Below are 110224 nucleotides of genomic sequence, written 5' to 3'. Positions count from 1 at the left end.
GCAATCAATCAGATTCCAAACTCTCCACCATGGCCAAGACCAAAGAGCTCTCCAAGGATGTCAGGGACAAAATTGTAGACCTACACAAGGCTGGAATGGGCTACAAGACCATTGCCAAGCAGCATGGTGAGAAGGTGACAACAGTTGGTGCGATTATTCGCAAAAATAAGAAACACAAAAGAACTGTCAATCTCCCTCAGCCTGGGGCTCCATGCAAGATCTCACCTTCGTGGAGTCGCAATGATCATGAGAACGGTGAGGAATCAGCCCAGAACTACACGGAAGGATCTTGTCAATAATCTCAAGGCAGCTGAGACCATAGTCACCAAGAAAACAATTGGCAACACACTACGCCATGAAGGACTGAAATCCTGCAGCGCCCGCAATGTCCCACTACTCAAGAAAGCACATATACATGCCCGTCTGAAGTTTGCCAATGAACATCTGAATGATTCAGAGGACAACTGGGTGAAAGTGTTGTGGTCAGATGAGACCAAAATGGAGCTCTTTGGCATCAACTCAACTCGCTGTGTTTGGAGGAGGAATGCTGCCTATGAACCCAAGAACACCATCCCCACCTTCAAACATGGAGGTGGAAACATTATGCTTTGGGGGTGTTTTTCTGCTAAGGGGACAGGACAACTTCACCGCATCGAAGGGACGATGGACGGGGCCATGTACCGTCAAATCTTGGGGTGACAACCTCCTTCCCTCAGCCAGGGCATTGAAACTGGGTCGTGGATGGGTATTCCAGCATGACAATGACCCAAAACACACGGCCAAGGCAACAAAGGAGTGGCTCAAGAAGAAGCACATTAAGGTCCTGGAGTGGCCTAGCCAGTCTCCAGACCTTAATCCAATAGAAAATCTGTGGAGGGAGCTGAAGGTTCGAGTTGCCAAACGTCAGCCTCGAAACCTTAATGACTTGGAGAAGATTTGCAAAGAGGAGTGGGACAAAATCCCTCCTGAGATGTGTGCAGGCTGGTGGCCAACTACAAGAAACGTCTGACCTCTGTGATTGCCAACAAGGGTTTTGCCACCAAGTACTAAGTCATGTTTTGCAGAGGGGTCAAATACTTATTTCCCTCATTCAAATGCAAATCAATTAATAACATTTTTGACATGCGTTTTTCTGGATTTTGTTGTTGTTATTCTATCTCTCACTGTTCAAATAAACCTACCATTAAAATTATAGACTGATCATTTCTTTGTCAGTGGGCAAATGTACAAAATCAGCAGGGGATCAAATACTTTTTTCTCTCACTGTATGCCTCTATATAAGGAACGAAACAGACTTCTCCACAAATCTGGCTATCGCCTGATGAAGCTAGTTGTAATTACTGGCGAAACGTCGTACTCAGATTGTAAATAATAATACACATTTTATTTGTGAGCGCTTTACTGAATACTCAAAGACACTTTACATACAATCATAAAAGCAGCAAAAACAACATCAAATGGTAAAAACACTAAAAACACATCAAACTTAGCTAAACATTAAAATCAATTTTAAAAAGGTGAGTTTTTGTCAATGATTTGAACGCTGGAAGATCGGTGCAGTCACGGATTTGTTTTGGGAGAGAGTTCCAAAGTGAGGGGGAAGCTATAGAGAAAGCTCTGTCGCCCCAGGTAAATGTTGTGGCTTGGCTCTCTAACACGCCGGTGTGCTGTACCAGTGACGAATTGGCATGTTCTGTTTACATGACAGCCCTTACTAGTTGGCTGTCGGGTAGTGGCGGGTTTTAACCACACATTTAAATATTTATGCGATCTAACCCAAAAAAACCTCTATTATGGATGATATTGGTCGCGATAGCCTACGTGTTAAATTGAGCTGCTTTGATTGCATTATACGCTGTACGTACAAATAACTTTGTGATTTCCTTTTCAGGAAAATAACAAATAAACAAAGTAAAAAATGGGGAAGTGTGTAGTCTGTGATAATCAATTGTGAAATGAACAGCACACCGCAACTTTAAGTTTGTAACGTCAGTGAAGCAAGATGATACAATATACAACACCCGGTCAACAACAACAACACCCGCCATTCGCCACAAAGTGGCGGTGACATCACCGCTGCGCCTGTGCCAGGGCCAGCTGCACTTTTACCCGGTCAACAAAATCAAAGATCCCCCAGCATAGCCTTAGACAGGCTGTTGGGGCAAGTGCTTTTGGCGAGTAGCAGCACCTACGAAGGCCGGCACGGCACACGAGGTGGTTGGTGACCAGCACCACGCCCGGCCGCCTTTGTCTCCCGAGTTGGCAATGTTTTTAGACATCCCACTTTTGGTACTCAATTGCGGCCGGGTCGACCTGGGGGAGTCCCAGGACCGGTTCACCAGGTACGTACACGCACACACACACAATGCCTCTGCTTCAATCTCAGTGCCCCCTACTCCCATCTACCCCCAACCTCACGCACCCATTCCCTTGCCCCCCCCCCCCCCCCCAAGTGTGCCACCGCCGTCCAGTGGGAGCGGCGTTCGTTCCCTCGTCTTGCCCACGAGCGACGCGATGCCCACGCACGAATGACGACCAGGGGATCGGCAAGCTTTTCAAAGAAGAAGAGTTCTTTGTTTTTATTACACGCTTTGTTTTAACTCACTCTGTTGTTGTTGTCGTTGTTGTATCCTCAAATCTTGCAACTCAATTTTAACCCACTTCCCAATGTGGTATCGACTGCAAACTTGGTATACGTATGTCATACTGATGACAATACTATATTCTATCATTAAAAATTTATGTATTTTTAAACATAATTTTTTTTACATGTTATGTTTCGGCTTGGCTCTAATTGTCCACGGTCAACTGACGTTGGCTGTAATGACCACGGCCTATGACGTTATGGCAAGCTTCGGGGCCACTTCCTGGAGTCGTGGAGTTCTTCCATTACTAGTACGGTACATTTCATTAAAGCGTGGTTTAAAAAAAAGTATTTTATATTACTTATTGTTGGTTTGTTTTGACCAAAAGAGTTCCGCATCACACGCAGAGCGACTTTTAGACAAACAGCAGGTAGGTATACAGCGGATGACAAACACATTCTGACTTAATAAATACGATGTGAAAGAATAACTTCCGTCTATTTAGTCCTCCCCTTGAGTTGTTCTTTAACAATACAGTTTGCACACCTGTCAACCCCTTATCAGTGCCTACCTTAGACCAATTCAGACCTTATTGGTCACCTCGTGCCCTTATAAATCCCAACGTTCATCCTACAAAGTCCCATCACAAGGGAGAAACACAAACAAATAAGACGAAACATTTTTTTGCCTGTATTTAAACGGCTGTAAGCCGTATGGACCTGAAAACGCAACTTCCTTGTACAAGATTAGGGGTAAATATTATGGGTGGACAGGTGTGCATTTATAAATCACTAAACGTTACTCCCTGGGACACATGCCACGTTATCCGCAGGGGTCCGCGTACCCCCAATTGAGAGCCACTGCGGTAGCGGGATTAAGACGACGAGACGGAGGGAGAGGGACACGCGCCTCCTACACGTGGCATGGTGCGGACTCGTGGCCAGGTTCTCGGAGGAAGAACCTAAAAAAAGAGGACGAGGAGGATTTCGATGGACGGCGTCAATGTTGAGGGTCTAAATCAGCCTGGGGATGCGGTGGGGTGACGACAGATCCGCCTACAGTGTGCAGAAGGGAGGCATTGATGAGTCAAGTGCGGAGAAAACGTGCGAATTAACATTTCTTCCTCTTCCTTTTATACCGGTGTTCTTCATTGCAAAACCCGCGGGCCACCCGAAGTCCCTGGTGACCTTTCGTGCGACCCCAATGCACAAGATGTGAAAACAGCTTCGTTCGTCGTGCTGCTGTCAAACCCACATGGTGTCAAGCGCGTGGCGATCCTCACCACTAACGTTTCTTCGGCAAAAGTGCACACCCGGTAAATTAGTGAACAACACCGTTTTATACGATCCACTCTCCACGCCCATATCACAGCCACCCCACCCACCGTGGTGGCGTTAATTCGATAATTGGAGATTAAGAGATGAGGTGATTGGTGTGGGATGGGCAGAGAAAGGCAACGTGGATCATTTAGCGCGTGGTGCGCAAATGCCGACGCTGTGAGTCTATCGCTGCTGCAGATGAGTGCGGTGATGGTGGAATGCAGAATCGCATCGAGCGATATTGGCTCATGCAGCGATATTGGCTCATGCATTTTGATGATGGCGTATGAAGATAATAGTTCATGTATCAATACGAGATAATGCGATGGTTAATGTCAAATAAAATATGACTAAGAACGTATTATAATGAATAATGTAACAATAGAATCAATAGAATCAATGATTGTTGATCATTTATAATGGTTAAGGGGCCGTCCATAAATGACGTCACACACCTGGGGAGGGGGGGTCAGACATTTGTGACGATGGGGGGGGGGGTTTGATAAATGTGACATCACATCAAAATGCACAACACGTTCTACTTAATTAAATAGACTTTTTTATATAAATGTTTTCTCCTACAACATCAGAGTGCAGCGCCACATTAAATACGCACTGCAATGACAATAGTTTAAAGCGATTTGAAGCATGTTTTATTTTGGTGGGGGGGGGGGGGGCAGAGCTTAGTGACGTCATATTTGAGGGGGGTCTGACTTTTTGTGACGCCGTGTGACGACGGGGGGGAGGGGGGTCAAAAATCGTCCAAAATTGCGTGACGTCATTTATGGACTGCCCCTAATGTAAAATAATAATATACAGTATAGTTATTTAGAACGTATTATAATGGATAATATAAGTCAGTCCACTGTGATCGAAAGTTGAATGTGTATAGACCATTTTAACACTTAGGCTTTCGCGACCAATATTAGTCACGATAAAGTTTTATTGTGGGGGAGGTCGCGTAAATATCAATGTGTCGTTTACCCACCACCACCCGACATAGACCAATGGGTAAGGCTTGTCACGTGAACAAAACGTGCCAATGTGTTACTACATGTCGGTCCAGATGTCTTGCGACCCACATTTAATTCCCTAAATGTTTTTTTTAAGTTATGTTTATTAAAACAGAAATGAATATGCAAATAAAAAAAATGTTAGGGGTCAATTAATTGGAGAGGTCACAAGAGGTCGGGAACCACCCTGTACCAGAGCACACCCGTGTGGTAAAGCGCCCAATTGAGTACGACGTTTCGCTGGCTGTATCATCATGATCCACGGTCGATCCACTGCTGGATACCCAACAGTTGACTGCAACATCATCATCATGATCCACGGTCTATCCACTGCTGGATACTCGATAGTTGACTGCAACATCATCATGATCCATGGTCGATCCACTGCTGGATACTCGATAGTTGACTGCAACATCATCATCATGATCCATGGTCTATCCACTGCTGAATACTCAACAGTTGACTGCAACATCATCATCATGATCCACGGTCTATCCACTGCTGGATACTCGACAGTTGACTGCAACATCATCATCATGATCCACGGTCGATCCACTGCTGGATACTCGACAGTTGACTGCAACATCATCATCATGATCCACGGTCTATCCACTGCTGGATACTCGACAGTTGACTGCAACATCATCATCATCCATGGTCGATCCACTGCTGGATACTCAACAGTTGACTGCAACATCATCATCATGATCCATGGTCTATCCACTGACTGCTGGATACTCAACAGTTGACTGCAACATCATCATCATGATCCACGGTCTATCCACTGACTGCTGGATACTCAACAGTTGACTGCAACATCATCATCATGATCCATGGTCTATCCACTGACTGCTGGATACTCAACAGTTGACTGCAACATCATCATCATGATCCATGGTCTATCCACTGACTGCTGGATACTCAACAGTTGACTGCAACATCATCATCATGATCCACGGTCTATCCACTGCTGGATACTCAACAGTTGACTGCAACATCATCATCATGATCCACGGTCTATCCACTGCTGGATACTCGACAGTTGACTGCAACATCATCATGATCCATGGTCTATCCACTGCTGGATACTCAACAGTTGACTGCAACATCATCATCATGATCCACGGTCTATCCACTGACTGCTGGATACTCAACAGTTGACTGCAACATCATCATGATCCACGGTCTATCCACTGCTGGATACTCGACAGTTGACTGCAACATCATCATCATGATCCACGGTCTATCCACTGCTGGATACTCAACAGTTGACTGCAACATCATCATGATCCACGGTCTATCCACTGCTGGATACTCGACAGTTGACTGCAACATCATCATCATGATCCACGGTCTATCCACTGCTGGATACTCAACAGTTGACTGCAACATCATCATCATCATGATCCACGGTCGATCCACTGCTGGATACTCGACAGTTGACTGCAACATCATCATCATGACCCACGGTCTATCCACTGACTGCTGGATACTCGACAGTTGACTGCAACATCATCATCATGATCCATGGTCTATCCACTGCTGGATACTCAACAGTTGACTGCAACATCATCATCATGATCCACGGTCTATCCACTGCTGAATACTCAACAGTTGACTGCAACATCATCATCATGATCCACGGTGGATCCACTGCTGGATACTCGACAGTTGACTGCAACATCATCATCTGCGTCTATCGGTATTTAGGGATAATAAACTAAGCACGCGTGGCCCGGCACGTCACGGACACGTCACACGGGACTCGCCGTCTCGCTGTGGTGGAGGAGGGCGAGGAGAGACGCTCGCCGGCTGGGTGAGTGATGCTGCTCCTGTTCCTGCTGCTCCAAGTCCTTCCCCCGTGTCTCTTGTCCACCGCCCCCCCTTCTTGTCTCTCTCGACTCTTCCCCCTCTCCGGCGCTCCCGGCCTCATCAAAACGTCTTCCACGCCGCGAGTTACAGAGTCAAGTGCTGTGGGGGGTGGTGGTGGTGGAAGACAAAGGCCGCGCCGCGGTGCGTGATGCTCGCCACCGGCCTTCGTAGCTGCTCGCCGACGGCACTTGCCCCCGACAGTCTGCGGAGGTTATACGGGGAATCTTTGCCTTCATACGGGGGAGTGGAGGGGGAGCGGTGGCGCAGTGGTCAGCGCGCGCGAGGCTGACACGCGAGTTCCATTCGCCGGGCGTCTCGCGGCGAGTGACTACCGAGAGCCGGTCCGCTGTGAACGTCTTCTCTACGTTCGACTCGGCCCGTGGAGTGTTGTTGACGGGTTGCCCATTTGGCGCCGACGTGTTGTTGTCCAACGTTGGCCACCGGCGGAGACAAAGGCGGCCGATTGCGCCGTGATGGTCAGATCAACGCCGCCTGCGTCGTGCGCTGTGCCGGCGGCGTGCACGCGGGCGGATCTGTCGACCCCCCCATCCCCAACGCGGTTTCACCCCGCGTCTTCTTGTACAGGCGAATTGAATTTTCAGGTCCATACGGACCTACAAGTCAATCATTCATTATTGTTGTCTATTTGTTTGTGTTTGTACCTTGCGACGGGACTTTGTAGGGTGAACGTAGAGATTTGTAAGGGGCACGGGGGTGACCAATATGGTCTGAATTGGTCTGTAATGTGGTAGGGTACTGATAAGGGGTTGATAGGTTGGTTAAGAGGTGCTCGCTAACGGCACCGTAGTCTGTAGCGTATCTGATGTGTGTAGCAGTTGTGTGTGTGTTGTGCATTCTCTATTGTGTGTGTGTGCTGTGAGTGGGTCGTGTGTTCAGTATGCTGTATTGTGTGTGCTGTATTGAGTGTGTGTTGAGTGTGTTACTGTATGCCTCTGTCGTGTCCTCTGTTGGTGTTGTTGTCTCAGTGTTGTTTGGATTGTGTGTCCATCGCGTGCCCTCTGTTGTGTACAGAAATGGGTGGGCGACATCAGCTCGACTGTGGTCGGATATCCCAACTCGGATAACAAAAAACAAAATGTGAACGGTTGAGCCAGACGTCAAACTTTGCCAAACTTAAAAGAGTTATGTAAGGAAGCTATTATCAAAACAACAGCTTGAGTGGGAAGGGCTTGTGAATAATTTGGTCATACGTTGTTTTCAGTATTTGTTTTCCTGCTGACAAGCTATAAAAATGTGTTTGTAATGCCTAAACAGTTGCCTGTGCCTGGTGAACAGGTGGAGTCTCAGCTCTTCATGATGGCTCATGGTGGCTTTTAAAAAAAACATGTTGATCAACACGCATGAGCTAATGTGTAATCTGTAAGATCTGCGGGTACATCGCCGAGGTTGTGAAAGTTCAGCAGAGATTGCGTCGCCCAAGTTTAAAAGCCAGCCCGAGTGTTTGTGAAACATAAAGCTTGTTTGTTGGCTATCCAAGTCGGGTTTTAGTCTTAGAATAATCTTTAGTGATTAAGCCATTTAAGTTAATCTTGTAATACAATGTTTGGTCTCTTAGGCTACTAACACCCTGATTAATAACCACATTGTACTGAAAGTGGAAATTCTGGTTCAACTCTTGTATGATTTATTGAACTCCGATGACCAAGCTGGTAGCCGTGTTTTATTTTATGTACAAGTTTTCTTCTCGCTCACCATCGTCAGTCTCTGCTTCCATCGTTAACAACTTTTGACAGTCATGAATAAGTAATCAGATGTTTGCCAGCCACCCGCCTCTAACCATCGTCTCCAACTCGTCTTTCTTTTCTTGTCCTTCACCGTGCAGTTCCCATCACTCACGTTAAGAACTCTGCCCCAGGGCATTAAAGCCATTGGTGCCCTTCCTCTCATTGCAGGGCATTATGGGCGGGGAGGTCTGGCCACAACTAGCTGCTGGAACATCGGAAGTGGATTGGTGTGAGCACAACTACGCCATCGTTCCCACCATCGCGGAATTCTACAATACGGTACCCGCCCGTGCACACCTACAGCTCGGTCATGTTCGAGGTCAAGAGGTCATCGTGATGCAACCACACCTCATCGCCAAAGCTTTGTCGCCTTCTCCGCCAGATCCCACAGCTGCTGCAGAGCAGTCACGCGACCTTCCAAGATCTAAGGCCAAATGCTGGGAAACTGTTCGGTCAGATCTTGGAGGCCAGGGCTATAAGTGATACAAGCAGTTAATGGGGATAGTTATGTTATGGTCTTCAGATGAACTTGTTTAGAGTTCACCTTTAGAATTAGGACTGGCGGATGATGACAAGTTTGATTAAGTGAAATGCTAACGGTGAGAAAATACTTGCGGTGCTAGCAGCGAATGAAAATTACGAGCATTTGTGTTTTCAACTAGCTCCCATATCTTAAAGAGAAGGTCCTTGCCTATAACATTTAGAAGTTCACCAGCATTGGTTCAAGAAATGTTGACTGAGCTGGTGAGACACTTTATTTTTAAACCAGTGCAGAGTTTGCTTGTATTGAACCAATGCTGCTAACATCATGCACTCCCAGAGGACCTTGTAGTTGATGGCAAGTGTAAAAATACTTGAAGCTTATGTATGTGGATGCACATATTTGAACGATATATATTGTCTGCTTGTTGTTTATTTTGAGTGTTTGCAGTTTGGCTGGTGTGTACATATCACTTTACTGTGTGTACTTAAGTTGCACGCAATCACATGTGTGTATTTTAAAGCAGCTGTGAGTTTGTATTGATATTCATTGTTTGCCGAAGATGTGCAGTTATATATTGTTTCTATATGTGTTCACTGTCGATGACCAAATCAGCCAGAATGCACCCAATCTTGTTATATCTCAGAAGCCAAGTCGGTTTGAGACTGGGGTTGTTAAAGTGGTGTTTGTGTGTGTTCCCTTTAATCAAATGGAAAAGAGTGGTTTCCTGCACGCATATCGTATATTTCTCTTTTTAAACGTCCATGGTGTAATGGTTAGCACACTGGTTAGCACACAGAGGTCACGGGTGCGATTCCAGCTCCTGGTACGGCAGTTGAATTAATGGGGCAATTTTCTTTAATTCGTGTCCTTAATCTGCATGCATTTGTGTTCACAGTTAAGCAATGCGCTGTTCTTCGTGCTCCCGCCTTTGTGCTTCCACTTATCGCGGCCATACGCACGACACTTCAATCGTGGCATCAACCTCATCTGGGCCCTTCTGCTGGTTGTTGGTAGGGCCCTGCTCTGGATTCACATCTCATTTGAGAGAAACCTCGCTGTCATTCGTGCTGTGCCTTCAAAGCCACTCCACATGTGGGGAACATTGTGTTGGCTTGTTGAGTCGAGAAACACCCATTGCAAATTAAGTACTTTGGCGATGCTAATGTTGATATTTTTGGGATTACAGATGAGCTAATTTTAATTAAATTTTGTTCATCAGAAAGTCAGCTGATGAGCTAATTTTGTCATCTCGGAAGCATTGTACGATGACATTGTTAAGAGCAAGAACGTATGTTTATAATATCAAGTTATTTCGCTATGCGAAACTAAACTATTTTTTATTTTTATAGGTAAGGCCAACTGAGCTATATAGCTCTTTTTCAGAAGCGACCTGGCCACAAATGATAGCTCAACGAAGTGGCTTATGTGGAAATATATAGCAGCCAGGTATTCTAAATGCATGTTTCTAAATGTGGAGGGAAAAACCGGAGGACCTGGAGAAAAATCTACGCGACCACGGGGAGAACATGCAAACTCCAAATATACAGACGTCAAGGTTGCGATTGAACCCATCCGTGGTGCACCAGGCAACATGCTCTTATGCTATTAAGCTGACTGGACATAAATTAAGAGAATGGTTTCTGTGAGGCTCAATAACTCTCATTTATACAACTCTATTTGAACTTGGCTCAGTGGAGCGAGACATTGGAAACATAGGGGGCGAGTGGGCACGGTTGTGCACTGTGTGTACTGAAAAGGCTGCGACTTGGCATGTGCTGTAGGTGCCGGCTCCGCTTACTTCCACGCCACGCTCAGCTTCCTGGGGCAGATGCTGGACGAGCTGGCCATCCTTTGGGTCATAATGTCTGCGCTAGCCATGTGGTTCCCGCGCCGTCTGCTGCCTCAAGCCTTCCGCAAAAACCGGTACGGAGCCGTGCATGACACCTTGGGGATGTGGCGTTTGAGAGGTGCCCAACTAACTGGCTTCAGGGATAAGAGATCGTTGAGCCAGCCAGCACCGCTGAGATTCTGGGTTTGAATCTTGAGTTTAAGTCGACCATGATTAAGCCGGGTTGATGCTCTTGGCCTGGTCACCAATGATTGCTCAAAAAACCCATCGTATTAAAGTTACATTTTCATTTCCCTTGGCTAAATTCCAGTTCTAAGCATATGTATGTGTGTATATTTAACCTCTTTCACTTAATAAGTAGCCCATCGTGCAAATCAGAGGAGTGGGGAAGAAAAACAAACATATAGAGGATGGGGGCCATTGCCCCACCCGCCACCCTCTCCTGAGACCCCAAAAAAAGTTATATTATTAACATAACAGAAAATATATTGAATATTTCGATTTAAAGCTTTCGTGACTGCAAGGATTCATCTTCTTTGGTTCTTTCGGTAAAGTCACGTAGAATGAGAATGAAATAATTAATTAATAAAATAAAATAACACAATTAAATTCTCACGACGTTTCAGCCACAACAAAAGTGAAGAAGGCCGCTTGTGTTGTGGCCGAAACGTCGTGATAATTTTATTGTGTTATTTTATTTTATCAATTTATTATTTTATTCTCATTCTACGTGACTTTACCGAAAGAACCAAAGAAGATATTGCATATTTATTTAATAGAATTTTTGCCCGTCCAAGGATGGGTGTATATTGCAGTAAATCTGAAATATTCAATAGAAAAATTGTTCAGCTCATGATTATTAATGAGGGGGGGTTGCCCCATGTGGAGTGACGTCACCCCTCATGTTTATTGTGGAAGGGTGCGGCATGTGCAGTGACGTCACCCGCTCATGACTATTAATGAGGGGAGAGGTGCGGCATGAGGAGTGTGCGACCTTCTTGTGCGTTAGTGTAAATTTCCACGCGGGCATGAATATTAATGAAGGGGGGGGAGGCCTCTTTTGCAGTGACGTCACCCACGGATGTAGTACTGTGCTACGTATATTATTTTTTACAGTCACTTTCTGTAAAGAAACGTCATATTTGAAGTGACTTTGCGTAATACATTATTTAATTCAGCTCAGCCTTCCTCTTGTGTTAGTGTAAAAATCCACACACTCATGAATATTAATGAGGGGGGGTGGGCCTCATGTGGAGTGACGTCACACGCGGGACAGACAGACATCTCTGGGCGATTATATATTTATTTATTTAAGTAGAGCCCTGTTTAGAAATATAGAAATTTTGGGACCCCCCCCCCCCCACTCTGGATCCGCCTCTTTTTCCAAGAATCACAAACCACACGTTTCGATTGTCCAATGTGTGCGCACGCAGGGGCAGGTTCAAGGTGGTCATGTGCGCGCTGACCCTGGTGGTGACGGCGCTGGCGTTCGTGAATCCTGCTCTCAACAGCGTGACGCTCATGGCCTTCGGGATCCCGTGCACCGTGCTGCTCATCACCGAGCTCAAGCGGTGAGCGTGGGGCGCACGCTCCGTGCCGCACCTCACCTTGTTCGGTTGCTCGCAGCGGCATTCCTCACTGCAGCACTGGGAGGGAGGGAGGGGGGGAGGGAGGGGTGGTTTTTTGCAACTCCTAAACATTGCTTTTCGATTATTTGCCTGCTATAAATGTCCGCATGATGAGCCGCTTCGTTGAGCTATCATTTGTGGCCAGGTTGCTTCTGATATAGAACTAATAGCTCAGTGGGTTTTACCTGGTATGTATATTAAAAAAAAAACTCTTTAGTTTCATTATTTTTCTTTTAGTGATTTGCTTACCTTTCCTAAACTTTGTACTCCTATCGATGTTTTGTATTGTTGTAACTTACTAACCCGCCTCGACTGGACATATGTGAAAAAGAGCTTCGTCGCTCTTCGCATTTCTACAAGATGAATAAATTATTATTATTCCTCCAATCGACGTGTGGCCTACCAGGTTTGGTGCGTGTTGAACAACTCCTGAAGATGCCTGTAGTCGTGGTAATATTAGTGCGCGGTGGTGAATGCTTTAGAGAAGAAATGCTCAGCGTGGGGCCGACTAACCCAGTAGACCACACGGATGCAGTGAATCGCAAATCCAGTTTTGTGACCCTGCCTGATAGTCTGCTAGTTTGTTATTAATAATCTTGTCTGGGCGTATGAAGGTGAGGCCACTGCATGCCGCACACGCCTTGGTCGATTAATCACAGGGCTGGAGTTGAGAAACACTTCATGATGCGATCTAACCCAAAAATAACCTTTAATATGAATAATATTGGTCGCGAAAGCCTGCGTATTAAACTTTAGAAACACTAGGAGGCTTCGTCTTAGCACCTCCTGCGAATCGTGACTTGTGCAATAGACCTATATACTGATTAACTGATTAACATATGTTTTTCCACACAATACATGTGTTTAATTCGTGATGTAAGATTTGATTGCTTGCAATTAAAATGATTTGTGAACTCTTAAGATAATGTAACCTCTATGATAATGGAATGGACAAAACTATACAAGACGGAAAAACGTTAATAACAATGCAAGCGAGACGTTAACAACGAGATGAATAAAGTAATCCACAATTGCATTCCATCATGACCCCAAATCATGGCCAGTAATATCTCTCAGGGTGAGAATAATTAAGTTAAATATACAGCAGTCAGGCATGCGGGCATCATCATCGCACACCACTGTGCTCGGTCTCCATCTCGCACGGCAGCTGTGACAACAACCGCGTGTACAAGCTGGGCCTGGTGGCCGGGGCCTGGTGGACGCTTGCTTTCCTCTGCTGGATCAGCGATCGCCTCTTCTGTGACCTCTGGGAGGCAGTCAACTTCCCCTACCTGCACTGCTTCTGGTGAGGGCGGTAGAGGCTCTCGCTGAGTGAGCGACCTGCCAGCTAGACGCACGCTTTCCGTGTACGTTGCGGACAGATCGACTGCGCGGACAAGCCATTGTGTTGATTCTCTGCGCGTTTCCTGCTCGACTTGTTGCATTTCATTCCCCAGTGACATTTATACAGTCTAGCTCTGAAGTTATTTTTACAGTGTTTCGTTCCAAGTTGTCCTTTAGATGCCGACAAACTTCATTCTGCAATTTTTTTTCCGGGGACCTGGGCTTATGTGCAGACGTGAGTGTAGAGCTGCGGTGCAGTGTTTTGCTCATTGCGATACTCATCGGGTGACTTGGGTTCCATTCCCAGCCATTGATGCCATTGGTGGCAAGTGGTATCTTGAACCTGTTATGAATGGTGCCACCACGAGGTTGACCCAGCCTTAAGTGACTATCTGGTGCAATGTTTCAACTTCAGCACTGGAACGACAAAGATGGTGAGGTGTGATGCTTGCTGTGAACCTGTTGTGGACAATCCCCACGGTTGACTGGGTCTTAAATGTGTGAAAAACTCTGTACCAGACAGACAGCCAGGAATGGTTCTGGTCCCACCACTGCTTGTGTGCTGTTCCGGCCTTAACATTTGCCTGCGAACAGAACTTCCCCAAACACTTCGTACGGCTATACATGGAATCTCTGCTTTTGCGGTGAACTGTTCAGTAGTGGTTAACACACTACATTATTATCTCCGTGACATGGGTTAAATTTATCACCCAGAGTTTTTTTGATGATGTCAGATCATGTAAATTAAGCAGGGCTGAGCCTGGATATTACTTTAATGTGCAACTACTATGCATACCAGGTTGTCAAACACCCCAGCATCGCTATTTGGTGGGCAACAGTGCAGCGTGGTTCATTGTTTTACTGTACTTCCATGCTCCCGTGGCTATGCTCCCTGCCATAACCAATCCTTACTGAGCAGCGTAGTCAAGAAACCCCCACGACCTGCACGACGTTTGGGAGGCCCTCGTCTGTATCGACAAGGGACTGTGCATATTACCAACAGATATTTGGAATGTAAACCCGGGTTGACTCATCATAAAACGATTACGTGGTGTAATCGTGCCGGTGCGCGATGCTGTCCCCCGCCACCCCCCCCCCTCTCCCCGTTCCAGCACCGTGTGCCGACCTAAATCGGTGCCCACCGACAGCACAGTCGGATAATTGTGAGTCTGATCATGGATGGGTGGGGGGGGGGTGTCTATGCGTTGCGGTGCATTTGTTCAGGCACGTGCTCATCTGCCTGGCGGCGTACCTGGGATGCGTGTGCTTCGCGTACCTGCACGTCCTCTCGGAGGCGCCGGAGCGAGGGCCGGCGGTCCGCTTCTGGCCCAGCGAGCGCTGGGCCTTCATCGGGGTTCCCTACGTGGCGCTGCTGTGCGTGCCAGAGCAGCGCCGACACAAGACGCTATGACGGCACTCGGTTTTGTCTTTTTTAGGCACAGCAATTTAATTTAATGTATGTACGTCTGTATGTATGTATGTACGTCTGTTGCTTTAGCCAACTTTGCTAATCAGATGTGTGGGGGGAAGAACAACAAACTAAACACGAAAAGCAGTTCTGAAGAAATTGTTTTCCAATCTAGATTTAAACACGAGAAGTATACTACGTATGTACGTAAGCACACACACAATGACAGCAGTCGTTCAAATCCCGCACTTACGATTAGCATGGTTGGCTACGTACATTGCAAAAGAAGTTCAACATGCATACACACATATCGCCGTGGCGCTTGTGCCAGGCTAGGTGCACTTTGAAGCCACGTAGAATGGCGAAGGCTTGCTGATAGGTCATGGGCCAGCCGTGGGTGTTAACGGTTGACACACTTGGGGTGGCTGCCACGTGTACGTATGTATCCAAAATGTTATTTTATTTATCCGGGAAAGCCTCAAAAGATCTCCAGACTTTTCATGAGAGTCCTGCATTGGGACGTTTGGCCAATTCCCTTTTAAAGAGAGGAAACCCCCATGCACGAGGGGTAACTCCTTTTGTTGTCCTTCCCCCTGCACCTCCGATAAGCACGGTTGGCTCCGTACGGTGCGAAAGAAGTTCAACATGCATACGTAAGAACACTCAAAAGGTTTGCGTTGGCAAACTCGTAAACTGGTGTTGATATCGGCCAAACTTTTGACTTATATATAATTATTTTGACCGGCTAAATGACAAGTGATATACATTTTCTTGCATTTGCCATGCACAACACTGTACTTGCTATGCCTTGCCGTTGTGATGCTGCTAGGTTGTGGCTGCTTATTTCGCGAGCTTTTGACACTCGCTTGACGAAGGGGCCAATGCAGCTGTGTCCTGGTTTGGTAAAAAAAAAACAAGCCGTGCAGCAACGATATTTGCCCATCCTTCCGTGCATGGCACTTGCAGTTGGTGCAGGGCCGCAACCTATTGTGTCCTCGTCTAGCCCTGTCATTGGCTTAAGAAGAGTTATGAAGTAAGGTCATGCAAGGTCACTGGGAGAGAAGGACATAAGAAGGAAGAGAAACCGAAGAACAACGGTGTTTAACCTACCACTCCAGCACTGTTTATCTGTGGACGCAAACATGTTCCGTCTATTATTTCACCGAGAGACAAAAATGATATAGAATGGCACTCGGATGGTTGTACGTAAACAATATAATTTCTCACGATAACACTGTAAGTAATAATACGAAAGGTTAGTGTTTTGTGATCATTATGAAGTAATACACCAGGTAGCGTAGTGGTTTATTGTCTTGCCACAATCTGAAGGTTTACGAGTTCAAATCCGAGTCGGGATTGATTTAGCACTTCATTCCTCTGGTGCCTATAAAATGAGCACCTCTTTGTGGGAATATTAGCAGTAGTTTGCTTGTGGAAAGACATCCATCATAGGAATGTGCAAATTAGTGCCACTGTATTACCGTTTCGTGAGAGGCCGCTGCCGTTTTGCTTACGTTTGAGTATTGCGAGTCGTAGCAATGAGCGCTGTATAGCTAATGTTGTGTAATGCTGAAGTGTCGGCACATGAAGCCAAGGCGTGTGGCCGCGTATCGTGAGGTCAATATGAAACCGGTAACCTGGAGTGAGGAGAAGGGGACCCTGGCGTAAACAAACCCGAAAATATTTAGCCTTTGCAAAGCTTAACACTTTGGAACAGGCTGTATTGGGGAAGTCGGTAAATCAAGCAGCAGGCGACTGCTGAAATTCCACTTGTGTTGTTGCATTAACGTTGTTATCGATTCGTCTCGCAGGGACGGTCAAAGAGTTTTCCGGTCTGGTTCACATGTCTCCACCCTTGGGGTAGAGTTATAGAAGGGTGTCGTTGTGTAACTCGAGGTCATTGTTACTGATCTTGTTTGTTAAAGAGTACCTGTGTGTCTGAGTTTAAACAACGCTTCTAAACCCTTCTGTACAGTTAATGCAACTTTCCACTTGAATGCACGCAGTCGCTTTAAATCGTTTTTTTGCCTCTACAACAATATTGCAGATTTGAAGCTTTCGTGACTGCAGGGATTCATACTCTTTGGTTTTTTCGGTAAAGTCACATAGGTAAAACAATAAAAATAAAAAACAACGAAATCAAATCACGACGTAATAGCTTGATGCAGCTGTCTTGCTGTGACTGTTCCACCTGAAGACGGAAGCTTGTGTTGCCTCTGAAACGTCGTGATTTCATTTAGTTTTATTTTAATTTTGTTTTACCTACGTGACTTTACCTAAAAAAACAAAGAGTAACAATATTGCAATTGTGCTGTCGGCGTCACGTTGGTAGTGCATCACCGTGTTAGCGAATGGGTCTCAAGGGATGACGTTACAGAGCGGCTTATTAAGTCAATTCAATCGAGTTTCTTAACCACATTTAAGGAGGGAACCTCTTGATAAGCCCTGCAAGTGTCTGTTGCATGGCAATTGGTAAAACATACATTACGTTTTAGAGGTGAAATATGACAAATTGAGTGAAAACAAATGTGCGACATTTTTTGGTATGTGTGCAGTTGACAGAGGCTGAGAACTCGCGACACGTGAGAACTCAATAGAATCGCAGGTAACTGTGAACCTGGATTATAACTCAGGATTTAAGAGGCGCTGGCTCCATCCGTGCTGTGATTAGAACCACCCAGCACCACATCCTACATTAAGTAATTAACACGACGTTGTGCCGTTTGGCCAACGGGGGAGATGATTTAGTATTAATCAACTGGTTACGTTGTTGGCCGCACCGTGGTAGTCTTGTGTTGGATCGACCCCGATCACTGTGTGGCATTTAAACAAATGGGGGTTTTACGAGTCATGGCAATGAGTACTGCGTTTGCAACAATGTTACAAAAAAATGTTGGATGTAAAAATTGAAAAAGTTTTTTTTATGATTCTCGGATGCAGGCAGCCGAATTATTTTTGTACTTTACCGCGATGGAACGCCGACATTACAATGAAGTTTTGGAACTCAGAAATTGGGGCGTATGTTGTTGGCAGGTGAGGTGTTAATTTTTATGCGTTGGATATCTTTCATACGGTGGTAGTAATGTTTATAAAGTCGCCATGTTATGACTTTCACAAAGTTATTCCAAACCCAGGTTATTCTGGACGTTTTGGTCATTGTAGATCTGACAGATTTCCCTAGACACTGCCCTCAGAAAGATTACGTCATTTGGTCATCTGTTTTATATTTTTATATAGGGAAAAAAAACAATATTGTACCGGAGTAGACGCTGCATTTTAATGTGCACCGAATTGACAGACATCTGAGTGCACATTTTTGGATACAGGTGTAGTTACGTAACTTCGCACTGCCTATTTTAAATATTTTGTTTTATCTTGCGCACTACATGTACATTCGGTGGGTTTACATTAAAGGTAAAAAAACATTAGAATGTAGAGGTTTAATTTTGTTGTGGTTATTGTATGTTGTGGTGGTTGCAACATTTTGCAATGCAATGGCAACTGCATGATGATGTGTCTGGATACAATATTCTGTTTTTTAAAAAAGGTCATTTTCATTTATTAAGCACGTTTCATAATAAACCATTAGAACCGTTTTATGAAGTGGTGAGTACATGCACAGCCTTTGTTATGTATGTTGAACTTCGTTCGCTACGTATGTAGCCAACCGTGCTATTTGGAGGTGCGGGGGAAGGACAAGTTGCATGAATTCCCTTCCGGATGAGGGCCTCCCCACGCTGTGGGTCACGAGGGTTGTTTGACCATACTTCACGCTGGTCAGTGCGGGTTGGTATGACGACAAACTTAAAAATCGATAATACATGCTGCATATTAACAAAAACGTAAATATAATAGTTGTGGAGGTTAAGACGTAGTAACCTCTACATAGTTTAGTTGATATTGAACGCCAAATATATTTAATTGGTGACAATCTCCTCTCAGTGACAGTTGGTAGTTATGAATATTAAACATAATATGCAAGGACAGTAAACACGTGACAATGAAGGATGACACTGTCCACACCCACAGAAGGCACAACAGTAAATCATAACTCCATTGTTTTTATTTCTGTACAACCATTTAGCTTAATTTGCACAACATTTGAGTCTATTCCACACTGTGTCATCCCCTAGCCCACGTTTAATGCTTCCAAACACTTCCTCTCATCTCTATTTGCAGTGCTTGAAACAAGGGCAAGTGGGAAGGCAGGGACATCCACAATAACACTTAGACTAAGAAATGTAACACAGAGAAATGTTTGCCAATAAAAATTACTGTGCCTGTCCCACTTGACAATAAATTGCCAAGGATCTTCAAAGCATGTCTCGAGGATAAATGACAATGGTTGGGTCCAGTTCCTTCCGAGGCTGAATTCTGTAGATGTACCCAAGCAGACCTCCATCACGCCAATCCCCTAGCGCATAACGGCCACACCACATTGGTCAGCTTGTTGAGAAGCTCATCAATACCACAGGTATGCATTCGACAAGAGGTTCGTTAACTCTGAACAACGAAGCTACACATGACCTTGGGAGTGAGACTGGGCTATACAAGACTTGAACATCGTAATGAATTAGATTGTTAAAGTGTGTCCATGTCTCAGATCCAGAATTATCCTCGACCTCAGAGGGTTACAGGACAATGAAACTGGGTTGGTCATCCTTATGAAAAGTGCTTTATGCTTTGGAAACTCCTGACATGTTAAGAAATGTAAAGGCTATATACTGGTCTGTTCCAAGAAATGTAAAGGCGACATACTTATGTGTGCCGTGATATATTAGGAGTGTGAGCCGGGAAACTTGTAAAGAGTACAGCAATCCCTAGCCAACTGCGGAAATCATGTACACATGGTTTATTACCTGTATACCCCCATAATCTCATTGTCATAATAATGGACTTCTACCCTCAACATGAAAGTTATGTAAAGTAAATTTAATGTTTATTTATATTTTATTATGTTGATGTGTAATGCACTATTTTATTCATGTTTAGTTAATAAATATTCAAGTTAGTTAAGCTATGACAAGTCTGACCACGGACGTGGTTCCCCTAACCCCCTATTTGCCATAGGCCCTGTATTTTACCAACCGCAGATTTGTCTACCACGGCCTTTTCCAGGAAAACTAACCTCCGCGTTTGGCGAGGGATTGCTGTATGAGCTTCCGATTCTTCCTTAGTAATGTTATCTGGAGCGCATGTACCGATTCCGTTCAAGAGGGCAAGCTTCACCAAATGAATAACGTGGAAGGCTGTCCAAAAACACAGCATCTTCGCGACACAATTACCAGGACGAGTGTGCAAACATCGTAGAATTTAGACAAACGTTAACTCAAATTTGTTTTACCGTTGGCTGAAATGACACACCTTCGAGGTTGAACTCTATCCTACAACAGTAATGTACGTGCTCACTCGGACGCCCGTCATCAACTACGTGACCATCATCTGTGGGGAAGGTGCCGCTGTAGTTGCCCAGGTAGCTCACAGCTTCTCTATGAGCAGGGCCGATGCTCCGCCACCGCCATTGCAGATCGCAGCCATGCCGTACTCCCCTGCCTTCAGAGCATGCACCATGTGGCCAACGATCCGAGCCCCTGACATCCTGCAAGTGTTTAAAAGACATGATGCCGATAACATTATGGGGGTAACGTTGGGGAAAAAAACGGCAAAAAGAGAAACTTGCTTGGCAGTGGCTGGGTGACTTGGATGTCATTGCACTGAACTGACTCCACTGAGATTGTGATTTCGAATCCTGGTTAAAGCCACCTGTGATTGTATTGGGTTGTCAAGTGCAATGAGTTGATGGTTTCAGCTCAGTCACCATGAGCCCCTAAAACTTTCATATATATTAGAGACCCACATGAGATTCTTTAAGTAAGCTTCTTTAAGTACTACACTCAGCATTTTTCATCGTTAAGTTCAGTTTTATAAAAGCAATCCAACCTGCTCTCTCACCTGCCTTATTATTTAATCTACATGCTTATATGGCAGTCCACCGCATCCAAGACACGTGCTATGCAGCGGCTGCCACAGTGGCTTACCCAATGGGGTGGCCCAAAGCGACAGCACCTCCATTGATGTTGACACGCGCTGGGTCAATTTCCAGAATTTTGATGTTTGCCAGGACAACCACACTGAAGGCCTCGTTTATCTCCCACATGGCGATGTTTTCTTTCTTGATACCGCCGTGTTCCAGCGCCTGTGGGAGAGTAAACATCACACGTGAAATGCCAGTGCAGCCCAAACCACACGCTACATACTTCATTTGCATCTGTGACAAAATGATCTGGGATGTGCCTGATTTTGTCACATCTCAGAAGCTAAGCCTGGGTAGTGCTCCCATGAGCAATCCCATGCCTAAGAGGTGATTTAACCTTTGGGGTTATGTATTGGGCAGTAAGACGGCAATGCAGCAAAATCTATCGTTGCATTTCACTTTCATGCTTTCCGCATTCAACAACCCGTGCTGACCGACATGATGAAATATGATCCCCATGGCATGTGATGCACAGTCCATGTTGTACATTGTGGTCGCAGCTATATAACTACCATGGCTTTTGAGTTCTCACCTTGGGCACAGCATAGGCAGGGGCAATCGGAAAGTCAATGGGATCCACCGCAGCATCTCCAAAGCCTAAACAGAATTTACCGGAATTATCTGTGAATGTTTTCAAAAGTTCAAGGAAATACAACATGAAAGAAAACAAATGTCATATTCTTAGCTCTTTCGGTAAAGTCACGTTGAAGGGAAACAATAAAATATATATAAAACATTATTTTTATTGTTTCCCTTCAACGTGACTTTACCGAAAGAGCTAAGAATATGAATTACTGCAGTCACGAAAGCTTTAAATTAAAAAAACAAATGTCCTTTACCACATTCGGTGAGACTACGTCAGGGAGAGTATGGTCAAATAACCTCCACAACCCACATGATTTTGATTTAACGCTTTCGTGACTGCTGGGATTCATATTCTTGGTTCTTTCGGTAAAGTCACATAGAAGGGAAACAATAAAATTATAAAAATATAAAACAATAAAATTCTCACGACGTTTCGACTGCAACACAAGCAATCATCATCAGGTGTGAAAACCACAGCAAGAAAATTAGAAAAAAAGTGGCGGTTTTTAAACTTTTTTTCAAATGTTCTTGCTGTGGTTTTCACACCTGCTGATGATTGCTTGTGTTGCAGTCGAAACGTCGTGAGAATTTCATTGTTTTATATTTTCTATTATTTTATTGTTTCCCTTCTACGTGACTTCACCGAAAGAACCAAGAGAATATGAACCCACATGATGCAAGGACACCACCATCACTTGGCAGCGGACCGCCAAAAGGCCTGTGGGTGTACCGCTTCAAGTAAGGAGCGCGTAAGGGGATGGGATGCAGTGTACACAAGTCGTCGTGCAGTGGGCAGGCGGTACCGGCCACGCGTGCGAGGGGTGTGACGCCCAGCCGTTTTGCCGCCTGTGCCGTCATGAGAACCAGAGCGGCTGCCCCGTCGTTGAGGGTGCTCGCGTTGGCCGCGGTCACTGTGCCTGCAGGGAGCGAAGACCCACGGCGATTCGTCACCCGCGCGAACGCGTGGATGCGCAGGGAATCAATGCCCCAGACGCAAGGGATTTTTTTATGGCAAGCCTGTTGAGGGGGCAAGGTTCTAACAGTTGGGCCTGACGCCCAAGTTTCAGTCCTTGCAGCAACAATCAGGAAGGTCTAGGGAGCGATCTGGAGAGAAAGGACCAGTTGGTCAATCTGGTCATCTTTTGGCCTGGTCTCCTCCTGTTGTCTGGAGCCAATATCTAGATGGTGAATTTCCGAATGAGACTTCTGTTGACTGTTATAAGATCTGCATCCCCACCTTTACGGCCTATACATTTTACAGACTGCTCTCATGGACTTCACGGCTTGATACATAATCCTAATGTCAAGGACTGACAATTTCCTGTCATCCATAGTGTTCAACAACCATGCTGCAGAATGCAATTTTTTTTCCTTCTGTATGCAATATATACGTTGTTTTTTAGACATCTTAGTTCCTTATTTTGAATCCAACCGAGCCATCAGCTGATGCACAGGATAGCATTTCTCATGCATGTTACTGTATTTATAGTCGATGTCAGCACTTCCGCTCTCTACCCAACAGCTGCATTTCAGTTCTGTAGGGTACTACATTGCAATCAATGTGCTCATGTTTAGGGGAACACCACATTTCCCATTACACTGTTACAGCAAATCTTACAAAGAGTCAGGCTTAAAACAATGCGTTTCAATATTTACCATTTTCCTTCTGGAACACAGTCTTCAACTTGGGAACTTTGCTGAAATCCACACGCCGGAACTCTTCATCCTCCGATACCACCACATCCGGTTTGCCTGTGCCAGATAGGTAAACAAAGTTAAACAATTAAAACTTTATATTCTTGGTTCTTTCGGTAAAGTTACGTTGAAAGGAAACAATAAAATAATAAAATATATATTGTTGTCCTTTCAACGTGACTTTACCGAAAGAACCAAGAATATGAATCACTGCAGTCACGAAAGCTTGTGGACTGGGAGTCACTTCAACTGGTCCTCAGAAGAGGTTCTGGAGTTTGTCCTCCAATACAAACAATCCATTCATAACTCTCGCAGAGCAGTGTTCTGTGAGAATTACGAATGGATTGGTTGTCTCGTGACTTAACATTGACAGCACAGTTGGGATAAAATTTGGATAAATAAAACAAACAGATGAAAAATATGCGAAGACCCAGACCTTTCTTGGTGATGGTGACAGGTACCACCTCCTTGAGCAGCTTGCCAGACTCCCAAGCCTTCTGGCTGCGCTGGTACGAGGAGATGGCGTACTGGTCCTGAGCCTCACGTGACAGCCCAAACTTACGTGCGGTGTTCTCCGCACAGTTGCCCTGCAGGTTGAGAGGGTGGTGAACACATGGAGAATGGGCACAGGGACCACAATACACATTTTTTTTTAAACCTGCCACGTGATCCAAGTTGGCCAGTGTCAACCATCAAGATTTATTTATCGCTTTCTCAAAGGACATGTGAGAACCGAGCGCGGTTTTCCAGGTTGGGCTGCGTGTCAAGCATTTGTTCTCTCAAGAGTAGCACGTGGCGAAAGCTTGAAAGCAGAAATGCTCGACATGCAGCCCTTGAATCACATGCGGCTGCGAAAACGTGCACGTGTTAAAAACGGCATGCGAAACTCAGAATCTTGCAACTGTGGAGGCGAGGGGTGGTGGATCACAGGAAATGTTTACTTCACCTGTTCCATCTGTATGCGATAGCGGGTTTCCCCCTCACATGCAACATGTATTCTCCAGGTCCGCCGGTTTCCTCACATTTAAACACTCATTAATTGGCTGATAATAACTTAATATAGAGGACCACCGAGCTTGGGGGGGGGGGGGGGGATTTGGTGCCAGGTCACTGCGTCGCTGCCTTTCCCGCTTGTCTGTGGTTCCTCGCGACCTGAGTCGCTCTCTCTCTTCGAGATCGAGTGAATACCGCGCGCGTTACAAGTTTATATTGTAAGCATTATTCTTGCCAACTCTGGGTGATTTAGTCAGAGGCTGACAAAGCACAATAGTTATTAAGCGAGAAAGTCAAGCTGTGTTTAAGGAATGTGTATGAAAGCCAAGTTGCGAATGCAATTGGTTTAAAAGCTGGTGCCCACCATGTGTATCTTGTTGTAGACGTCCGTTAGTCCATCGTGAACAATTAAATCTTCTAGGGAGACGCGGCCGTACGGCGGATCTTCACGCCGCATGATGAAGGGGACGTTGGACATGCTCTCCATACCGCCCGCAACCATCACATCCTGCAACGCACGCGAACAGACAAAGCTCCCCTCTGTAGCCATATGGACTGTTGGAGGAAGCTCTGTTAGCGATCACCTATTTAGGCTGGAGTGCCGCATAAAGGGGCGATATAGCCAGAAACATGCATGGCCAAATTTGCCACCCAATGTTTACACACTGCACATAGCACTCATTTAAGGCTCAGTCAACATAGGAGAGGTCCAGGACAAGTCCTGATGCCACTTGTCCCCGACGTTGGCTGTGACCAGGAATCAAACTTAGGTGTGCATGTACAAAGACAAAGATCCCACGTATAGCCTTAACAGACTGTTGGGGCAAGTGCGGTTAGCGAGCACCTATGAAGGCCAGCACGGCACATAAGAGGGTGGGTGGGCAACACCACGCCCGGCCGCCTTCGTCTCCCTAGTGACGATGTTTACACACTGCACTAGGTACTCATTTGAGGCTGAGTCGACTTACAGGAGGCCCAGGACCGGTGCAGATAATCATCACTTGTGTTGGCCATGAGCGGGAATTGAACCGAGGTCGCCGGGTTCGTAGCGCAGCGTGCTAGCTGCTACCCTACCGCTCCCCACGTGTGTGCATGTACACAGACCCACGTGCATAATGTGATAAAACAAAGCACACCACAGCGCTTACGCACAACGCACACATTGTGAATACTGAAAACACCATGTAATTCCTCCTCCCTCTGACCTGGTGGCCACACATGAGGCTCTGTGACGCCATCATGATCGCCTTCATGCCTGAAGCGCACACTTTGTTGATGGTTGTTGCAGGAGTTGAGATTGGCAAACCTGAAAATGTGCAAACGGTTTGCATTACTTAATTTATCTTTATAATTCCAGCATAGGCTCATTAAAGCTCACGTGGCTTGTTTACAAGTAGCTCAACAAATTAACATTCTAATCAAACATCACCACTACAAAACTTATTTTAAGAATGTATAAACAATCATTAAGTGGCTGAAAACATCTTAATATATATAGGATTGCAGAACTTGGGCAATTTTTGGCACCAGCTCATCACCTGGCTGCCTTACAACTTGTCTGTGGTTCTTCAGCAACTGTGAGATACAATTGTATAAACTGGTTTAAAAACTATACATTGTCATAATTAAGAAAAGCTACCAGCAGTGGATAACGTTATCAAATTTCTCATTGGCTGACAATTTTTTTTTTATAAAAAAAACAGGTGGCCAGATGACTCAGGATTATGAGCCACTACTGATGAGATGCTGCGTTATAATCCAGGTTTCATTTACCTGCGATTAAATCAGATTCCCAAGTGTAGAGCGAGTTGATGAGCTCAGCCCGGTCATAAATGACAGGGGAAAAAATAATTTAATTTGGTTTTCAATGAATCTATCTGATAGCCAACTTTGCAAATTAAAATTGTTGTTTTTTGCATGTGCAGAACTTTATTTTCACGGCATATGATCTTTGAACGTTAGCTTTGTAGCTACAGTTGAATGTCGCTTGGTCACAGGAAAGTGGGAAGTAGGTGTTGCCACCTTTGAATTTAAGAAAAAATATGGATACTGGTCACGTATGAATAGGTTGTTACTTTACATAGCAACATCGCCCCCTGCTGGAAAACTGATGCTCATTGCAGACTGGTGCTGCACGGGTGCCACCTCGATGTGGTTGCCAGTGGACGTTCACCTTGGATAGACTGCCGTAGCGCAACAAGGCAATTGAGATGAGATGGTGAGGAATTAAAAAGCCCGATAATTGCATATCCTGAAAGTCATATACAGGCAGTCCCCGGGTTACGGAAGGGTTAGGCTCCCAAGAACGATCCGTACCCCAAATTTTCCTTATGTCGGAAACTGAACAATTCTCCCCCAAAATCAAGATAAAACCCCATAGCCGGAAATAGTTGTGCCTCCCCTACCCGATTACTAGGTTCGTTTTCTCTCAGTACCGTGTCGCGCTGTCAACCGTTTTCTATCGCTACCTTTATCGTATTGCTGTACATACGCTCTGCATTTCCTGTGATTCTTTCATTTAATGGAATATCTATCCTAACACTACCCATAATTAAACTAATGGAACATAGACTGTATCCAATTGTTTATGAAGACCACGAAACATTTTATTATGAATTGTGAACAGAAAGCAGTCACTTCCGAATGTTCTTTTACAGTGCATTAAGGCTAGGCCTGGACTTCTCCGATTGCTGTTGGTTGAGACCGTACGCAATCAAAGTGTAATAGTGTTAAATAAAGCACATACAGTAAATAACTCATGAAATAAACCTAAAGTTAAGAAAACTGGGAATAGAAACATGGGAAAAATAGAGTTATAAGCATAGAAAACAATTACGTAACGCTACAAAAAAATTCCATTTACCATATTCCTCGTGAAGCTCGGGCTTGGTGAAGGTGGCGTTTTGGTGGAGCAAGGCGTAAGGTGGGGCTTACGCCTCGCTCCACGGTGTGCATCCGCAACACCACCCCGCTGCACTGTTTGCGCTTACGTAACTAACGCAACAATGTCTGCATATTTAATTTGTTTTAACATGATTTACTGGAGCATTTCCGTAAGGTCGGATTTCCATAAGTTGGGTCTTCCGCAACATGGGGACCTACTACATCCTGACAAATATGTGTTTGGGAGAATACCGAAGCCGCAGCCAAAACTGTGCTGAGGAGACCCATCTGATAAAACGGAGGAGTTGTGGAAGCGTATTATGTGTGGGTGGCAACTCTGCAAGCCTGCGATTGGCTTGCCTGCTGCGATGAGCGCCTGCCTGGCTGGTGCCTGCCCCTCTCCGCCCTGCAGAACGTTCCCCATGTACACCTCCTGCACGTCCTCCGGGCGAATGCCTGCATGCGGGGCGGTCACACAAAGGTAAACGATATTGCATCGGAAGTACTAATTTTTTTTAATCAAATCTATAAACACGTTTATCAACCCTCTCAGCTATGGTTCATCAAAAGACAAAGATCCCCCATATAGCCTTCAACAGACTGTTGGAGCAAGTGCTGCTAGCGAGCTCCTATGAAGGTCGGCATGGTACACAAGGGAGTGAGTGTCCAGCACCACGCCTGACCGCCTTTGTCTCCCCAGTGGCAATGTTTACACATTACACCAGGTACTCATTTAAGGCTGACTCGACCTAGGGTCGCCGGGTTCGTAGCACAGGGCGCTAACCGCCACACCACCGCTCCCCACACACACACACGCACATTGAATCGACCGCCATACTGCAGGATAAAAACATTTGCCTTCATCTCTATGATGTGCTATCGGGTTGTACTGGGTGTTGTTTGGCATGATGTCTGACATCATGATGTGCTGGGAGCTTCTTCAGTTCCTCAATTCTTGAAGAATCTCCCAGCATGTGGAGCGAATCAACACGTTGCATGACCAGAAAATTTCATAAAGCTATGCAGCAGAAGCCACAGTAGTTAACTTTTTTGCCTTTCATCCTTCCTTCCCCACTCTACTATAGTTTGCACCCTGAGCCTGCCTTGCAAAAGAGATTTTTTTTTACATTTCATTTGGCTCTCACTTGATCAGAAACTAAATATAGGAACGAGCAAGGGGTGTTGTAAAATAAACAAATGCATCGCAGCATGGCACAAAATTGTTGCGAGCAACAAAAAACAAATTTAAAGCGAATCAAGGTAAAAAAACTACTTTATTTCACCAGCTGAGTTGCTCATTGAAGATTGTTTAACAATAAACACCCTTGTGTTTACAAACATATATTTTGGTGGAAAAAGTATATATTTTTTGTAATTTAACCAAGGAAAATTATTACATATCGAAGGAACTTGGGATTGACAACCAAAATAAGGCTCTTACAGCATCTCTAACAGCTGCTCGATGAAGACTTTGTAAAAGCTTGTGAATATGGAACCTTATAAGTATCTTTGCATTTATGTAGGTTGTTTTTGCTAGATTTCACGTAAATGTTTTTTCTATAGTTTATCTGCTCAATTAAAGATGTCATTCATTACACGTTCACCAGTCTGTTATCAGTGAGCAGATCTGCACATGTATATTATCAAAATGAATCGCCCTCTAAGCACATTTTATACTTTGACTCCTGTTTAGTCTGGTTTTTGTTTTTGCAGTACAAAAGGGAAATAAACGCACCTAAAATAACATGCTGACATGATACTTTACTTTCTCACACCCACCACAAAGACAAAGATCCCCCGTATAGCTTTAACAGACTGTTGGGGCAAGTGCTGTTCCCGATCAACACCTATGAAGGCTGGCACGGCACACGAGGGGGTGGCTGGTCAGCACCACGCCTGGCCGTCTTTGTCTCCTCAGTGGCAATATTTTTGCGCACCACAGGTACTCATTTGAGACTAAGTCGACCTAGTGGAGGCCCAGGACCGGTTCAGATAATCGTCACTGATGTTGACCGTGAGCAGGAATCAAACTCATATCAGCAGGTTTGTAGCGTAGCGCGCTAAGCAGTACACTTACCGCTCCCCATCACACACACAACCCACACAGCCACCAGTCCCCCATAATCATAATGTTCCTGGAACACTATCGGCCACCAGCCAAAGACTACCCTGCACACACCTCCCAGCCACAGAGCTTCACACACACAAACACAAAACGTACCAGATTTCTGCACGGCAGCTTGGATCGCGATGGAACCCAGTTTGGGGGCAGTGATCGAGGACAGGGAACTCCGGAATGAGCCCACCGGTGTACGTACGGCACTGACAATGACCACCTCCTGCGCAAATATAAAATATGGATATACTGTATATACACATGCACGCCAGTTACTGGGCAGCCACTCAATATCCCTAGAGTTTCGATTTAAAGCTTTCGTGACTGCAATGATTCATCTTCTTTGGTTCTTTCGGTAAAGTCACGTAGAATGAGAACAAAATAATAAATTGATAAAATAAAATAACACAATAATATTCTCACGACGTTTCGGCCACAACACAAGCGGCCTTCATCAGGTGAAGGGAGCGAGACTGTCTGGTAGGACAGACAGTCTGGTAGGACAGACAGTCTCGCTCCCTTCACCTGATGAAGGCCGCTTGTGTTGTGGCCGAAACGTCGTGAGAATATTATTGTGTTATTTTATTTTATCAATTTATTATTTTGTTCTCATTCTACGTGACTTTACCGAAAGAACCAAAGAAGATCCCTAGAGTTGCTGGAACTCACAACATTGGGGGCACCAAACTCAACTAAAAAAATAAACAAGTACGTACTTGGAATTAGATCATGTATGCACGATAAATGACGACAGTAGTCTCAAGGCCTCCCCATACCACACTGGTTATGGGGGTCGTTTGACCATGCTGGTCAGTGTTTGGTGTGTAAAAAGTGGAGTGCCCAACGCAAAGTCCTCAGATACCACTCGACATTGATGCTAGCCGTGCTCGGGAATTGAACTCAGTCCGCGAGGGTTCGCAGCGCAGCGTGCCAATCGCTATGCAAGAACTTCACTCCGAATACGTGTGTGGTGGCTGGAAACGTTAATGTTCATGACAATGAGTTGGGGTGCAAGAGCCTCATATTTTGCAGGTGAAATGTCTCGACAGCCTTACAGCAAGGTATCACAAGTATGAAATTCCCCACCGTTGTGTGTACGTATTGCCCCTGTTTCTAACCCGGAGGAAATGGCCACTCACGTTCAGCGCAGGCCCCGACGTGTAGCTTCTTTGCAGCCATTGATTCTGCGCCAAAAAATATCCAGAACATTTGTTTATGGCACATTTATATATTCACACACTGCAGGATGGGGAGTTTAACATCACGTCACAACACCACTACGAGATCTCCCCTCCCCCTGGTTTGCCTGTTGGAAAGAAACTGTTCCCCAGTGAAGGTGCCTTTGAACAGCATTGAGAGATTTCCTTGTCACGCACTGTTGTGTTTACCCACCAACGGAATTAAACGGTGATTGCGTTAACGCTAAACATTCGTACAGAGCGTGTATTTTAGGTGACATTTTTTGTCCTCTAGCCTACAGTTTTTGGGGGGAAATTTGGTTGCATAAAGCAATGAAAAATGGGCACGGTATTCTTAACGAGTTCATAAAGCAGTATTCATGTTTATTGTTCATCAAACATTAATACCAAATACAGTATACAATATAATGCAAGTCAAAAACTTCACATTAAAAGGTAAATAATCTAGAGAAGCTCCTCGAGAGGGTTCTTGGCCTACTCTTCCACGCTGCCAGTGTGTATTGAAAGAGGCGGGAGTATATCCACACTTTAACCCACCACTCACGACCTTTCGATCAACTAAGGTGGATGCACATTTAGGTAATTTTCAAACAATTCATACGAGTTCAATTGTGATTCATGAACATACTACTGTATGGTTATATGGTCGGTGTTACTAAACCTAGTTAATATTCTCGCAAAAAAGCAGTGTGAGGTGGCTTTACAACATGCATATTCATGAGTTTAGCGGTCATCTTCCAGCCATAAGTGACACGACACTTCTCACGTACAGGGATAGGCGTGGGACTGTCTGACACTCCAGCCATCTCACTCGACCACAGCACTGGCCAATACTCCGACCTCAAATGCCCCTGTATTTCCATTACCCTGCAAGGAAGCACGCCTGGCACTTCATACACTCAACGTGACAGCTCTGCATTGGGAATCATAGGGACAAAATGTAGAGGGTGATCCACTTTTAGATTCTCTACTGATTTCTAATCGCCCTCTTAACAGTCTTCTCAACGGGCGATTGCCTATTGTGTAATTGATGGCTCCGTATCTTACAGAGGAGAAAATGAAAATATTGAATGTGTTGTGATTGGATGACAGACTTGTAGAGGCTTTGAAATACAATGTTTCTCTATAATGTCTCCATATTCTTTAAGTGGGGTATCTATAAATAGTTCACCATTGTAGTTTGTAGTATACACATTGTGATGAAAACTTTAAGCACACTGATCTTGATGTTGGGCCCCTGAAAATTATGGCTTGAAGGTTGAAAGGTTTCACTTACAGTGCAGGGGACAGCCTAAAATTCTAAAGGGCTTCACACTCAAGTCTTGTGCAAAACACTTGGCAACATATGATCCCTCTCATCAGTGAACCAAGTAATTTACCTCCCAAGGAGTGTGCTGTCGGCTAAGCCTGATATAATGTTTGCTGGTAATACACATGATAATGAAATTGTCACAATTTACAAAGTCCCGCAGCTCTCTATCAGTTCTATCGCTAAATGTGCAGTTCCCGTGAAAGTACCAACATACAATTAAAGCAAACACGTCTTGATTTTCCTATATTAATACAGCGTGTTTATGATATCCAGTAGCGACCCCAGGGTTCCAATGACCTGCTTTTAAGTGCACAAAGTGTGCTGTGAAGGTCACTGGGCTGTTAAGACCGGCGCTGGTATCTCGAGTGTGCAACAGCTGTACAAAGTGCACAACGAATAATAAAGAATACGTTGGTCTACGGTCACGATCATCAGCCATGATCAATCCACTGCTTGATGAAGGCCTCCTCAAGCTGTGACCGATCTCTCATGGTCGAGCGATGCATCTACAACTCCATCTAGTTTTTGAACGTGAGCCGATCTCATAGCTCATCTCAGCAGTGGACGCGTCCCCTAAGACGCGTTTCCTCCTTTGGCTGCCATTCCTTCCTTCGTTTCCACTCCCGGTCACGATTTCTCCTCGCAACGTGTCCTGTCCAAACCCACTTAAATTTTGTAACAGTTCCATTCAAATAATTCATAAATAAAAAATGTGATGTAAGATGCCAAAGCAGTTAATTGCCATTAAAATGCAAACACCGTTACCATTATACCAATTAATTGGTGATGCTGCATTAGTAGTGGGGGACAAGCACAATTATAAGATTGTGATATCTATGAATTTGTATTTGTTCCCTGAACCATGCGTTTCTCTTTCTGTCTGCGTTATTCAAAGTCGACGAAACCGCGATTTCCCAGCCGGCTACAGCCATACTGACAGCACAGGACGATGTTCAAACAAGCATTGGGTGAGATTCAATTATCGGGGGGGGGGTGGGGGTTTGTTCATAAACTAGTGGTGAACATTCCACGTTCTTATTATATAGCAGGGACCGGTTGAGTGAAACCTGCAGCCCACCGAGGTGACTCTCATTTCACCGACCTGTGAAGACGATGCCGACGGTGACGTGGGTGTCTGTTTGGGGACGACTCAAGACTTTTATTCGGATGTTAAATCCCACAAATTGCAGGTGTCCATGCTCAAATCAGCCACAGTGCACACAGAACGCCCCTCCTCCTCCTCCCCCAGCAGTGAGTGGATGCCGCACGATTAACCCCGTCAGCTCGGCAGACACGGGGCGCGTCCAAGGCTTGTTGGCTGAACTCGTGCTCACCCCAGGGCACAACGTAATCACTTGCAAACCAACGGGGGGACCCCGACCCACTCGCCCGCAGCCAAAGCCGCACGATTCATCAGCTCCCGTGCACGGAGGATAACCACGGCACTCGTAATTCGTTTACAACAAATGGCAACAGGATCCGCCCGTATATAAAAAAAGAGCCTCGACAGACGTTTCGTAGCGAGTGCTGCTAGCGAGCCACCTATTAAGGCCATGCATGGCACACAAGGTGGGGGAGGGGGGGTGCGATGAGCAGTAACCACTCCCGGCCGCCTTCGTCTCCCCAGTGGCGACGTTCAACAAAGACAGACAAAGACACGCGCAGCAACATTAATTATGAAAGCAAGGACACTACTGTGTGTTAGTGAAGCAGGCAGTGATGAAGGAAGCAGTGATGAAGCAGCCTGGAATGGAGCAGGCAGCAAAAACGCAGCTATTGTAAGCACGGGAACAGAGAGCGGTGAAGCGGGCAGTGTGAATGAAGCGGGCAGTGTGGATGAAGCGGGCAGTGTGGGTGAAGCGGGCAGTGTGGATGAAGCGGGCAGTGTGGGTGAAGCGGGCAGTGTGGGTGAAGCGGGCACTGTGGGTGAAGCGGGCAGTGTGGGTGAAGCGGGCAGTGTGAATGAAGCGGGCAGTGTGGATGAAGCGGGCAGTGTGGGTGAAGCGGGCAGTGTGGGTGAAGCGGGCAGTGTGGATGAAGCGGGCAGTGTGGATGAAGCGGGCAGTGTGGGTGAAGCGGGCAGTGTGGATGAAGCGGGCAGTGTGGGTGAAGCGGGCAGTGTGGATGAAGCGGGCAGTGGGGATGAAGCGGGCAGTGTGGATGAAGCGGCGTGCAAAGCGTTAAGGAAGCTGGCAGCAATATTCGAATGGGCCACCAAGCAACGGAATCCCCACCAAGTCAACCACACTGGTGTCAGGCATTGAGAAGTAGGGAGGGCCACTCCGTGTATCCTTAACAGACTGTAGGATGCAAGTGCTGTTAGCGAGCACCTACGAAGGCCGGCACGGCACACGAGTGGGTGGGTGGCCAGCGCCACCAACACACAGCGCAGGCATACGGGGGGGGAGGGAGTGGGGGGGTGTGTGCATGGTAATTCTTTGTTTCTCACCACCAGCAAGGCGGCCCGGGGCGCCCTGAGGGCTGGAGAGGCGGCGCGGCGCAGCATGGCTCGTTCTCGCGGTCACCTCCTCGCTCGGTGGCTTGCCCGCGTCTGGCTTGACAGCTGATGAGTCAGCTGAAGCCGAAGCAGGCGGGTGGTGATGGTGCTGGTGGGTGTGTCGGTGACGTCACGCCGAGGCGGCCAATAGTAATAGGTGGCGACCACGCCCCCCCCACCCTCACCCTTGTCGTTCGAGGGCGTGACATCATGGGGCCGTTATTGGCCAATAGGATGAAGCGGAGACCGCGGCCCCCCTAACGCCATCGTCGTCCTTTGTATTCGTTGTGTGGGGAGTGACGTCACGGGCGTGTTAACCGGTGGCTGTCGCCGTGCGGGGGAGACGGTCATTGATGTTTGTTGCGATGACATCACTCAACTGTCCCACATTGAGCGAGGCGTTGTGACGTCATTAGTTGGCTTCGCCAGTCGGTTAAAGTGTGAGAGAAGCTAGGTGTGATGCCATTTGCAATGTACTTGAGAAATACGTAAACGAAAAAATATATGAAATAATTTAAACATGCTTCGCTTAAAAAAAACAAAATACATTAAGTACATACCCGGGGATATCCGGACTGCTACTAGCAGCAGTTATAGATAACAACTGTGGGCTGGTCTCATTCGGACTCAAATGCTCATTGTTACAAAGTTTGCCTCTGGGAGTCAGAACCATGCATTGTAGAGTCCCACTTCTCTACGAAGGGGAAAATTAAATTGGCTAATTACAATCAATAAGCTTGGCTAATACCAAATTTGGCATTAGCCAAGTTAACGGGCCCTATAGTGTTGAAGTGCAGATCCCATATAAGGGGCCGTCCATAAATGACGTCACGCGATTTTGGACGATTTTTGACCCGTCCCCCCGCCCCTTCGTCACACGGCGTCACAAAAAGTCAAACACCCCGCCCCTCAAATATGACGTCACAAAGCTCTGCCCCCCCCCCAAAAAAAAATATAAAACATGCTTCAAATCTCTTTAAACTATTGCCATTGTAGTGCGTATTTATTTAATGTGGCGCTGCACTCTGATGTTGTAGGAGAAAACATTCATTTAAAAGTCTATTTAATTAAGTAGAACGTGTTGTCTATACTTATTTAAAGTTGCGTATTTTGATGTGACGTCATATTTCTCAACCCCCTCCCCCCCCCACTAGGTGCGTGACGTCATTAATGGACGGTCCCTAACGTATGTGTTTGCCTGTGGCAGACTTTGTAGCATTAAGCATTGGTGACCACTGTATTGTGTTAACGAGTCTTAATAAGGACGAACCTTATTCGTCTATCTCAATGCTTGCCAGTCGGTCTATAACGGTATGTATTTTGATGATGTACTAAGACAAAAGCTATCGCAATGCACTTCAGGAAATACTGAAGGATTATTTTCGCATCAAGAGCAAGCAACGGTGCAAGAGGTCACAGGGAGAGATGTTAACTACCTCGCCTGGTATACAAGGAGGTTCATGGTTTCGATCCCGACCCTGACCCCTGTACATTTGGAGTTTGCGTGTCTCACTCCCCGTGGCCGCGTGGATTTTTATCCGGGTTCTCTGGTTATTCCCTCCACATAATAATAAAAAACACGCGTTTAGAATATTTGGCTGCTGTAAATTTCCACATTAGTCACTTCGTTGAGCTGTCATTTGTGATCGACAGGTCGCTTCTGGCAAAAAAAAAGCTATACAGGATAGCTCAGTGTGAGCCTGACCTGGTAAAATACAAAAATCTCGAGGTCACTCACTGGTGGCAGCAGGACGCACCGCTAGATGGCGCTTTGAGACTTAACTGCGAGACATCGAATCGTGTGTCAAAAGCGGTCCAGAGTTTTCTTGTCGTGATTCAATACTGCTGCAATGAATGTTCCCACCGAAGGTCATATGTATGATGGGTTTTGTACGAAATACGTGTTATTTGGAGAGACGGATACGTGATGGAGACATTGAATGGTTATTATGTTATGTACGCAGCAGTGGTTGTCACGTTTATCAGCTTGCGACTGAATATATACATATATTTGAAAGCATACACAAGAGAGCGATTTTGCGAACACTAGTTGGAAATCCAGTAGCATTTGTTTAACAAGCCTAACTCTACTTATGAGAGCCGTAATGTCAAAACCGATTCAGCGCTTGCTTGCAAAAACAATGGCTGCTTGATAATATTCGTCTGAAAAACCGACAGGCTGATAGACAAAAACATATAATTACTTTGAAGAAGTTCTGCTTGTGTTATGTTTTAATGTGCTTGTTTGCTGTTAAATATTAACTGATATTAACGACCACCCAACTTCACCTACCGAGGATATTTACGGCTCTCTGTAAAATTAAATATTTTATATTTTGTAAAAGGTCAAATTAATGAGATTTTTTTCTCTGAATGGCAACATAAACACATTTTTTAAAACTTTCCCATGCATCATTTCCACTATGGCGGACTCCTAGGATATATATGACTCCCATAAAATGCATATATATATATTTGTTTACACATTTGGAGGGTTCTTTTGACCCCTAGGATCACATCAAACAAACATTTTTTTTGGTTTTGTTTCAAATAATGCTTGAGAGAGTGAACCTGTTTTTTTACAATTTAAATTCATATTATAAAAAATTGCCACCACAATTCATTCCTTTAATGCATTTACCAAATCTCTATATTGGTGTTAAGTCAGTAATACAACAAGACAGGCTGCATTCGATTTATGTATTTAAACTACACTGGGAATAAAAACATTCCAGTTTAACCCATCTTTTGAATGAAAACCTCCCATCTCTTAAATTACATGTATAGGTTAGTGCTCTACATTGTATTAAATCAGCAAAACAGTTATAGTATAATTTATTATCATGGCTAAGTTTACAGCTTTGGTAAAGGGTATGGGTGACATTTCCCATGGCAAGTATGCACGTATAATGTTTTGCTGGTATATGACGGGGCCGTTGAGAAAAGGGAAGATTAGCAGGGGTACAGTTTTGCTGGCTTGCTGTCTTGACATTTAGCTGAAACTCATTAGTAGACCATTTTTGCAGAGGGCACAGTTTAATGAAACATGTAATCGTAATTGCTTTTAATAGGACACTACCTATTTCAAATTTCCTATTTGAAAGCGGCAGTATGAAAACATGAAATTGCACTATTTACTATGTATCTAAAAACGCAATACATTTGTCAATAAAACTCGCTTAAATATATAATAGGAGACGTTCTAGATTTAAAGCTTTCGTGACTGCTAGGATCCATACTCTTTGGCTCTATTGGGTAAAGTCACGTAGGTGAAAATAAAATAACAAAAAATCACGACGTTTCGGCCACAACACAAGCGGCCTTCATCAGGTGAAGGGACGAGACTGTCTGGAGGGCAGCGCTGTCCTCCAGACAGTCTCGTCCCTTCACCTGATGAAGGCCGCTTGTGTTGTGGCCGAAACGTCGTGATTTTTTGTTATTTTATTTTCACCTACGTGACTTTACCCAATAGAACCAAAGAATAGGAGACGTTTCATGCAAATGGACCATTTTCATAGCACGAATTTTCCCAAAAGATTGCATATAATATGTTTTGTTTTATGGCAGCGTTATTGAGGAATGTGTTCAGTTTTTACTGGTAGAAACCTCCTGGTTACACCAGCTCACAGAAAACTATTGTGTCCGTCCGTCGTGCATCCAAAAATGGGAGGGGTGGGGCTGGGTGGAGAGGGGAGGGTGGGGAGGGGCTAGGTGGGGGGTGGGAGGGGTGGGGTTGGGTGGGCAGGGGCTAGTCACCCCGTGGTGCCCTTATGAAACTCAACGTTTAACCTAACCACGCCACCGTTGACCCTGGCCATTGACCGAGCAACCCAACGTTCCTACCAGCTCCCTCCGTAGGAATGTGTTTACGTGTTCTTGTGCACCACTGCCATCACAGCGTTACCAAATCAAGGCAGTGATTATAATATATTGGGGGGAACACATCCCCCCCAATATTCAAATATGCTCAAAATGTCCCCCCCCCCAATATATTGCTATAAAATAGATTTCTGTTTATATGATTGTGGTTATGGTTGTACTTTATTAATCCCTAATCTCTGCCATTTTTCTGGGGGGGGGGACCCCCAGACCCTCTGTAAGATTTGGTCCTCCCCCAATGTTGACTCCATGGCTACGGCCTTGTACCAAATAATTGGTTAAATAACAAATAACCTCCAGGATTGTGGGCAAGTGATGATTTTGGTTGCTGTAAAAGAGTTTTGGTTGCCCAGAATAATGTTTCTCCAGGGGAATGAGCATTTGTCCACACTCACTGGCAGTTGTTTACCCTATGTATTTGTACCCTAAGGTTAAAGGTCAGGGATTAGCCACGACATTGGTTGGACAAAGTTAGGACCAAACAGATGGTATGAAAACGCAAAGCTATACTGAGCAACTTGTTCACAAATACGTATGGAAAGCGGTTTTAAAATACAGGCACTGTTTTACAAATGAATGGTTGTAACGTCATGTACAAAGATATTTTTTCGTGGAAAAATAAGTGGGTACAGATATGTGTAAGGGAAAACAATTATTTTTAAAAAAATTGGTTCCTCGTAAAAACGAATATTCAGGGGGGAACATTTACTTTATGACACCAGGTAAAAGATAAAAGTGGGATATATATTTTTAAAACCTCTCATTGGTAACAATAGACGATTATTAAGCATGTGTCACTGAGCGGATGACACCTATACATACAATCCCCAGTGGTCGACGAGGCAAGATCACATTCCTGAGCTGGGGAATGTGCACTGATAGGGGATTTAAAAATGAAGCTCCTCACGGACTTGAGTGAATTTGTGAATTCATTCCGATACTCGTGCCAGCTCCGTATTGGCACACACTATACTGTATTTATAGGAACATGAGCAAGTGTAGAGTTGCAGGGGTTGTGTTCGAATGAAAGGGATTAAGTCTGTGCTCGTGCCCATTTTTGTCGAATATTAAAAGAAGGACGAAGAACACTACTCTTGGTACGTTTTCGCACTTGCGCTATATAGCTTTGCCGACGTGTTTTCTGGTTGTTCCGCATGATGTTTGACGTTTCAATCCACATGGCCTGCTCCGGGCTCCTCGTGCTGAGAAAATTTTCAGGAACTTATGAAGCTCCCAGACATTCATGCCATACGACATGCAGCAAACCAAGAAACACATCATACATCTATAGATCCTGCTGCTGGCCTCCGATTAGCACGGTTGGCTATGTACTGGGGCGAAAGAAGTTCAACATATGACCTGCATTCAAATATTTATTTGCAAAATATGGCACTGCCTTAAATTTATGTTTTCACAAATTCCTGTGCAGATACAGTTACAGTATATAACACAGTACTGTAAAGCTAAACTATATTTTGTTGTTATTTATGGAGGAGTAGTGACATGGAATGGGTCACTAAGTAGCATAGCGTGGGTTGCTGGCAGAGAAGTGGATCTGCAGTTGCAGCAGCCCTGTCTGACAGCAGGTCACGTGATAAGTCAGAGAGAGGGATGTAGGGCAAAGGTTACAGAGGGGGCACGTGAGGGAAGCCCGGGAACCTGCGAGTACAGTGGTTCTTAACCTTGTTGGAGGTACCGAACCCCACCAGTTTCATATGCGCATTCACTGAACCCCTCTTTAGTGAAAAATAAAATGTGATTTTTTTCAAATTCAAGACATAGATATGTTTTTTACTGGTACACAAAATGAGCCGTGCATGAACATTACCTTGTTCAAAGAATAAAACCAACACAATGCATAAACTCACAACAAATTACATACCTGGAAATCAATGTGACTTCTGCTGTTGCCTTTGAGAGATCAGTTCAGATATGCGTGGCTTCACCTTGGCAAGTGCCACTCTCATGTCATTTTCACAGCAAAGTCTGTTCCTTTTCTTCGTTTTTATGTCCAGCATCCTCGAAAAGGATTGCTCACAAAGATATGTTGTAACAAATGGTATAAAAAAATCCAGGGCTTTCTTAGCAATAACTGGATACTTGTTCATTTGTCGACACCAAAACGTTGAGAGCGTTGTTGTTCTGAAGAGTTGCTGTTGAACCTGGCTCTGCTGAATTTCAATGATTTCGTCGAGGAATTCATCATTGACATCTGCTGTTTCAACAGCAAACGTGAACGGCTGTCTCACCCATGCTGGATATGACTCTCATGTAGGGAAATATCCGTCGAGAGACTTTGCAAGCTCATCTAAGTGCGTGGCAATTGTTTGCTTCAGTTCCGTGGATACAGAAATATCTCCGATTCCAGACACATCTTCGATCTTACTTGCACAGTCGTCCAGAAGCGGGAAGTTTGTGAAGTTATTGTTCTCTGTTCGTCGTTTCCATAACGGTAGCTTTTTTTGAAAAGCCTTCAGGTGTTCTTCCGCTTCCATGATATTGACTCCACCACCCTGCATCTACTGATTGAGATGATTGAGAGCTGCGAATATATCAGCCATGTACGCTAAAATGAGAATGAACTTAGGATTTTTGAAGCAATCTGCATGGCAGTGTTGGTGCTCTTGCAAAAACAGGGCTAATTCCACACGCATGGCAAAAACACGATTCAGCACCTGTCCCCGGGATAACCACCGAATATTAGAATGGAGCAGAAGTACCTCAAATTCAGAGCCCATTTCTTTACACTGCTCACTGAAGATGCGGTGCCTCAGAGCACTTTTTCGCACATAGTTCACACATTCCACCACAGTTTTTAATACTTCTGCCATTTTTGGAGGTAAGGTTTTTGTTGCCAACGCATGCCTGTGCAGAATACAATGCGTCACAATGATGTGTGGTGCATCGGCCTTTACTAGCGCACCAAAACCAGACTTTCTTCCCAGCATGACTGGAGCTCCGTCCGTACAAACTGCAGAAACCATATCCCATGAAAGATTGTTGTCTCTGAAGAAGTCATCCACAAGCTTCTTCACATCGGCTGCCTTCGTTGTTGTTGTAAGAGGCTTACAAAATAAAAACTCTTCTTTTATCATGTCGTCTTTCACATAGCGTACAAAAACAGCAAGCTGGCTTAGATCAGAAACGTCTGTGGTTTCGTCGAGTTGAAGGCTGAATTTTGCCGGGCTTGAAATCAGATCCGCGACTACTTGAGCCAAGATGTCTTTACTCATGTCTTCTATTCTGTCACTGACGGTGTCATTTGAAAGGGGAATTTTGGATAATTTACCTTCGGCCGCTGTTCCGAGTATCAGATTCGCCATCTTTAATGCAGCTGGTTTCACAAGTGTTTCACCAATGGTGTGTGGCTTGCCCTGCTTTGCGATCAGGTAAGCAACTTCGTACGATGCTGTCAGGATCGGTTTGTTAACAGGTACAAATCCAAGAGCAGGCAGAGTGGCCCTTTCATCGAATCTGGCTCTCTTCACCCTGAATTCAGCAAGTGTTGTGTTCTTGTATTCCCCGTCTCCATGCAGCTTCAAGAAGTGTTCCTTTAGTTTTGCCGGTGCAAGACTAGAGTTGCTCAACTTGGCGTTGCAAATCATGCAGATAGGACGCTCACTCCCATCACGTTCCGTGATACATGAGAATCCATGTTGTACATATTCGTCCGACCACTTTCTTCTTTTGCCCGACATAGTTAGTATGGATAAAATATTAAAGAAATCACACGACGTACGACAACAACAGTCACACGTTGACTACTGAGTACGCACTAAATTCCCCGCAGCGCTGATTGGCCAAGCAGTGTAGCATGATCATCTGCAGCCAGTGATGGCCAAGCGGGCCGTGTGTGTCATCACAAATTTACACAATAATTCAAGTGTGTCCGGACCTCCGTGGCGGGGGCTCTGCCGAACCCCTGAGATCGACTCACGGAACCCCTGGGGTTCGATCGAACCCAGGTTAAGAACCACTGTGCTAGTAGGTTCTAGAAGGGGGGCGTGGCCCAGGGAGGAGCGAGGCCACACTAGGAGGATAAAAGGGGACCCCGAGCGAAGGCTCAGGGCTGTTGCTTGGAGTGGGATCCCGTCGTGCCGCTGGAGTCTTCGTCGCTGTCTTCACCTTCTCGGCATCGTCAGTCAGGCAGTCTGCCAGCTGTCCTGACTGAGAGTTGTAGTTACCTCTTGTGAGCTGTGAAGGCTGAGAATAAATAGAGTGCCTCCTACTTCTCGTGTCTCTGAGTGTGTCACTACAGAGGTATTAAAAACGGAGAATGTTGTTGCACATCAGACTGAAAACACTTTGACAAAAAACGTTTTGTTCGTATTTAATCTCACCCTAGCGCTAACCCTAATGTTGAAGCCAACGCATATCAGAATAATCTCTAAAATCATAAAACACCAGACGTAGGTTTACTTGTGCTTTTTATTGTATACCTTTCGATGCAATTCGTTACAATACAAATTTTGTAAGCAGTAGTAATTGAAATTTGAAGCTTTCGTGACTGCAGGAATTACTCTTTGGTTCTTTCGGTAAAGTCAAGTAGAAAGAAAATAAGTTTAAGAATAGAATACGATGTTTCGATTGCAACACAAGCAATCGTCATCAGGTAGAAAACGAACCTAGTGAACTTAGAAATACAATGCAATCCAACACAGAGAGTCGGCTAACACAACAGTCAGCACCTTACTCTTTGGTTCTTTCGGTAAAGTCACATAGGTATAAAATAAAATAAATTTAATTACGACGTTTCAATTGCAACACAAGCAATCATCATCAGGTGGGAAAAGCACAGCAAGAAAATGTTTTGCTGAATTGGGAGAGAGAGTTGCCGTGGTAAGAGGTTATATAGTTAAGGGGGAGGAGCAAGGAGGGAGAGGGAGGGATGAGGTTGAGGGGAAGGGGAGTGCTGCGTGGAGTAGTAGTACCCGACGGATATGATAGACGACAAACACTACAAAGCAGTTAGGGTTTTACCTGGTTAATAACATCCTTCCAATGATTGCTCAATTTGTATCCATCTTCTCAGCTGAAGTGATGTCTATGTTTATATATCTGGATGGCTTCATGAACAAACCTTTGATAGTAGCAGGAAGGTTTGCAGAGCACCTTGATCTCGGAAAAAACAATATCATGAGAGCCCACAGCGTGATAGCAGTGGTCAGCCACGGCGGAGGAATTGGTTCTGCCGTGTTTCAGATCTGACTTGTGCTCGCGAACACGGTCCGAGATATATCGTTTCGTTTCCCCAATGTAACAGCCACCACAGGTGCAACTTAGTTTGTAGACTCCAGGAAATTGCATGTCAGGAATGACATCCTTCACAGATGGGATCAGATCACCGATTTTGTGTACTGTATTGAATCGGACTTGGATCTTGTGTTTGTTTAAGATTTTGGAAATCTTTTTGGTAACACCTGCTATGTATGGTAACGTGATGGTTTTGATCGGCATCTCAGGGGGTTGTTTCCCCATGGTTGGAGCAACAGCTTTGCGAATAATGCGGTCTGAGTACTAATTTATCTTGAGGGCCTGGTGTACGTGTTCCAGTTCACTGGCTAGGTGGTGTTGGTCAGAAATGCAGTGGGCACTATGGTGTAGTGTTTTGATGAGGGAATTCTTCTGTGCCAGGTGGTGGTGGGAATCAGGTTTCAGATAGGAATCTGTGTCGGTGGCTTTCCTGTAGACAGAGTGTCCCAACGAGCCGTCGGGCCTCTTCTCAAACAAAACATCCAGGAATAATAGCTTACCATCCTTCTCCACTTCCATGGTGAATTTGATGGATGGGTGTATGGAATTAATGTGGTTGAGAAATTGGTTCAATGCTGGCAGACCATGTGGCCAAATGACGAAAGTGTCATCTACATATCTCTTCCACAAGGAAGGACGTAGGGTGGATGTCTGGATGGCATCTGTTTCAAATTTCTCCATGAAAATATTCGCTATCACTGGTGATAAGGGGGAACCCATGAGCATACCTTCATTTTGTTTGTAGAAAGTACCATTCCAGGTGATGTCAGCACCTTACCTGGTTGATTACGTTCTTACAAAGATTGCTAAATTTTAGAGAGAGACAAAACACAGACACGGGGCACACAGACAGACACACAAGCAGAGAGAGAGAGAGAGACAACACAGAGACACACAGAGAGGAGACACACAACATAGATACACAGAGACCCAACGTCTCTGTGCCGAGGCCTTAAATAGAGAGGGAGGGGGCAGAGAGAGAAGTGGGTCTGCTGGAGCAGAGAAATTAGCATGTCAATGAGAGAGTTGAGTGGAAATCTACCCCGCTGCGGCCGGGGGAGAGAAAGACCCAGCAAGTCCAGTACATTTTAGAGAGAGTTGAGTGGAAATCCACCCCGCGGTGGCAGGGGGAGAGAAAGACCCAGCAAGTCCGGTAAATTTTATGTAAGAGTTGAGTGGAAATCCAACCCTCTGCGGCGGGGGAGAGAAAGAGCGAATGGACCTATGAGAGCCTGGTAAATTTTAGAGAGAGAAATAGGCAGTTTGAGAAAACAAACTTAGAATTTTTTTTGGAAATGTAATGCAATGCCACACAGAGAGTCGGCTAACATACAGTTAACGCATCGCCTGATTGATTATGTTCTCCAAAGATTGTTAAATTAGAAGTTAAGTGTGAAATTTGACAAACAAAGACACACAGAGCGAGAGAAAACAAACTTAAATCCTGCCCGTAGAGGTGGTTCAAACATGATTTGAAGCTTTCATGACTGTATGTCTCTGTATTGTCTCTCTCTGCTTGTGTCTGTCTGTGTGTCCCCGTGCCTGTGTTTTGTCTCTCTCTCTCAAATTTAGCAGTCTTTGGAAGAACGTAATCAACTAGGTGGGGTGTTGACTGTTGTGTTAGCCGTCTCTCTGTGTTGGATTGCATTGTATTTCTAAGTTCACGAGGTTTGTTTTCTGCCTGATGACGACTGCTTGTGTTGCAATCGAAACGTCGTATTCTATTATTAAATTTATATTCTTTCTACGTGATTTTACCCAAAGAACCAAACAGTAGTTATTGCTTTGTTTTGTATTGCCTTACTCGCCGGTGATATATTCCCAGCCAGTGACCTGAAAATTCAGTTACTAGAGAATTAAATTGCATTCTTACATTTACCTGCTACTAGTAGACAAACATGTCACGGATAATTGTACCCCCAAATCATCATCCCTGCCAGTCGTTTATTGCCCAGCTCAGTTTTATGTCGACAGAGTTGGCTGACATGTTCAGATAGAGTGATGGCTTTTAAAACTCTTCAGTACCTTGTAAATATAAGCACTTACGCGGGTGAACAGGCCAAATAAATGTCAACGAAACTAAAGTTGGAAACATATCAATATGCAGTATATGTACGTTCAACTTCATTCGCACCGTACATAGCCAACCTCGTTTATCGCAAGTGCTGGGTTTTATTTACGTGATCTAACCCCAAAAAACCTCGATTATGGATGATATTGGTCGCGAAAGCCTACGTGTTAAACGGAAGTGCTGGGTTGCTCTCTTTATAAGAGGTTAAGATGAAGGTCGTGATATACATGTATTGTAAGGTCCAGCTTTTATCAATCCACTGATGGATGACGACCTCTCAGCGCTGTGTGGGTGATGAGGTTAATGATACTTCACACTGATCAGTGAAGAGGGCGGGGGGGGAGGGGTTCCCAGGACAGGTTCAGATATCACTCGCAACTGATGTTAGCCGTAGCCAGGAATCAAATTCAGGTCCCCATGCGGTTCATAGTGCAGTGCGCAAACCACCGCGCCACTGATACCCCCCCTCCCCCCCACACACACTCTCCACCATGGTTGGCCTGGCTTGACGTAGCATCAGAGCCGTCCCAAGGGTACGGCGAATCGGGACGGTGTCAGATGCAATAATTCCGGTTAAGTTTGAAGGTGCCGGGTGGAGGGGGGGGGGGAGACACAAACTGTGATTTGTCCCGAGCCTCACATGCCCCCTAAGGGGCGGCCCTGTGTGGAGTACCCCCCCCCCCCGCCCCCCCCATTTGTCATTAGATACGATTAATGTTGCGCACCGAATCCAAGTTAAAGACACACGGTGCGTTCCCTGCCATCAGAATGTGGGACGCGTTGCACACCAGGACCCCTAGAGAGGGACAGCTGCAATGTGTGGAGAGGGGGTGTTGGAGGTAGAAGGGAAGCATGGGGAAATAAGGAAGGGAACGTGGGTGTGGTAAATGTATGAAGATGCGCACACTTTCATGTTGTTGTTGCCACTGCAAGTGTTACACACGCAGCATACGCGGAGCGTTACAGCATGCGGTGGAGTTTTGTTGTGCATGTGGAGAATTTGTGCGCGTGTGTGTGTTTTTTTTACATGGTTTCGTCCTTTCATGCACTGCAGGATAGGTTGTGGTATTTTTGGTGGTCTTTATTTTGGTCCTGGAATAACGCCTCTTCTTTTGCGGTGACAAGTCAGATGGAAAGTATTCTTGGACGGATCAGCCGCCTGTTATAAAACCAAACACCACACCACTCCAAACATGGCTCTCATAAAGTCACAGCAGAAAAATACTTTCGGTTGCTGGATAGTGTCAATTTGAAATACGGAGGGGAGGGCTTCAGTGGTATTTGATTTTGAAATGTATTCACTTGGGTATTCACGGTGGGTTTTAAGAAACGACGTATTATAGCTGAAAATTATTCACTTTGGACAGCCTTATATTTATTGCAAGTCAGCTGCAGCTCCAGAGTTGTGCGAATCAGAGATGAATACAATGAGAAAAACATCTTGTCAATAATAATGCGTAACATTTTCATACGAAACATGACATAACGCTCACAAGTAATGATCAGCAAACAATAATATAATCAAAACTCTTTTGTACAACAATGTACAATCACAATTCACAATCATAGTTTGATAGTTGCGAGTACGCTTTCTGTTATCAAATCTGATTATTTAATTGCACAGGTAAATTCGTTCGCACGAGCAGCATCGTTCTAATTCCCTACATAAGCTAAAACTCCACGGTAATTATGAACAGTCCTCACAATAAAAACAAATCCATTCGGGAGGCAACGCCAAACAAAACATTAAACGCGGGGGGTGCGTTCGGCTTATTTTAGCATGGGTGATTGTGACCAGTATGCCCTATCTGCACGGATGCGAATGGGCGGTGAGTCAGGCTCTCTTAACAGCCTCACAGCTGCCTGCCCCCACTGGTCCAATCGGAGGGGAGGTTGCGACGGGTCACCGACTGGGTTTTAAAGCGAGGCGGGAGCGCGAAACTCACACCAGCAGGAGCAGCAGCAGCAGCAGCAAGTAAGCAGTCACCCCACCTCGTCGAAGCGCTTCCGAACCAACAGGTAGATCCTTGCGACTCCTATAAACTCTCGTTGACAGAAACCCTCTTACAACATGTATGCAAGCATCTACCGGGGGTTTTAAAAATATATCTGTTTGATAAAGTTTGTTATGTTTTAAAAGTGACGTGACTATATACTCTTCACTTTTTGATGGTAATATATTTTAAAATGTTATGAATTTAAATGGAAGATAATTTGTTGGATAGTGAATATATTATTTTCCAAGATGCTTTGTCACTAATATTGATATCACGGTGCTTAAACACATCTTATATATTTGCAGAGAGGAAAAATATATTTTGACACATGTGCATATAAGATTGTCAGAAAATGTAAAGATAGTGTCCTGAACAATTGTTAGGCAGTGCTTTAAGCATTTGTGGAATGTCTACATACAATATTAGCCATATGATACAGAAATGTACGTGTTGTACTATTTTCATCTTTATTTCTACTGTTATTTTTTCATGTAAAATATACCATGTTTTAAATGTCACCGACATGAAAATACAATACATGCACTGTGCTGTTTTAATATTCGGTATGTTTACTGTTTCATTACATTTTAATCAATGGAAGATTTATTTAATATGGTTTATATTAAATACTGCCCACGATCAAATCACCAAGAATGCTTGGATGGGTGACCACCAGGCACAGACAGGCTCTTCTCCGGCTTACTGGGCTTCGTTGTGGGCAACAGACGGCAATGCAGCAAAATCCACTGTTGTGCTGTACTTCTATGCTCGTCCGTCTATGTTCCTTGCCTTCAACCCATACTGACTAGAGTGGTCAGATATGGTCATATAACCCCCAAGATCCTCATTCAGCAGTGGACTGACAAAACGGCTGCACATGTACATATTGAATACTGTAGAGTGAAAGTATGTATGTGCAATTTATGTACACATATACACAATTTATGTTGTATATGTATAATAGAGGACGGGTTTAACGTTTCTTAGATGTATTATTCATATATTAAATTTACATGTATGAAAAAGCCATTGCCTAGGATTTTGTGGTGGACTAACCAACCAGAGATCAAACCCTCACAAGACGTAACGAAAAACCCGTCATAGATCCCAGAGGTCTCAAGGATGTTTTTCGTAGTTCTTTGGGATTTTATTTCATGGAGATATGGTCACTTTAAATAAGCCTTTATTGTTGAATGAGCAAATACATGAGCATAAAGTTACTGCATCAGGTCCCAGAAGTGGTACACGCTATGTGGAGCGATAGAGGGAACAGTCGGGTTTCTAACCGCACTGCATCGTGGGACTGGTGCCAACAGCTGAGGTTCCAGCAACACAAGACAGATTCACCTTGTCGCAATCAGATAAGATGTCCTCGATCTTGAAAAACATTCTAATCCGGACGAGGTGGTGTTCACATGGAAATATATTCATGGCTTTTTTTTTCTCCAGAAACCACCGATAACACTGCAGTCAACTTTCATGTGGCTATGCACAAGTCACTCGTCAATGAAACGGATTGTCCATTATTTAAAAAAAGGCATTGCACCTCATCGCTGATCTCGAAAGGCCACCGTCGCCACTGCAGATACAGCATTTCCTCGATATTCACGAATTTGCTTTCTGCGATTTTGGCTATCCACGAATCGTATCTGGAAACTCTACACGACTGCATCGAGAGTGAGAGAGATAAATAAAGTAGTGATATTAAGTTGTGAGATACTTTTTTTGGGAGTAAGTGATGAGATAAACGGATGAGATTGAGTGATGAGATAGAAAGTTACGAGATAAAGAGATGAGAGAGATGAGAACGATAGAGATATATAACTTCTTGAAGCTTTAGAAGAATCTGCAGACATTGCGTGTACGATTTTCGTAGGCCAATGCCATTTTCCGTGAAATGTGCTATTCACATATGATGAAAATGAATTGTCACCATAAACTCGCCTAGAGTCATGTGGGCACAAACATTAAGTAGAATTGTATCGAGTCTCAGAGGAGGGGATTCTTATGGCCCCGCGATTCATGTGGAGACAGTTGGAGTTATGAGGTGTCAGGGTGTGGTTGGAAGGTGAGAGGACAGAATCCAGTTTCTGATTCCACTCTTTTAAAAAAAGCAAACAAGATCCATGAGCGTGTGCCAGGGAAAGAGGGCCTCGTGAAGGGCAACGGGAGCATTCAAAACATCCCAACGCTGTGGCAATGGATCAAATGTCACAATCTGTCATGATCGCTTCATTATGGAAAATGAAACAGACCAGCCATACGACAAATTACATCGTTTTTTCTAAGATGCTATTCTCACAGAATCGCACGGATGATGGTACTGGTGGAACGTATGTTTTTATCTTTGTCACAAATAAAATAATTCGGTTAAGTTAGGTACATGAATGTAAACTGAAAATCCATTACTGGTGATTATACCAGAACACTGCACCTCATCTTGTTTGTCTTTCACACATGCAATCCCTATATTTACGTACCAACAAAATAAGTATATACACAAACAAACTCTGAATATATTTCACAGGCATAGATACACTCTGGTAGAGAGAAAAAAAACTCACCGTGCAATAACGTGAATCCTTTTTTCACACAACCATAAACATTTACATTACATTTAAAAGTAAATTCCTTTCTATCGCCATGTGGCGAGGCACATTTGCACACCCCATGAGAGTTGAAATAGGCTTCCATTGAGAGGCGAGCCAAGTGTGTTTGCAAATGATCAGGATGAGGGCAAATTTAGAAACAAGCGTCACGTCACGTCCCCCACTTCCCACATCCCCCCCCCCACTCCCGTTTCCACATTCTCCTCGAGCCACGCTCTTCACAGCCGAACCCAAAGACCAAACGCCTCCAACAAAACAGTCTGCTGCTATGACTCCTCTGGACTGCACTTCCTAAACGACCACAAACATGAGACCTCAATACGTAAATCTGATCACAGCTCATTCCATAACAAGCAAAGCTAACCGTTTAATCCCTAAACGTTCATACAATAAGTGTGCATATTAATTTTGGGCTCGTGGACTTTGTTGCATTTATACTTTTGGCCGACACTATGATCGGCCGTCCACACAAAAAACTTAAGATCGCTCCGAGTCCACGTTGCCTGTAAGTTGTTGGTGGAGAGTGAAGGAATTTGTGTGTTTGTGTGTACAAAAAAAACACATGTGTGTTGCCACGCATGTGTTTTGTATTTTGAACCACCGAGAATATTGTGCATCTGTACGTTTCACTGTTCAGCGTGTTTACCATCATCGGCACTGTTATTGATGCCACGGTTTGAGGCTGTGTAACGAATGCCAGTCAGTCTGGCCGTGACCAAACGCGAGGCAACTTTCAGCCTGACCTTTGCTGGCTGCCGCAGAGTGCGCATAATCTTTGAATGCAGTTCAATTTAAATCCAATGAGATCACGTACCTCAGAAACCCTACTCCAGATCACGCCAAAAATCATCACGTACGCGATATTCATGATAAAGGTTTTTGGGTTAGATCGCGTTATTTATAAATGTGTCGTAACCCTCCACCACCCGACACGGCCAATCAGCAAAAAAAGTGTCACGTTGACAAAAGACAAAATATTTCACTACTTTAGCCCACCGGTGTGTTGAAGAGTGAATCCACAGCATTAACGCTTCAACACACCGGTGGGCTAAAGTTGTGAACTATTTTGTCTTTTGTCAACGTGACACTTTTTTTGCTGATTGGCCGTGTCGGGTGGTGGAGGGTTACGACACATTTATAATAACGCGATCTAACCCAAAAACCTTTATTATGAATAATATTGGTCGCGAAAGCCCTACCACGTGTTCAACTGACGTATGCGATATGTTCAAGGGGGGGTGGCACGGGGGGCTGAATATCAGCGTTGTGCTTCGAGAATTTCAACTGGAGTCGAGACGACACTCCTAAAATGTTCAAGTGGTGAGAGGGGTGAGACTCAATAAAGTAGTGGCTTATAAACTCACTGAAGTCTATAAACGCATTAACTCTTACCTATCACACCTTCAATGGTGCTGTTTGCTGCTGAACCTTTGGCCCTGTGCTCAGCAACTCTTATGAAAAAAACATACGGCCACTGATTTGTTTTCTTGTACTATCCACTGACTGGCCTCAATTCGTTAACACAGCTCAACTTATAAGTCCTTGCGCTTGTAAGTTGTAACTCTTGCCATGCCATGCATGCTCCATTGCCATACACTGCCCCCCCCCCCCACCGGTACGTGTGTCCGCGTGTGCAGGAGGGGCCACGTGGCCAAAGTCTACAAAATCGCCAAATATAAAGCGTCCTGTCCGACCCTCATCACTTTCACGTGAAATTAGGTCGAACTTCACCTCTCTAAACAGCGTTCAATTGCAATGAAGCAACCTTCAGTTGTTTTCTTTATTTCTATTGCAGTGACCCGAATAATTATTAAACCGCCATAGGCTGTCTGCGCCCAGTGAAATTAAGTTTGGAACAGGGTGACTGACTGTGGTGCTTAAAACACAGTCGAATGCTACGCGTGCCAACGTTGGCATACCTTCGTGAAAGTGAATGACAGCCGGATCACGGACGCCAAAATGCATGGTGGCTTTGCATATTTTCGTCTCACGGTGTGCGCGTTGGTTGTGTGTGCGGGCGCGCGTGTCCAGCGCAAATGTCGGAGCGCTGCGAGCACTGCGTGACGCCGCTCGTCGGTAAGGAGTACGTGCTTAGGGAGTGCAAGCCGTACTGCACCGAGTGCTTTACAAAGCTCTTCTCATTCCTGTGCGTGGGCTGTGGCAAAACCATCGGTCCAGGCACCCGGGTAACGCGAGCATACACACGCACACGCGCGCGCGCGCGCGCGCACAAACAACCCCAGAAACGCAAGCACAGCACCAAGACACACACACACACACACGAACATGGACGTACACGCTTCAGGCCAGGCACCAGCGTTAATCCATGCATAGGCATTCGCACCCAGCAAGCAAACCTCCGTATTATAGCCGTAACAGACTGTTGGGGCAAGTGCTGTTAGCGGGTACCAATGAGGGCCGGCACGGCACACGAGCGGGTGGGTGGCCAGAACCACCACGCCTGGCCGCCTTTGACTCCCCAGTGGCGATGTTTACACTGCACACGAGGTACTCATTTGAGGCTGAGTCGACCTAGGGGAGGCCCAGTATCGGTTCACACATTCGTCACTGGTGTTGGCAGTGAGCCGCAATCGAACTCTGGCCGCCAGGTTCGTACCGCAGCACGCTAACCGTTGTACCACCGCTCCCCACCCAAGACCGAGATGCACAAAAGACAAAGGTCTCTCGTATAGCCTTAACAGACTGTTGTGGCAAGTGCTGTTAGCGAGCACCGAGATACACACACATACACACACATTGGTACACGAATGCATCACTATTACCCTGTCCTAAATGCACGTTTCACGTGGTGAACACATGCTGCATGCTGGTCCGTATCCTTTGAAAAACCCAAGGACCTGCATTCAACCCACTCATGCCTTCTAAGCCACCAGAGCCATCACCCCCATGCATGAGTGCACTCCATCATCGCAAGCGTGTTTATAACGTGGGGGGTATAGGTCCTGATCCCTGTGTACACAATGCACACCGTCCCAAACACGCACGGTGTACATTTAATGCCCTTGTATGTATATGAAGCAGGCTATTTATATGTGCTGACGTAGCAACTAGAAATAGGTGATATTTTCATTTCTTTAATTGCTCACAAAGCCGCAGATGTCCCACTCCCTTCCACCTCGTCCCTTCACACACATCACATTATTTATGTTCCAGCTGCCCATGTCCGTAACAGCAGAGCTGCAGCACTCGTGGAGGTCCTGCTGATAAATTCCATCCGTAACTGACTCGGCCACCAGATCCAGCCAGTCTCCACAATCTGCCCACAGACATTGAACTGAATATTGCAAATCGCTGATCGTTTTTATAGCAGCTCTAAGATGAAGTGGCATCAATGCCACAATGAAGGTGCATTTAGATGTATGCAAATTACGGATACGGGGTGAAGACGTTAGTTATTTGTCTAAAAAAACACAAGCAATGTCTTATGTAAGGACCAGAGAGGTGAGAGGACAACTTCTAGCCAAGCATGTGTTTTACATTTGATAGTATTATTATTTACCCTGTAGAGGTGTCCTATATATGTGAGCGCTGTGATGTTTGGTGTACCGTATTCATTCATCCTACACACAATAAATGTGCGACCCTAGACAACAAGAAGCAAAGAGTGGCAGAGGTGCGTACCGTTTGATCGCATTCACATATCTGTGAATTTATGAAAGTTGCGTTCTGTAACACACATTTCATATGTATGTAGTACGTAAAACAAAACATGCAGATGTTTGGTCAAACTTGTCAATGCGGCATCTTTGTGGCCCACTACGTAAAGCACTTTTATATAAAACGAATATCAAACCTAAAAAGAGACTCACAGGGCAGGAGGATGTGAAGCGCCTTGAATTGCTTTCGACCACCGCCGCGAAACCATCTCGCTCGTCTAGCCTCTTGTGGTTCCGAACTCACGACGCTCGATCGGCCGTGCGGTGGTCGATGACGGCGGTGATGTGCAGAAGCTGAGCCTCGACAACCTCCACTGGCACGAAGGCTGCTTCAAGTGCAGTGAGTGCGCGACGCCCATCGGAGCCGCCACCGAGTACCTTCTCGAGGGAAAGGAGATCGTCTGCAAGACTTGCGCGACATCGCCTGCAGGAGACATGGGGGACTCGTGCGTGAGCTGCAAGCGCGGTATCCGCGAAGGTGAACGCCTTACACCCCCTCGCCCCGCCCGCACCTACGATTAGCTCGGTTGGCTACGTACGGCGCGAAAGAAGTTCAACGTGCATACATTACACCGCGGCAGGTTCGTTACATATATATGTATATATATATTTTTTATATAAATTGGGGACGCATCAATTATCAACTTGAATTCCGTTGCTAATAAACATAAAAATCCAATTCACACGAAAGCACAAAAACAAATGAACGTGTCTCACCTTTATCTGTCCTCGTTCTACGTCTCTCACATCACTCGATTTCTGTCTCACCTCCATCCTTTGTTCCCAACTCCTCTCCATCTCGCTGCGTCCACACCCCCCCACCCATCCGCTGGTGGCCGAACACTGTCAAAGGTGTCGCCAAGGTGGCTTACAAAGGCCGCACGTGGCACGAGCGCTGCTTCGCGTGCGCCCGCTGCATGGAAACCATCGGCACCAAGAGCTTTGTGCCGCACGGTGATGAGATCTACTGCGTGTCCTGCAACGAGAAGAAGACCGCCACGCGTTGCTTCACCTGCCACAAGGTGCGCCAAGTCGGGTGGCCGATAGGTTCAAGGAGTGGCCGCTCCACTGCGTAGGGCAAGGTGGTCGCTAACCCATGGCCCGCGAGCCACCGGGGAGTCCACGTGGCCGTGGGAAGTCGCATGCCAAACTGGTGCAGATGCTACGATTGCTGTGATTTCTTCTTCTTCTTCACCACAAAACACCATACACAGTACTTCTTCTGCATGGTGGTCCGCCAATATATTGAGGGATGACAGTGGTCCGTGAGTCTAGGAATATTGGGAAACACTGATGTAAAGACGTAGTAGATTGGATGCAAGGTAGGAACACAAAGGGTTCTCATTGATCGCTAAACACATTCGTCAATAACACGACGCCATGAAATGAAAAACGACATAATGGGCTCCGTTTGGGGGCAATGTTTTTTGTACTTTTAAGACCACACTGTTATTGACGAATGTGTTTCGTTTTAAAAATTCTGCTTGTGCACCACTGCCGAGTCAGCATCACCAAATAAAGTAGTATACTGGATTATAAGACTAGAGTGGAAGATGGTCACTGTTATTCTTGGTTCTTTCGGTAAACATTATGAGACCTCCTTTGCCAGAAACAAGATATAGAAATAGGTTTTACCCTTTTAACTGGCACAAAAAACTGACACCTTTATTCAAGGCATCATGTTTGCAATGACCACAACACAAGCAGTCAAAATGCAAACAAAAAAGACAACTCTGATAATAATATGCACTGTCCTTGAATTTGATTGGTCCACACCCGAGACAGCTTTTCTTAGAGCCTAGTCTCCATTGGTGTTGGACCAGAAGACGCCAAAAGGCGTACAACTCAAAAACAGCGCACTATCAGAGTATTGAGGGCTCGGGGTGAGCATTAACATTATGAGACCTCCTTTGCCAGAAACAAGATATAGAAATAGGTTTTACCCTTTTAACTGGCACAAAAAACTGACACCTTTATTCGAGGCATCATGTTTGCAATGACCACAACACAAGCAGTCAAAATGCAAACAAAAAAGACAACTCTGATAATAATATGCACTGTCCTTGAATTTGATTGGTCCACACCCGAGACATGATGCCTTGAATAAAGGTGTCAGTTTTTTGTGCCAGTTAAAAGGGTAAAACCTATTTCTATATCTTGTTTCTGGCAAAGGAGGTCTCATAATGTTAATGCTCACCCCGAGCCCTCAATACTCTGATAGTGCACTGTTTTTGAGTTGTACGCCTTTTGGCGTCTTCTGGTCCAACACCAATGGAGACTAGGCTCTAAGCAAAGCTGTCTCGGGTGTGGACCAATCAAATTCAAGGACAGTGCATATTATTATCAGAGTTGTCTTTTTTGTTTGCATTTTGACTGCTTGTGTTGTGGTCATTGCAAACATGATGCCTTGAATAAAGGTGTCAGTTTTTTTGTGCCAATAAAAAGGGTAAAACCTATTTCTATATCTTTCGTTAAAGTCACGTAGAAGAACCAAGAATATGAATCCCCGCAGTCACGAAAGCTTTAAATCAAAAATGGTCACTGTTGTTTGTAAGAGAAGCGATTGAAACTTTTGAGAATGAGGCAAACCGCAAGGTAACATTGTCACACTGCTGGGAGACGATTCCGTATTAACAACGCACTGCCATATGATGATGCACAAGGCAAACAATGCTCTTAACTTGATTGGGCGCTTCCGTAACTGCAGGAATTACTCTTTGATTTTTCGGTAAAGTCACGTAGAAATAATAAAAATAAAATAAAATTATAGCATACGACGTTTCGATCGCAACACAAGCAATCATCATCAGGCAAGAGGAAACACATAACCGCAGATATATATACAGACCTTAAGTAGGGAGAATTAACACCGATATACCAGGGGATACAGAGAGACGGAACATCACACTAAATCAAACACGGTTTAGCAAAATTTGGAAACTATATAAAGCAACACAAACGGTCGGTTAAAACACAATTAACGCATGGTTTGGTTGAATACGCTGTTTCAAAGATTGTTAAATTTCACACTTAACTTACAATTTAACAATCTTTGAAACAGCGTATTCAACCAAACCATGCGTTGTGTTTTAACCGACCGTTTGTGTTGCTTTATATAGTTTCCAAATTTTGCTAAACCCTGTTTGATTTAGTGTGATGTTCCGTCTCTCTGTGTCCCCTGGTATATCTGTGTTAATTCCCCCTACTTAAGGTCTGTATATATATCTGCGGTTATGTGTGTTCCTCTGCCTGATGATGATTGCTTGTGTTGCGATCGAAACGTCGTATGCTATTATATAATTTTATTTTATTTTTATTATTTCTACGTAACTTTACCGAAAAAACCAAAGAGTAATGCTCTTAACGTTTGAATAATGGGCCTTGCGTTACACGTCGTCGGTGAGTGTGAGTCAGTTCGCTTATTTCAGATGAGACCCATCGAGGTAAAGAGCCAAAACAGCCGGATTGTGGAAGGGATTGCTGCGTGCCAATCGCAACTCCGATTAGCACGGTTGGCTACGTACGGCGCAAAAGAAGTTCAACATGCATACACACATATCGCCGTGGCGCTTGTGCCAGGCTAGGTGCACTTTGAAGCCACGTAGAATGGGGAAGGCTTGCCGATAGTAGGTCATGTGACAGACACGGGTGTTAACGGTTGACATACTTGGGATGACTGCCACGTGTACGTATGTATTCAAAATGTTATTTTATTTTATCCGGGAAAGTCTCAAAAGATCTCCAGACTTTTCATGAGAGTCCTGCATTGGGACGTTTCAACATACATAGTGGTAGCATGGGGGGGGGGGGGGGGGGGTTAATCACTGTATTCTCTGACGGCAATGGGACACGTATGTATGTTGAACTTCTTTTGCACCGTACGTAGCCAACCGTGCTGAGCGGAGGTGCAAGGGTGCAGGACAACAAACCAAACACACAGAAGCAGTCCCAAAGGAACGAGTTCTCAATCGAGACGATTTAAAAATGCATAGCTCCAGTACCTTCCTAATAGACTCAACGTATCGGTCTCGCGCCAATGTATAGTATTGGTGCCGTGTATGTTACTTCGGGGCCGTCCATAAATGACGTCACGCGATTTTGGACGATTTTTGACCTCCCCCCCCCTCGTCACACGGCGTCACAAAAAGTCAGACCCCCCTCAAATATGACGTCACAAAGCTCTGCCCCCCCCCCCCATTTTTGTTTTAAACCTGCTTCAAATCGCTTTAAACTATTGTCATTGTAGTGCGTATTTAATGTGCCGCTGCACTCTGATGGTGTAGGAGAAAGCATTTCTTTAAAAAGTCTATTTAATTAAGTAGAACATGTTGCCTATATTTATTAAAAGTTGCGCATTGTGATGTGACGTCACATTTCTCAAACAGCCCCCCCCCCTCGTCACAAATGTTTGACCCCCCCCCACCCCCCACATTTATGGACGGCCCCTTTAAGACTCCTCGCTCATTTACATTCATGGCCCTTTCCCCCTGCAGCCGGTGACGGAGAAGGGCGTTGTCTACAAGGAGCATACCTACCACCGCGAATGCCTCGTGTGCATCGGCTGCAACACGCCTCTGGCCGGGATGAACATGTGCACGCGTGGCGAGCTGCTCTACTGCGAGCCCTGCTTCGAGAAGAAGTACTCAAAGAAGTGCACCAGCTGCAGGAAGCCCATCAGTAAGACCCCGCGCGCGCACGCGTGTGGGGGGGGAAAACAAAAAAAACACGTGGCCTTAGAATTTTTCTTCCTTTTGGATTTGAAGCTTTTCGTGACTGCAGGAATCCACACTCTTTTGGCTCTTTCGGTAAAGTCATCGCGTAGGTAGAAAATAAAATAAATCGCGACGTTTCGATCGCAACGCAGGCGGGCTCGTCATCAGGCGAGGCAATCACGGCAGGGAAACCGCTGAAGCTCACCTGATGAAGGTCGTTTGTGTTGCGATCGAAACGTCGTGATCTATTTTTTTTCTCTACCTACATGATGACTTTACCGAAAGAACCAAAGAGTATTTTCTTCCGTTATTTTATTAATATTTAGCGACTCGCGCACCATTTTCTCCACGTTGTACTCCGATCGTTTTTGCTGTTGTATCGTTCGCTATTGTACCTTGCTGACCCACCCCATATTGGACATGTGGGAAAAAGAGCTTCATAGCTCCACGGATTCCTCCATTCTAAATAAAGATTCCCATTCTGATATGTACGCGTGACCATTTGGGGGCACCATTGATCCAGATCGCTCTCAAGTCTCACACATTCAGTGCGAGATTCGCACATTTGGCTGATGTCAGAAATCGATGCATTTTAGAGCGGAGGAAGCGTACAACGTTGGGTCTCTCCTTCACGCTTCACCACTTCATGTGGGTCTCGTGCCGCCACTAATCAATCTCACGGCCACCGTCATGTTCCAACCAGGCAGGCGTGGTACTCACTGCAAAGGGCCCGATGTGGCACACGGGGCCAGATCAATGAGGAAGTTTCTAAGAAGAAAACATCAAAGACGCACAGTCGCACAGCAGCCAGAAGTGGGGTCCCGTCAGTCGTCACGATTTAAACGGATTAAAGGGAGAACAGAACATGCATTAAGCTGCTGCCAGTCCACCACAGCCAGAAATAAAGGTCGAAATTATTGTCTAATTCCGGAGTAAGATGTTCTTGTAACTATATACTTCATATATGGAAAACCTGATAAAAGCGTAAGCCCTACAAGACTGGATATCAGAAAAAAAAAGGCTTGCTAGCCATTGATCGAAAGCCACGTAGATAGAACAATAATAAAAATAAGAACAATCACGTTTACATCGCAACACAAGCAATCGTCATCAGGTGAAAAATATAGCGGGAGCGCTGTTAAGGCAGGGAGTTGCGATTGTGATCCCCAAAACCCAATGCATCTCCTTCCCTTCTGCCTTCCACAGCTGCGGGAGCGAAATTTTTGACGCACGACTCCCTCGAGTGGCACACCGAGTGTTTCAAGTGCAAGCGCTGTGGCCTGAACATGGCCGGAAAGGGCTTCGTGGCGCGCGGAGACGACATCTTCTGCGGCGACTGCGCCAAGTGATATGGAGACGAGCAGCCATTCGCAACAAACACTTGCAAAGCATGCAAAGCATTGTTGCCGTCTCACCGCAGCACATGTGGAATGCGACATGCGCCGTATTTGTGTCGGGGAATGCTATTTGAAATGCTGTTTGTAAGGTTTAATTTTACGTAAAGTATGAACGTGCAGCTGTGCAATCACAATTTCACGTTGAATTCATTTGCATGTTTTCAAGATGTGTACTGATGTTGATATTCTCAGTAAATCTTTTACCAACGACACTACTTTAATTTGATGAAACCAAAGCCATATTTGAAGTTTATATTGTTTAATCAGGTGACAACTCAGAGAGACCAGGATGAGTCATTTGCAAAAGTGGTCTGGGTCGCTAAATTGACAAAAGCAAAATAAATAAAGTTACAGCAATGAAGCAAAAATATAATCTGTTGGTTTCTGAAAAAGAATGATCCCAATAACTCTACTACATTAATGATGCATCAGTCCATTACTTGACATTGTATTGGCTAAAACGAGTGTTTTACAGCCGGTATATTATTTTCATTCTAAGCAGATATGAAGCAGCTAGTTATGGGATTTGCCTAACATGCAATAATATGCATATTGATTTGGAATGACATGAAAGAGATTTCAAAAATGTATATAGTACAAATATACATTTTTACTGCATGTCTGTGTGCCACACTTTCAATAAAGTCTGAAACTGGAAAAAACAAAAAGGCCTTATTTCACAAATACTTATATTATACAGTAATTTATTACCTGTTTTACACATTGTAATTAGTTCACAACATAATCTGACATATGCACTGAAGCTCATGACTAGAATAAAACGTGAACAATGACTTGAGTCCTACGCACATCATTATTCAAAAAGTAAAGAAGCAACGTTTACCATAGAATAACCAAGTACAGCTACAACAAATAATGCATTTAGCTGAAGACCCTCCTTAAATAATTTTCCCAAGCTTTACAATCGTTTTCATTAAATGTCAACTTTTTTAAGCTGATCACTGACATTTTTAACACATCACAGCATGAGCAGTTATATTTGTTATCTTTGCGAAACACTCAGCGCACAAAACTCAGCTGGGCCGTAGCCTCCGCTGAATAAAAAAAAACGCACAATCACAACCAGCAGCATTAAGCAGAAGACATCAGGGGCCACATCCTGAATGGAAAGCATTATTTTCAAAATGCTTGACTGTATTCAATTAATGACCGTAAAAACTTACAGTTTCATACAATTACAATTCCATTTTCTTACGTAGCTATGCCAATTCAACGTAAAACATTTTTCAGCATCAACAGTCCAGAATCTCGCGCCAGATGTAGAATATTCTGTGAAGGACAAAGACCCCCTGTATAGCCATAACAGACTGTTGGGGTATGCGCTGTTAGTGAGCAACTATGAATGCTGGCACAGCAGACAAGCGGGCGGGTGGCCAGCACCACGCCCAGCCGCCTATGTCTTCCCAGTAGCGGTGCTTACACACACCAGGTAGTAATTTCAGGCTGAATCTACCTAGGGGAGGCTCAGGACCGGTTCCGATAATCGTCCCTGCGGGTCGTGACCAGGAATCGATCTCGGGTTACTGAGTGCATAGTTCAGCGTGCGAACCACTACACTACCACTCCCCATATATATGCACACACACACATATATCATTGTTGAAATATTCTTCAGCAGTGCTCAGCAATATACACACGGGATATATAGCACGTGTTGTTTGACATTTCAAGACATGTGGGCTCAGCTGCAGCATAACACAATCTGGCATATCAGCTCCATAGTAAGCACACGCGCGAGTCCATGGAAATGATTTAACGGTGCAAGTAGTAAACTCGATACATGCTCCAATTGCTGATTTAGTCCCAGGATAACATTGCGATAGTGGTATCTCATGCCAGGCCTAAATCCACTCGCAGGGGAAACTAATCTCAAAATTAATTTCTTTGGTAGATACATCATTGGACGATATGGTTAGTGGTTAATACATTAACTTTCACTTTGGAATATTAATGGTAAAGCACGTCCATGCTACCCTCATCGGAGTGATGCTGCACTCATATAACAGCAGTAATTCTGCACGTGATTAGCTCATGATTATGGGTAGCACTGATAACAGTGATCGCTATCACGTGAGCACCTCATGACTGCTTAAAGCTTGCAGGTAACACATGGAACTACTACTGTACTAACTACGGATCAAATGTGTCTGATGAAGGGGTCGTGAAATGGTTATTGCAGGTGGCTACAAAACCCCCTACGAAGCCGGATGGCTGAGAGGATTAATGCCACATGTCACAGCACTGAGCTAGCACTGCTGGGATCCTGGATTTAAATCAACGCAACCACGTGACAAAACTGGGTTGTCATAGGTAGTGTTCGTCTTAATTCCACTCGCAAATGACTACACAAAAACTAGCACGTTACACTTTGTTGCCACCCAATTCGTTATGTGCTAGATTTTGGAACTGAAAAAATTATCAAATAGACTGTTACGTGACGTATATTTGCAGTGTGAGAAAATGTAGTGCCCTTCGTGTGGGCAAGAGGCAACTGAAAGTATCTCATAAGTAGTTGATATAATCTTCAGGCCATTCTCCAAAATGGGATGACGTAAATGTATTTCTTCAAAAGGGTATCCAAACAGAAATGTATTCATCTCATGACATGTCATTAAGCAAAATTTGAACAATTTCGAACAAAAAACCTGACAGCTCCCCTTGTCTTGATTTATAGAAAGGAAAGCTGCCTTTTCTTGAATTCTGTGGAAGTCTTGATCTGTGGAGCTATATAGATATACTATATAATTTGTGCTTATCTTAGTGGTATTCCATGTTCCATTCCAAGCCTCAGAATAAACCATCATAATACATTTTACTGTTTAAATGGCAGTAGTGACCAACATAAAATGTGGCCATCGTCGATAACACTGAGTATAATACCCTTAAGGAATGAAAACCTTACATTTGTAACAGCCATTTACTGTAATAAAAACTAAACATTTGAAAAATAAAAACAAAATGCTCCACGCAGATGAAAAATAAGATACAAGGTCAAAATAATAGTACTCTTAGATCATGCCCGCTAATTTAATCTAAACTTATCAACAAAATATCAACACATTACAAATTAGCAGCATAGTGGTTGAAATTTAAGTGGCATGGAACGTTAAACAGGTTATGTGCTTGTCAAAATTCCGATTCATATTCTTGGTTCTTTCGGTAAAGTCACGTAGAAGGGAAATAAAAAATAAAACAATTAAATTCTCAAGACATTTCGATTGCAACACAAACAATCATCATCAGGTCATCAGATGACGATTGCTTGTGTTGCAATCGAAACGTCGTGAGAATGTTAGTTGTTTTTTTTTTATTTCCCTTCTACATGACTTTACCGAAAGAACCAAGAATATGAATCCCTGCAGTCACGAAAGCTCTAAATCGAAAAATTCCCATTGTACAAATTGCACATAGCTGTGCCTAAGCACAATGTTTAAAAGTGCTTAAACAAATAATTGTCACCTGCTCTCGCAACAAATAGGAATCTTCCTACAATGCCAACTTCCTAAATTGTAATCAGGGCTCTCGTTTGTTCGTTGTTGCGATGTGTAAAACATGAAAACCAAGACAATTCAAGGATATGTGTAAACCCAGATAAAAAAAATATTATGTATGGAGAACTTAAAAATTATTACAAATAACAATAACTTTTGGGGCAAAGTATAAAAACAATGTTGCATTGCTGGCATTTTAATAAAAAATATAGTGAATCCACTTTCCGAGTGAGTAGCCAAAACAATTTACATACTGCTCACTTGCAAATTCCTCTAGACACAAGTACACTATATTTTGCATGTCATCTCTAACAGCCATAAAGGGACATAACAAAGAAGTGGCATGTAAAATGTGGTTTAAATTTGAGAATCCTGGACTGGAGAACATTCCCTGAGCCAAACGCTGCCACCCTGAATACATGTCAATGCTGCCCCTTATATCAAAACCAACGCAGATCACAATGTCACAAAACACTACTTCACAGTAATTCCCATCAGCCGTCGAAAGTTACCCATCCTTTAGGTAATGTCGATGGCTTGGGGTTAGAAGTTACGGTCAACTGGTCCCTAGCAGCTATGCTGGGGGGTGCAACTTCCCGGTTGACATTCCAGATGGCCTCTGTGGAGATGGACGATGACAGTGGCTGCATAGATGATAACGAGGATGAAGGAGGTAACGACGAAATTGACGCCACAAATGGATTTAACAAAGGAGTCGAATGGGCAGTCCGGAAAGCGGGTGTGGGTAGGGACGTCGATGACGATAATGTCGCAGTGACTGAACATGCTTCTTCCGGTACTACAAAGGGGTTGGGAGACATTCTGCAAGTGGCTACAATACGTGGAGGAATAGGTGGGGCCTGTAAACGAGGACATGTCATTTGACTCTCCTTCAAACCATTTAAGTTATTTGCAGCCACACCACTCCTAATTTCTGGGCAACTGTTGAAGACAACTGGTAGCTCTGCAGGAACTGGTGGACGAATTCTGGACGCCAAATTGTTAGCCACAATTGGTTTATTTGCAAAAGGAGGGTTGCTGAGGAAGTCCAGTGGCTGGCAGGGAGATTCTGTACGGGTTGGTGGTACAGGATGGCAATTACTTAGAACTGAACCGTTGTCAACAGTGACTGGCAGGGTGGCAGAAAGTGGGCCTAACATAGAAGGCTTTATGAAAGGATTGGTTGCGGCAACTTGGCGGCTGGCTGGAACAGGAGGGAGGACATTCGAGTTGAACGGCTGCTCAGCAGAGATGGGAGAAGGCCTGGCATGGAGGGTTCGTTGTCGTTGAGGTGGGATTGGAACCTGACGGTTGGGATCACCTGACTCTTCACCAATGTTGAACACCACGAGGGAGGGTGTTAGCACATTGGCACTGCTTGATCGCTGTCAAGACACACAGACAGAAAAAAAAGTCGTTTTGATATCTGTATTGACTGATCTAATTAGCCATAAAAGCGAGACAAAACTGATGCTCTCTGCTTTGGCACCAGGGATGTGTAACTCAGTCTTAAAAATCTGAATAGTTTTAATTGCATATAGAAACACTGAAAGGTACCTGTGTTACTCTGGAGGCTTGTTGAGTGAGAGAAAGGTATAGGCAAAAATATGTTAGGAGAGAGTGCAGATAATTTCACAATAAACTATTTATTATATTTTATATAGGAACTAAACTGACTGATGTTTTTAACCACTTTGCAGGACAATGAGAACTCAATACAAACACAACACAACCTGCATAAATATATTCAGTGTCATTGCCCGGAAAGTCTACATAGGTGATCAAGCAAGCTCTCAAAAACCAACGCAGGATCCGTTCACCTTAAGCCAAACATTAACATCACTATCCTCCACACTTACCTTCAGAGGGACAGGGGGTTCAGCATGTGGAATGGACTGCGTAGACCTGGTTCTCGGTGGAGCCTGAGGGGCGGAGGTAGCCATGGCCTGCAAGAGGCCTTGAGTGGAAGGGGATGGAGGCTGTGTGCCTAAGAACTGAGCCTGTGTGGAAGGAGAGGGCACCATGGGCTCCTGCATAGGAGACGAAGCAGCTGGTGAAGGCAGCATGGCCTCAGGCAATGGGGAAGGGGCAGACTGAGTTGGTAGCATGGGTATGAGCAGCTGCTGTATTTGGTTAGAATGTGCTAATTGCGGCAGCATGGGTTCAGGTAGTGAGGGAGAAGGCTGCGATAGGTTTTGTGGAGAGGTGGCAGCAGCAGAGGGCAGCAGTGGCTCGGGTAGGTTGACAGGAGCTCTCGATTTTGCGATCTCCGGGCTTGAAGAGGCAACAGCTATATAAACAAACAAAAAGAAGAGTAAATTAAACTAGATTTGAAGCTTTCGTGACTGCAGGAATTACTCTTTGATTCTTTCGGTAAAGTCACGTAAAAAGAAAATAAATTAAATAATAGAATACGACGTTTCGATTGCAACACAAGCAACCGTCATCAGGTAGAACTAAATTTGAGAGAGAGACAAAACACAGACACGGAGACACACAGACAAACACACAAGCAGAGAGAGACAACACATAGACACACAGAGGGAGACATACAACATAGACACACAGAGACCCAATGCCTCTGTGTCGAGGCCTTAAATAGAGAGAGGGGGGGGGGGTTGGGGTATAGAGAGAGGTGGGTCTGCTGGAGCAGCTGTTGGAGCAGAGAAATTAGCATGTCACTGAAAGACTCAACAAGATTGGTACATTTTAGAGATGTCTTTTCAGAGAAAATTTACCAAGCTCTCATAGGTCTATTCGCTCTCTCTCTCCCTCGGTCGCTTTGGGGTGGATTTCCACACAACTCTCTCTAAAATGTACCAGTCTGGTTGAGTCTTTCAGTGACATGTTAATTTCTCTGCTCCAGCAGACCCACCTCTCTCCTACCCCAACCCCCCCCCCCCTCTCTCTCTATTTAAGGCCTCGACACAGAGGCATTGGGTCTCTGTGTGTCTATGTTGTATGTCTCTCTCTGTGTCTCTGTGTTGTCTCTCTCTGCTTGTGTGTCTGCCTGTGTGTCTCCGTGTCTGTGTTTTGTCTCTCTCTCAAATTAAGTTCTACCTGATGACCGTTGCTTGTGTTGCAATAACGTCGTATTCTATTATTTAATTTATTTTCTTTCTACGTGACTTTACCGAAAGAACCAAAGAGTATTAGTCAATTATTTTGTACAATATTCACTTATATCCATTATATTAATTTTCTGGATATGTGAAACTAACTATTTTGAGTATTTGAGCAGAGACTGGCATGCACAAACTTTACCTGCACTTCTGTGTTGTGGAGGGGTTGCTGGAAGTGGGGGGGGTGGGCGACTTGGAACACGAGGCAAGTCCTTGTAAACAAGAATTATACAATGTCATTACTGAATATACAGGGTGTTTTAAAAAGATTGACCCAATTTCAAAGCAGTATATTTCACGATGGCAACATGTTACAATTACCCAAAAAATTGCAAACGGTTTAATGAGTTATCAAGTTTTACTAACCATTTTATAAATGCTCTATGCGCCCTCCACCTGCTGTACGGACAACATCGAGACGATAGTTGATTTCGTCCCAAACGCCTCTCTTCTCACGTTTCCCTCTGAGGTGCGTGGTCGCCCTGTGCTCTTCCCCTTACATCAACAGCAGCCCGTTTCCTCAAATTGTCGGTACCAACGACGAATGCTCTTTGACATTGGCGGATCAATGCCAAAACGGCGTTGAAATGCACGCTGCACCGCAATTACGGATTCTGTCTTACTGAACCGCACAACGCAAAACGCCCCTTGTGTTGTAGGGTCACCATCTTGCGAATGACTGAGGCTCGGGGCTGTTTGTGCGCTGGGAGAGGCATCTAGCGGTAATCATTTGAAACTCTATGCCCCGCCCTCTCTATGCCCTGCCCTCGCTATGCCCCGCCCTCTCTATGCCCCCCCCCTTTCAAGTGGTAAGAGTTGCATTCATGGGCGGTTCGTGGTTGCAGAGAGATAGCAATTTCAAATCGGGTCCATCTTTTTGAAACACCCTGTATACCATTGGGGTGTTTGTTTACATTCCTCTTGAACACAGCATGACAGGCAAGTGGGAACAAAATATAACATTTTAAACTCACTTGAGAGCGAGGAGCAGAAGCAGATGTGGGCTGTAGAATGGTTGAGCCAGGACCAGGTTGGCTCTTGACTACACACACCCAACAACCAAACAGGTACAATGGCTCAATTGTTCCCCATACTATGTTGCTCCTTCTTATAAAAATGTCAAGGTCAACTTTTGGTGTATGTAAAAAACATTACACCTTATTAGTATTGAGAATATTATTGTAATTGAGAATCACCGCGTTTGCGTAGTGTGGTGTGTCTCACCACTGGGGGGTGGAGGTCTCTGTGGAGGTGGAGGTTTGGCAGGAGGGCCAGCTGGCTTGCTCAGGGATTCACTTGTCTGTTTCCCAAAGCTCTGCCAATCTCGGCCCTCACCTGGTACAATAACATAGATGCGGCACACGCCTCTAAGTTACTCTCTCTTATCATAGGATAACAAGTAACAGCCAAACACAAGCTTCTGTAGGTGTCTTTGAAAACCATTTCATAATACTTACATCTCTAGCAGATGGAGATTTGAAAGGTGGATTTTAATTTTGGAAAATTATTTTGGCAATTAGAAAGCACGAAGTGGCGGACACTTACCGTGAGTCGGCGACGGGCAAGGGGAGGGTTTTGGAGATGGACGGGGAGAGACACTTGGGTCAATGGCCATGCCTGATGTCAGCTGATCCTGCGTCCCACCTTCCTCTGCGTCTGCCATTTCATCCTGTTCATCTGAACACCACACGTGAATGATGAAAACAAACCTTCATGTTTTTCACCTTGGACTCGCGATTTATCATTGAGCCCTCAGCACTCGCAACAGAATATATAAATAGCATATACGTAACAAGTGGCTTAGTGGTGGCCAGTGGATTCACTGCGCAATGAACCTGTCGCTCTGAGTTCAATTTCCGGTTGTCTAAAATAAGTGGCAACTGATATGTAAACTGGTCATCGTACTACCCTCCCATCCACATTCATCAACACTTGCACTGACCAGCATGCTGAAGTTTGGTTAAACAACCCCCATGACTGACGTGGCATGCTGAGCCTGGATTGTCAAGGGGTTGTATTTGTTTGTTTCCCCCCCTGCCACATTTCAATATATGTATTCAAGAGGGGTATATTCTGCAGATAATTGAACCTAATGGCGGTACCCCGGGGTACCATAGTACCCCGGCTCTTGCATAATGTCCGAGATGCAGTCATTTTTAGTCTGTTGATGGTCGGCGATGCGGCAATCGACTCATCTGCACTATGGTGCATACGAGCGTTCAGGGTTTCAGCGCAATCGCCCTCGCTGCGTTTCAACATCGTGGAGTAGCACTGATTTCGGATTGATTGGTACCCCAGTGGCAGAGTGAAGTACACCCCTGGGAAAAAATAGTGTCCCAGAAATAAAATATTTAATTGCCTCGGCCATTTTGTATTATTTGGTAACCCGGGGTAACGCCATAAGGATCAATGGGTAATACAAGCATTGAGCAAAAACCAGATGAGAGCGTGGATATCTGCTATTTCTGCTGGAAACATTGACTTAGCTTCGCACAAATGCGTAAAGCCAGTGCTGCAATTACGTCCTTTGCACATCCACGCACACACACACCCTCGATTGCATAGTATGCCGGGGGCAAAGAGGCGTCATCCTCCAGCAGGCTGGAGTTGTGCGTGAGCATGGCGCCTGTGGCCTGCATGTCACCGGCGCTCTGCACCAGCTCCTCCTCCAGCATGCTGCTCCACTCTGGGCTCTTCAGCCTCACGTGCAGGATGTGGCGCAGAACCTGGTTCCGCAAAGTAATGCACACCACGTAGCAGGACATGCCCAAAGTCAACTTCCACAAGGCAGCCGTTATTCAAAACGCTATACGAATCCAATTATGAAATCTATTCAGACAAGAACTGCCACAATATTTAGTAGACAAAATACCTCTCGAAGTTGGAATATATATGAAAAAATGAGTTAAAACTCTCACCTGTATGCCATTGATGCAGAGAATTTCTAAAGCGGATCGACTGTCTCGGAAAGTAACCACCATGTCATTACCTGCAAATCTATGCATGCACGCACACACACGTGCATGGGCAGATACAAGTGATCACAGTTATTGATCAGCATTGTGGACAAATTACATAAACATGTACTGAAGACAACTGGGGTATTGTACAAGAATAGTTGTGCAAGGTGAGTGGCACAAACCGGACAAGTGTGACATCCCCATAGCCCGCCAAGATCCTCAGAAGCTGCTCAATGCAAGCGTCATCAAACTCCTCGCCAGAGTCGAGGGACAGCACTGCACTTGCATCCGGTGGTCCATGGGCAGCAATTGCTGCCCTCAACACCCCCTGCATGGAGCCTGGGCTCACCTCCAATAAATCCACGTCAATCAGAGCGATCACGGGCCTAGGAAGGTAACATATCACTCGTCAATCTCCAAGTCAGGAAAATTAACGGCTCAATCATTTCAACTGCAAACAGCCCACTATTGTGTTTCTAATGTAAAACATTTCTCCAATTATATCCTGATTGTGCAATCGGCATCATATCATGCGACACAGTATCCATTTGAGTCAAAGCAGTGCAACCTTTTGTGATAGCGAATGGGCCATGGAAGCAAACATCACAGGGCTATCTCACTGAGATCTCTTCAAGTGACCTCTGGTCCACACAGTAGGGACAGCACTTTCCCACCTGCTCTGCCACTGACAGTCATTTTCGTTGCATGCCAATCAAACCGATAATTTAAATTCAGAGCTGGAATTGATCCAAATTAAGATGCAAACGTAATTATGGTTGTTTAGCACTAATTGCTGACTAGAACGAGATCAACAACTTGCATCCATCACAGGTTTTTGAAGCCTGGATTTGAATCCAACATTTCAGTGGTGGCAGCAAAGCGCTCCTACCTCTGAACTACTCTGCCTACTCTAAGCCCACTACTGTGATTTACAATGTAAAATAACCTTTAGATTACATATGTATGCACAGCACCTGTGATCGGATGTCTTGAGCTCAGCGCGGCTGTAGTGGATTAGTGTTCCGGGGTTCCACAAGTGAGGCAGTCGAGGCTCCACTCCGGCAGGTAGATTTACTAAGTCTAGCTCGTCAGCTGCTCCAAGGGTGTTTACATTGCAAAAGAGAAATGGATTCAGTTTTGGGTTCAATAGCACTCATTACAACTTTGATTTCATCAAACATGACAGAGGCAAATTCGGGTATAAAAAAGGGGATTTTCACAACAGGACACCCCTTCTTGATTCGATCAATGCTCATATTACGTGCGGATCCTTTTAGAAGAATCATACAGGATGGAGAGGCAACTGGGAGAAATGCATTGGGTCTTAGTTGGCATGAGAATCATGAATATTAAAGGGGACAATTCAAACCACTGTAAGATAATTAAAATGCTATCCCCAACAACAAAACATAATGATAAAAAAGGTCATATAAAAGTGTAAAACGTATTATAAAAGGCAGCATAGAAGCAAGCAACACAAGCCGTAAGCGCACCACTCTTCTCGAAGGCCCACTTGTGGCGATACCACAGCACACGGTCCGTCCAGGCCGGGATGCGGCACTTCTCGCTTGTGTCGTAGTCGTCAGAAAAAATGTCGTACTTGTATGTGGGCGGAAAGTTTGTTCGGCCTTCGTGAAACCCACGGAATACCTGGATACAAAATATATTTAGAAAATACAAAAGTCGTAAAGTACGCATGTATAAACGAGTAAATCTTATTTGTTAAAATATATATATTTCCATAACTGTTTGCACCTTTGAATTTTTTTTGGAGGCGAATCATCTGTGCCAAGCAGACACTTAACCATGTATTGATTTGTCAATTAAAATCAATAATTATGTTCATAGCACATCACTCATAATCCATGTAATTGATTCCTAGTGATGAATACAACTTATTTGTAAATTATATGCTAATTTCGCACTTAGGTCAATTGAACAGACAAAACTGCACGCATTATTTACCAGTAACAGTACAAACAAGCAGGTAGAAATGAGACGAAAAAAAATCGATTCTGAAATTGAATTCACAGGATATAGCGCGGCTCACCGCGCCCAAGTTGCGCTGCTGCACCAGCTGGTCAGCCTGCTGCAAGGTCTCCCAGTTCTTCTGTCGCACGAGTTCCTTCACCTCGTCCCCAGACAGGTCGATCCGGTAGTTAAAATCTCCACACCAGAAGACGTAGTCATGGGAAAACAATCCGCGACCCTGCAGCACAAACCAGTATCACCTCATTACACCCCTAAAACAAAATCATCGTTTCCCCGAGACCATACGAATGATAGGCATATGATACAAATTACAGCATGAAAATAATTCAATACAATATTTTCTAACATTTTCAATACATCCATCGAATCATGCGTTTGAGAATCAATACATTTTTCACTTGTATACATTGCATGTAAAGAGATCATGCAAACCCTGCACCCACGAGTGGCGCTACATTTACAACACAAAATAGACCGACTCTTTAATTGATTCATGACCTCCCGAATGGCAACCGATCAAATCACAACAGGGGCAAACAGTTACACGGCGAATGAATAACACATTTAAAGCTTTCATAATGATTGGCAAGACACAAGATTGGGGGACGTCACCATTGGGAAGGAAAGTTTGCGAGCGATCTCCGCATAGTCTTCGTTACGCTCGCGTGTGTGCGACTGTCCGGCGGCGAAATGTGAGCACACGAAGCAAAGGCTGCTGCTGTACATCTGGAGGCGGATGGCTACACCACCCTTGTTCCCAGTTGCACCCCCCATGCCTGTCTTCACCGTGTCCACAGCCACATCCCTGCAAGAAGAAAACACAACAGCTTGTGACAACATGTCTGGACATAAAAGCAGAGGTTTACTGACATAAATGCTACAGTTCAAGCATCCCTGTAAACTGTTGAATAGTTGGTCAAAGAAACACATATTTTTCATGTTATAAAAAAGTTAAATACATAAAGGCAGTTTTCATGTGGAATGCGCTTGATCTCAGATGCTAAGCAGCATTGAGCCTAGACAGTGTGTGTATGGGCAATCACCATGTATTATTAGCTGCAGAGCTACATGATAGGTGGCAGAGGGCAGTTCAACAACATCAAATGTTGTAATGTACTTCTATGCTCGATAACTTCAGCAACCCACATTAACCAGCATGATGAAATATGGTTTAATTACCCCAAAACCCTGCAGGGAGAGGGAAGGTCATCATCCAGCAGTGGCTTGACAAAAGGAGGATTGTGCATGTACAAGCCTGTAATCTGCATAGGGTGCAGCATACCGGACGTGAGGCGCATGGTGAGGGCGCAGGAAGACGAAGAGGCAAACCCCAACCAGCTGCTCGGAGGTCAGCAGGATGTACTTGTGATCACGTGAGATTGTCTTCTGCAGCTCTACTGACCAACGCTTCTGATTTTCTGTACTGCAAGTGACACGTTTTGTTCAAGAAAATTACATTCTACATTCATTTCTGCAGATACTTCTCAATGTATCTTGAGACTTTCCCAGAAGGCACAAAAATTGGGATAACGCAAAAGAACGCTCAAATATTCTTGGTTCTTTCGGTAAAGTTACGTAGAAGGGAAATAATAAAATAATAACAATATAAAACAACAAAATTCTCACGACGTTTCAACTGCAACACAAGCAATTATCATCAGTTGTGAAAACCACAGCAATTTTCTTGCTTTTCACACCTGATGATGATTGCTTGTGTTGCAGTCGAAACTTCGTGAGAATTTTATTGTTTAATATTTTTATTCTTTTATTGTTTCCCTTCTACGTGACTTTACCGAAAGAACCAAGAATATGAATCCCTGCAGTCACGAAAGCTTTAAATAAAAATTTAACGCTCAAATAATTAATAATTAACATGACCTTACAAGGGAAAAATATATGGTGAGCTGATGTTTCTGCCAATGATACAGAGAGATGGCAGGGAGATTGAGTGACATCGTCAGAGATGACATTTAGCACTGTGTAGCGCTGAAACAAACTGTGAAATTAAGGAAGTTTACATATAGACGAGTAGTTTGCTTATAATTATGTTTAAAATGTAAGTAAAATGGTTACATTTGAATATAGATTTGCATCATGAGGAATGGAGCTATCAGTGAATTCCCCGTTCTTATTTGGAATCAGCTGTCTATAGACCAACATCTAATTTTACTGCCTATACATCATCTAAATAGACGTAAATGCGGAAATTAGTCTGCTAGGCATTGCAGAGGCTAACCATTTTGAAAGGGCTTGTCTAATATTCAACACCCAATCTGTGTGTGAATTAGGTAAGGATGAACAGTGTGCCGTTTAATTAAGAAAAAATGAGTTGTTACGTACTATCCATAATACAGGTTTTTTGGGTTAGATCGTGTAAATATGAGTGGGTCGTAAAACCCAAATGCTCTCCAACACCGGCGTGCTGTACTAGTAACGAATTGCCATGCTATGTTTAAGTGACAAACCTTACTAATTTGGTGTGTCGGGTTGTGGCGGGTTTAACGACACATTTATATTTACGCGATCTAACCCCAAAAAAACCTGTATTATGGATATTGGTCGCGAAAGCCTACATGTTAAACTGTTACACACTGTAAATGAATCTCGCAATATTCAACATAACCAATGTTGTACTGCCACCTCCTGGCCAGTAGCAGTATGCTGCAGCAATACGTCTCAGAAATGTATCACGAGAGAAACTAACTCTTGATTGTTTTTTGTACTAAACCCAAGTTGCACACATGCAGTTAGATACCAGAGTAAAGATCAACACAAATTATTCTCATTTCAAAGACTGAGTAGATTCTGTAGTCTCTACTGGCTTCCCATTGCCTTCGGCATCAGCGATACAAGAGCGCCTGGCCTGTCCCAGCGTTGCCTCTGCTTTTGATTGTCCAACGTATTTCTCTTCGCTCTCCTGTCACCATGCACTACAACTCATGGTAGAGATATCGCGCTGTACGACGAGCACCTCCTCTCTTTACCAAGGAGCAGGAGCGCCACCGGCAGGCGTCGTTTCTCTGTGGTACCCCCCCGCAATCTAGAACGCCATCCCGCTGCACCACCGCAGCATTCAATCTACACCAACCTTTAAGAGATTCTTAAAGGCCTCGGATATTTCGCCTGGATTTTGTGTGACACCAAGCTTGGCTCAGCACCTCAAAATTACGGCCATTTATTTACGTGAAAATTGTCCGCGTTACAAATTGCATTCTGATACGATATATATTAAAACAAAAAGTTTTGCTGGCTGACTGGTTTTCTGGCTGCCGCCCAGGCGGGGAAGTGCACAGTGGTGACATCACCGCGCACACCTGCGTAATGACATCCCACAGTGTTGCGCCAGATTTGTAGGTGCTGACGTGACGCCTTCCCTCCATCCACCCTTCACCCCGGCCATATATCCCGCGCATATACGCGGGTAGTGGTAGTTATTATGAATTAAAATGTCACAAAAAAGTGTATGGAAAGGACGCTTCATGGACTGAAGGCATAGGATTATGACCAATGTTTGTATGTGTGTGGATGAGCTGTGCATCAATACCTGGCACTCACGATGTTTCCCGCATTTAGCTCCACCATCTCTTGGAACCCGATTGCAAACACATCTACAGGAGTGTCATCTGCTGCACACAAGCAATTTTACGCAAGTTTCCATTAGTTACTCTGCATCACTATCAACCATTCACAATTTCACTATGCTTCCTCCTTTGACACCGCACATAACTTTTCCCCCTCAGCCCCCTTACGATTTAAAGGAAAAATAAGACAAAACACTATAAGTTAAAAATGTTATACTTCGGCACCAACGACACTTCCAATGCACATATTTTTTTGTATAAAGATGTTTATTGTTGGAAATGCACCCTATTCTAGAAAATGTGAATTAAGAAAATCTCCCCTCCAAAAAATGTAACCCATGGTCTGGGGGAAAAAATAAAAGTGCGTGCAGGTGAGTCAGTACCTTGAAACTGAGAGATGGCAGCTTGCTTGTGGTTGTCCAGCAGCCAGTCTGACAGCGTCTGGTGCTTGAAGGCAATGCTGCGCGTGGTTTTTCCCCCGTTCACGTTCCAAGTGGCGATAGCCACGCGCAGCCGTTTTGGGTGCGTGTACTCTCCATGACGCTCGCACAACGAGCGCAGCAAGCGGGCAGACGCTGCGGTCAAATTCACAACGACGACAATCAAACAGTTATTTTTTCGTTGACGATTAGTTAAAAGTAGTACGATACGCTACCAGACAGAAAATACATAGTGTGTGAAAATAAACATATATGATACCTGTCTGCAGGAAGTTTTCAGCCCCTGCATGGACATGGAAGGCAGAATAGACAGTAGGTTAACAAACATGAGGTGAATTTACATGGATAGACACATGAGTAGTCAATTGTGAAACCTCGTGCTCATGTTCATTATTAATAATTGGTTAATATACAGTGAGGGAAAAAAAGTAATTGATCCCCTGCTGATATTGTACGTTTGCCCACTGACAAAGAAATGATCAGTCTATATTTTAATGGTAGGTTTATTTGAACAGTGAGAGACAGAATAACAACAAAATTCAGAAAAAACGCATGTCAAAAATGTTATAAATTGATTCGCATTTTAATGAGGGAAATAAGCATTTGACCCCCTCTCAATCAGAAAGATTTCTGGCTCCCAGGTGTCTTTTATACAGGTAACGAGGTAAGATTAGGAGCACACTCTTAAAGGGAGTGCTCCTAATCTCAGCTTCAATCCAATATATACATCTCACTGCTGATCTGTCCACTACCAGCTTCAAAAGTGGTATTCAAAGAAAGCCTGGGATGCGATATCGGAAACAATGTCCAGACCACTCACCACATAGAGAACCACTATGAACTCTTAAACTTCAAGAGGCATTAAAGCAATTTCCCGCACATCAAGTGAAGCAATTGCCTGGCTAATTCATATGGACATAGTGACTATGCATCCATCTGCATGCAAGAAGTAGCGTCTATTGACGATTGTGCATTTAGGCGCTAGACAGAATCATGCTGCATCGCACTGCAGCCACTGAGCCGTACCACGCGTGGTGGGCGAGATCAGCGTGCGGGCCTTGTCAGCCGCCTCACTGTTGAGCGCACATCCCAGAAGGAGCAGATCCATGGCCTCCTGCTTGGCGCCATCGAAGAAGTTATTCTGGATGGTGCGCGTCACGGAACGTGCGCCGTCCTTCAGCTGCCAAAATTCCCCGTGGAGGCCTGTGAATGGCACCGGCGCCTGCATTTACCACGCACCTTTCGGCTTCCCACCTTGCATACATTGGAGTCGGCAACAAAGTGCAGTTTGGGGATACGTATTCAACTACTTCAGTGGATGTTGGATTCTCACCATTTAGATGTTCAACGATGGCAGAGGGGACATGAAAAGAAAAAACGCAGCACCGTCAATACACGTCGCCGCAGGAAGGTACACAACACACAAGAAGGTAGTTTATGCAAACACGATTGTATGCACAGTAAATAAAACATCCAAGTCTGTAAAACGATTGGGAAAACATTTAAAAATCAGAGTACACAACATAAAAAACACATTTCTGCGGAGGGAGCTGGTAGGAACGTTGGGTTGCTCGGTCAATGGCCAGGGTCAACGGCGGCACCACGTGGTGTATTCCGCAAATATGCCCGACTGTGAGGGCGGGCACAAGCCGACGTGAGTAGGTTAAACGTTGAGTTTTATAAGGGCACCACGGGGTGACCAGCCCCTCCCCACCCAGCCCCACCCCTCCCACCCCCCACCCAGCCCCACCCTCCCCACCCAGCCCCTCCCCACCAAGCCCCTCCCCACCCTCCCCACCCAGGAGACGGAGACGTTGTCGTAGAGGCAACACGGTTTATTGTTAAATAACAGATAACTCCCTTAACATCTCCTATCTAGGGAGGTACAGTCTCCGGGCTCACGTGACTCACACTAGCCAACTCAACTCTCAGCCCTCCGGCTATCAGTGCCCTAGGGGAGGCTATCTGATCCGACCCAGCCAAGGTACGGGTCTCCACCACTGGTCCAAGCTCGACCCGGCCCTTAGAAGGACGTCGGGTTCGAGGTCCCAGGGTCCTGACTAGGGAGGCTATCCCGACCCCATCCAGCCAAGGTACGGGTCCGACCACTGGTCCAAGCTCGACCCGGCCTTTACAAGGGCAGCGGGCTCGAGGTCCTAGTCTAGCTGGCCTTCAGTCTTCGGTCTTCGTAGCACTGCCTCGAGCTGTGCTTGGGGTGCCCCTTTTATACACCTCCAGGGGATACCTCCGCCCCTGGTACCGCCCCCTTTCTGGAACCTTCCAGAGGATCCTGGAAGGGCCCCCTCCCAGCCCCCCACCTGGGATAGGGGAGGGGAACCCAGCCTCCCTTGGATCCGGCTCCCTCTCTATACCCTTGTTCAGGCTAGCACACCCTTCCGACCTCTGGCTGCAACTGCAGGTAAGTGGATACCAGCGGTGCGTGCATCCGCAATTCCGACGCTACACATGTACCTTGGTTTTTCCCTCGAGTGCGCCAGTGCCGGCATACATTTTGCTGACCAGGTCTCCGACTGCAGACCAGAGGGCACGGAACACCTCGTCAAAACGAGCAACCATCTGGGGTTTCTCAGCCAGGCCCAGGTCCTCGAGCTGCCTCTTCAGCATCTGCAGAACCCACAAATATGGCACTTTACATGAAGTGATTATTAAATAATGCTCATGAATGCATTAAAGACACATGTCAACTAAACAAAAGAGTGGGTGTTCGGGAGTTCTTACATCAACGGCAAAATGGGTCTGCACAGAGTTTGTCCGATCCAGGCAGTCCAAGCAATTTGTTCTCACGGTCCCTTTTTGGACTCTGGAAAAGAAAAGTTAAAATGTGCAACTTTCACATGAAAAGGTTCAACAAAACGGAACTCATCGACTTTTATAGGGCACAGTCCCATATCCTACCTGCTCACAACACCTTCATGGAAGCAGTAGAAGCCGCATTGCTCCAGAAAGGGGCGCACCTTGTTTCCCAACCCAGATTGGAGTCTCTCGGACCGCTGGCTGCTGCCCTTGAGTAGCAGGTGGTAGTCAAAGTTGAGCATGGGGATGTCGCTGGCATGGCGAGATGCCTGCATGTGGCTCTGCACACCGTAAACAAAGCAGCGGCTCTTTAATTAGTTCATGGCAGGTACAGGACAGGTTGAGATACAATTTCCCACTGATGTTAGCAATGACAAGGTATTTGAAAGCAGGCGGCCGAATTTATCGCACAGCACACGGACCACTGCACAACTACTCCCCACCTACACGAGCACACGAACTCATACATACATGTATATCTATGGCGAAATTATGATGGGTACCTGAAAAGCCTTGCTTAGCATGTGCTCTCCCTCTTTGCTCCCTAGAAGGTTAACCACCATCTGCTTGCCATATAGCTCCTTCAGCATTGCAAAATGTCTGTGGCAAATGCCAACACAAAAAATAACAGATTAATAAATCATATGGACAATACTTAAGTCATTGTATGTTATGATTCTCAGTTCTGCCTCCTTCCAACGTCCTATTTGTGGTAAGCTACGGTATTAATATTTGTAGATATAAAGTATATATAACGGTATAATACAAAACAGCTCTCTCAATAGCACTCAAAGTATATATTTGTAAGTATTGTTTACGATAGCATTAACCTTTGTAGTTTGAAAGATATTCACCAATGCACTACTTTGTGTTTTTTACAAAATGTTTAGTATTTGTACGACTTGAAAACTATGTGAAATATTTGAGACCAAAGTGCTGAAAAAGCCAGTAACTGCCCATGACCAAGACCAATGACTGAATGAATAAAGCTGCCAACAATGCTTGTGATAAATAATAACTTCGTAAACGTGACAATCTTGTCGTGGGTGGTGGAGGGTTAATCATAGGAATTTTGGCTACCAAGTGGTCGAATGTAAAAAGCAAATATGGATCAATGCCTGTGATGCTAACATATTAACCAAAAGCCATCATTGAAAATTATACATTTTTGAAGATAATTGCAACACAAAAAAACTAGGGTTCTACTAACCTGTCCAAAGCTGGGGCATTTGCTTCGTAACCCCGTGACATTTTGACACGATGTGATCCCACCTAATGAAGCACACATATTGCATTACAAACTGTGTTAAGGATAGCAAACGATTTGTTAAAAATGTATAGAAAAGTAATATTTAAAAAAACTTTTTTTTTTAAACACGCTTTAATGAAATGTACCGTACGAGTAATGGCAGAATTCCACGACTCCAGGAAGTAGCCCCGAAGCTTGCCATAGCGTAAGGTACCGTGGTCAATTACAGCCAACGTCAGTTGAGCGTGGACAATTAGACCCAAGCCGAAACATAACATATAAAAAAGATTGTTTAAAAATATATATGTTTTTATTTTTAATGATAGAATATAGTATTGTCATCAGTATGACATAAGTATACCAAGTTTTCAGTCGATACCACATTGGGAAGTGGGTTAAAATTGAGTTACAAGATTTGAGGATACAACGACGACAACAGACAGAGTGAGTTAAATAAAAGCGTGTAATAAATAGCAATCAGTTACCTGTAGCCCTGGCTGCTCCCAAAATAGAGGCACCGACCCACGGAGTTGGACAAAGGAAGTCACCTCATCGTCTATAAAAATTATCTGAAAAAGATTGCAAAAAAACTCATCCTTTTACATTCTCAAAATTATATACACTTTCATCGTGAGTTATCTATTATATCGTAACCTTAGTCATCATCATGTTTCACTTACTGCCGTATTGCTTAAGACATTTTTACATACAAAACAAGGGGCCCTGTTCACATATTAAAAAAAACTGTCAGAATTGTCATAAAACTCACCTGCTCAGTTTCGCAGAAGTTGGCAACCTGCCCGGAGTCATCAGCACCCCTTACATTGAAGCGTGTGCCAGCACGGGCACAACTCACCCGCGCCAGCACGCACACCTTGGCCTGCTGGTGCGCAGCGTACAGCGTGCGCACACCCACGCCGCCGCACATGATTCGTAGAAGCCATGCCCCACAGTCCACGCCACACTGCCGCAACGGCACGTGCAGCGCCGCGTTCCTGCCGAGAATATCGGGTCAGCGACACGTGCCGAGGCTACTTTCATTATACGGCCATGATACATGGGCAAGACATACAGGATAATGTCCAAAAAATTTAAATCAGTCAAACTGTGTTGAGGCATTCAGCGGCCTCTGTGTCTGCAGTGTTCAGCGTGGGAAGAGCTCCCCTGTGTAAAGCATGATTTAAGACAATATTAAATGTGTAATATAATTTAGTCAATGTTCATTGTAAAGTATTGTAGGGTGCTTATAAAGATTTAAATTCAACAATGCACTGTGGTGAATCCCTTTCACTCAGGCGTTTTGCTGCTAGAAATGTGTTTGCATGTTTTTTATTGTTTAGGTGAGGTTTAACTGTTATGCTTTGTTGAATTGTTGAAATGTTCTATTGTGCCATTCGTATACCCCCATCCCTTGGGGCTCACCCTTGAAAACCAGCTTGCTAGCTGAAAGGGCCTTCCTCCAGTATACAAAAAAGAAACAATATTTACCCAACAACCAGAAACACAGGTTTGTTTATAAGTAATGGTAACAGTGGATATAGGCCATGGAATCTATTTCAGGCAGAGAGAATACAGCAACACTTTGGCAGCTATATCAATTCTACTGGTGATGTCATAAGACACATTTCCAGTTTTCAGTCACTGCTAGTTTGAATAATTAACTTCTGGTTCATAGTTCATAGTTCATTTATTTGGTATAGCCCTGTGAGCCATTCGGCTCTTGAATCGGGTGCAACCGCAACAAACAAAAACATGAACAAGAAAACATCTTAAAGTGATTATGTGACTGTGCAAACAGAAAATACAGGAAAAAATATCAAAATATTCCTGAAATAGCACCATACACCAACGCTGTGTGCAAAAATCCCAGTGGGATGGAAGACAAATAACAACAACAACCACAAGACAACTAAGATTAAGGCCATCAGTCTAACTCCATACTACAATAAACAAAAACATGGCCAAAACAAAAAAAAACTTTTCGAAATCACCAAAATAAAAGCCATAAATCCAATGTAACAGTGATCATAGGGACTGTGACCGAATTTTTTAACAATAAACTACAAAAATAAATTATAACACCAAAATCTAGAGCCATATTTTAGGCCACTGAACAGCAGTGGCAGCTAGGGTTGTCCAACTCCTCTAGAGCAGTTTTGAGTGAAGATCTCATAGGTAGTGATTCAAGTTGCAGTTTATTGGCAATAGCATTCCAGACCCTGGGGGCATCAATAGCAAAGGCCCTTCCTCCAGTTTTTGTACGGCAATAGGGAATGTGAAGCTGGTAAATGAGCGAAGACCTGAGGTCAAATTTGTTCTTTTGAATAATTAAATGAAACTTGGTATAAAGCATAATATATGGTTCAATTATACAGTTCTCTCCATGTGGGTTAATTTTACCGACTAGAGGATAATGTAATTCCGACTTCAATGACAATGTAAACATTAGTAGTTTAAACATAAATGCAGCAATGCCTTTGAGCAAGATGCTTATATTATAAAACTCATAACAGAGAAGATGGACATGGACAGATTGCTCTGAAGTCAAGGAACTGAGGTGCAACCACTTAGTTTGGCAAATTCCAACTCGGAGTTAAATAATTAAAATTTCATAAATCTACCCGAGCAAGTATTAAAATGCTGCGTTCTAGTGTTCATAATCATTGTACAGTATGTGCCCTGAAGATGGGCCATCACACAAAAGGTTGCCGATGATATAAATATCCTTATAAGGCAGTATTGTTGATGTGTTGAGTTGTTTTGTCCTGCGATATCTCCTTCTGCAACCATTCCATACAAGTGATAATGCACTTCCCTGTAAGAGTCACGAATTAATTATATTATTTGTCTCACGACATAACACCAATAGCACAAACAAGATACAATCTGTGGGGGGGGGGGGGGAGGAAACCCTGTCACAGTAAAGAATTGAAAATGTACACAACAAAACTTAATGAGCAGGCGCACCAGCAGAATGGGTTATGTTGCGCCGGGTCGCCCTGGCCTTGCAACTGAGCCCTGATGCTCAGGTCGTAAGTGTTGCCTACGCCGCCGCTGCTGGAGAAGTAGAAGGTGCCAGTGGAAAGCAGGCGCCGCAGGTCTGCAACACGGTCCTCGTCCGACGGGTCTCCTTGCAGGCTCACCATCTCGACGCTCGTGATACGCATCACCTCCGAGTCAACAATGCGGCCCACTGATGCGCAGCCCGTCACCAGCACCAGGTAGCGCAGAATCACCTCGCCTTTACCATCTCCAGTAATGAGAAAAAATTTGAGATTTGTTTTAACAAGCTTCAAGAGAATTCAAAAGCTAAAGATGTCCAATGTCTCCATCCAGCAGTGAATTTAAAAAGGCACTGTAAATGTTAATGGTGTAATTAGATTACCATTAGTATTCAAATTCCAAAAGTACATGTGTTTAGGGAATTATAGTTGGCTCAACCTCTTAGAAATAACACTGAAACAGCATACAAATAACGCCTCACCTAAGATATTCTTCGCTTAAACTCCTAAAATAGATCACTGCTCAAGATACTGTAGATTAATCAATTTGAGCATGCGAAGACCTATTCGTTGCAACTTAAGCAAATGATATGTTCAACATTACATTTAGGATATTAAAGCAGACAAAACTGTACATATGAGAATATAAATTAGAGGGTAAAATATAATAAGATAGTTGAATCAAATTATAATCCCTAGTTGTGATAATGAATTTACTTTACGGTGGGAAAATCGTTCCATGCCTGCCTGCCTACGAGACAATTTTTTTCTGAAATCATTACAGTGATTTCATTTCAAGTGACATAACCAAGCATGCACAGATGGCTTTATGGGTGAAACGGTGCAAGAATATCTACTTGACAGTTTCGATTTTATGAGTTTATTTTTTGTGGCATTGCGACAAAAACTGCATTACCCATGTTGAGGCGCAGCATGCCAAGACATCCATATGCATCCATAAGGCGGTTGTACTGTCCTTTCACCGCCTCTTTTTCAGCAGCAGCTACAAAAACAAGCAAACCAGTTAGACAAATACACGTGTACATTTGATTCATGGCTTGAGTGAGACCAATCAAAATGCCCTCAATTATAAGCGTAACACAAGCAGAACAAAACTAAAATGACACCACAAATACATACACAGCACTGCGATGGCTCCAGATTCAAAAAGAAGGCATTCTTCACGGTTCCGGTTTTCCAAAATCACACTGTAGAGGTTCTGTTCACTCTTTTGGAGCACTCGAAATCCTTTACTCAACGCCATTTTCCCCTTTCTTATATTTGTCAATAATAATTCAGAAGACAGTCTCCCAAGTTGGCCTGTAGAGAAAACAGAAAACAACAAAGTCACCATCAATATGTAAATATACTCTGACACAGGTTCCAGATTTGTGAAATCTGTTCAATTAATACATAAAATACAGCTGTGACAATAGAAGAGCACACGCAGATATTAGTTCGGTGTATAAGATACTACGTAACTTTAATACGCTATGATACATTGCCTTCAAACGCTTCCATAAGCTATGCGGCATTGGCTTTGCCACTGAACCAGTTTACTTAACAAAATAATCAGCATACATCGAGTTATCAGTTCGATTCTTGTTGCTTTCCTTGAATCTATACGGGGAAATTGCTAAATAATCCATAAAATTCATATCGTTAATTTAGTATCTGCGCCAGTTTTATAACAGAAGGCTATCATGAACGCACTACGTTTTACAGAGTTTAATAATGTAACTTTACAAATTTGGACCATGATGTCAGCACACGTTTGCCTACTCAAAACGTAGGTTTCCATAGCTAATGCAGTGATCCACATTTGTGTTTGGGTTAGGCCACATCACATTTTTATGCCACAATTCTTGCCATTAACCCTCCACCACTCAACAAAATTGTAACGTTTACAGAGATAGTATTTATGTGTCAAGGTATTGGTCAAATTCTGACAAATAAAGCACCTGTAAAGCGGATTCTGTGTATTTTATTATTAATATTCCAGCACTAATCACCAGGGCGGGCTGCCAGATACTAACGAGGAACCTCTGCACCAAGTGGACAACAGGCTACTGCTGAGCCATGTCACTGTCGAAAGTGGTCTCTTCGTGACAAAATGGATATCAACATTAAATTGTATTGGCAAGAGTGAACCACAGCGCACATTTAAACTAACACATTATTTAAATGTAACCACATTCAGTCCCAGTCCAAAGGCCGGTGCTCGCATGGTTAAAGGACATCAATTACGCATACTGTACATTGTACATTCCATTTTAGCCACTCAAGAACCCAAGAGGTTTATTTTTGTAATCCAACAGCTGCTTCTACCGAAATACCTACATGGCCACGTTGCACGCAATACATTTACAGAATAAATTATGAAAGCATCTAAATGCAAAATAATTTCAAGGCACTCGAAGGCGTTAGGGGACCCAAACAGTGGACAGGCGGGTGGATGAGGATACTACGTGGGTGAGTATGAAGATACATTGGATAACTAACAAGATGAACAGAAAGGTGCAGTGCAGATGTGTTGAAAATACGCCACTACACTAGTACTAATGTTTTACGCATTATATTGCAAAGTTTCATGAACGCTTGTGTAGTTTTGTGACCCTCAAGTGCACGATTAATAACGGAATGACATGAATTAGTAATTCGACCACCCAGGGTTGCAACGCAGTGAGAACGCACGACACAATCTCAAGGTTGCGATTTAAATTCCGTCAGGGGCGACCGAGCCCTTCATCCACATGGGCTCAATAAAATTAGTAGCCACTTTGTGAACAAGTCACCTCTCGTAATCTATACCGACTCAACCCCGCCATATGAATGTGGATTCTCCAACACTGTCTTAAGACAGATGAGAAGCTTCCCACGCTCATTCGAGCAAGAAATTACTCTGTATCTTCTTCTAGTGATGTGTTATACTCACATTTATATTTGATTGTGCCAACGGTGTTTTGTTACATTATGAAGAACTGATCATTCCAACAGCTCACTTCGAGCAGTGAAACCACGCCGTGCTAGAGAACGGCCAGGGAGGATTACATCACTTTACTTCTAAGGTCTGCACTAAGGGGCCATCCATTGAGTAGGTACGCATAAAATCTGTCAAAACTTGACCCCTCCCTGTACGCACGCGGACTTTTTACACCCCCCCCACCCCCACCTGCGTACGTTCGCCTGACACCCCCCCCCCCCCCCCGAATCCTATAGAACGGTCGATATTTAATCCACGCAGAAACGATCGAGGATTAATAATATTCACGTGTTTAAGCAGACAGACTGCATTAAAGAATCAAGTCGCGTACCCTGGCCACTGATTTTGCTGAGCTGCGTGATTGCTCGCAGTCAAGGCGGGCAAGGTGGCACGCGAGTGACACCTCTTCCACAGTCTCACTTCTCCCGGCAGTAACTTGTTGTCTGAACAGCTGAAGAAACTGAACTGTGGCTCATTTGAAGGCCAATGTAGACAAATTATTATCGAGGCTTCACCCCAGCCTCCCGTTTCATATTCGTACGTACATTGTCAGTAGACCCCCCCCCCGCCATACGCAAGCGTACGCATTTGGGTTAACACCTCCCCCTTCCATGCGTACGTGCTAAATGAATTTTATTAATTACATTTTATTAATTACTGGCAAAAAGTCGTACTCAGATTGTAAATGTTGTGGATTTGCTCTCCAACACACCGGTGTTCCTGTACTAGTAACGAATTGGCACGTTCTGTTTACGTGACAAACCTTACTAATTGGGTGTCGGGTGGTGGCGGGTTTAACGACACATTTATATTTACGCGACCTAACCCAAAGAACTGCATTATGGAGGACATTTTATTCTCTATGCAATACGCCTTTATTACATTAAACTGAACTGTAATGCTCAGACCTATAAAACGCTTAATCATGTTCATAACCTATTTATTTTACTGGTTACGGGGCTGAGACCATGATCAACTCGCGACGCTTGAAACTACAATTCTAACCCAGAACCCCGGAGGATGCTTGCTATAAGTGTCTGCCAACAATTGACGTTACAATGTCTTACGACTGTTGTGATCTGTGGCGCAATGGTTAGCGCACGCCAATTCTGAAGTCGCTATGCGCAACGGCCAGAGATGGGATGTTTGCCAATTTTATTTAAATAAGGAGTGTTTATATGTCAAAGGAAACCTACATAACCAAACAAAAACGCACCAAGCAACGGTCCACGCAGACAAGTTCAAGGGCCCACTTGCTGTACTGCCATCTGCCGACCACCTTTGACTTTGAACGATGTCGAGAATGACCACCGCACTCAGCTCGTGCGGCCTACCTACCTCTGCCGACACCGGCGCATCGACACGGGCAGCTTAACTAGCCGATGGACGGTCACACCGAAGCCCCTTCAGGTTATTAACAGTGAGCAATAACAAGCGTTAATAGCGAGAAATCCCAACGAATCACTTCAGGTACTTCTACGTGTTTAATCACTAGTATTATATATTTAAAAAAAAACATCACAAAAATGTAATCAAATCCACTAGCGCAGCTCCACCAATGGCATTGCACAGTTGCGACATCGCAATGCAAAACGAACGGGGAGATGCCTCTGTCGTTACCACGGTGTGCCCGTGGACACTTTGACCGTAAAAAAATGTGGAGATTATCGTTTAATAATATCGAGAGGAATGTATTTATTAAATACATCGTAAACGTTTTACCGCGAGGACCGATGATCGCGCTCACATCACTGACGCTGCGCCCCGTGCTCAGCTCGACCGCATCCGCCTCCAAAATCCCTAGCGCGGATTAGCGCGAGGGCCATCGATCTGCGACTGCGATTGGACGACACCGCGCACGTGGGTCGGCAACGTCCGCGCACCATTGGCTGAGGGGTATCTCCATGGCCAATGGCCCCTAGCAACGGCTAAAGCGGAGTGGGAAATATGGCCGCGCGGGTTTTTCCGCATAGCGGATATTGCAATTTTTGTCGGCTGCCGTGGAATTTAATAACGAATAATATTTATTTATTTAAAACAAAATATCAGTCTGCCGTGTCCCTACATCTATCAGTCTTTGTTTGAAACGTGCGCGCGTTTTTTTTTCATTATACATATTGACACATTTTTTTTCCGTATACAGGGCAACGTTGAATGCTATTTAACGTGAGAAAATGTGTCGGTTTGTAAATGCGAACGTTGCCCGATTAATAACAGGCGACTTAAAAAAAAAACAAGAGCGTTACAAATAATGTTGTTATTTCTCCCCTCCCCCCCCCCCGCCGTTAAATTCCACAGTGACCAATCCTTAAAACCGACACTACGGCTTTGTGGCGATGCCTTCATCCAGCAGTGGATTGATCATAGCTGCTGGTGATCAATATTGACATTGTGTTGCTGTTGTTGACAGAACTCATCCGCCCTGAAGTTTCACGTCTCGCGAGTGAGAAGAATCACAGTTACAATTCTCCGTCCCCTCCACTGGTCTCGTCCTGCAAATAATACATACATACACACCATTAATACTGTGTAGGAACCTCCTGGTTACACCACCAGCCCACAGGGGATTATTGTGTCCGTCCGTCGTGCATCCAAACATGGGTGGGGTGGGGCTGGGAGGGTGGGGAGGGGAGGGTGGGGAGGGGCTGGGTGGGGAGGGTGGGGAGGGGCTGGGTGGGGAGGGTGGGGCTGAGTGGGGGTGGGAGGGGTAGGGCTGGGTGGGGAGGGGCTGGATGGGGAGGGGAGGGTGGGGAGGGGCTGGGTGGGGAGGGGCTGGTCACCCCGTGGTGCCCTTATAAAACTCAACGTTTAACCTACTCACGCCGGCTTGTGCCCACCCTCACAGTCGGGCATATTGTGCGGAATACACCACGTGGTGCCGCCGTTGACCCTGGCCATTGACCGAGCAACCCAACGTTCCTACCAGCTCCCTCCGCAGGAATGTGTTCATTTGTGCATTAAATTATATAAAGCCAGCTCTTGGAAACTAAGCAGGGTGTAGACTGGGTAGTTGTTAGATGAGTGGCTACGATGCAAAACAGGTGTTATAGGCTGCGGACTTACCTTGTCAGCAAAGGGCAGAGCGGCAAATCCAATGTCCAGCGTGGTCCAGCAAGGACCTGGCGCAGCTGGCCCAAGTGTTCCTGAAATGTGCGGCCGAAAATGATAACGTCGTCTAAATAGATAAGACAGGCGTCTCGCTGTAACCCTGCCAGCACCAACTCCATTAACCGCTGGACCGTGGCTGGGGCAGTCATCAATCCCATCGGGAGGTAGTTAAAATTGAAAAGGCCCTGCGGCGCTCTGAACGCCGTTTTCGGTTTGGATTCCACATCCAGTGGAAGCTGCCATAATCTCCCTCTAACACGTCCAGCGTGGAGAAAAAAATTGCTTCCGCGAGTGCGTCTAACGAATCGTCAATGTGCGGGATTGGGTAAGCGTCAGCTAAGGTGACCTTGTTCAGGCGTCTGAAGTCGACGCAAAAACGTAGGGACCTTTGCTAAACACATCAGCGAAATCGTACAGCAACGCCCGGAGCTCCCTTGCCTCCTTTTCTGACAGATCAGCGTTCTGCTCTAGGAGCTCATCTACCCAGGACGCATCTTCAACTCCGGCTGACAGCTCACCCACCAGCGTGCTATTCACACCTCACGCCTCAGGCCACGCGAACATAGGGCTGACATGCGCGAACAACGTCCCTTCCTGTACCGTCATGGGTTGGTGAAATTACGTAATCAACCAGACCATGCGTTAATTGTGTTTTGACCGACCGTCTGTGTTGCTTTATATAGTTTCCAAATTTTGCTAAACCCTGTTTGATTTAGTGTGCTCCTCCGTCTCTCTCTGTACCCCCTGGTGTATCTGTGTTAATTCCCTTTACTTAGGTGTCTGTATATATCTGCGGTTATGTGTTTCCTCTCTCTCTTAAATTTAGCTCTTCTGTACCTGATGATGATTGCTTGTGTTTCAATCGAAACGTCGTATGCTATTATGTAATTTTATTATTTCTTATTTCTATGTGACTTTACCGAAAAAAACAAAGAGTAATTCCTGCAGTCACGAAAGCGCCAAATCAAGTTTGAACCACCTCTACGGGGAGGTATTAAGTCTGTGTCTTTGTGTTGTCTCTGCTGGTGTGTCTACCTTTGTGTCTTGACCTGGGTTTGTGTCACTGTGCTGTCTCTGCCTGTGTGTGTGCCTTGGTGTCTCCGAGTGTGTGCTGCGACTTCCTCCGCAGCCCCTATGTGCTTGACAACCTGTATCCCCCCCCCCCCGCGCCGTCCTTTGATGTGTGCTTTCTTCATGCTAATTTGTATCCCATTGTCTCTCAGTCCCAGCCCTGCCGTCTCTGTCTATTTAAGGCCTCGGCACAGAGAGGCTGCTTCACTGTGTGCGCGTCTCTCCCCATATGTCTCTGTGCTAACTTGTTCTGCTTAGATGTCTATATATGTGTATGCGGTCTGTATTCATCACTCTCTTAAATTTCACACTTAACTTACAATTGAGCAATCTTTGAAATTACGTAATCAACCAGACCATGCGTTAATTGCGTTTTGACCGACCGTCTGTGTTGCTTTATATAGTTTCCAAATTTTGCTAAACCCTGTTTGATTTAGTGTGCTCCTCCGTCTCTCTCTGTACCCCCTGGTGTATCTGTGTTAATTCCCTCTACTTAGGTGTCTGTATATATCTGCGGTTATGTGTTTCCTCTCTCTCTTAAATTTAGCTCTTCTGTACCTGATGATGATTGCTTGTGCTGCAATCGAAACGTCGTATGCTATTATGTAATTTTATTATTTCTTATTTCTACATGACTTTACCGAAAAAACCAAAGAGTAATACCTGCAGTCACGATAGCGCCAAATCAAGGTCGAATATGCACAGGGATATGATGGTAGCTGACGTACCCGTGTCAACCAGCACGCGCACGCTAACCCCCGCAATCCAGCCTACATTCCAGCCGTGGCTGCCACTACCCTCCTGGTTAACCGACACCACTTCATGTCCATGTCCGGCCATAGGACTGAAGCGACTACAGGAACAAGCGATGCGCCCTCCGTCCCCTGAGATGCGTGAAGGGGTGAGCATGAGGGGGGGTGATTCAGGCCGGGTGTCCGAGATGATTGTACTCGCCTGAGGAGGAGTGGCCGCTGGGAAGACCTGACGGTCTTGGCTGGTCATCCCTGTCGCCACCGTCCTGCTGTGGCAGCCATGGGTGATGTGCCCCTCACGACCACAGTGATGGCAGATGACTTCGTCCCCGCGCGCGAGCGTCGCCCCCGCCTCCCTAGGTGCCCAACGTCAGCGTTGTTGCTCGGCCCCCAGGGGCATCCTCGTAGGTCATTGCAAGGCCGCCACCACTTCTCCTTCCTGAACTTCTATCGGCTGCACGTGCCCCGCAGTTGCTCCCAGTTTCTTGGCCGCTCGGGATCCCGTGACGTCGTCAACTTGCCGGTTGACCGGTGCCACAACTCGTGCGGGTGCCGTCATTTCTGCATGCGCACAGAGGTGTCGTGCGACCCAGAGGGAGGTACGGGCCTCTTCCTCCACCACCGGCAGTATCACCCCTGCCTTCTATGCCATGGCGAGTAGATGCTCCACCACCAGCGAGTCCAGGGCCGCCTCGTCGAGCTGTGGAAACGCCGCTTTCGCCAGGAGCCAGAAAACCACCACCTGCATGGCTCTCTCAGGGTCTTTGAGGCACACAAGCCTCACCAACATAACAAGGTCACAGCAAGAAGGTGCGGGCATAAGATGGTATCACCAGAGTATATAAGTATCGTCGAGGACTGGTCTTTCTGACGTAGATGGTATCATCCATTCATGATCTACCTGTTTGTTTAGCTGTTTCCTTTGTATGGCTGATGTAGATGCAGAGCAACAACTATGCTTGTGTTGTTGCTCTGGGGACCGGGAGATTGAAGCTCAATGTTTGGTCGCCGCATTCGTTATCATTGGTCATGGTTTCTCACTTAACACCTTATACTTGCTGTTTGTTTGGCTATGTTGCAAGAATGGATAATGACACTTTTACACAGTATGCAGGTGAAGAGCGCATCTTCACTGTCTCCATCATGGCACATCTCCAGTCACCCATTCCAGAGACTCGTGAGTTCGACAGATCTTGAATAACATTGGCCAAACCTACAAATGCGTAGGCCGTCATCACCCATGCATTTGCAGGATACTTAGGGCAGATGTGATGAGCACGGTAGCGATAAACTGGAAGAGGAAAGCAACACATAGCTGACAGCAGACCCTTACAGCTCTCCCATCTGAGGACGAGACGCTGACCCCATAACGTGCTGGAGGAAAGGCCTTACAGGGGACACGATTAGAGGAGGGAGAAAAGAGCCAAGAGTCGTGGGCAGAGAGGGAGGGAGATATCTGTGTAAGGGGAGGTGGTGAAGATAAATAAAAATGGTTGAGACTTACCTGTCTCCCTCGTGGATGTCATTACATCTGGTGGCAGTGGTGGGACCAGAAGATGTCCCACATCAGCAGGAAGAAACCCCCCAGGGAAGCAGGGCAGTAACCAACCTCTACTCCCAGCCTGCAATAACAAGCCGCCCGGGCGTCGGAACGAGGTCACACGCCGACCAGGGCCATGCCAAGGAGCCACAGAGACTTGCCTGTGTCCCTTGTGGATTTCATTACACATTTATGATGGTGGTGGACATTGGTGGGGTGATTTTTAAATCTTGCCCTTTGTTTAATATGCCACACCAGGAGATCGAACCAGCAAACTCTTGAGTTGTGATTTAGGTGTGCTAACCATTACGCCCACGGCAGTTATAGACTTTGGGGAAAATAACTGAAGGTGTTTTATGCAATTGGCCTTATTATATTAATTCTGCACAATGACATAATTCAGTGGATAGTAAGCACAACTATAGTACTTCACCACAATCAATCTATACATTTACTCATGGCAGTGGACGGTTCCTTTAGATTGTGATTAAACCCAGTGTGTCTAGACTATATCTGTACTATGGTAACTTCTTCAGTTCAGTGCGTCTGTAGTGCAGTAGAAGATACACATGGGTAAATTGGCCATATACAGTACATACAAACATACAAACAGTGTGGGTCACATAAGGTCGAGCAGATGGTGAAGTCACGGGTGGCGTAAGCAAACCAAAGTAATTAAGGGAGTCAAGGCACGAGGGCTGTGATTGGTCGAGAGGCTGTTAACGTTAAGTGGCGGCGTCACGAAGTCTGGGCCATTGGACAGGTGCGAGCTGGCGGGGAAAATGCCAGCGAGGCACGTGGCAATTAATTAAGGCTGATTGGAAAGGGGATAAAACTCTAGGTGATTTGGACAGGGAGTTGAGTTGTTGTTGGGGAGTTGTTGGCGAGAGGTGGAGAGAGCAGCGAGAGATGCGAAGAGGGGAGCCGGCAAATGTTAGTGAAGAATAGATTGAGAGCTGAACCCAGAGGACAATAAATAGCGATAGGGAGAGTTAGCGTTAGCAGAGTGGTAGTTACGGTATAGATAGGTACAGGGAGAGTTAGAGATAGATAAGTCACTGTGTGTGAAGAGATAGACGAGTCACTGTGTGTGAGGGAGATAGAGAGAGAGAGAACCCCTGTGTGTGCGGGGAGTGAAGAAGAGACTGTGTGGGGCGACAAGGAGTATGAGCGGACGGTGCTGAGGGGAATTCGAGTGTTCGAGTTGGTGGAGCGTGGAGAGGAGAAATTATAGTGTGTGCGGAACGATGTAAATAAAAGTGACGGTGGACGAAAGGCGATTGTCGTCTGAGTGAATCCACGGCACTACACGTCCATAACAAACATTGCACAATGCTAACGATCCAAATGTACAGACAGCAATATTTAAAATGTATTGATGTTTTTTTTACGAAAAAAAATCACAAGGTACAGTTAACTATCCACATACAGCTTTGTGTCCTAGTTGGTAGATTCATGCTCATTCTCCTTTTACGTGCACACTGGTTAAGTTATTGGGTTGCTTCTCACTTGCCGATGATAAACAATTTGTACGTTTTGTCACGTACTCTGCATGTGTTTGCATTATCCATGTTTGTGTTGCATGCTCACTATCCTTACCCCCATATGCAGAGTTGTAATAAAATTCGATATCGCACATGTTTCACAAATCGGACACATTGTTTCATCGAGAAGACGGAGTCAAAACTCAGAAGTCCCTTTTATGTGTAGCCAGTATGGGTTCAATGTAATGCATCATACATATAATTTATAATCAATGGAGTTCATGATGACCATGGATTGGACCCATAGACTCACATGACTGCACAGAAGGCCATGCTCACCAGTGGAGTAGTCAATTCAGGGTACAGGGCAACTATTCAGATGCGGATGGACGCTGTACAGGGATTGAGGAGTGAGGTGTTGCGTATCGTGGGGTCGATTGGTGTGCATCTGGTCATAATTACAGATGCACGAATGCTCCTCAGAACATTTTGAAATAAAGAGTTGCTGTTCCACAACCTCTGGTGTCCCTCGGTGGAGTTACTGGATTCTCAAGAAGAGGGCAGAACACAACGCAGAGTATCCACTCATCACTTCCGAACTCGTCTGTTACAGGGACATGCGGTCAGGGGAGGCAGGGGAGGCAGAGCCTCACCTGTCATACTCCAATGAAAATGGCTGTAAAAAAATTAGAATAATCAAATAAAATCAATATTAAGATTTTTCCACTGATCTGTGTTATAAATGTCATTGCTGTACGATTCCAATCATTTTTATATTCAAAATCGCCAAATTTGCGGAACTCCGCTGCAAATACAGGAAGAGACGAGAGGTGAGGCAGCGACGAGCTCAGCCTCCCCTCTGATTGCGCAACCCCTCAGTAACTGGATGGAGCGCGGGCAATAAGCGCGTGCCTGTTTCTATCTCAGTATGTCTCCAATGTAATGTTTGTAGACCCCTTCATTTCATGTCCTCGCCTTCCATACTCCAGGTAACTTACTTCATGTAAGTGTATAAAGATATTTAGGCTCGCTGGTCTCGTCATGAAACTGCAATGAAAAAGCACGAGGGGAGGCAGCTATCACATCTGCCTCACTGAGGGGGACGTGTCTAACACGCCCCCTCCGCGAGGCCACGCCCCCCTCCATGAGGCCACGCCCCCCTCAGTGTGTGAATCTGACTGACACAAGCCAGTGCCTCCCCAGCCATTGACCTCACCGCACGTCACTGGTCTGTTATTGCTGTCTTTATTAACCGGCCTATCCCCTCGTTACAATAACGGGAGGAGAGGGAGAGGGCGAGCCTGTTACATATGCGAGCCTGAACAGTTGAAAGACTTCTGCTTGAAGGTGGATGGTGCTTGGATTCTGGGCATATGCAGTGAGAGAGAGAGTACATCGCTGGTGGGCTACAGAAGAATGTGTGGTGCCACGACAGCGAAGCCGCTCCGCCGAGACCGGGGCCGTCGCTGTGCTGCTGCACCAGAGAAGCCACCCGGCTCCCGTCGCAGCGCTCCCCCCACCACCCCCCACATAACAACAACAACCGCCATTCGCCACTAAGTGGCGGTGACGTCACCACGACGCTTGTGCCAGGCTATGTGCACCCTGAGGCCACGTGAAGTGTCGAACGCCCGCTGGCAGGAGGTCATGGGGCAGACCCAGGTGCCACGGGGCGACTGACTGAGATGACTGGCTGATGCACCACCTGTGCCCCCTACTGTGCCAACCCGCTGTGCTTCAGCCACCCGGCGTTCCGCTCGTTGTTGTGAGTGTCGCTCCTCCGCCCTCCGTTGTTGTTGGAGGGCGACTGCCTCCAACTGCTCAGTAGCGTCCTTCACGAGCCTCCTCCACAGAGGCCGATCTTGACAACACTGGTACCAGTCATCGGCAAATCCACTCAGCTCCACGTCCTCCTGTACAACATCACTCCATCTCTTCTCTAGCCCGTGCCGCGCCCGTTTAGCCCCTCAATCCGGCCGAACAAAAGCTGTTTCGGCATGCGGTGGCTGGGCATGCGGGCTACATGACCCAGCTATTACAGCCTTGTCCGCCAGAGGAGCTCACCGATGGGACCTTGCCCAGATCTTTCAAGGATTTGTGAGCTCCTCACACAATCCAGTCTGGTTAAACCCAGGATGGATCGTAGGCAGGCCAGCCTAAATGTTTCTAACTGGCGAAGATGTTCCATTAGGGGGGTCCACGTTTCGCAAGCGTAGAGAAGGGAGGGAATGACCGTGGCCGAGAAGACCTGAAGCTTAGTGCGGAGCGACAGACCAGGTAGCTTCCACACAGCATTACGCAACCGATGAAAAGATATTGCCGCTCGACTTATTCGGAGTGAGACCTCTGATGTTAAACTGGAGCCAGTCATAAGCACACTGCCCAGGTATGGGAAACTCTCCACTCTCTCCGCAACTGCCCCATCACCGATTGGGAGTTGTGGGGGTGGAGTGTCCGATGGTACTAAATACCCAGGCAGGTGCTTAGTTTTGGTGGGGCTGATGGTAAGGCCCCACCTCTTAGTGGCACGCTCCAGTCTCAGCAGCAGCATCTCCAACTCCTCCTCTGAATGAGCAGCTATTACCAAATCATCAGTATACATAACGTGGTTGAGCAATAAGGAGCCATCCCTTGACCGCACACTGGCATCAATCAGCCTCCCATTATATCTGTACCATATGGAGATTCCCCCGGTACAGCTATTGAAGGCTTCACGAACTACGTGGTCAAAATAGATGTTAAATAATGTGGGAGCCAGAGGACATCCCTGTTGCACCCCAAGGTGTACAGGGAATGGCTCTGACTCCCGGCCACGTAGTTTTACCCGGGCCCACTCACCATCATGAAGGTCTTTAATGATCGTGAGCAGAGGGTCAGGTACTCCAAAAGCACGAAGAACAACCCAGAGCCCAGGCCTACTGATGGTATCATAGGCCTTGACCAGGTCAATAAAGCAGAGATGTAGGTCTTTTGGAATTCCCTACACCTCTGCTGTAGCAGAGGGACAGAAAATATGGCATCTGTGCAGGACCGCCCTTTCCTGAAACCGCATTGGGGCTCCGCAAGCCTCTCCTCAGAGTGCCTGGCAAGGCGATGTTGAATAATCCTTGCCAGGACCTTTCCCGGCACACTGAGACGTGAGATGCCTCTGTAGTTGTTACAGTCTGTGCGGTCCCCCTTCTTAAAAAGGGGGACCACCAGGGCATCCTTCCAATCCTGCAGAACCCGTCCAGTGGTCCAGACTGTTGTTATGATGTCATATAGGGCAGTCTGTGCACAAACGCCACCCTCCCTCAGCATTTCGCTTGGGATATCATCTCTGCCCGCTGCCTTTCCTGGTCTCAGACTCCGGATCACCTTCAGTACTTCCTCAACAGATGACACCTTAGCCAGCCACTCACAGGGGGTGACTTCTTCCAATATTTGAGGCACCGCAGCCTCAGCAGGGTCATCCTCACTTTGTGCCATGATGTTTTCCTGGCTGAGGGATTTTCCCTCCCCCAGGACCTCACAGAAATGCTCAGCAAATCTGCAAACCTGCTCCTGGGGGTCGGAGATTGGATCACCGTTTTTTCCCCTAATGATGGTAATAGGTGTGGCGCTACAGATTACTTTTTTGATGGAGTTAAATAGAGATTTGTGATCACGGGCCACTGAGGCAGACTCCATCTCCTCAGCAACCCGCGACCACCACCCATCCTTGCAGCGCCTCACGGCTCTCTGAACCTCCGAGCGAAGGCTGTGGTAAGCCTCCTCATTCTCTGACGTGGGATTCTGTAGCCGATGACAGTGGGCCTGTCGCTTTTTCTCAACTATCCTGAACACCTCCTCTGTCAGTCAGGGTCTCTGGGAAGGTCTGGACCGCGTACCCAAAGCAGCCATTGCAGCTGCATGAGTCACAGTCCTAAACCTCGCCCATTTACCCTCGACATCAGGAGGAGTCGGGGACGATGCCAATCCCAGCCGCAAGCGATGATGAAATTCTCGCTTGCAACTTTCATCAGATAACTGAGACCAGGCCACTTTAGGTTGGAATGGGGTCCTGGGTGTACACCCACCACCGGAGTGGAAGAATGGCAGGCGCATCTTACAGATGACTAGTCAATGGTTAGAGGGCAGATCAGCTCCACGGTAGGTCCTGGTGTCAAGTACATGGGCTCGCATCCGCTGGTCCGTCACCATGTAGTCCAGCAGATGTTCTTGCTTGGACCCGGCATGCATCCATGATGTTGTGTGGATGCGCCGATGCCGGAACAGCGTGTTGGTAATTACAAGCCCATGGGCTGCACAAAAAATTAGCAGCCTCCTACCGTTGTTATTGAGCTGATCTGGCCCATGCCCTCCAATCACTCCAGACCAGGTGCCAGCATCATGACCAACTCGGGCATTGAAGTCACCCAACATGATGGCTCTATCCCGAGGGGCCACTTTAGCCAGCACCTGTGACAGGAGGTCATAGAAGGCATCTGACTCATCGGCTTTGCCTGCATCCCTCCACAGATGTTCATCTTCGGTGGGGGCATAAGTAACCACGACCACCATTCCTCGCCTCCGGTTGATGGGAAGGCGAGCCCAAAGTAGCCTGGGGCTTACAGCTTCCCACACCTCACCGCCACGCTCCCACACCCCCTTCATTCTTTTGTTCAAAAGAAGAGCCACACCCTGTTGTTTGGCAGTCTGCTGCCCCGAGTAGAGGACTGTCCACCCCTCATGGTGGCAGGAGCCAGAACTGGTCCACCGGACCTCCTGAATGCCATATAGATCCAGGCGGTACCGGTCCAGCTCCCGACAGAGGAGTGGCAGCCTCTCCTCCGCAGTGAGCGTTCGAACATTCCACGTGGCCACCCGTAGTGGTTTTTCGTTGTTTCTGGAGGAGCCCCGAGGGTAGATATTCAATCTCCTGGCTCCGCCAATTGGGGTTTGGCCAGGAGACGTCATAGACGCCTGGCCCCCCGGGGCCTCCGGCACAAGCTTATTAGTTATATACTTAATTCGCGGTTTAGTGGTAATTAATTGAAAGTGGAGGGGTTACCAGCCCCTCGCACCCATCCAGAGCCCCCGTTTAGCCCCTGTGGTGGACACAGATGCCATGAGGGGAGGAGCCAATCGAAATTGGACCTCCCCCCACAGCACTGTCCACGACAGAGTTGCCCGTCCGGCACTGCGAGGAGGTAGGGGGTTGTTTTGCCGGACCCCCATCTCCCTGCGACTCGAACGTCCGTGAGACGGGTCAGAGAGCAGCCGGGTTCAGTTTCCCAGCAAAAGCCACGGGAAGCATCATCTTTCCGCGACCTCCAACACCACAAGGTCGGATCGTAAGTACGCAGAGGAGAGGTAAGGTAAGGGGGGAAATTCTAAGAGAGAGAGAGAGTGAATAGAGAGAAGACAGGCTACTTGAGTATCAGACCGTAGAGAGATAGGTTAGATCTGTCCTGCTGGTCCACACTGACACGGGTAGATTAACTCTAATTAAATAGAAAATAAACCACCAGTAGACACTAACCCGTGTCATCTCTGTGAGTACGGGGAGGGAGAGGAGTGCGTGGTGTGGTGAGCCTGTGCGTTGGGTGGTGTCTTGGGCTTGCGCATGAGCGCATATTTTGCCCGCGCGTGCGCGTTCGCCGTGCACGTTAACTGTGAGCCTGTGCGTTGTGGTGCCCCGCGTGTTCTGTACGCGGGGGCACTCTCGCCATTGCGCAGCTCGTGGTTGGCGTGTACGAGAAGGGCACCGCGGCGTATCTGCGAGTTGGTTAGTGCAGCTAGTTAAATCATGCCCCGAGGAGCAGCAACGAAGTGGGGAGAGCAAGAGGACGGTGGGTCACAGGAGAACGGGGAGACGGGGGGCAGTCTCCCTAACAAATGAATGGCTCTCAGCCAGGACAGTCCTGTTTCTGGGTACGATGAGCAGATCATTAGACGTCCTCTGTACGACACGGCGAGTTGCTGTGGTCAGTCGAGTGTGAATTGTGGAGAGGATACTACGGGAGACGTTGAAAGAGAGGCACAAAAAATGCACATTTTTACTGTATCCTTGATGTGAAGGCCGCCCCGTGGGGGTTACTTGACCATCACTCACCACGTTGATCAGTGCGGGGCGGTGGAGGTGGGGAGCCAAAGACGTTGGATACATAGAAGTACAGTACAACAATGTGGTTTACGGCACCGCTCTCTGCTGATCGCCACGTAGCAAAGCACTGCAGCTGACTTTGTGTGGTGGTGACTCATCCAAGAACTATCCAGGCTCAACTCAGGTCTGACGAGATCAGGTGCATTACAGGTGATTTACCCATCGGATAGGCATCAAAAACAAACATTTCTATAACGAGAGGCTAATTTTAACTGTACTGTACCATTAAATATGCTTCTTTATTGGTATTTTATGTGAATTATGACAATTGTTATCGGCTAAATAACTTGCAAATATTTTAGGCACGAATAAAAGTTTACAACCAACTTACATAAATACTATACATACAAGCAGATAAGTTACGTGCATAGAAAGGGTGAGGGAAGGGGTATGGGTATTAGGGGAGTAATGCATTACTCACTTGTAATCGATGAGCTGTTGTCTATCCAGCAACCAATTTATGCAATCTTGATTTGATACTTTCGTGACTGCAGTAATCCATACTTTTTGGTTCTTTCGGTAAAGTCACGTAGGTATAAAATAAAATAAATCACGACGTTTCGGGCGCAACACAAGCGTCTGTCATCAGGTGGGAAAGCATGATCCTGCTGCTGAGGCAGACTGTTTTAAAAGGTTTTAAATGGGTGTAGCCCAAGGGTCATAAAGAAGTGGGCGGGGCTAGTGATGTTAATGTGAGAAATTAGCATGTGACTGTAAGATAGGAGAGCGGCCTCCTCGATGAGGGCACGGAAGTGGCTATGTTAATGTGAGAGATTAGCATGATGTTAATGTGAAATCGAAGAATGGTGCAATCCAAAGGCATGAGTGCAACCCAAAGGGTGCAATCCAAAGGGCATGTGAGTATGAGAGTGCAATACAAAGGACATGTGAGCATGAGAGTGCAATCCAAAGGCATGAGAGTACAATGCAAAGGACATATGAGCATGAGAGATCTAAGAGACAGGCATAGAGAGAGACACAGAGAGTCGGAAATTACAGCTGACATCGGCAGGTAGGATGGAAACATCACAGTCAGTTAAGACTTTACTTGGTTAATAACGTCCTTCCAATGATTGCTTAGTTTGTACCCATCCTCTCGGTTAAAGTTGTGTCTGTGTTTATATATCTGGGTGGCTTCATGAACAAATCTCTGAAGGTAGCCGGTAGGTTTGCTGAGTACCTCCGTCTTGGAAAAATCTATTTCGTGTGAGCTCACAGGGTTAAAACAATGGTCGGCAAAGGCAGAGGTATTGGTCCTACCGTGTTTCAGATCTGCATTGTGTTCACGAACGCGGTCCGAGACATGTCGTTTCGTTTCCCCAATGTAACTGCAGTTCAGGGTCGTGATAAAATTCAATAATCGATTATGGTATTTTTTATGGCAGCTGTCGTGACTTCAAGAGTCACATGAACCCATTACACATAACACAAAATGGCTAGAAAAAAACACTGACGCTTACACCCTCGATGTCTTCAACATACACGTATTGTAAGATCGATAATATAAACAGGAGGATTTCTCCACAATTCTGTCTGTCCCATGATGAAGCTAGTTGTAATCACTGGTGAAACGTCGTATTTAGATTGTAAATGTGGATTTGTTCTCCAACACACCGGTGTGCTGTACTAGTAACGAATTGGCATGTTTTGTTTACGTGCAAACCTTACTAATTGGCTGTGTCGTTGGTGGTGGGTTTAACGACACATTTATATTTACGCGATCTAACACAAAAATACCTATATTATGGAAGCATTGTAGAGTGTAGCACACGTTAACTACTATATGAATAAACAATGATGGAACTGTATGAGTAACACAAATGATATGCCAGCCTTGGTTGGAGATTGCAAGGTGTAAATAAATGTAGCGTGTCTTCCTAGTCACGTGTAATGATTGCATTTGTCATCGTGTACCTGCAGCACACACAACACAGACATGCATTGCATTATTGAAGAAAAAGCATCAATTACAGCAGAACTATATCACAGATGTAATGTAACAATATATTCAATGTATTGCTTGAGTACATGAGATAAATATAAGGAGCTGCTTTTACCTATATAAGCACCTGCAATGCGACAGGATCTCAAGGCATCTTACGTAAAATATTAACTGTAAATATTTTAGTGATTGAGCAGAGAGATAAATATGGTGTAAATATGTTTGTTTTTCAGCCATGGCAAAATATGGCCCAGTAATAAGGTAATCTATTAATGCGAGCTCAGTGGGATAGTGATTCATAAAAGAGTCTCGATGGACTGCAATAATGCCTGAGTTTAATTCAGTTTTCACAACGTTATATTCCATTGAGATTCTTTATTTAATTAACATGAACCTTGCTCATTGTAGTTCTAAATACACGAAGACAGCTGTAATGGATTTTTGTGCACTATTCTGGGCAATTTAAAATTGTAGAATTTGGCACTATAACCTGCATTTTCCTTCTTTTGCAACCGACTTCACTGAATCTCCCCCTCCCCCTAATTTATTCCCATAGGACCAATCAGTTACAAGGACAAAGCATATATTATCAGAGTATGTTTTTTTTTGTTTGCATTCTGACCACAAGTATTGTGGTTAATGCAGACATGATTCCTTGTTAAAAGATGAGGGGCTGGCTGATACCACGACAGTGGTTATTACTGTCGTGTGAAGACCGAACAGCAATTGTAATGGGGTGAGTTTGAGTCGTGTGTGTCAAGGGAGGTGTGGTGATGTGCATGCTAAAGGCCGGCAGCTCACTGCTTATGACTACTTGGCTGAATAAAAATGATGTATTGGTGGATATGGCTGTCAGTTTTAGAGTAGGCTGTATGGAAATTGTGGGTATCTGTGACACCGAAAATTGGGGAGATGAGACAATGATTTTAACTGTTGTACTAATGTTGGATATATGAGCCTTTTCCAAAATTGATATTAATAATAATATTTGCCGATAAATTTTTTTAATAGTAACCGAAATAATGAATGAAAACACACAAACCCAGAACCAGCAAACAGCATATGGAGGTCGTGGAAAGGCCATTAAAAAATGAAATAATGAACTCTGGGGCGAAGAGAGTTTAACAGATCTGCGAAATCTCCAGATGGCCATGGGAGGACGGTGACAAAGGGTATTTTTTTTCTCTCTCTCAAGAGTCAGCCAGAGAGAGAGAGCCTCCCGGCCGCCTTTGTCGTCCCGCAGCATGAGAAAGGAATTTAACCCCTAGCGAGGAATTGCATGTTGTTGCAGGGAGGGAGCCATCTGTGCCCCACGGGTGAAGGGATACCTTGGGGAGGGGACGGTGATCAATGGGGGGACGCAGGATGGCTTGATGGGATGGCACACACACGAACGCACACACACACACAGGCCACGCCCCCCCCACTGCGCAGAGCGGAATTTTTTTTTTAATATAACAGCCCAACCATCATCTCGAAAGACCAGTTCAACAAGGCACAGCGAGTTCAACAGGTCAATCGGCCCGGCGAGCTACAGAAGAGGGCACGAGCGGCTGGCTCCAACGAGCCCCGCGATCAACTAAGGATGGCGAGACTCGCAGGGTAGCGAGGTGCCACCAAGTGTGAGTTCAGAGCTGAAAGAAGAAGAGCGTGTGCCGACTTGGCTCATCCAGCAGCGGAAAGAGCCTGTATCTGCCAGCACGAGCAGCCAAGCCGACGCCTCGAACGAGAACAGAGCCCAGTGGAAAGAGCCTGCTGCTGCCAGCAAACCAGCAGCCAAGCGTGTGCCGACTTGGCTCATCCAGCAGCGGAGAGAGCCTGCTGTCAGCGAACCAGAGAGAGCGCGTTCGGGCATCTCCACAGAGAGAGCGCAGTCATCCAGCAGTGGAGAGAGACTGTATCTACCAACACGAGCAGCCAAGCCGATGCCTCGAGCAAGAAAAAGCAACGAAGCCGTTGTAAGACACGCCCAACCTCACACCCTCACCGCTCCGCAGGGGACAAACACATTTTTGATACAAGGGATGCCCAACCTCGGCGTTTGCTTGACACAAGAAGATCAACAACACTCACACATTAACACGTACAAGAAGACTCATGATAAGTGCGTCAACTATTAGCTGATAATGAAGAACATTGCGGCCCATTGAGTTACGTGGATACGGTCACTTAGAAGTATTTGAGTCGTTCGTTTTTTTAAATTGCATAATCTTACAGATGTATCCATGAATGAACATGACGAATCTATTGACGGGTACTTGTGCTTTTGGGAAATAATAATTTTGATTGCCTTTTCGTATGAATATCGTCGCATAATTTTAAGGACCTTTCGTTCATAATTGCCGCACGTGGTCGTGTTACACTGCATAAGAATTAATTGCTCTGATACCCAAAGTGAAACAATGTGATAAGAATTGCCTTGAAGGTTTATGAATGAATGCGGTACTGTGTGGGCAATTTTCAAGTATACGAATTTGCGTATTATAAAGTAAAGGTTTTTGTTTAGAATAGCGTATGCATGCTTTTAACGACTCTCTCTCTCTTACCAACTGAGCTCGCGTTACGCGGTGGAATGAATCACGTGCCGTTGTCAAAGTGAAACAACGCAGTCGTTGATGATACTGTGTTGATATTGTGTTGAAATTCCAAGATTGAGAGTTCGCATATTATATTAGAATTAAGGTTTAGTTAGAAAATAAAATTGATTAATGCAGAAGTGGTTGCGTGTTCCTTCCGAAATTTAATGCATAAGAGCTGTATCCTGCATTGAGATCTGAATCTGGAGACCTATCATAAACACACTAACACACTCAGTAACGAGAATAATTGTAATGCCGAGCGTTAATACGAAATTAAACAACGAAGCGGAGCTTACTCTGGCATACTTACATCACACTGGCATAACTTAATACGATCAATTGCATGATCCCGATCGATAATCCGACCCCCGTCAGCGAGGCGGGGCCTAATTGTCATAACAGCTCGCATTAGCATAATCACACACACTCGCATAAATTAATACGATCATCTCTCGAAGTAGCATAATGTATTGCCATAATTACATCAATTAACATAATTTTGGATAATTATGCAATTTTCAAAATTTAATTTAATTTTAATTATTTTCATCAAATTTTCATAACCTACATATACAACACTAAGCAGCTGTTGAGTGGATGTGAATACATTTCCAGATGTGCCAGCACTGTTGGAAAATACGGCTGTTGGAAGGATAGCCTGAATTGAGACGAAGAGTGTAGATGGCACTGGGATTCGGAGAGGTGATGCACTCATTGGCGATGCAGTTGCTGAACAGGCTGACTGCTTGGCACATATGAGCAGATTTGAGAGAGATGTTGCGATTGTGGAAAGCGATTGTTTTGTAGAAGCAAGATGTGATGAAATTGAGATATGATGTGGCAACGTTAAAGAAGAACATGCTCTTATCTCTGGATGTTGGCTGCTTGTGATGAAGCCGGGTGCGAAATGAGTACTGAATGGCTGTAGCGTGCTTGAAAATGTATAGTTCGGCGTTATGAAATCAACGGTAGACTGCACTGACGAAATCTGCATCGTTGGTGTTGATCATGTTGGAGAGGTCATCAATCCACTGGTGACTAACATTGAACATGCAGGGTTGCTCATGGGGGCCAAGATCGTACTTGAGAAGGGTAGGGAAAGTTGTAGGGTCGTTGATGACAAGGAAATCTGGCCACTTGTGATAAACTCAGATGGAAGCACGCTGGACGTGGAGACCAATGCAGTGTGAACATCTGACTGATGTGAGAAGATCGAAAGTGTCTGTGACGCCGAGATAAGAGATGGAGCTATCTCACTTGTTGATGAGAGGATCAGTGCTCAATGGCTGCTGCCATTCAGTAGACTGCACTGACGAAAGCTGTATCATTATTGCTTATAGTGTTAGAGAGGTAATCAATCCTCTGGTGACGAACGTGGAAGACGCTGTTTTGTTTTTTGGGGCCAGCATCGTGCTGGAGAAGGGCAGGGAAGGTTGTAGAATAGTTGATGACAAGGTAATCTGGCTGTTTGTGATCAATTCAGATGAAAGTACGCTGGACGTCGAGACCACTGCAGTGCGAACACCTGACTGTTGTGAGAAGACCGGAAGCGTCTGTGATGCTGTGATAAGAAATGGAGATATGTGTGGTGCCACAGCAACGGAGCAACTCTGCCAGCACTGCTATCCCCTCGCATCCCCCCACACGAACGCACGCACACCCCCACTAAACACACACATGCACCCACGTAGGGTCTCGTAGGGGGGTCACCTGGTACCACGGTTTTCCAGTGCCAGGAGATTGGCCGACCACCCCCCCCCCCCCCAGGCTGAATTGCATTACGGCCCCGTGAATTAGCTTAACATTGTATGGGCACGACGAACTCACCGAGCAAACCGCAGTGAGAACACACCCAGCACAGGGAAATAGGGCCTTGGGGGGAAAACGCTCAGCGATCAGCACATACGAGGTGGGAGGGAAATTCCTCGGTTTAAAATCGAAAGGTAGGCGCCCAATTGGCCGGCAGGGTAACACCACGTGACCCTGGATTTTTGGATTCGAAGTAAACAAAGGGAGGGGAGGGGAGGAGAAAACGTTAGTCAGTGCTCCTGCAACCGTTGAGCTACACGGTCGGACTCCCAGCCGCTCGCAGTGTCCGAGCAACGCGGGCGAGTGCTGCTACAACTCGACCCCAGGCAGAGACCTCTTGGACCCTCGACCCTCCGACTCCCACCGCGTCCATGCGACATTGTAAGTACGTCCGCGAGGTGAGAAGAAGAGTAAGGGTCCACCCAGGGATTGAATAGGAATAGACTGGGCGCTGCTCGCTGAGAATTTTGCTCCAGGCCACGCAGAGTTTTTCTTCAGGCGCGCCATTAATAAACTTTAGCACAGAACACCGACGCCGCGTGATTTCTCTGTGTGTGGGGAGAGCGTAGGTGTGGTGTGAGTACGTGCGTACGTACGTGTGAAGCGCGCGTGTATTCAATCATAAACGATCGCTGACGTTCGTGTGTATGTTTGCATAGCGCGTTTTACGCAGTGTGTTCTCGTAGCGATGATAGCACTCAGCGGTGGAACGCGTGAAAATTATCGTCAGTCTGGCCGTCGTTTTGCCCGCGTGCCCGTGCCCGCGTGCGTGTTTGCACAGCGGATTAAAGCCGACCCAACGGGAGGTGGGGAGGGACGCGTGCATATTCATACGGCTACTTTTAGCGCGAGCCGTGGTGAGCGGAGGTGCGCCCACGCAGGCACGCGCGAGCACGCAGCCACCTCCGCATTAGTGGTGGTGTACATGGGGGAGTGTGTGGTATAACTCCAGGCAGTGGGGAGCCAGCCACTAGCCATGTCCCACAGAGAGGACGCTGGCACGGGGAGGCTGATCACTCGATCGGCGGCAGCCCGGCGAGAAGGGGCGGAGGAGGGGAGCGTTAGCCCCCACACATGTCACTTGTTGATGAGATATCAGTGCTCAATGGCTGCTGCCTTTGAGTAGACTACACTGACGAAAGCTGCATCGTTGGTATTGATAGCGTTGGAGAGGTCATCAATCTACCAGTGGCGAACGTTGACGATGCCCGGTTGCTCGTGGGGGCCAGGATCGTGCTTGTGAAGGGCAAGGAAGGTTGCAGGGTAGTTGATGACAAGGCAATATGGCTGCTTACGATCAACTCAGACGGAATTGCGCTGTATGTGGATACCACTGATATCTGAACACTTGACTGGTGTAAGAAGATCGAAAGAGTCTGTGATGCTGAGGTTAGAGATGGAGATTTATCATGTGTCGATGTGAGATCAGTACTGAATACCTGCTGCGTGCTTGCCAATGTATAGTTTGGAGTTATGATTTGAACAGTAGACCGTGCTGACGAAAGCTGTATCATTGGTGTTGATGATGTAGGGGTGTCAGGGGAAGGATTCCCACCAATAGGAGGGGGAGTGGCACGGTGACAGGAGAAGGGGGCGGAGCAAGCGAGGAGATATAAGGGAGACAACGGGCGGGAAGATAAAATCTTGGCAGGAACGAGATTGAGACGGCTGGGGACAGGTGTGGATGGGAGAAAAGGAATAAAAGACGAACCCCCTGCAAGCTTATGTCGGCTCTCCTTTACAACAGCGTTAGAGAGGTCGTCAGCCCTCTGGTGACGAACGTGGGAGACGCTGAATTCCTTTTGGGGGCTGGCGTCATGCTTGAGAAGGGCAGGCAAGGTTGCAGGGTATATCGATGACATGCTATGCATGCTGCTTGTGGTTGGAGTAACTAAACAACAAAACAAAGACATCAATCAAGTAACGTGCCGAGATATTCGTGTCTGCACACGCGTCAATCATTTTGTTATGAAACGTGTTTTCTTCGTTTGACTAAGGGTGAGTTTGATGTGCACCAGTGTAAGGAATTTTAATTTACCCACAAGACTTGGAACTATTCTGTTGTTGCTGCGCAGTTAGCACATTCATTGCTCCCAGCAGTATGAAGTGCTGGATTACGTTTCTAAGCTCATTAACACATACGCTAATACTATGACTCTTAACATGGCCTTAAGACCAAAAAAGAGGAACTACTGTACTCATCTTTCGGTACAAAACATACCCTTACTCTACCACTGATAGTACTGCAAATTAATGTGTAATAGCAGTGGTAGGATATTACCGTATCTGTGTATCATTGAACATCATTAAACCCTCAACATACAATATGGAAATTGGAAGAAGTTTAATTTTTTGCAAAAATGTATCATAATGTACATGTATTCGTTTTACCATCGTTAAAAGAGACTGGACATTGCTCCGTATGAGTATTAGGATGCACTTCACCAATTATGCTTTAGTATTTGATTACATTGGCATTTCCTAGTTTTTAGTTTCATTATTATTTATTGTTAACAATTTATTGTTAACAATAAATAAAGCTGTCTCTGGTGTGGACCAATCCATTTAAAAGACAATGCATATACTACCAGAGCATGTTTTTTTGTTTGCATGTTCACCACAAGTATATGTGGTTAATGCAGACATGATTTCTTGCAAAAAGGGTTATGTTTGGTGTTTTAACATCTTAACTCAACAGTTTTATTGCCAGAAAGGGTAAAACCTATTCTTATATTTTGAAACTGGAAAGGGAGGTCCCAAGACACAAAGCCTCACACAGAAACCCACAGTTTGTTGCCCTTCCCCTGCACCTCCGATTAGCACGGTTGACTACATACGGTGTGAATGAAATTCAACATGCATACATGCATTGTGGAACCGTGCATCACCTCGTGTTTATGCCTGGGCAAGGTAAGGTAATTTACCCTTTTTACCGGGTAAAAGGGTAAAGGTTGTCAACCATGCCAAAAGGTAAGGTAAAGGGTAGGGTAAAGGTAGCGTGGAATAATTACCCAGTAGGGTAAAGGTAGCTCGAAGTATTACCCGGTATATACCTTGTTTACCGCTCGCTAATAGCTCCGTGGCGCAGTGCGTGGCCTCCATTTTTAATTGGAATAATTGATGTCGGACCAGATGGAGACAGACCACGTTCTTGAGGTAGAGGATGAGGTCGAGGATGCCAACAACGGCATTTCCTGGGTCGCTGTGAACAGCAATCGAAAGAGGCAGCGGCATGCATTCCCGTGGGAGCACACGCTACGATTGGGTGGAGGGTGATCCCCGTGTGCAGCAAGGAAAGCGGCAGTGCGTGCACTACCGCAAGTGGTTTTCCTCACACACTAACGCGTCAGGGTGGAAAGCCCACCTCAGGAAGCACAACGCGCTTGCCCCAGGCAGCGCGGTCGGGACGTCGGCGTCGGCAAGTCGCCTAATGCAGCAAACGCTGAGGCGGCCAGCAATCCCGGATCGCCTCCTGGTAAAATTTGAGAACACGGTGGTTGATTTTGTTATCCAAGGTCCAATCTCTTTGCGAGCCGCCGGCAGCGACAAGTTCAAGACCTTGGTTCACACTGACGCAGGAATATGAGGGCCCGTCGACCTGCACCATCATTCGCAGGATTGTCGAGCATCACGCCATCATACTGCCCATTGTCGGGGCATTCTTCTCCAACCTGGACGTCGCCATCTCGCTCACCATCGATGGGTGGTCACGGTGCACTGGATCGACACCAAATCTGGTGCGTCAAAATCCATGCTGCTGATGATCCTCGATGTGCAGTCCGGAAGGGGTGTCGGCAAGCGCATTGGCACCGCTCTGTTTGAGCACCTCCAAAGCCTCGGGCGCAATGTCTCGACTAAGCTGCTCGCTATCACCAGCGATAATGGCTCCGATGGGATCAGTGCTGTCAAGACGTTGTTCACCCTGGTCAACGCGGACGCCAGATATGAGCAGTTGCGGACTTGCCATCATATTCGCTTTGCGGATCATTCGGTCCAGATCG

The 110224-nt window shown here is 45.5% G+C and overlaps 4 protein-coding genes across 16 annotated transcripts; 2 read left to right on the top strand and 2 right to left on the bottom strand.

Moving 5' to 3' along the window:
- Positions 1 to 6665: 6665 nt before the first annotated feature.
- On the top strand, positions 6666 to 18850 carry ACER2 (alkaline ceramidase 2). Of its 8 annotated transcripts, none has more exons than XM_032953543.2 (7): positions 6666 to 6733; positions 8703 to 8813; positions 9914 to 10028; positions 10800 to 10941; positions 12301 to 12438; positions 13664 to 13801; positions 15064 to 18850. In XM_032953543.2, exons 2-7 carry the CDS (start codon positions 8709 to 8711, stop codon positions 15248 to 15250), a joined length of 825 nt encoding a protein of 274 aa, XP_032809434.1. In that variant the 5' UTR covers positions 6666 to 6733; positions 8703 to 8708; the 3' UTR covers positions 15251 to 18850. The 8 variants fall into 8 exon arrangements, with proteins under 8 accessions (XP_032809434.1, XP_032809438.1, XP_032809437.1 ...); XM_032953547.2 differs by lacking the exon at positions 6666 to 6733 and adding an exon at positions 6758 to 6930; XM_032953546.2 differs by lacking the exon at positions 6666 to 6733 and adding an exon at positions 6759 to 6999.
- A 442-nt stretch (positions 18851 to 19292) lies between these two features.
- On the bottom strand, positions 19293 to 34692 carry ACAT1 (acetyl-CoA acetyltransferase 1). Its single transcript, XM_032953540.2, has 12 exons — positions 34514 to 34692; positions 30693 to 30737; positions 29659 to 29776; positions 27798 to 27893; positions 25760 to 25860; positions 24919 to 25062; positions 23998 to 24148; positions 23523 to 23618; positions 22670 to 22783; positions 21814 to 21878; positions 21286 to 21443; positions 19293 to 20846 (listed from the first exon to the last, which is right to left on the bottom strand). The coding sequence occupies exons 1-12, from the start codon at positions 34568 to 34570 to the stop codon at positions 20726 to 20728; spliced, it is 1266 nt and encodes a 421-aa protein (XP_032809431.1). The 5' UTR covers positions 34571 to 34692; the 3' UTR covers positions 19293 to 20725.
- A 12913-nt stretch (positions 34693 to 47605) lies between these two features.
- LOC116942020 (four and a half LIM domains protein 2-like) lies at positions 47606 to 60824 on the top strand. 2 transcript variants are annotated; one of them, XM_032953538.2, is made up of 7 exons: positions 47606 to 47783; positions 50580 to 50692; positions 52402 to 52556; positions 54339 to 54525; positions 54900 to 55069; positions 58541 to 58724; positions 59966 to 60824. In XM_032953538.2, exons 3-7 carry the CDS (start codon positions 52407 to 52409, stop codon positions 60106 to 60108), a joined length of 834 nt encoding a protein of 277 aa, XP_032809429.1. In that variant the 5' UTR covers positions 47606 to 47783; positions 50580 to 50692; positions 52402 to 52406; the 3' UTR covers positions 60109 to 60824. The 2 variants fall into 2 exon arrangements, with proteins under 2 accessions (XP_032809429.1, XP_032809430.1); XM_032953539.2 differs by lacking the exon at positions 50580 to 50692.
- Positions 60825 to 60843: 19 nt separating this feature from the next.
- Positions 60844 to 88348, bottom strand: SYNJ1 (synaptojanin 1). Of its 5 annotated transcripts, XM_076066873.1 has the most exons (30): positions 88329 to 88348; positions 83969 to 84148; positions 83745 to 83831; positions 82794 to 83076; positions 80596 to 80821; positions 80312 to 80395; positions 79788 to 79849; positions 79081 to 79177; positions 78680 to 78858; positions 78503 to 78584; positions 78236 to 78388; positions 76790 to 76943; positions 76023 to 76046; positions 75707 to 75898; positions 75287 to 75368; positions 73025 to 73165; positions 72355 to 72547; positions 71801 to 71959; positions 71244 to 71400; positions 70725 to 70842; positions 69933 to 70136; positions 69709 to 69787; positions 69342 to 69516; positions 68336 to 68467; positions 68015 to 68125; positions 67765 to 67832; positions 66933 to 67002; positions 65528 to 65958; positions 65226 to 65242; positions 64918 to 65053 (listed from the first exon to the last, which is right to left on the bottom strand). In XM_076066873.1, the coding sequence occupies exons 2-29, from the start codon at positions 84090 to 84092 to the stop codon at positions 65231 to 65233; spliced, it is 3879 nt and encodes a 1292-aa protein (XP_075922988.1). In that variant the 5' UTR covers positions 84093 to 84148; positions 88329 to 88348; the 3' UTR covers positions 64918 to 65053; positions 65226 to 65230. The 5 variants fall into 5 exon arrangements, with proteins under 5 accessions (XP_075922986.1, XP_075922987.1, XP_032809422.1 ...); XM_076066871.1 differs by lacking the exon at positions 65226 to 65242 and having other exon boundaries at positions 60844 to 65053; XM_076066872.1 differs by lacking the exon at positions 65226 to 65242 and having other exon boundaries at positions 60844 to 65053; positions 75287 to 75365.
- Positions 88349 to 110224: the final 21876 nt, after the last annotated feature.

The sequence above is a fragment of the Petromyzon marinus genome, chromosome 13, assembly GCF_048934315.1.
Source record: "Petromyzon marinus isolate PM22_M1 ecotype Great Lakes invasive population chromosome 13, UKy_Petmar_22M1.pri1.0, whole genome shotgun sequence".
In the NCBI taxonomy this organism is placed as follows: domain Eukaryota; kingdom Metazoa; phylum Chordata; class Hyperoartia; order Petromyzontiformes; family Petromyzontidae; genus Petromyzon; species Petromyzon marinus.
The sequence above is the reverse complement of the archived record's forward strand: the minus strand, read 5'-3'. Positions and strand labels throughout refer to the sequence as shown.

Excerpts from the sequence above, each read along its gene's own strand:
- ACER2 (XM_032953541.2), top strand. Across the intron at positions 10,942-12,300 it reads CAAGCCTTCCGCAAAAACCG|GGGCAGGTTCAAGGTGGTCA; the intron begins GTACGGAGCCGT and ends GTGCGCACGCAG. Across the intron at positions 12,439-13,663 it reads CTCATCACCGAGCTCAAGCG|CTGTGACAACAACCGCGTGT; the intron begins GTGAGCGTGGGG and ends CTCGCACGGCAG.
- ACAT1 (XM_032953540.2), bottom strand. The coding sequence starts at position 34,570 with ATGCTGCGCCGCGCCGCCTCTCCAGCCCTCAGGGCGCCCCGGGCCGCC. Across the intron at positions 25,861-27,797 it reads GCAGGCGCTCATCGCAGCAG|GTTTGCCAATCTCAACTCCT; the intron begins GCAAGCCAATCG and ends GCACATTTTCAG. Across the intron at positions 22,784-23,522 it reads TGTGTTCCAGAAGGAAAATG|GCACAGTGACCGCGGCCAAC; the intron begins GTAAATATTGAA and ends CGCTCCCTGCAG.
- LOC116942020 (XM_032953539.2), top strand. The coding sequence starts at position 52,407 with ATGTCGGAGCGCTGCGAGCACTGCGTGACGCCGCTCGTCGGTAAGGAG. Across the intron at positions 54,526-54,899 it reads CAAGCGCGGTATCCGCGAAG|GTGTCGCCAAGGTGGCTTAC; the intron begins GTGAACGCCTTA and ends ACACTGTCAAAG. Across the intron at positions 55,070-58,540 it reads GTTGCTTCACCTGCCACAAG|CCGGTGACGGAGAAGGGCGT; the intron begins GTGCGCCAAGTC and ends TTCCCCCTGCAG.
- SYNJ1 (XM_076066871.1), bottom strand. The coding sequence starts at position 84,092 with ATGGCGTTGAGTAAAGGATTTCGAGTGCTCCAAAAGAGTGAACAGAAC. Across the intron at positions 83,077-83,744 it reads CATGCTGCGCCTCAACATGG|ATGGTAAAGGCGAGGTGATT; the intron begins GTAATGCAGTTT and ends TCATTACTGGAG. Across the intron at positions 69,788-69,932 it reads GGGGATGTCACACTTGTCCG|ATTTGCAGGTAATGACATGG; the intron begins GTTTGTGCCACT and ends GTGCATGCATAG.